We start from the raw sequence: 144,179 nt of genomic DNA, 5'->3' as shown, positions 1-144,179 counted from the left end.
CAATATTTACAATCAGGTCAGATAAGTATTCTCAGATTTTCAGATTTAATGGTTTGTTCCATAGGGATACTCCTTAGTACATCTATCAGTTGATATCCTGTCATTATAAGAGACACTACTCTTGATATTTCCAGTAGAAAGGAAATTGACTAAGATGATGCTATCTGTAGACATCTGCTAGAGGAGCAAAAGGGAAAAAGGTTACATCAAGCTCAGGAATTTGTTGCCTATCCTGAACTCCTGAGCCCTTACACCCTGAGTTACTGGAGATTCTGAGGTTGCCAGGCCATGACTGTACCCACGGCTACTGAGCAGGATGGAAGGATTCAGTCTTCTTGCTGCTGTGGTTGCAACTATGTTAATACAGTTGTTGTCTTCAGCCTTCTGCAGTCACTGTTACTTACCTTGTGTGACTACTACTATTATCAAAGTCACTTCCAGAAGCACAGAAATGTGAAGTCTGTTTTCCTCCACCTTTCAGTCTCTCACTTGTGGCTCCCAATTGTAACAATTTCTTGAGCATATTCTGTAGATAATTTGATTTTCCTTTTGAAATAGGCAAAAATGATTTATATATCAAGTCAAATAAGTGAAGTAAAACTCAAAGTAAATTTAATTAAAAAAATAAATTACAAAGATCAAATTGAGGACTTACAGGGAAGGGGAAATAATTGTCATAAACTTTATCTTAAATTGGGTGGAAGAGTAATATTTTCATATGGAGAACATCATATACTTTGACCTGGTATTACCAATTACTTCCTTTTCTCCAGATTACTGCTTCTTTAAAGCACATCAGATAATCACCCTCATATCATCTAAGATGATGCAGTCTGAAAATTTTCTCTCTGTTGAAAATGACTTTCTTTCTTTAATATATAGACATACATAAGCATGTATACGTATATATATATACATATGAAGGTGTTTTATAAACTGCAATAATTTGTTTTAAAACAAAATGTGAAATCTCCACACTGTTTTCCATAGCGGCTGTACTAGTTTGTATGCCCACCAACAGTGTAAGAGGCTTCCCTTTTCTTCACACCCTCTCCAGCATTTATTGCTTGTAGACTTTTGGATAGCAGCCATCCTGACTGGTGTGTAATGGTACCTCATTGTGGTTTTGATTTGCATTTCTCTAATAATGAGTGATGTTGAGCATCTTTTCATGTGTTTGTTAGCCATCTGTATGTCTTCTTTGGAGAAATGTCTGTTTAGTTCTTTGGCCCATTTTTTGATTGGGTCATTTATTTTTCTGGAATTGAGCTGCAGGAGTTGCTTGTATATTTTTGAGATTAATCCTTTGTCTGTTGCTTCATTTGCTATTATTTTCTCCCAATCTGAGGGCTGTCTTTTCACCTTACTTAGAGTTTCCTTTGTAGTGCAAAAGCTTTTAAGTTTCATTAGGTCCCATTTGTTTAGTTTTGCTTTTATTTCCAATATTCTGGGAGGTGGGTCATAGAGGATCTTGCTGTGATTTATGTCGGAGAGTGTTTTGCCTATGTTCTCCTCTAGGAGTTTTATAGTTTCTGGTCTTACATTTAGATCTTTAATCCATTTTGAGTTTATTTTTGTGTATGGTGTTAGAAAGTGTTCTAGTTTCATTCTTTTACAAGTGGTTGACCAGTTTTCCCAGCACCACTTGTTAAAGAGGTTGTCTTTTTTCCATTGTATATCCTTGCCTCCTTTGTCAAAGATAAGGTGTCCATAGGTTCGTGGATTTATCTCTGGGCTTTCTATTCTGTTCCATTGATCTATATTTCTGTCTTTGTGCCAGTACCATACTGTCTTGATGACTGTGGCTTTGTAGTAGAGTCTGAAGTCAGGCAGGTTGATTCCTCCAGCTCCATTCTTCTTTCTCAAGATTACTTTGGCTATTCGAGGTTTTTTGTATTTCCATACAAATTGTGAAATTCTTTGGTCTAGTTCTGTGAAAAATACCGTTGGTAGCTTGATAGGGATTGCATTGAATCTATAGACTGCTTTAGGTAGAATAGCCATTTTGACAATATTAATTCTTCCAATCCATGAACACGGTATGTTTCTCCATCTGTTTGTGTCCTCTTTGATTTCTTTCATCAGTGTTTTATAGTTTTCTATGTATAGGTCCTTTGTTTCTTTAGGTAGATATACTCCTAAGTATTTTATTCTTTTTGTTGCAATGGTGAATGGTATTGTTTCCTTAATTTCTCTGTCTGTTTTTTCATTGTTAGTATATAGGAATGCAAGGGATTTCTGTGGATTAATGAGACAAGTGCTCCAGCCTGGTGCACTGGGAAGATCCAGAGGAATCGGGTGGAGAGGGAGGTGGGAGGGGGGATCGGGATTGGGAATACATGTAAATCCATGGCTGATTCATATCAATGTATGACAAAACCCACTGGAAAAAAAAAATAATAATAATAATAAAATAAATAAATAAAATAAAACAAAATGTGGATACAATCATTGAAACTTTTTTTTTTTTATGGAGAGGAGAGACATTGCTCCTGGAGAAAATGGTTCAAAAAGTACATAAACTGACATTGCATTAGAAAGGGATTATTACATAAAATCACTATGCAAAAGTAATTGTTTTTAAAGTTGAATAACAGAAGAAACTAATAAGATATCATATTTCCCTGTCATGCAAGACAATTTAGTCTCTAAATGTTATTGCTGTCAGTATTTAGGGGTCAAAACACTTTTAAGGTCAAAAGACAGCTCTGTCTTCACAAAAACATCTGTAAATTTTGCAAAAATGAGATCTACAGAATTCTTTGCAAAACTAAGAAAAGTACTAGTACCCAGACGTCTATGAAATGTTTAATGTCTAGGAATGCAAGGGATTTCTGTGTGTTAATTTTATATCCTGCAACTTTACTATATTCATTGATTAGCTTTAGGAATTTTCTGGTAGAGTCTTTCGGGTTTTCTATGTAGAGGATCATGTCATCTGCAAACACTGAGAGTTTCACTTCTTTTCCTATCTGGATTCCTTTTGTTTCTTTTTCTGCTCTGATTGCTGTGGCCAAAACTTCCAAAACTATCAATGTATAGCAAAAACCACTACAATATTGTAAAGTAATTAGCCTCCAACTAATAAAAATAAATGGAAAAAAAAGAAATGTTTAATGTCAGGAAGCACTAGATAAATATAAATTTCTCAATAATTTGCAAAGCACTGTCATCCAAATTAACACTGCCATTGTTCAAGTATACCCACTATACGTTGGAGCATAATAACTGTTCAATAATTATCACACATCTGTTTATTAGTTGCTTGCCTTATATTGTTTTTAAGTACATGTATGTGTTTATGTCTACCTACTCAATTTTATCTTATTCTTTTCTGATATCTTCTTTCTGTACTCTCATCAGGTTTTTAAAAATATATTCTCTCTATAGTGCTTTTGATTCATGTTATATATATATATATATATATATATATATATATATATATATATATATATATATATATCATTGACAAATTTTTCCGAATGATCAATATCAGTAAGATACCTTTAGATGCTATGAGTGATGCAAAGATATATAGATTTCTTCCCTGTACCTCTAAAAAGATAAGCAATCTAGAAAGAAAATGAGATGATTACAAAATGTACTAGAATAATTTAATTGCCTTAGACCCAAAAAGAAAAGATATTTCAACATGGTTTGACCTAACCTTCTGATAACCAACTAGGGAATACCTAGTAAAATTCCCTTAATAGATACTTAGCCTATCTCAATTTCACATGGAACATTCCAAGTTCATTGATTTTATTCATTAAAATCTCCCACTATATGAAGCTGGAATCTACTTCTCTGTTTTATTGCATGATGAATAGATAATTTTGGGCAAAGGTCTTTATTTTTTTTTTATTAGTTGGAGGCTAATTACTTCATAACATTTCAGTGGGTTTTGTCATACATTGATATGAATCAGCCATGGATTTACACGTATTCCCCATCCTGATCCCCCCTCCCACCTCCCTCTCCACCAGATTCCTCTGGGTCTTTCCAGTGCACCAGGCTGGAGCACTTGTCTCATGCATCCCACCTGGGCTGGTGATCTGTTTCACCATAGATAGTATACATGCTGTTCTTTTGAAATATCCCACCCTCACCTTCTCCCACAGAGTTCAAAAGTCTGTTCTGTATTTCTGTGTCTCCTTATCTGTTTTGCATATAGGGTTATCGTTACCATCTTTCTAAATTCCATATATATGTGTTAGTATGCTGTAATGTTCTTTATCTTTCTGGCTTACTTCACTCTGTATAAGGGGCTCCAGCTTCATCCATCTCATTAGGACTGGTTCAAATGAATTCTTTTTAATGGCTGAGTAATATTCCATGGTGTATATGTACCACAGCTTCCTTATCCATTCATCTGCTGATGGGCATCTAGGTTGCTTCCATGTCCTGGCTATTATAAACACTGCTGCGATGAACATTGGGGTGCACGTATCTCTTTCAGATCTGGTTTCCTTGGTGTGTATGCCCAGAATTGGGATTGCTGGGTCATATGGCAGTTCTATTTTCAGTTTTTTAAGAAATCTCCACACTGTTTTCCATAGTGACTGTACTAGTTTGTATTCCCACCAACAGTGAAATAGGGTTCCCTTTTCTCCACACCCTCTCCAGCATTTATTGCTTGTAGACTTTTGGATAGCAGCCATCTTGACTGGCATGTAATGTTACCTCATTGTGGTTTTGATTTGCATTTCTCTAATAATGAGCGATGTTGAGCATCTTTTCATGTGTTTGTTAGCCATCTGTATGTCTTCTTTGGAGAAATGTCTGTTTAGTTCTTTGGCCCATTTTTTGATTGGGTCATTTATTTTTCTGGAATTGAACTGCAGGAGTTGCTTGTATATTTTTGAGATTAATCCTTTGTCTGTTTCTTCATTTGCTATTATTTTCTCCCAATCTGAGGGCTGTCTTTTCACCTTACTTAGAGTTTCCTTTGTAGTGCAAAAGCTTTTAAGTTTCATTAGGTCCCATTTGTTTAGTTTTGCTTTTATTTCCAATATTCTGGGAGGTGGGTCATAGAGGATCTTGCTGTGATTTATGTCGGAGAGTGTTTTGCCTATGTTCTCCTCTAGGAGTTTTATAGTTTCTGGTCTTACATTTAGATCTTTAATTCATTTTGAGTTTATTTTTGTGTATGGTGTTAGAAAGTGTTCTAGTTTCATTCTTTTACAAGTGGTTGACCAGTTTTCCCAGCACCACTTGTTAAAGAGGTTGTCTTTTTTCCATTGTATATCCTTGCCTCCTTTGTCAAAGATAAGGTGTCCATAGGTTCGTGGATTTATCTCTGGGCTTTCTGTTCTGTTCCATTGATCTATATTTCTGTCTTTGTGCCAGTACCATACTGTCTTGATGACTGTGGTTTTGTAGTAGAGTCTGAAGTCAGGCAGGTTGAGTCCTCCAGTTCCATTCTTCTTTCTCAAGATTACTTTGGCTATTCGAGGTTTTTTGTATTTCCATACAAATTGTGAAATTCTTTGGTCTAGTTCTGTGAAAAATACCGTTGGTAGCTTGATAGGGATTGCATTGAATCTATAGATTGCTTTGGGTAGTATAGTCATTTTTACAGTATTGATTCTTCCAATCCATGAACACGGTATGTTTCTCCATCTGTTTGTGTCCTCTTTGATTTCTTTCATCAGTGTTTTATAGTTTTCTATGTATAGGTCCTTTGTTTCTTTAGGTAGATATACTCCTAAGTATTTTATTCTTTTTGTTGCAATGGTGAATGGTATTGTTTCCATAATGTCTCTTTCTGTTTTCTCATTGTTAGTGTATAGGAATGCAAGGGATTTCTGTGTGTTAATTTTATATCCTGCAACTTTACTATATTCATTGATTAGCTCTAGTAATTTTCTGGTAGAGTCTTTAGGGTTTTCTATGTAGAGGATCATGTCATCTGCAAACAGTGAGAGTTTCACTTCTTCTTTTCCTATCTGGATTCCTTTTACTTCTTTTTCTGCTCTGATTGCTGTGGCCAAAACTTCCAACACTATGTTGAATAGTAGTGGTGAGAGTGGGCACCCTTGTCTTGTTCCTGATTTCAGGGGAAATGCTTTCAATTTTTCACCATTGAGGGTGATGCTTGCTGTGGGTTTGTCATATATAGCTTTCATTATGTTGAGGTATGTTCCTTCTATTCCTGCTTTTTGGAGAGTTTTAATCATAAATGAGTGTTGAATTTTGTCAAAGGCTTTCTCTGCATCTATTGAGATAATCATATGGTTTTTATCTTTCCATTTGTTAATGTGGTGTATTACATTGATTGATTTGTGGATATTAAAGAATCCTTGCATTCCTGGGATAAAGCCCACTTGGTCATGGTGTATGATTTTTTTAATATGTTGTAGGATTCTGTTTGCTAGAATTTTGTTAAGGATTTTTGCATCTATGTTCATCAGTGATATTGGCCTGTAGTTTTCTTTTTTGGTGGCATCTTTGTCTGGTTTTGGAATTAGGGTGATGGTGGCCTCATAGAATGAGTTTGGAAGCTTACCTTCATCTGCAATTTTCTTGAAGAGTTTGAGTAAGATAGGTGTTAGCTCTTCTCTAAATTTTTGGTAGAATTCAGCTGTGAAGCCATCTGGTCCTGGGCTTTTGTTTGCTGGAAGATTTTTTATTACAGTTTCGATTTCCTTGCTTGTGATGGGTCTGTTAGGATCTTCTATTTCTTCCTGGTTCAGTTTTGGAAAGTTATACTTTTCTAAGAATTTGTCCATTTCATCCAAGTTGTCCATTTTATTGGCATAGAGCTGCTGGTAGTAGTCTCTTATGATCCTTTGTATTCCACTGTTGTCTGTTGTGATCTCTCCATTTTCATTTCTAATTTTGTTAATTTGGTTCTTCTCTCTTTGTTTCTTAATGAGTCTTGCTAATGGTTTGTCAATTTTGTTTATTTTTTCAAAAAAACCAGCTTTTAGCTTTGTTGATTTTTGCTATGGTCTCTTTAGTTTCTTTTGCGTTTATTTCTGCCCTGATTTTTAAGATTTCTTTCCTTCTGCTAACCCTGGGGTTCTTCATTTCTTCCTTCTCTAATTGCTTTAGGTGTAGAGTTAGGTTATTTATTTGGCTTTTTTCTTGTTTCTTGATGTAAGCCTGTAATGCTATGAACCTTCCCCTTAGCACTGCTTTTACAGTGTCCCATAGGTTTTGGGTTGTTGTGTTTTCATTTTCATTCATTTCTATACATATTTTGATTTCTTCTATGATTTGTTGGTTATTCAGAAGCGTGTTATTTAGCTTCCATATGTTTGAAGTTTTAACAATTTTTTTCCTGTAATTGAGATCTAATCTTACTGCACTGTGGTCAGAAAAGAGGACTGGTATGATTTCAATATTTTTGAATTTTCCAAGACCAGATTTATGGCCCAGGATGTGATCTATTCTGGAGAAGGTTCCGTGTGCACTTGAGAAAAACTTGAAGTTGATTGTTTTGGGGTGAAATGTCCTATAGATATCAATTAGGTCTAGCTGGTCCATTGTGTCATTTAAGGTTTGTGTTTCCTTGTTAATTTTCTGTTTAGTTGATCTATCCATAGTTGTGAGTGGGGTATTAAAGTCTCCCACTATTATTGTGTTACTATTAATTTCCTCTTTCATACTCGTTAGTGTTTGCCGTACATATTGCGGTGCTCCTATGTTGGGTGCATATATATTTATAATTGTTATATCTTCTTCTTTGATTGATCCTTTGATCATTATGTAGTGTCCTTGTTTGTCTCTTTTCACATCCTTTATTTGAAAGTCTATTTTATCTGATATGAGTATTGCGACTCCTGCTTTCTTTTGGTCTCCGTTTGCGTGAAATATTTTTTTCCAGCCCTTCACTTTTAGTCTGTATGTGTCTCTTGCTTTGAGGTGGGTCTCTTGTAGACAGCATATATAGGGGTCTTGTTTTTGTATCCATTCAGCCAATCTTTGTCTTTTGGTTGGGGCATTCAACTCATTTACCTTTAGGGTAATTATTGATAGGTGTGGTCCCTTTGCCATTTACTTTGTTGTTTTGGGTTCACGTTTATACAACCTTTCTGCATTTCCTGTCTAGAGAAGATCCTTTAGCATTTGTTGAAGAGCTGGTTTGGTGGTGCTGAATTCTCTCAGCTTTTGCTTATCTGTAAAGCTTTTGAATTCTCCTTCATATCTGAATGAGATCCTTGCTGGATACAGTAATCTAGGTTGTAGGTTATTCTCTTTCATTACTTTCAGTACGTCCTGCCATTCCCTTCTGGCCTGGAGGGTTTCTATTGATAGATCAGCTGTTATCCTTATGGGAATCCCTTTGTGTGTTATTTGTTGTTTTTCCCTTGCTGCTTTTAATATTTGTTCTTTGTGTTTGATCTTTGTTAATTTGATTAATATGTGTCTTGGGGTGTTTCGCCTTGGGTTTATCCTGTTTGGGACTCTCTGGGTTTCTTGGACTTGGGTGGCTATTTCCTTCCCCATTTTAGGGAAGTTTTCAGCTATTATCTCCTCGAGTATTTTCTCATGGCCTTTCTTTTTGTCTTCTTCTTCTGGAACTCCTATGATTTGAATGTTGATGCATTTCACAGTGTCCCAGAGGTCCCTGAGCTTGTCCTCATTTCTTTTGATCCTTTTTTCTTTTTTCCTCTCTACTTCATTTATTTTCACCATTTTATCTTCTACCTCACTTATCCTATCTTCTGCCTCCGTTATTCTACTCTTGGTTCCCTCCAAAGTGTTTTTGAGCTCATTCATTGCATTATTCATTTTCAATTGACTCTTTTTTATTTCTTCTAGGTCTTTATTAAACATGTCTTGTATCTTTTCAATCTTTGTTTCCAGGCTATTTATCTGTAACTCCATTTTGTTTTCAAGATTTTGGATCATTTTTATTATCACTATTCTAAATTCTTTTTCAGGTAGATTCCCTATCTCCTCCTCTTTTGATTGACTTGGTGGGCATTTTTCATGTTCCTTTACCTGTTGGGTATTTCTTTGCCTTTTCATCTTGTTTAGATTGCTGTATCTGGAGTGGGCTTTCTGTATTCTGGAGGTCTGTGGTTCCTTTTTATTGTGGAGGATTAACCCAGTGGGTGGGGTTAGACGATTGGCTTGTCAAGGTTTCCTGGTTAGGGAAGCTTGCGTCAGTGTTCTGGTGCGTGGAACTTGATTTCTTCTCTTTGGAGAGCAATGGAGTGCCCAGTAATGAGTTTTGAGATGGGTCTATGTGTTAGGAGTGACCTTGGGCAGCCTGTATGTTGATGTTCAGGGCTATGTTCCTGCGTTGCTGGAGAATTTGTGTGGTATGTCTTGCTCTGAAACTTATTGGCTCTTGGGTGGTGGTTGGTTTCAGTGTAGGTATGAAGGCTTTTGTATAGTCACTTATTACTTAAAGTTCCATGTAGTCAGGAGGAGTTTTCTGGTGTTCTGAGGTTTTGGGCTTAAGTCTCCTGCCTCTGGATTTCAGTTTTATTCTTCCTGTAGTCTCAGGACTTCTCCAACTATACAGCCCTGACAAGAAAATTTCTAGGTTAATGGCTAAAAGATTCTCCCCCGTTAGGGACACCCAGAGAGGTTTACAGAGTTACATGAAGAAGAGGAGAGGGAGGAGGTAGATAGCGATGAGCAGGAGGAGAAAAAGGGGGACTCAAGAGGAGAGAGACAGATCTACGCAGCTGTCTGTTCCCAGAGTGTTCTCAGTAGCCCAGTCACCTACAAAGATTCACAGAATTGGATTGGGAAGAGAAGGGGAAAGGAGGAAATAGAGGTGTTCTGAGGTATAAAACAGAGAGTCAAGATTGGGAGAGAATAATCTTCGGTTTAAAAATAGGGCTTCTCTTCTTCTTTTTTTTTTTTGTAAGCTTATAGTGTATTGAAAATGGAAATTAAGGAGTAGTAGAGGAGTACTAGAGGACTTTAAAAGAAATAAGAGAAAAAGAAAAATAGAAAATAGAAGAGAAAAAGGAAAGAAACAAAAGAAGAAAAAAGCAAAAAAAAGAAAGAAAAAAAAAAGAAAAAAAAAATTTTTTTTTTCCCCTAATTAAAAAAATCGTAAAAATCTATGGAAATGAAAGTTAAGGGGTAATGGAGGAGTAATAGGGGATTTTAAAGGAAAATAAAAGAGAAAATATAAAAAAGAAAAAATAAAAAAAGAGAAAAAAGTAAAATTATATCTAGGAGTTTCTCTGGAGCTGTTGCGGTGAGTGTGGGTTCGGCTCAGTTTCAGATAGCTCCTCGTTCCAGCTTACACTTCTCAATATCTACAGGCCCCTTCCGGTGTAGTCAGGGTTTTCTAGAGGGATTTTAATCTGTTGCACCAGTCCCTTCTGAAGCGGTTCCCTTTGTTTATTTGGCTTCTGTTTGCCATTGTCTTCAGAGCCTCATTTCCGCCCTGACACAGGCGGGCGGAGGTGGACTCTTATTCAGGTAGCTAATTCCGTCGCTCTGCGGGGAGGGGCTGGCGCTGCAGGGAGGGGCTGGCGCTGTGGGGACGGGCCTGCGCTTCGGGGACGGGCTGGGGCTGCCGGGAGGGGCTGGCGCTGCTTTCTCCGTTTGCGCTGCTCAGGCTCCCGGCTGTTTTATATGGAGCGCGCCCCGCGCTGCGCAAGGCTCCAGCCCTCGGGTGTTCCACAAAAGCACTGAACGAAAAGCTGCGCCTGCTCTCAGTGCCTTCCCCGTCAGAGCGGTCCAGGTAGCCAGGGGCTTGGTGGGCGCACTCTCCCCAGGTGTGGCGCGCCCACTCCCTTCCACGGACCAAGTCTCAGTTTCCTCTGGCGCCGGTCGGGTGCCTGCGCCCTGTGTCTCGCCGCGACCTTCCCCTCCCCCCCTGCCTCCTGCCTCCGGCGGGTCTGGGCCGGTCCGTAGCCTGCGAGCTCTTCGCTGAATTTTCTCGGTCTCTTTGTTCTGCGAACGGCCGGCAGTGTGTTCGGGCCAGTTAATTTACTCTCTTTCTTTTGGTCTCCCACAGTTCAAGTTGGCAACTCACAGAAGCTCCCTCCAATTGTCCTCAGGGCACTCAGGCCCGGACCCTACCCCAAGCAATGCGGCCTAAGACTTCCTGGGATGGATCTCCGTCCTTAGCTCTTTTGTCTCACTTTTTATCTTTTATATTTTGTCCTACCTCCTTTCTAAGACAATGGGCTGCTTTTCTGGGCGCCTGATGACCTCAGCTAGTGATCAGAAGTTGCTTTGCGAAGTTTGCTCTGCGTTCAGTTATTCTTTTGATGAATTTGTAGGAGAGAAAGTGGTCTCCCCGTCCTACTCCTCCGCCATCTTGGCTCCTCCCCTGGGCAAAGGTCTTTAAAGAGGAAACAACAATACTAAACCACAAAAGGTGAAAAATATAAGGATTTTTTGACAACAGTGAGGAATTCAGTTTAAACAGTGCAAGTAAAAGTGGCATGGGACAAAGAAACATAGGGAGAGTGATACTTATCAGAAACATCAGGTTTTTAAAAAATTTTAGTAAACTATACTTCTAACGGTTAGGGAAGCAAAAAAAGTGAGAGGCAATAAGTAATTTGTAAATTACCTAAGCCAGACATCCTGGAATGTGAAGTTGAGTGGGTCTTAGGAAGCATCATTATGAGCAAAGCTAGTGGAGGTGATGGAATTTCAGTTGAACTATTTCAAATGCTGAAAGATGATGCTGTGAAAGTCCTGCACTCAATATGCCAGCAAATTTGGAAAACTCAGCAGTGGCCACAGGACTGGAAAAGGTCAGTTTTTGTTCCAATCCCAGAGAAAGATAATGCCAAAGAAGGCTCAAACTACCACACATTGCATTCATCTCACATGCTAACAAAATAATACTCAAAATTCACCAAGTCAGGCTTCAACAGTACATGAACCATGAACTTTCAGATGTTCAAGCTGGATTTAGAAAAGGCAAAGGAACAAGAGATGAATTGTCAACATCTGTTGGATCATCAAAAAAGCAAGGGGGTTCCAGAAAAACACCTACTTCTGATTTATTGACTATGCCAAAGTCTTTGACTAAGTGGTTCACAACAAACTGTGGAAAATTCTTAAGGAAATGAGAATACCAGACCACCTGACCTGCCTCCTGAGGAATCTGTATGCAGGTCAAGAAGCAACAGTTAGAACTGAACGTGGAACAACAGACTGGTTCCAAATCGGGAAAGGAGTACATCAAAGCTGTATGTTGTCACCCTGCTTATTTAACTTATATATGAAGTACAACATGAGAAATGCTGGGCTGGATAAAGCACAAGCTGGAATCAAGATTGCCGGGAGGAATATCAATAACCTCAGATATGCAGATGTCACCACCCTTATGGCAGAAAGTGAAGAGGAACTAAAAAGCCTCTTGATGAAAGTGAAAAAGTTGGCTTAAAGCTCAACATTCAGAAAACTAAGATCATGGCATCTGGTCCCATCACTTCATGGCAAATAGATGGGGAAACACTGGAAACAGTGTCAGACTTTATTTTTTTGGGCTCCAAAATCACTGGAGATGGTGATTGCAGCCACAAAATTAAAAGATGCTTGCTTCTTGGAAGAAAAGTTATGACCAACCTAGATAGCATATTAAAAAGCAGAGACATTACTTTGTCAATAAAGGTTCGTCTAGTGAAGGCTATGGTTTTCCAGTAGTCATGTATGGATGTGAGAGTTGGACTGTGAAGAAAGTCGAGTGCCGAAGAATTGATGCTTTTGAACTGTGATGTTGGAGAAGACTCTTGAGAGTCCCTTGGACTGCAAGGAGATCCAACCAGTCCATCCTAAAGGAGATCCGTCCTGGGTGTTCATTGGAAAGACTGATGCTGAAGCTGAAACTCCAGTACTTTGGCCACCTCATGTGAAGAGTTGACTCATTGGAAAAGACCCTGATGCTAGGAGGGAGTGGGGGCAGGAGGAGAAGGGGAGACAGAGGATGAGATGGCTGGATGGCCTCACCGACTTGATGGACATGGGTTTGGGTAAACTATGGGAGTTAGCGATGGACAGTGAGGTCTGGCTTGCTGTGATTCATGGAGTCACAAAGAATCGGACACAACTGAGCGACTGAATTTAACTCAACTGAAGTTCATAGTTTACCAACTGTTTGGATATCTGCCACTTATTAGCTGTGTTTTATTGAAAAAAAAAAAATCACTTATCCTCAGTTTTCTTATGTGTACTACAATATTTTTTATACCCACCTAAAAAGGATCTTTTAAGCTTAATGGTATATTATATTTGAAAGTACTTCATAAACTAGATTATTGTTCAAGTTTAAATTGTTCTTTTATATACATGACTCAAGGATATTAACACCTTCAGTAACTATGAAACTTGGCATTGTACATTTTCTGAGAAGGGAATGAAAAACGCTGTTGTTTTTGACTTCAATAAATTCTTTCTCATTCATTGGAAATAAGAAACCATTAACATTCATTTCAGTTATCTGAACAACTACCCACATCACATATCTATTTATAATTATTTGCATAATGAACAAATACAAACATTAGGTGGCTTAGGTTCGGTAAATAAAGTTCAAATCTAGTCTAGGATTTGAACAGCTGCCAAAATCTGTGGGCTGATACAGTAAGTAGTCTTGCACATTATTCTTGTATATGAAATTCATAATGCAAATAAATTAATAGAAATATGGACTCTCTCCCCCAAACAATTTATTCACTATTTGGGATAAAGATATAGAAGCAAAATATATTAATGTATTGATAGTGAAATTCACAGACATAAAGCAATCTAAAATTACATAAAAGAACAAAAAAGAAGAATCGATAGGATCTGGGGAATATTATCATGTAACTGCATGCTACCTGCTTATTTAGGAAGAGTAAGCTTTTCCATGTCAACTACAAATATATAGGTAAAATGTGCTTTCTGTAAAAATGAGAATTTCAAAGACCTACATGCTCTGTAGTAGTTTCAACAAGCTAAAAGCAAAATTTGCAACATTGCTAAAGTGAATAAATGTGTGTGTGTGTGCATGCTCAGTCGTTGCCGACTCTTTGGGACCCCATGGATCTTAGCCCTCCAGGGTCCTCTGTCCGTGGAATTTTCCAAGTAAGAATAGTGGAGTGGGTTTCGTTTCTGCTACAAGGGATCTTCCCAAGCCAGGATAGAACCCACATCTCTTGCATCTCCTGCGTTGGCAGGCAGATTCTTTACCACTGCACCATCTGGGAATCCCAAACTGAGTAAATAGTAGGTTACAGCTCAAAAATTAGAAAAGTGGACAAATATACATTGGATTCAATTCTGACCAAAAACGTGGAACGAACTAATGATAGAAAAGTGAAATAAATGCAATAAGTAGTAAATACATATCACACAGATTGTAGTAGTAAATTTCTTTTATTTTTTCTAAAGACCAATGTTCAACAGATAATATAGTCCTTTTGATTGACCAAAAGAACTTCCTAGAGATTTTTCTAAAGATAAAATAAGCCTGGTGCTGACTCAAGAAGCTTTATTTTTTAGGTGTCAAAAGAATAAGGTATGTTAAAACACTCAAAGCTAATAAAAATAAAAAAAAAAGTCTACAAATACATATAAAATATGGTATTGAAGGCATCTTTCAAGTTATGCATCCATGTTACTAGAGAGACATTACTTTTTAAGATCAACTCTTCAAAGACTATATGTAGACCCTATGCTTGATAATAAAATAAAAGCAAAGCAAACTCATAAATTCACCTAAAATAAACAGAAGAAACTTTTGAGGCTCTAATTTGTTGTTGTTAAATCACAAAGTCCTATCTGACTCTATGTGACCCCATGGATGGTAGCCCACCACGCTCCTCTGTCCATGGGATTTTCCAGGCAAGAATACTGGAGTGGGTTGCCTACCTTTTTCCTTCTCCAGGAGATCTTCCTGACCCAGGAATCAAACTTGCATCTCCTGTATTGGCAAGAAAATTATTTACCATTGAGGCACTAGGGAAGCCCAAGGCTCTGATAACATGTTACATAAAGGAAATACCTACTTTAGAATTACATATTTTTAGAGATAAATAAGAATTTGTGAACTCTGAAGGGATGAAAATGATAATAAGAATTATTCTATAATCTTTATGTTGGAAAAAGATTTTGGGATTGTTATGTGTGCAAAGCCAAATTATTCCACTTGAAGAATAAAGTTAATTAATATTAGTGACACTGATCTAATTTTGAGTTAATTTGAGGTTGTTTTTTTTTAAGTATTATACAGAAAATACAATAAATTTTACATTTTCATACACTGATTGATTTGGTTTTGGGTGGACTCCAACAGACAAATGACTTAAGAAAAAAGATAAAAAAGCACAATTCTCTTTTTATTATTATAATGTAGCAGAACATTCAGTACTTAATAAAGGATGTGGTCACTAGAAAACATGAAACATTAAGTCAGACAGCTTATTAGTCAGGCTGCCTAGCCTCTAGTGACAATGTCTCAGACATATAATGGCTCAAAACAAGAGCAGTCTGTTTCTCGCTCATGCAAAAATAGTGAGAAGGTGAACAGATCCAGGAGGCAGGTCTCAACAGTTTAATTCAGAGACCCTGGCTACTAGAGCCTCAGTCATCTTCAACATGTGATATTCAATGCATCCATTATTCTCCATCCCACAGAACTCATTTGATGAGTCAGAGGAGAAACTCATATTAGTGAGTGGGAGTGTAAGACAGATCCTTGGATACCATGAAAAGATAATGGGACCTAGAACCTGTGCCCTCAGAAATAAATTATAATATACAATGAAACTGAAAGCCATAGAAAAAATCTAAGAAACCCACAACAAATAGATGACTTTACAGTGTTGAAATGAAAGTAGCAGATTATTCTGAAGATACTAAAATAAGTGTATTGATAACACTCAGAGTGATTATGAAGAAAATAGCAGCATAAAACAAGATTAGAAGATAAGAAAAAGAAAAATTGACTTGTAGATATGAAAAAAATATTAAAATGAAAATAAAAGGATAGGATAATTAGTAGTTTTGGGACACAGAAAGAAGTAATGAGTCAAGAGTTAGAATTAGTCATCTAAGACATTATGAGAAAAAACATGAAATGTAGATTGAGTAGTTATAAATTACATTTATGGAATTTCCACTAGAAGAGAATGGGATAATTTGGAGAACAGCAAAAGTCAAATAAAGTTTCAAAATTCTCTATAACTGACATAAAATGTACATTCAAATGAAAATATATTCCACTTCTGAGTGAGACAAGCATAGAAACAAACATAAGAGAAAAAAAAAATACCCAGAAAAGTTATAGGATAATATTTCAAGATAATGGAAAAATACTTCAAAGCTACCAGTATTAACAATCTATAATCTAATGTAGGACATTCTATCAGGTATAATACGTAAATCGCTACAGTGAAAGGAAACAAACCAAATATCTATATCTAGCTAAACTAAATCCTAAGTATAAAAAAATTAAATCATTTTGCCAATACTTTATTGCTCCAGATTCTTGCAAAAACTTTACTGAATGATGTACTTAGACATGAAAAGTCATGTCCCCATTAAAAAAATGAGGAGCAAAAGCTAAATGAGCAAAAATATAAATAAAATATGTCAATAAATTGGACCAAGTACAGAAAGCACATGAAATAAATATACCACTGTTTTTTTTTTTTTTTTTTTTTTGCTTTCTATAAAAATGAAAATTTTTAAAATTGCAAAAAATTAAAAAATTGCAAAAAATGCAATTTTAAAAAACAAAAACTTATCAGCTGGGTAAGTAGTATTTAGAGAAATTTTATAACAAGCTAATCTCTTTAACATGGATGAACTAGAGAAATATTAAAAAATTAAGTATGCATGTAAAAATTAAGTAATTTTTAAGGAAAATTGCTAAAATAAAATATACAGCTTTCCAGTATAGTAAAAGGGGAAAGAATAGAAAAAGATTGTTTCAATCCAACAGTACACAGAATCAAAGTGTACTAACAAGTCTTTGACCATGTTTTGCTGACTTACTAACTGAAAAAAACTTATTTAATTATGAAGTCTTTGAGGATGTTATTGTCTCAATTATGGAAGAGTTGATAGAGAAATTTCTAATACATAGCAATTAGAAAGCAAAGACATATTTACAAGCTGAGTGTATTAAAATCAACACTTTATCATAGCAAAATACTGTCCTTGCCTTAAGTTTTAAATATCATTTAAAAAGCAATCTAATTGAAAGATGTGGGACTTTTAGTTAACCGCAAACAGTAACCATTTATAAAATTTTAAAAGAAATAATTATATGATGAGCAATGTACAATGTAAGTAGAGTATGAAAATGATTTATAAATAACATTTATTCTGTCTTTAAAATACTAGGTTGCTAGGCCATTAGTTCATTTAATTCTTATAGCAACCCTCTGATACTGTGTTATTATAGCTGTTACTCTTACCATGTAAAGGAAAATAAAGTCACAGATATATAAGGCATAAGGCATCCTCAGTGATCAATGCAAAGAAATAGAGGAAAACCATAGACTGGGAAAGACTAGAGATCTCTTCAAGAAAATCAGAGATACCAAGGGAATATTTCATGCAAAGATGGGCACAATAAAGGACAGAAATGGTGTGGACCTAACAGAAGCAGAAGACATTAAGAAGAGGTGGCAAAATTACACAGAAGAACTATGAAAAAAGATCTTCATGACCCAGATAACCATAATGGTGTGATCATTCACCTAGAGTCAGACATCCTGGAATGCAAAGTTGAGTGGGTCTTAGAAAGCATGACTACAAACAAAGCTAGTGGAGGTGGTAGAATTCCAGTTGAGCTATTTCAAATGCTGAAAGATGATTCTGTGAAAGTCCTGCACTCAATATGCCAGCAAATTTGGAAAACTCAGCAGTGGCCACAGGACTGGAAAAGGTCAGTTTTTGTTCCAATCCCAGAGAAAGATAATGCCAAAGAAGGCTCAAACTACCACACATTGCATTCATCTCACATGCTAACAAAATAATACTCAAAATTCACCAAGTCAGGCTTCAACAGTACATGAACCATGAACTTTCAGATGTTCAAGCTGGATTTAGAAAAGGCAAAGGAACAAGAGATGAATTGTCAACATCTGTTGGATCATCAAAAAAGCAAGGGGGTTCCAGAAAAACACCTACTTCTGATTTATTGACTATGCCAAAGTCTTTGACTAAGTGGTTCACAACAAACTGTGGAAAATTCTTAAGGAAATGAGAATACCAGACCACCTGACCTGCCTCCTGAGGAATCTGTTTGCAGGTCAAGAAGCAACAGTTAGAACTGAACGTGGAACAACAGACTGGTTCCAAATCGGGAAAGGAGTACATCAAACCTGTATATTGTCACCCTGCTTATTTAACTTCTATGCAGAGTACATCATGAGAAATGCTGGGCTGGATAAAGCACAAGCTGGAATCAAGATTTCCAGGAGAAATGTCAATAACCTCAGATATGCAGAGGTCACCACCCTTATAGCAGAAAGCAAAGAAGAATTAAGGAGCCTCTTGATGAACGTGAAAGAAGAGTGTGAAAAAGCTGGCTTAAAACTCAAGATTCAGAAAGCTAAGTTTATGGCATCTGGCACAGCACTTCATGGCAAATAGATGGCAAAGCAATGGAAACAGTGTCAGACTTTATTTTGGGGGGCTCCAAAATCACTGCAGATGGTGACTGCAGCCACAAAATGAAAAGACGCTTGCTTCTTGGAAGAAAAGTTATGACCAACCTAGATAGCATATTAAAAAGCGTAGACGTTACTTTACTAACAAAGTAATAGCTTTGACATCTATTCAAAGCTATGATTTTCAGTAGTCATGTATGGATGTGAAATTTGGACTTTAAAGAAAGCTGAGCATGGAAGAATTGATGCTTTTGAACTGTGGTGTTGGAGAAGACTCTTGAGAGTCCCTTGAACTGCAAGGAGATCCATCCTGTCCATCCTAAAGGAAATCAGTCCTGAATATTCATTGGAAGGACAGATGCTGAAGCTGAAACTTCAATACTTTGGTCACATGATGCAAAGAACTGACTCATTTGAAAAGACACTGATGCTGGGAAAGATTGAAGGAGGGAAGAGAAGGGAATGCAGGGATGAGATGGTTGGGTGGCATCACCGACTCAATGGACATGAGTTCGAGTAAACTCTGGGAGTTGGTGATGGACAGGGAAGCCTGGCACGCTTCAGTCCATGAGGTCGCAAAGAGTCGGACACAACTGAGTGACTAAACTGAACTGAACCTCATCACGATACACAAATATTAGATGATAAAAATCAAGAGTCAAATCTAGACAGTGTCACTCAGTTGTGTCTGACATTTGTGACCCCATGGATTGTAGCCTGCCAAGACCCTCTGTCCATGGCCTTCTCCAGCCAAGAATACTGGAGTAGGTTGCCATGCCTTCCTCCAGGTCAAATCAAGACAAATAGTTTCCAAACTGATTTTAACCATGATGTTCCACTGCCTTATATATTGTCACTGTTTAGTCATTAAGCTGTACCCAATTCTGTGTGACCCTGTCGACTCTAACCCACCAGGTTCCTTTGTTCATGGGATTTCCTAAGCAAGAATACTGGTGGGTTGCTGGTTCCTTCTCCAGGGGATCTTCCCCACCCAGGAATCAAACCAATGTCTCCTGCATTGGCAAGTTCATTCTTTACCACTGAACAATCTAGGAAGCCCTTATGTATTGTTACCTCTCATTAGTTGCTAGGCTCTGGTAGATTCACTCATCTTTTGAATTTAATTTATTTTTATTTTTTAATTGGCAAACAGTTGTTTTAACAATATTGTGTTGCTTTCTGTCATATATGGTAGATTCACTGTTAGCCATAATACATAATACGTTCATTGCATAACGTTATTCTTCTTAAGTAGAAATACAGTGAGTGAGTGTGGGGTTTGTGATAGATTAAAATATCACTTTGTTTTTCTTCTCTTACAAGAGGTGAAATCTGTTCCCTTTCCTTTTGAATCTTGTATGCCCCAATGGCTTGCTTTCACCAATAGAATGTGCCCTCTTAGAATCCTAAGACCCTCATTCTGCATGTAAGCAGAGCTAAGCCTCCTTGATGATGAGAAATTATGTGAAGAGAGACATTACATAGACAAAGAATGTCCAGCCATGCAGCAAAAACCCCAGACATATAATGAGTTCATTTAGGACCATCAAACCCCAGATTATGGTAACTGCATGAGTTACCACAGCAAGATCAGTAGGATAACTGTCCAGCTGAGCCAAGTTCACAAAGCTGTCAAGACAGAAATGTGAACATATAAATGATGGTTGGTTAGAATTACTAAGCTTGGAGTAAACTTGTCATGCAGAAAATTTTCCCTGAAACAGAGGTTAATAAGCCTCCTGTGATTTTTTTTCCAGTTGGACTGAACTTGAGTACTGAATCTGTTTCTCTACTCCACAATTGCAAAATATATTTAACAAACTAAGTCAACAATCTGATAACTATAGTGATGACATATCCAAATACCATATGTATATAAAAAGATAACAGCTGCTCAAAACTAGTATACTGACTTAGAAATTTCTGAAAGTGTGATCCAGGGCTAATGCTCCTAGAAATAACTGTGCAGTGATACCTTATCTATGTTATATTGAGCTATAAATTGCATCTAACTGTCATAAATTTGTATTGTGATACATTGACCAGTAGATTGCAATTACAGTGTGAGGTATGTGACTTGACATATACTCCTTAAAGGGTTATGTGACATTCAGAGTATAAATGATAGGAAAGAAATAGCAGGGGTAGGTTTAGTGAATTAAAGTGGACACAGCTGACTTCAATGTTGCTTTTTTACAGTAAAGTGCACCTGCACAGGGCAGAGGCCTGCAAGCTGTGCTTGAGATGGAGCCAAAACTCCCCTGACTGCAAGTCATAGATGTAGTACCTGCCAGAGATGTACCTACTAGTGTATCTACCAGAAATGCTGGTATGTTAGGGATTTGCATCCAACAAGCCACAGAAAAACTGCTCACAATAATTGTACAAAGATTTACTCACCAGCGTGCCTATTGTGTGTCATATAATGGAAATAAAATGAGTTGAGGCCTTATTTCTTGTGAATCTTTGCAGATGCTAAACTTAATGTCACCTGACATTGAACCAATGGTTATGTAGGAGGCAGATTTAGGACAGAAGTAGAACTGATACAAAGAGACCTATTCAACACAAACAGCAAAAAATTTTATGAGGTTAAAGACAATATGGAAGAAAAGAACTGATAAGATTTTGATCTCTGGTGGTGGACAATCCATTCATGGTCTGAGATGGTATAACTAGCAATTTCCCCTTTTAATTGAATTTAAATGATGTAAACATGATTACAATTAGGGAGAGGAGATAACTGAAAATGGACAGAAAAGTATAGTGACTTCTCTTGATTATATTGGCAAAAGTGAAAACATTAGCTACAGAATACCTAAGTAAATGATTTCAGGTGAGTACATAACAGAAAGAAACAGTTCATATTGATGTTCTTTGGAAGACTGGAAGGAAATTAAAGTTAATCCAGTGGTTTGATACATAGGTATTACAGATTAAAGTCATCCTTGGTGGCTCAGTGGTAAAGAATACATCTGCCAATTCGGGAGATGAGGGCTTGATCCCTGGGTCAAGAAGATCCCCTGGAGAAGGAAATGGCACTTATTCCATTACAATTGAAAGATAAAAACCATATGATTATCTCAATAGATGCAGAAAAAGCCTTTGACAAAATTCAACATCCATTTATGATTAAAACTCTCCAGAAAGCAGGAATAGAAGGAACATACCTCAACATAATGAAAGCTATATATGACAAACCCACAGCAAACATTATCCTCAATGGTGAAAAATTGAAAGCATTTCCCCTGAAATCAGGAACAAGACAAGGGTGCCCACTCTCACCACTACTATTCAACATAGTGTTGGAAGCTTTGGCCACAGCAATCAGAACAGAAAAAGAAGTAAAAGGAATCCAGATAGGAAAAGAAGAAGTGAAACTCTCACTGTTTGCAGATGACATGATCCTCTACAAAGAAAACCCTAAAGACTCTACCAGAAAATTACTAGAGCTAACCAACAAATATAGTAAAGTTGCAGGATATAAAATTAACACACAGAAATCCCTTGCATTCCTATACACTAACAATAAGAAAACAGAAAGAAGAATTAAGGAAACAATACCATTCACCATTGCAACAAAAAGAATAAAATACTTAGGAGTATATCTACCTAAAGAAACAAAAGACCTATACATAGAAAACTATAAAATACTGATGAAAGAAATCAAAGAGGACACAAACAGATGGAGAAACATACCGTGTTCATGGATTGGAAGAATCAATACTGTAAAAATGACTATACTACCCAAAGCAATCTATAGATTCAATGCAATCCCTATCAAGCTACCAACGGTATTTTTCACAGAACTAGACCAAAGAATTTCACAATTTGTATGGAAATACAAAAAATCTCAAATAGCCAAAATAATCTTGAGAAAGAAGAATGGAACCGGAGGAATCAACCTGCCTGACATTAGACTAAACTACAAAACCTCAGTCATCAAGACAGTATGGTACTGGCACAAAGACAGAAATATAGATCAATGGAACAATATAGAAAGCCCAGAGATAAATCCACGAACCTATGGACACCTTATCTTCGACAAAGGAGGCAAGGATATACAATGGAAAAAAGACAACCTCTTTAACAAGTGGTGCTGGGAAAACTGGTCAACCACTTATAAAAGAATGAAACTAGAACACTTTCTAACACCATACACAAAAATAAACTCAAAATGGATTAAAGATCTAAATGTAAGAACAGAAACTATAAAACTCCTAGAGGAGAACATAAGCAAAACACTCTCTGACGTGAATCACAGCAGGATCCTCTATGACCCACCTTCCAGAATATTGGAAATAAAAGCAAAACTAAACAAATGGGACCTAATGAAACTTAAAAGCTTTTGCACAACAAAGGAAACTATAAGTAAGGTGAAAAGACAGCCCTCAGATTGGGAGAAAATAATAGCAAATGAAGCAAAAGACAAAGGATTAATCTCAAAAATATACAAGCAACTCCTGCAGTTCAATTCCAGAAAAATAAATGACCCAATCAAAAAATGGGCCAAAGAACTAAACAGACATTTCTCCAAGGAAGACATACAGATGACTAACAAACACATGAAAAGATGCTCAACATCACTCATTATCAGAGAAATGCAAATCAAAACCACAATGAGGTACCATTACATGCCAGTCAGGATGGCTGCTATCAAAAAATCTACAAGCAATAAACGCTGGAGAGGGTGTGGAGAAAAGGGAACCCTCTTACACTGTTGGTGGGAATGCAAACTAGTACAGTCACTATGGAAAACAGTGTGGAGATTTCTTAAAAAACTGGAAATAGAACTGCCATATGACCCAGCAATCCCACTTTTGGGCATACACACCAAGGAAACCAGATCTGAAAGAGACACGTGCACCCCAATGTTCATCGCAGCACTGTTTATAATAGCCAGGACATGGAAGCAACCTAGATGCCCATCAGCAGACGAATGGATAAGGAAGCTGTGGTACATATACACCATGGAATATTACTCAGCTGTTGAAAAGAATTCATTTGAATCAGTTCTAATGAGATGGATGAAACTGGAGCCCATTATACAGAGTGAAGTAAGCCAGAAAGAAAGACCAATACAGTATACTAACGCATATATATGGAATTTAAAAAGATTGTAACGATAACCCTATATGCAAAACAGAAAAAAAGACACAGATGTACAGAACAGACTCTGGGACTCTGTGGGAGAAGGCGAGGGTGGGATGTTTCGAGAGAACAGCGTCGAAATATGTATATTACCAAGGGTGAAACAGATCATCAGCCCAGGTTGGATGCATGAGACAAGTGCTCGGGGCTGGTGCACTGGGAAGACCCAGAGGGATCGGGTATAGAGGGAGGTGGGAGCGGGGATCGGTATGGGGAATACATGTAAATCAATGGCTGATTCATGTCAATGTATGGCAAAACCACTACAATATTGTAAAGTAATTAGCCTCCAGCTAATAAAAATAAATGTGAAAAAAAAAAAAGAATAAATGGATATATTTGGAATAAGTATCTACCTAAGGTTCACTTTCTGCCATAAAAGTGGAGTCATCTACATATCTGAGGTTATTGATATTTCTCCTGGCAATCTTTATTCCTGCTTGTGCTTCATCCAGCCCAGCATTTTTCATGATGTATCCTGAATAGAGGTTAAATAAGCAGGGTGACAATATATAGCCTTGATGTACCACTTTCCCAATTTGGAACCAGTCTGTTGTTCTACGTCCAGTTCTAAATGCTGCTTCTTGACCTGCATACAGATTTCTCAGGAGACAGATCAGGTGGTCTGGTGTGCCCTTTTATTTAAGAATTTTCCACAGTTTGTTGTGATCCACACAGTCAAAGGCCTTGGCATAGTCAATAAAACAGAAGTAGATGTTTTATCAGGAACTCTCGTGCCTTTCAAAAATACAACAGATGCTGTCAATTTCATCTCTGGTTCCTCTGCCTTTTCTAAATCTAGCTTTAAAAGTTCATGATTCATGTACTGCTGAAGCCTGACTTAGTGAATTTTGAGCATTACTTTGCTACCGTGTGAGATGAGTGCAGCTGTGAGACACTTAAAAGATTTTTTGGCATTGCCTTTCTTTGAGACTGGAATGAAAACTAAACTTTCCTAGTCCAGTGGCCAGTGCTGAGTTTTCCAAATTTGCTGGCATATCGAGTGCAGAACTTTCACAGCATCATCTTTTAAAATTTGAAATAGTTCAACTGGAATTTCATCACCTCCAATAGCTTGAACAATAGTTCATAGTGATGCTGCCTAAGACCCACTGACTTCTCATTCCATAATGTCTAGCTCTAGGTGAGTGATCATACCATCCTGGTTATCTGGGTCATGAAGAACTTTTTTATATGGTTCTTCGGTGTATTTTTGCCACCTCTTCTTAATATCTTCTGCTTCTGTTAGGTCCATATCATTTCTATCCTTTATTGTGCTCATCTTTGCATGAAATATTCCCTTGGTATCTCTAATTTTCTTGAAGAGATCACTAGTCTTTCCCATTCTATTGTTTTCCTCTATGCCTTTGCACTGATCACTGAGGAAGGCTTTCTTATCTCTCCTTGCTATTCTTTGGGACTCTGCATTCAAATGGGTATATCTTTCCTTTTTACTTTACATTTAGCTTTTCTTCTTCTCTCATCTATTTGAAAGTCCTCTTCAGACAACCATTTTGCCTTTTTGCATATCTTTTTCTTAAGCATGGTGTTGATCACTGCCTCCTGTACGATGTCACAGACTGCCATCCATAGTTCTTCAGGCACTCTGTCTATCATCTCTGATCCCTTGAATCTACTTTTCACGTTTACTGTGTAATCATAAAGGATTTGATTTAGGTCATATCTGAATGGTCTAGTGGTTTTCCTTACTTTCTTCAATTTAAATCTGAATTTTGCAATAAGTAGTACATGGTCTGAGCCGCAATCAGTGAGCATTCAACATTCAGAAAACTAAGTCAACATTCAACAAAGTCAAAACTAAGAAAACTAAGACCATGGCATCCGTCCCCATCACTTCATGGAAATAGATGGGGAAATAATGGAAACAGTAAGAGACTTTGTTTGGGCTCCAAAATCACTGCAGATGATGACTTCAGCCACGAAATTAAAAGATGCTCGCTCCTTGGAAGAAAAGCTATGACCAACATAGACAGCATATTAAGAAGCAGAGACTTTACTTTGCCAACAAAAGTCCATCTAGTCAAAGCTATGGTTTTTCCAGTAGTCATGTATGAATGTGAGATTTGGACTATAGTGTTGGTGAAGACTCTTGAGAGTCCCTTGGACAGCAAGGCCGTAAAACCTGTGAATCCTGAAGGTTATCAGTCCTGAATACTCATTAGAAGGACTGATGCTGAAGCTGAAAGCTCCATACTTTGGCCACCTGATTCGAAGAACCAACTCATTTTAAAAGACCCTGACTCAATGGACATGAGTTTGAATAAACTCCAGGAGTTGGTGATGGACAGGGAGGCCTGGGTTGCTGCGATTCATGGGGTTGCAAAGAGTCGGACATGACTGAGCGACTGAACTGAACTGAACTGAACTGATGCCGGGAAAGATTGACAGTGGGAGGAGAAAGGGTGACAGAGAATGAGATGGTTGGATGGCATCACCAATTCAATGGGCATGATTTTGTGTAAGGCCTGGGAGTTGGTGATGGGCAGGGAAGCCTGTCATGCTGCAGTCCACAGGGTCACAAAAAATTGTACACTACTGAGAGACTGAACTGAACTGAAAGTTAGTTGTGGTTTTGGCATTCAATTTATTAGTGTAGAAAATGTAGCAGATCTCTCCTCCCCAAGAGGATAAAAGCCAGAGTCAAGTGAGTGTTCAAAAAAAAAAAAAAAAAAGAGAGAGAGAGAGAGAGAGAAGAGTCCTATTTACTTTTTCATGTGAAAATAGAACAAACCTATGGAATAATGAAAATATTAAAACAGGCAAAGCCACTTCATTGGTTATATGATAATCAAAATAGAGTTGTCCCTAATGACATGCTCCCTCCTGAAACAGTATTGGGAACAATAAAATTCTGAGAAACACTTCCTGAACTTCCGCTTCAGGGACAAAAAAGGGTATTATACTAGTAGGTAGACTTCCTCAGTTATCTGTCATGGAGTTTGAAAGAGTGAGTGTAAAAGCTTAGAGCAATTCAAAAGGCTGAAGAAAGAGAAAGAAAAATGACCTAAGTGTAATGATTAAAAACAAGTAAGATTAAAACAGGTAGAGTTCTGCTATTTATTAAAAAGAAGAGGGAAATAAAATAGATTTTTTTTAAGTATTCAGTTCAGTTCAGTCATGCAGTAGTGTCCAACTTTTTGTGACCCCATGGACTTCAGCATGCCAGGCCTCCCTGTCCCTCACCAACTCCCAGAGTCTACTCAAACTCAAGTCCATGGAGTCGATGATGCCATCCAACCATCTCATCCTCTGCCATTCTCTTCTCCTATTGTCTTCTATCTTTCCCAGCATTGGGGTCTTTACAAATGAGTCAGTTCTTCATATCAGGTGGCCTAAGTATTGGAATTTCAGCTTCAGCATCAATTCTTCCAATGAATATTCAGGACTGGTTCCCTTTAGGATGGACTGGTTGGATCTCCTTGCAGTCCAAGGGACTATCAAGAGTCTTCTCCAGCACCACAGTTCAAAAACATCAATTCTTTGGCATTCAGTTTTCTTTGTAGTCCAACTCTCACATCCATACATGACTACTGGAAAAATCATAGCTTTGACTAGACAGACCTTTGTTGACAAAGTAATGTCTCTGCTTTTTAATATGCTGTCTAGGTTGGTCATAACTTTCCTTCTAAGAAGCAAGCATCTTTTAATTTATGGCTGCACTCACCAACTGCAGTGATTTTGGAGCCCCAGAAAAAAAATAGTCTGTCACTGTTTCTATCATTTGCCCATCTATTTGCCATGAAGTGATGGGAGCAGATGCCATGATCTTAGTTTTCTGAATGTTGAGTTTTAAGCCAACTTTTTCACTCCTCTTTCACTTTCATAAAAAGGCTTTCTAGTTCTTCTTTGCTTTCAGCCATAAGGGTGATGTCATCTGTATATCTGAGGTTATTGGTATTTCTCCCAATCCTGATTCCAGCTTGTGTTTCATCCAGTCCAGTGTTTCTCGTGATGCACTCTGCATATAAGTTAAATAAGTAGGGTAACAGTATACAGCCTTGACATACTCCTTTCCCTATTATTCACAAGACATCTATTTTGCATCCTTTAAACATCTCTTAAGGGATCTTGTAACATTCAATCTATCCTCTATCAGACAAATTTTAAGTGGGTAAGATTAAAGGATAACTAAAAAGAAAACCTTAAACATGATGCAAAATTCATCTCATTTATGAATCAGGATGTAGTTTGGGACTTTGTAACTGCATCTCCCAACATGAGCTCTATGGCAATGTGAAATTTTTAGGTTAAATATCATGTGAGTGAAGCACCTCTTCAAGTCCCTAATTGAACAGCATCCCTGCCTATGACAGTGAGGAGACACTGAACAGTCTTCAGTGGAACTGGGTGGTTATAGAGATGCTTTATTTTAATACATTCAGTGAATAAAATTATTCGTGAATTGCAGATCAAAGAACTAAAAGCAAAAAATCCTAAATCCATATTTGGAATGAATTTGACATAAGTGCAAACATTGCTGGTATCTCCTTTATGTCAAATTACATTCAGAATAAATTGGACATGAAATTTGGTAGTGAGTACTAGGTGATATAGAATCCCCAAGGGCAAAAGAAAATGTAAACTTTGATTTTTAAAGTTGTAGAAGGAGATCAGTGAAAAATAAATACTGGAGAGGGTGTGGAGGGAACTACACTGTTGTTGAGAATGTAAATGGGTGGAGTTACTATGAGAGAACAGTATGGAAGTTCCTTAAAAAACTAAAAAATAGAGCTACCATATGATCTAGCAATCCCTTTCTGGGCATATGTACAAAGAACACCACAATTTGAAAAGATACATGTACCCCAGGTTTCATTGAAGCACTATGTGCAAAAGCTAGGATATGGAAGCAACTTAAATGTCCATTGACAGATCAATAAATAAAGAAGGTGTGGTACTTATCTACAATGAAATATTACTCAGCCATAAAAAAGAACAACATAATGCCATTTAGAGACATGGACGGACCTAGAGATTTTAATACTGAGTGAAGTAAGTCAGTGAAAGGCAAATATATGATATCGTTTATATATGGAATCTAAAAATGATACAAATGAACTTATTTATTTAGTATGAAGCAGAAATAGAGCCATAGATGTAGAAAACAAACTTATGGATATTAAAGGGGAAAAGAATGGAGAGAGAAATTGGAAATTGAGATTGACATGTATACACTACTATATATAAAATAGATAACTAAAAGGACCTACTAATAGCACAGTACTCTGTATCATATAGGCCAGTACTCTGTAATGATCTATATGGAAAAAGAATGAAAAAGAAGGATGGATATACGTGTATGTATATACACACATACATGTATATATAAACTGAATAAAGTGAATATAAACTGATTCACTCTGCAGTACAGAAGAAACTAACACAACATTGTATATCAACTGTGTTTCAATAAAAATTAATTTAAAATATTAATTTTGGTAAAAGTGGGAGTAATAATATCAATGCACCCTACATTAATTTGAGTTTAATTAATGAGAAACTTTAGAGGTTCATGGAGATTGATGATAAACTGACAAGAATGAATAATATAGTACACTTGATATCAGTATCGTTTATAAAGGAACTATTTAAAAAATGCAACAAGCTAACAGAGATCAGTATAATGTGACATTGTGCTAACACTTTTTCAAATTTACAGAAGAAACTGAAAAAAGTTTTATAATTGTGTTTCTGTACATTGTAACTCAATACAATTTTACCACATTGTCAAAGGTATTAAAATTGTACCGTGTACTATCACACTTTTTGTGAGGAGAAATTTGGTCATGATATTGGTGAAGATAATGCTGAACCACTGTCATTGGCATTATACTAACAACAAAATGAGAAAAGGGACTTAAAAAAAGTTTGACAAGTAAAGTTATAGAGGATGATGATAAATTTCAAAAATTTAGAAATTGGTTAACTCTGTGAAATTTGGAAAATCATTTACCTGGTGCTTCAAGAGGTCTTCCTAAAGTAGAGATAATTACTATTTTTGGAGAAGCTGACTGCTAAAAAGACAGTTCACATTTACTGGTTATATCTAATTCCAAATTATGTACCTTCCTAATTAGGAAATTTAATTGTGTCTTTAAAAGAGGCAAAATGAAAGAAGTGAGTGTGTAGATGCTGACTATTCAAATGAACATCTGAATAGAGTTTTGCTGTAGGATTAAAAACATGCTTTATGCACTGGGAAGACCCAGGGGGATGGGGTGGGGAGGGAAGTGGGAGGGCGGATCGGGATGGGGAATACATGTAAATCCATGGCTGATTCATGTCAATGTATGGCAAAAACCACTACAATATTGTAAAGCAATTAGCCTCCAACTAATAAAAATAAATGGAAAAAATAAATAAAAACATGCTATAGTACAGGACTTGTCTAGGCCACTGGGACTATAAGATCCTAGTGAATATACTATATTAGACATTTTACCAACTTGTCACCATGCTCTTTTGACTTGGTGACAGAAGCCAGGTCATGCATCCTCAACCCCTTATTACAGGTTACTATAGTAATTATAGACCTAAGAGCTACCAAATGATGCTACTATGTATATTGTTGTTTTCAATAGAAACAGTTTCTATTCTATCCAATACTAAAGACATACAGATATAATAATGAATTTGCTTGCTAAATTATCTTGCATGGGAATTGTGAATGGGTTTAATACTAAAATACTCCAGAGAAAGTGTATCAGAAAGCAAAGGGGAAACTCTGAGCCTATGACAGAAACAATTGAAACTATAAATGAGGATGCTTCCCAAGAGAGTTCATTTATCAAGTGAAAATTGATTGTGTGTGTGTCTATGTGTGTGTGTGTGTACTGAATGCTGAATACAGTAGGTGTTGCCTCAGGAGGATTGTCACATAATATGGCTATGGTTTGCATGACAATAAATGAGCCCAAGGAGTTTCTTTTTCCCATAGTCCATTGATGAATGACCTGACCATATAATTATCTTCTTAATAAAACAATTCAAGTACCATGGTATACATATAACAACTCAGAAGAATGGAAATTTCAGCAGTTCAGCTGGTGGAGAAAAAATTCTTATAAGTAGAAAAAGGAAAACCTGTACAGTAGACTAAATCACTTGCAGTAACACATTCAGCTTTTTATACAAATACTACAAGCTTATTCTCAGGGGACATCTGTGGGTTTTTTACAAATTCTTGGGCAGTGGTGATAACTTATCTGAATTTTGTTAATGAGTCATAATAGACAGAAGGGGAAAAAATGTGGAAATCCCTAATGTTGGAAAGATTTCTGAAACTCCAAAGAATAAAGAAAAGGTAGCATATGATACACTATCCCAAAAAAAATATATCAGAAAGTTATGAAGAGACTGAAAACTGATTTTTAAAACAATATTTGAGGTAGCAGGCTGCTAGAAGAGATGAGTCTCCATGTTACTACTAGTTGTTCTGAATTAAGGTTTGCTTCTTTATTCTCCATTGAATCCATTGACAATGAGATCTTTTTTTTTTTTTTTTTCTTTCTTCCTTTAGTTGCTGTGGAATAAATTATACAGAGATGAAATCCATCTGATAGCTATCAGTTGGATCATACTATGCCATTACTTACAGCTTCCAGAGAATTTCTAAGGGCCCCAATAAGTATTTGTACAATCTCTACTTTTGTTTGTTCATTTTGTTTGTTCATTTTTGGTGTGTGTCATTACTGAAACAATGATCAAAAATGTTATAACAGTATAGATATGATGTGAATTATTTCAATCTGAAGCATCTGAATCTATGTTCTCAACTTAAAGGACCTGTTTCACAATGACTATGATACTTGGTTCAGCTAAAAGCATCATGTTATTTGGACATATTCCATTCATTCTTACTTTCAGAGTAACATTTTTATAAGAAATTTAAAGGGGCATTAAAAATGTTTCCTAAAAATGGTGTTAGAAAGTGTTCTAATCATTCTTTTTTTTTTTTTAATTTTTATTATTATTATTATTTTTTTTCCAGTGGGTTTTGTCATACATTGATATGAATCAGCCATGGATTTACATGTATTTTGCATGTAGTTGACCAGTTTTCCCAGCATCACTTGTTGAAGAGATTGTCTTTTCTCTATTGTATATTTTTGCCTCCTTTGCCAAAGAAAAGGTATCCATAGGTGAATGGATTTATCTCTGGGCTTTCTATTTTGTTTCATTGATCTATATTTCTGCTTTTGTGCTAGTACCATACTGTCTTGATGACTGTAGCTTTGTAATATAGTCTAAAGTCGGGAAGACTGATCCCTCCAGTTCCATTGAGGTCTTTTGTATTTCCATACAAGTTGTGAAATTATTTGTTCTGTGAAAAATACCATTAGTTTAATAGGGATTTCATTGAATCTATAGATTGCTTTGGGTAGTATAATCATTTTCACTATACTGATTCTTCAAACCCAAGAACATGGTATATTTCTCCATCTATTTGTGTTGAATTTGATTTTTTTTTTCATCAGTGCTTTATAGCTTTCTGTATACAGGTTTTTTGTCTCTTTAGATAAATTTATTTCTAAGTATTTCATTATTTTCATTGTTATGGTGAATGGGATTGTTTCCTTAATTTCTCTTTCTGATTCTTCATTGCTAGTGTATAGGAATGCAGAGGATTTCTGTGTGCTAATTTTATATCCAGCCACTTTACTTTATATTCATTGATTAGCTCAACAAATTACATTGAATTGAAATTTATAACCACTAAATTTACAACCTAAAATTACAACTACTAGTAACTTTCTGGTGGCATCTTTAGGGTTTTCTAGGTAAAGAATCATGTCACCAGCAAACTTTTAGAGTTTTACTTCTTCTTTTCCAATAAATGAAATTAGAACATTTCTAACACCATATATAAAAATAAACTCAAAATGGATTAAAGACCTAAATTAAGACCAGAAACTATAACACTCTTAGAGGAAAACACAGGCAGAACACTCTCTGGCATAAATTACAGCAAGATACTCTATGACCCACCTCCCAAAATAGTGGAAATAAAAACAAAAATAAACAAATGGGACCTAATTAAACTTAAAAGCTTTTGCACAACAAAGGAAATTACAAGCAAGGTATAAGAAAAACAGCCCTCAGAATCGGAGAAGATATTAACAAACAAAACAACTGACAAATAATTAATCTCCAAAATATAAAAGCAGCTCATACAACTCAACACCAGAAAAAATGAACAATCCAATCCAAAAGTGAACAGAAGACCTAAACAGACATTTCTCCAAAGAAGACATATAGATCGCTAATAAACAAATGAACATATGCTCAACATCACTCATTATTTGAGAAATGCAAATCAAAACCACAATGAGGTATCATCTCACACCAGTCAGAATGGCCATCATCAAAAAGTTTACAAACAATAAATGCTGGAGAGGGTGTGGAGAAAAGGGAACCCTCTTATAATGTTTGTGGGAATGCAAACTGATACAACCACTATGGAGAACAGTATGGTGATTCCTTTAAAACCTAGGAATTAAACTACCATATGACAGAGCAATCCCACTACTTTATATATACCTGGAGGAAACCAGAATTGACAAAGACATATGTACCTCAGTGTTAAATGGTCTAGTTTACAATAGCTAGGACATGGAAGCAACTTACATGTCCCTTGACAGATGAATGGATAAGGAAGTTGTGATACATACACCCAATGGAATATCACTTAGCTATAGAAAAGAACCTATTTGGGTCAGTTCAAACAAGGTAGATGAACCTGAAGCCTATTATACAGAGTAAAGTAAGTCAGAAAGAGAAAGACATTGTCTATAGATATATCTATATTATCTAATATATGCATTATATATATACCTAAATTTGAATTTAGAAAGATGGTACCAATGATCCTACATGCAGGGCAGTAAAGGAGACACAGATGTAAAGAAGAGACTTTTGAACTCATGGGGGAAGAAGAGGATGGGATGACTTGAGAAAATAGCACTGAAACACAGGCATTACCATATGTAAAATAAATAGCTAGTGAATTTGTTGTATGATGCAGGGCACCTAAAGCTGGTGCTCTGTGGCAACCTGGAGGGATAGAGTGGGATGGGAAGTGGGAGGCAGGGTTCAGGATGGATGGTATGCATGACACATGTATACCAATGACTGATTTATACTGAGGTATGGCAAAAATCATCACAATATTGTAAAGTAATTATCCTCCAATTAAAATAAATAAATTGATTTTTTAAATTTGCTTAAAAAAAGAAAAAGGAACAAAGAGCTTGTTAAAATGGGGTCATTTGGGGTATAGAAGTGAGAATGCAAGTGTAAGAAATGATGCCATAAGACAACTTTGTCTTTTCCACTTGATAATGTGTTTCTGTTGTAATGTAGAATCCTATGATACCAAGATCTTGATTCAGTTTGTTGCCTCCTATTGAGAGAGACATTTTGACACATAGCATTATCTCTGAGACTTTACACCTTGCAACATTTATTCTGAAATATTCCAGGTTGGATGGCTCTTATGTCAGCAGCTTTTCCTTCTTTTCCAAGAAACCCTCTTTGGGAAGTTCTTATGGTACATATGAGAATGAATATACTTTAGAAATAGAAAATGAACAATTAATGATTTCCTAGTAACCACAATATGTGTGTAAATAAATTTTCTATACTTCCATCATGTTCAACAATAGCAAGGACACATGTAGAGCAAAGTCAACAGTGGTCCAAGTGGTCTGGAAGGGATTCAGAAACCATTGATTTGTAGCTGAATGCTTTGAGCCAAGCAGAAATAGCACTTTTGGAAGCATGCCACAATGTTAAAAAGTAATTCTGCTCCATATAGATATTTTAGAGGGATTTCTTTGGCAAGAAACTAGCCAAATTAGGCAAGACTCAGAAAAATGATGAACAACAGTTAGGTGGAGTACATATATTCATAAAATGATGAGGCATCTTCCTGAGTGGCCCTTTGGGAAAAGGCATAACCTTCAGCATAGGAAGAACTCTCTTACATGTGAATGACCATAAAGTCATTTAGGTTGTGAAAAGTATAACTGAGTATTGTGGAAGTACAGGTGAAATGAGCTCACTCATCGTTGTTTTTCAGGTGCTAAGTTGTGTCGGAATCTTTGCGAACCCATGAACTACAATGCACCAGGCTTCCCTGTCCTTAACTATCTCCTTGAGTTTGTTCAAACTAAGTCCTTTGAGTCAGTGATGTGATCCAACCATCTCATTCTCAGTCACCCTCTTCTACTCCAGCTTTCAATCTTTCCCAGCATCCGGATATTTTCCAATGAGTCAGCTCTTTGCAACAGGTGGCCAAAGTATTGGAGCTTCAGCTTCAGTATCAGACCTTCCAATGAGTATTTAGGGTTGATTTCCTTTAGGATTAACTGGTTTGATCTCCTTGCAGTCCAAGGGACTCTCAAGTGTCATCTCCAGCACCACAGTTTGAAAGCATCATTTCTTTGGTGCTCAGCCTTTTTTATGGTCCAACTCTCACATCCACACATGACTATTAGAAAAGCCATAGCTTTGACTAGATGGAGCTTTGTCAGCAAAGTGATGTCTCTGCTTTTTAATACACTGTCTAGGTTTGTCATAGTTATTCTTCAAAGGAGCAAGCATCTTTTAACTTCATGGCTGCAGTCACTGCATTGAAAATGGAGCAAAAGAAAATGAAAGCTGACACTGTTCCCACATTTTCCCCATCCATTTGCCATTAAGTATTAGGGCCAGGAAGCATGATCTTCATTATTTTTGATTGTTGAGTTTTAACCCACGTTTTTCATTTTCCTCTTTCGTATTCATCAAGAGACTCTTGGATACCTTTTCACTTTCTGCCATTAAAGTGTTACCATCTTCATATCTGAGGTTATTAATATTTCTTGTCACAATCTTCATTCCAGCTTGAACTTCATCCAGTCTAGCGTTTCATATGATGTACTCTGCATGTAAGTTAAATAAGCAGTTGACAATATACAGCCTTGATGTACTCCTTTCCAATTTGGAACCAATTCTTTGTTCCATGTCTAGATCTAACTGTTCCATCTTGACCTGCATATAGGTTTCTCAGGAGGCATGTTAGGTGGTCTGTTATTCCCATCTCTTAGGAGTTTTCCACAGTTTGCTGTGATCCACACACTCAAAGGCTTTAGTATAGTCAATGAAGAAGTAGATGTTTTTCTGAAAGTTCCTTGCTTTTTCTATGAGCCAGCTGTTGGAGATTTGATCTCTGGTTCCTTAGTTTTTCTAAATCCAGCTTTACATCTGGAAGTTCTTGATTCACATACTGCTGAAGTCTAGCTTGAAGGATTTTGAGCATAGTTTCATTAGAATGTGAAGTGAGTGCAATGTTATGGTAATTGGAATATTCTTTGGCATTGTCTTTCTTTGGGATTGGAATGAAAATTGACCTTTCCAGTCTTGTGGCCACAGCTGAGTTTTCCAAATTTGCTGGCATAATGAGTGAAGCAAATTAGCAGCATCTTTTTATAGGATTTGAAATAACTCAGCTGGAATTCCATCACCTCCACTAGCTTTGTTCATAGTAATGCTTCTAAAGGCCCACTTAACTTCATATTCCAGGATATCTGGCTCTAGGTGAGTGACTGCACCATCATGGTTATCTGGGTCATTAAGAGCTATATATATATATATATATATATATATATATATATATATATATATATGTAATTCTTCTGTGTTTCTTGTCACCTCTTGTTAATATTTTCTGCTTCTGTTAGGTCCTTGCCATTTTTGTCCCTTATTGTGCCTATTGCTACATGAAATGTTGCCTTAGTAGCAGCTCCAATTTTCTTAAAGAGATCTCTAGTCTTACCCATTCTATTGTTTTCCTGTATTTCTTTGCACTGTTCATTTAAGAAAGCTTTCTTATCTGTCTTTTCTCTTCTTTGGAACTCTGCATTCTGTTGGACATGTCTTTCCTTTTCCTCTTTGCCTTTCATACCTCTTCTTTTCTCAACTAGTTGTAAAGCCTCCTCAGAAAACCACTTTTGCCTTCTTGCATGTCTTTTTCTTGGGTATGGTTTTGGTCATCACCTACTGTGCAGTTAGGAACGTCTGTCCATTGTTCTTCAGGCACTCTGTCTACCACATCTAGTCCCTTGAATCTAATTGTCTTCTCTACTTTATGTATAAACATAAAAGATTTGATTGAGATCGTACCTGAATGGCCTAGTGGTTTTCCCTACTTTCTTCAATTTGAGCCTGAATTTTGCAATAAGGAGCTGATGATCTGAGCCAAAGTCAGCTCCAGTTCTTGTTTTTGCTGACTGTATATAGTTTCTACATTATTGGCTGTAAAGAATATGATCAATCTGATTTTGTTATTGGCCATCTGGTGACGTCCATGTGTTGAGTTGGAAGTGTGTGTTTGCTTAGCAACAGTGTGTTCTCTTGACAAAACTCTGTTAGCCTTTGCCCTGCTTCATTTTGTACTCCAAGACCAAATTTTCCTGTTATTCCAGGTATCTCTTGACTTCCTATTTTTTCATTCCAGTCCCCTATGATGAAAAGGACATCTTTCTTTGGTGTTAGTTCTATGATGTATTGTAGGCCTTTGTAGAATCATTCAACTTCAGTTTCTTCATCATCAGTGGTTGAGGAATAGATTTGGATTATTGTGATGTTGAATGGTTTGCTTGGAAATGAACTGAAATCATTCTGTCATTTTTCAGATTGCAGCCAAGTAACACATTTCAGACTCTTGTTGACTATGAGGTCTACACCATTCCTTCTAAGGGATTATTGACCACAATAGTAGATATAATGGTCATCTGAATTAAATTTGTCCATTCCCATCTATTTTAGTTCACTGTTTCCTAAAATGTTGATGTTCACTCTTGCCATTCCCTGTTTGACCACATCCAATTTACCTTGATCCATGAACCTAACATCCAGATTCATATGCAATATTTTTCTTTACAATATCAGACTTTACTTTTCACCATCAAATACAATCACAATTAGGTGTTGTTTCTGCTTTGGCTCAGCCTCTTAATTATTTCTTCAGCTACTTCTCTGCTCTTCCCTAATAGTGTATTGGACACCTACTGACCTTGGAGGTTCATCTTTCAACGTCATATCCTTCTCCATTTTCATACTGTTCATGGAGTTCTCAGGCAAGATTACTGAAGTAGTTTGTCATTCCTTTCCCCTGTGGACAATGTTTTGCCAGGCCCTAACTAGCACAGACATGTCTTTCAGCTTCTCAAAATAGCTGGATGACATTCCCAATGCCCTGGCTGTCCCATTGCTTGTCCTTGTTGAGCAAGTAAACCTTCACTGGCTGTCAGGTGTTGGTCAACTAATGGAGAGTCTCAACAGCCTAAGTTGTAAAGAGTGTCACAGAGAAGCATTGACTGGGAAAAGTTTCCTGGTAACACAGTTGGTGGAAACAAGGAAAAATACAGTCTGCAGTATGGCATCTTAGTGGGAAGTAGACAAATCATAGTATACAATGATACTTAAAATATGGTATTTGTCAAAGCTGATTATTTGTAGCCAGGTTATGAATGAAGCACAACCTTGATAGACCCTGAATTTAATAAACAGTGACTTTTAATAACTGCTTTTCTTATTGGGAATATGTAACATAGATGAGACAATGGTATATTGTGAATATATATTTGATATACAAAACATTGATACTAGTATTTGGTATAATAAAATATTTTTTTCTTTGAAAGTAACTGAATGGAAAAGGATATATTCCAATTAAAAAATCATTGGAATGTTATTTGGGAAAATTGATTTTTGATTCTTAACTGACATAGCTTACATGGAAATTAACTGGACTGAAGAAGAAATAAATTTATTTTCAGAATAATTAGATGTACATTTAAATGCAGATCATTTTTATTTTTGAAAAGTACAAATAGTAGTAAATTAAGGGATAAAAAGTAAAATCAAATTGATTTACAAACTATTCAAAATGTGGAAAGATGTGATCAAGACTAACATATCTAGTCAATCATACTAACATTCACATAATTTTGTCTACCCTATTGGCTACAGACAAGAAAAATCTTTTTTTTTCCTCAATATCAAAAATTTGCATTTCAAAAGAGATAGAAAAAAATGTTAAAATTATAAATTACACAATTGTATCCAGAGCTCAAGGATAGGCTATTGTTAAAGGGTTAAAAGTTGTTCTGAGCTCATACTTCATATCCAGGAACAATTGAGAATATGGCTCTGGATTTATCTGTCCCCTGTAATGTGCTGACAACATGAACAATGATGTCATGTATATTGCACCTGGTTATCAGAAATGTATACTGTTAAACTCTACTGAGTTGTGGCTGCCCTTAGAATGATGCAACTTGCACATACTGCTGGACGGACTCCATGGGAAAACTGTAAAAGTTAGATGAGGAATGGAAGGGTTGCTTCCCTGATTGGCTGTGTCTAGGCTCTCTTCAGTGTCTTTTGCCTTCGAACATGAGGGCTTTGACTACAGTGAAACCCCTGGATGCACTTCTATTTGCTGTGTGATTATTCCCTGCTTTTAAGTGAATGAGAAAGTCAGGAAGGGCAAGTCAAATAGTCTATCTGTAATCTAATTTTAGATGTGACATTCTAAAACTTATGCTATATTCTGTTTGTTAGATGTGAGACATTAGATCTAGGCCTCAAACAAGGATATATATATATGATAAAGGCATAAATACTAGGAGACATAATCACTGGGAGCCAACCTGCTACACTTGTGATTTAAGCATTGAATTTGCATTTGTCCAGAAGTGACTTCACATGACTTCAGAGTTCTTTCAAATTCTATATGTCTATACTTGTATGTTAACAGTGGAGTTAGAGAGTTTATAGAGGTGTTTTTGAACACAATTTTAAAAACTGAATGGATTTTAATATTTTCAAGTTATTTTTTCCTCAATAAAAAATAATTTAAAATGTTTGGTAAAAATTCATACTGAAAATAAGAATACAAAATATTTTATCAAATTTTGATTATTTTTATAATTTTAAAGTATTTTATTTATTTATTTATTTATTTTATTAGTTGGAGGCTAAGAGGGATGGGGAGGGAATTGGGAGGGGGGTTCAGGATGGGTAACACATGTAAATCCATGGCTAATTCATGCCGTGTATGGCAAAAATAAATGTAAAGTATTTTAAGCTCCTAAACCTTCTATACATTTATTTTAAGTGAAAATGAAAATATTTCCTATTTGAAGAAATTGTTAATATTATCATTAATTGTCAATTTATTTTTTTCCAAAACTGTTTGCTGGGTTTATTATTTTTTTTTTAATGTGGTTTTTTCAAGCAATGCAAATATTTTCCATAATTATTTCATAATGTTAAGAATTAGTATATTTTGTAATTATAATATTTTTCACATTCACTTTTGTCTGTCAGGAATTAAATGTTTTACTACAGTTTACAATGTTTCAATTAAATCCCTGAGTGTCCAACCTACTTCTTAATGAATGAGTCACACCAATTCATATTTGTTCAGTATAAACTTTGTTATATGATATTTGTCCTTCTTATGTACAATTGTAATATTCTTATTCATTAACCTGGGGTAATTTTTAAAGGAATAAGCCAAACATTTCTTCACTCTAAGTGCCTCATTTGTTATTTTTTAAATAAATTTCTCTAGACTGAAATTTTAACTTACTTCCACTCTAAAATACAGAATTAACTTGTATCAAAAGTATCATAGTTTTTCTATTAAATAATAAGGAAATCTACATGAAATATGCATAATACAGCATTTCAATACTTTTGATTTTTTTATATTCTTAGGAAAGATTCAAAAGATACATATTTTGTAACACTCTTAACTGACTTTTCAAAATCTATCAAAACTGATAACTAAGTTACAAGTATTTTTATAACCGAGTCAGATCAAATATTCTGAATGACCCTACAATGTTAAATAACACACTTTATTTTGTTTCTGTTGCTGTAACCAGGTAATGAGCAGTTGAAAGTCACATTTACGATGTCCATAATATTACCCTTTCCATATTAATGTGTCCTGAGCTTAAAAAAATTCTCTCTACTTTCTAAGCTTTGCAGTTCAAAGTATGAATCTATGTGATTGGTTGCTGGGTTAAGAGGTTGCATAGATTACTAGATCAAGCTACATTTTACATCCAAATTAATGTCACAACTGTAACAAATTGGGATGCTCGGCTATTGTCAAACAATGTAGGTCCAAGGTTGGCAAATTAGTTAGTATTAGCATATAGACCTTTTGGCAGGAAAGAAAAGCTTTTTACTTGGAGCTGGGCATTCTGCAGGATTTGTCAACTTGAATCTGCCACTGGTCTCATTATTTCATTTGTCTTATTTAGGCTAAATTGGCAGTTATGTCTTCATGGCAAATGTTTGTTTTTACAAATGAGCAATGAAGCAGAATCTGTGAAACACACACTAAAATAGCTTTTCTGCAAGTTTGTAGGGTATTTCCAGAGCTGGATAAGCCATAGAAAAATTTCTTTACCCTTTGACTTTGTTTTATATTGTACATTTGTGGCTATTAAGGCAAATACTACAGAAATTAGAGATCCTGTAGTCAACTGAAAAAAAAAATAAATTGAGTATTGAAAATGTGAAAGCCTAAGTTATGACACTAGACAGGTTAAAGAGTGAGAGATTATTTTCACTTTTGATTTTTTAGTGTTGGAAATTAAAATTTCCTTATCTGATCCTGATTGGCACAATCATATACCATATACACCTATGTGAGTATCTATATGCACAAAACCACACACACATGTACAAACACACATCCATATATATGTATACACGCACATACACACATGACTTCACTGTAACATTTTATTCCAGTCAATAACGTATAAGACAGGCTTATTTTGCTTAGCTTGTGAACAAGAAGCTTAGAAAATTAAGTGATAGATGGGCTCTATTATGAAGACATATAAACAGACTTACATATACACTTATATAAGGCCTCAAAATAGTACTGTGTATAAGTAATATGTTACTGTAAGTAATGGGCTTCCCTGGTGACTCAGTGGTAAAGAATCCACATGCAATGCAGAAGACGCAGTTTCAATCCCTGGATCGGGAAGATCCCCTGCAGAAGGAAAAGGCAACCCACTCCAGTTTTCTTGCCTGGGAAATCACATTGAGAGAGGAGCCTGGTGGGTTACAGTCTCACCACCCTGGGGTCACAAAAGAGCCTGACACAACTTAGTGACTAATCAACAACAACAAATGTATAAGTTATAGTATGAGTGAAAGTTATATGTTAACAATACTATATATAAACTGTTTAATACATTTAAGGTTAGATTAGCTAGGTTATACTATATGTAACAAAAATAACATCATTCCTAGCAAAAAAAATAAAAATAAAAATATCTTCATTATTGTATGTAGAAAACAAAATGAAGAGAAAATAATAAATGCTACATCAGAAGAATTTTTCATAAGTTTATCTTCAGCTCAGTTCAGTTCAGTCACTCAGTCGTGTCCGACTCTTTGTGACCCCATGAATCACAGCACGCCAGGCCTCCCTGTCCATCACAAACTTCCGGGGTTTACTCAAACTCATGCCCATGGAGTCAGTGATGCCATCCAGCCATCTCATCCTCTGTTGTCCCCTTCTCCTCCTGCCCCCAATCCCTCCCAGCATCACTGTCTTTTCCAATGAGTCAAATTTTCGCATGAGGTGGCCAAAGTATTGGAGTTTCAGCTTCAGCATCAATCCTTCCAATGAACACCCAGGACTGATCTCCTTTAGGATGGAGTGGTTGGATCTCCTTGCAGTCCAAGGGGCTCTCAAGAGTCTTCTCCAACACCGTAGTTCCAAAGCATCAATTCTTCGGCTCTCAGCTTTCTTCACAGTCCAACTCTCACATCCATACATGACCACTGGAAAAACCAGTTTATCTTACTTTAAGTTATATCCTCAAAATTATAGTTTAAGATCTACAAAAGAAGTGCTACCATGCTCTCCAACCCAAATCTTTACAGACTTCCTAGGTTACAGATCATGAAAAAAATCTTTGCTCAAACTAGAAGACAAATATTTTATAGACAAGTACAGAATTCATTGTAACAACAAAATAATTAATAGTCTTTTGCTAAAATGAATAACAGAAAAATACATTTTCCAGATGCATGATCAAAAATAGTCTGTCTCTGTGGCTTTTATTTAAGCTGTGATTATTGAGATTTTTATAGAGAAATTCAAAATATAGCATATCATTTGATAATCAGTAGGAGCCATGTTCTTGTGTCACAGATATAATTCATATCAGTTCTTTCTTAGTTTATGAATGTATAAAGGACCAAAATTCTACTCGCTTCTATTTCAGAACAAGAATAGAACAAGACCTATGGATTACAGTAGAAACTCCATGCTGAAAACAGTAGTAAGTAATCATTGGCCATAGGGGGCATGAACGAAAATATAATAAATCAATTTTTATCTAAATTACCCAGAATATGTTTCCAAGTACACAGGAAAATGACCATTTGTAATTATTACTACACATATATCTATAATTACATTTTTTACCAATTAATATGGGAATTTGTTCATACTTTTAAGATATGATTCCTTTATAGTTCACTTACAGACAGAATAATTTTTTTAGCTTTGAACATTTTTGTTTCAGTGAGGTCTGACCAGAACATGTAGGTAAGTATTGGCTTATGTGGATTACTTCATTTTATAAAATCTCTCCTAGAGATTAGCATTTAGGTTTGAGAAAGGGCTATATAAGCTATTTTCTTTATCCACACCATTTCATGATAGATGATTGCTATCTTAAATGTGTGTTTTTTTTTTTTTAATGTTTCTATGAACTCTCTTCAACCTAAAAATACAAAGAGAATATTCTGAAAACGTGGTATAGTATGTCAAAAAGGATAATTATCAAATAATCATTGGCAAACTCTCAATAAGCAATAATTACTGTCATAAACTCAGAACATGAAAGTAAATATCTAAAACCTATTTCGCAAGCCCTATTTACTTGAAACAGTTCTCAGGTAGGATTAAATTACCATTTTCAAAATGGAATCCATTTTTTAAAGGACTAAATAAATCGATATTTACAAACACTGAGACTTCCTTATGTTTCCTTCAGTACAAACCAATGGCTATTAAATATCTAAAACTGCTACATAAAATACAAATCCTGTTTTTTTTTGTTTTTTTTTTTTTTATTTTAAGTGATTGTATAAGTCTTGGAGAAATGGAACTTTGGGCAGAATTTCTCAAGGAAGACAAAGTTAGGAAAAGGAGCAGTTGCCGAAGCTGTTGCATATCCTGAATGTGTGTTCCCCTGCAGGAAAGGAACATGTCAGGATTCTGTGAGCCTCCACCTGTGCAGGGTGAGGAATCATGGGAATTTGCCACCGGCAAAGTTAGGAGTAAAGACCTATACTATTAGAAAATACAGTTAACTAAAAAATGAATTTGAAGCCAGTCAGAAAGCAAGGGAATTTTCTCTCTCATATTTCAGGTTCTTTTTCTAAGTAAAATTGATATAGTTTCCCATGAGAATTTATGGCAACACGGTAGGTACAAGAATTGAATTTGGTTCCAAAAAATTCAAAAGAATAATTAGTTTTAAGTGGAGTGGATTTGTATTTCTTTCAGGTCTCAGGAAGAAACAAAAGAGGAAAATAACAACAAAAAACTTAACTTCTGAGGGAACCGACACTAAAAAAAGGCCTCATGGAAATGCCATAGATGTATAAAAATTTATGAGCCCCAATTAAAAATCATTCAATATTATAAAACTATATGGGTAGTATTTCTCAGAGAAAAAATAAAAATACTAGGTACATATTGATTATATTACAATTTCTGAGTATGTGGTAAACTGAATAATAAATGCTCCCCCCCTAAACTTTGACACTTGAATTCTTGGAACCTGTGAGGATATTATCTTACACGGCAGAAGGGGCCTAACAGATGTGATTAAGTTGAACATTTTTTAAAGGAGGCACTATGCTGAATTATTCTGTAATCAGAAGTGTCCTTGCAAGTAGAGTTAAAGTCAGAGAGAAAGTGATGTGATAATGGAAGCAGAGATTGAAGTGGTGCAGCTAAAAGCCAGAAAACTCAAGGAGTGCTAGTAGACTTTAGAAGCTAGAAAAGTCAAGGAATAGATTTTCTTCTGGAGCCACCAGAAGGAAGCAGACCTGCCCCAAATCTTGATTTTAGCCCCTTATGAACTCATTTAAGATTTCTAACCTCCACAAGTTTAAGTGAATAAACTTGTGTTTGCTTCAATCCATCAAGTTTTAATCCACTAAAATAACTGCTGTAAAAAGTGAAAAAAAATTATTGTGATAATTTGTCACAGCAGCAATATTAAATGAATATAACTATGAAATAATGTATAAAATTTTAAATTATTAGAATGTAAGTTGAAAATGTTTCTAAGGAAGGGAGATTATAAATTATTAGAATGTAAGTTGAAAATGTTTCTAAGGAAGGGAGATTATATCTACATCAGCAGATTTGGAAGGGAAAAGTTCACTAAAAGCCAACTAGCAGAGATTTTCAAAAATAAAACAACTCAAATTAAAAATTCTATATGAGTTAAACAGCAGAATAGGCACAGTTAAAGAATGGATTGGTTGGATGAACCATCTGAAGAAAATACAGAAAATTCAATATAAAAAGTAAAAAATGTGAAATGCAAAAATTAAAATAATTGGAGTATAGATTGAGAAAAGATAATACACATTTAAATATAAAGTAATAGGATGAAGAAAATACTGGAAGAAATTTCTTCTGAGAAATTTCTAGAAATGATGAAAGACACAACCTTCACACTTAGGAAAAATCAGTGACCTCTTCACAAAGAAAAATATATACTTAAGTATGTTATAATCAAAGTAAAAGTCACTAGAGAGAAATAAAAGACATGAAAAACAAGTAATATTTATGGCAGATATATGGCTAAAATCTGTTGAAACATTATGTAGCTCAGCAATATATATTATAAAGTAAGTGTCAATGTTTTGGACATACAAAACCAAAAGATTCTTGTATGAATCAAACCCATGTCTCCTGCATTGACACTTGGATTCTTTACCACTGAGCACAATTCTCATGCTTAAAATATTTCCCAATTTTTTGAAATTTCAATATTCTGAATTTTAAATAAATTTATTTTACAACAGAAGAACTTACATAACAAAAAACCTCTGCAGTTGAAACCTGCTGTCAAAAGTATATATATATATATATATGGCTTACTGATTTTTATATTAATTGATGAGGATTCATATTCACCATTTATTCATTCCTCTTGATTAGAACAAGCAGTTTACCATATTATTGATCACTCCATTGATCAAAATGTGCCACCTAATAAAGCTAATATTTTAGCATAATGAGGAGAGTGATTCTAACTGCAGAAATTGGTTATTGTTCTAATTGTTAGAATTCTTCCCTTTTGGATGCAATGCCCTCTTCATTTCTCAGCCTCTCTATGCCTACCATAAAAGTCTGGAAGTAAGCAGATATTACCCTTTTCCCTAGGACAAAGTGAGTGTTGAATAAATAGCCCCCTAACCAAAACTGTAAAACTGTGTTTATTAATTGGGTCACTCACAACATGGACAGGTATTAATATGAGAGATTTCTGTGTGAAATCTATATGAACACCAATATAAAAGATTTCCCCATTATTTCCTTCCATGAGCTTGGCTGTGAGGGTTTGGGTCTCTAGTGGTTGTTGGTGCCAGGAGAAAGCTAATCAACTTTAGGGAAAATGATGCCAAAAAAGAAAGAGGCAAAGGGGGAGAGTGTTAAGTTCAAAGTCCTTGAGTAAACTTGCTGTATTTCCTAGGGATTCCAGGTGTTTATATTCCCCAAAGTTTGACATAGTTTGACATAACTCTTTCTTTGATTATTTGAATGAGTATCCTTTAATACATTTCAGGCTAACTAACTTTAAGTTTACTTTACTAGAAAACAAATTAGATTTCTAACTACTAAATATGTGTAAATTTTACAATCTATTTTCTTGCATTCTATTTTACATGATATAAAAATTTTAATGTCACAATTAGTATTGGATCCACAGAAAGATCTATCTTTTTTCTTATGAAGATTTTTAATTGATAAGTACATAAAAATTTGACAGTAAAGAAAACATTTTCCCAGAGAGATAGAAGTATATACTTTTGATTCAGCATCATTCTAAAAGCAAGCTGGTAAATGAAATACATTGTGTTATATATTAATCTTCAGAGTGACCCAGTGATGATGTTATTAACATTCTAGAGGGAAAAAAAAAGGCTCAGAGAAGCTAAGGGAACTGTGTGAATTCAATCTATGACTGTATTATAACAGAGTTATGTACTTAACCACTGGAGTGCAATCACTCATCATTCACTAGGTGCTCTTTTAAGAGAAAAAAAAAAATCAAGAAAAAGTGAATCTGCTTTTTAAATGTTTTAGATGAATTAAAAATTAGGGTAGCTGACCTATGGCTATTGATGTTACCCAGTGAATCTTCCTGGGGGGGGGGAAATGTGTGCAATAAATTCTTTCATCAGTATGTATTATATATTGATAAATATGTTGATGATACCAGAGTGTATTGCTTTGTTCTTATTATTTAGAAAGAATTCTTATACTCTTCCACAGGTTTTCCTATTGGCCATTATATCTAACTGAAAATAAAAGATCATAAGGATAGCAATAATACATATATTTATTTATTTATTTAACTGGAAAATGAATAATTTATTCTGTCAATGTGCAGCTGTCCCAGTGATAAGAAAGCTTAAACAGATTAATGAAATAATAATAGAACTTTTTGCTACTTCTCATGTTCTCTCTCTTTTCTCATCATGCTAATTTGTCTTTCCATCTATCTCTCCCTCCATCTATTTCATCTGGCTTTCTCCAATGTTATAATATAATACATGTAATATATGTACAGTTATACCTTCCTGGTTTACATTTTATAATTTCACAAAAGAGGAAGAGAAGAGAATTTACATCAAAAAACATACTAATCAAAGTATTTTTTAATGTATTGAAAGCAAACTTAAAGTCATTTAGTCGTGTCCAACTCTTTGCGACTCTATGAACTACAGAATCCATGGAATTCTCCAGGCCATAATACTGGAGTGGGTAGACTTTCCCTTCTCCAGGGTATCTTCCCAACCCAGGTCGCCCATACTGCAGGTAGCTTCTTTACCAGCTGAGCCACCGGGGTAGCCCAAGAATACTGGTGTGGGTAGTCTATCCCTCTGCCAGGCTTCTTCCTGACCCAGGAATCAAACAGAGGTCTCCTGCATTGCAGGCAGATTCCTTACCAGCTGAGCTAAAGAGAAGTGTATTGAGGCAAATACAAATTCTGCAAGAGTAATAAGAAGGTTCAACATATGAACCAATGTAATCATATAAATTACCTATGCCATATATGTCATATAAGTCACATGAATCAATGCTGTATAATCTAAGCTGTGCTAATAGAATTTACTGCAATGTTGGAAATCCTGTTTCTTCTCCGTCCAATTTGGTAGCTACTGGTGGCCATGTTCGGCTTTGCATACTTGACATGTGGGGAGTGATACTGTGAAACTGACCTTTTAAATTCATAGCAACATGTGGCTAATGCCAACTGTGTTGAACTTCTGCAGATACAGAAGAAATTTATTTGGAGAGACTAGATTCATAAATATAAATAAAAATATTGATTTTTATCATAAAATTTAGATAATTATTTTATACAAATGAATATGCTAAATAGCATTTCTGAATTAATAAGATTAAATATTTTCAGGATCATTTACTGTGCAATAATTTTGCATCTTTTTTTTTTTTTAATATGGGAGGAATTTGAATTGTCATTTCAGTAAGCAAACACGTAGAATAAATAAATAAATAAGTAAATAAGTAGATAGTGAAAATTATTTAATATCCATTAGATATATTTAGGGGCTTTCCCGATGGCTCAGTGGGTAAAGAATCTCCCTGCAAGGCAGGAGATACAGGAGGCGTGGGTTCATTCCTTGGGTCCGGAAAATCCCCAGGAGGAAGACATGGCAACCCCACTCCAGCATTCTTACCTGCAGAATTCTATGGAAGGAGGAGCCTCAGAGGGCTATAGTCCGTAGAGTTGCTACAGTTGGACACGACTGAAGTGATTGAACAGATATATTTAAAATATTTTAGAAAAAATGGGCCACCTCTGAGGATGAAGGAATTGTTTCTTCCTATGTAAAATCCTGTTTTATGCTTGGTGAAAGTTGTTTTATAATGATACACTTCTGCTCTAAATCTATTATTAATTTTCCTCCAAGAAGAACAACATACTCAGAGAAAATTTATACAAAGTCTTATGAAAAGGTTTCTGAGGTGTTCAAAAACTGAATGTGACAAAAAACAGATTTAGAAAAAAAGTTTAAATTCTTAATTATTAAAGAGATTTATTATCAGATCTTCCATGAGCCTCTAATCATTGTCCACCAGAGGGCAGACAAACTTCAAACCACAGTAACAGAAAATTACACAATCTGATCACGTGGACCACAGCCTTGTCCAACTTAATGAAACTATGAGCCATGCTGTGTAGGGCCAACCAAGAAGGACGGGTTATGGTGGAGAGTTCTGACAAAACGTGGTCCACTGGAGAAGGAAATGGCAAACCACTTAAGTATTCTTACCTTGAAAACCCCATGAACAGTATGAAAAGGCAAAAAAATAGAACACTGAAAGAAGAACTCCCCCGGTCAGTGGGTGCCCAATATGTTAATGGAGATCAGTGGAGAAATAACTCCAGAAAAAATGAAGAGATGGAGCCAAAGCAAAAACAGCTCCCAGTTGTGGATGTGACTGTTGATGGAAGTAAAGTCCAATGCTATGAAAAACAATATTGCATAGGAACCTGGAATATTAGGTCCATGAATCAAGGCAAATTGGAAGTGGTCAAACAGGAGATGACCAGAGTGAAGAGTGACATTTTAGGAATCAGTGAACAGAAATAGACTGGAATGGGTGAATTTAACTCAGATAACCATTATATCTACTACCATGGGCAAGAATCCCTTAGAAGAAATGGAGTAGTCCTCACAGTCAACAAAGGAGACCAAAATGCATTACTTGGATGCAATCCCCAAAATGACAGGATGATCCCTGTTCGTTTCCAAGGCAAATGAATCAATATCACAGTAATCCAAGTCTATGCCCTGACCAGTAATGCTGAAGAAGGTGAAGTTGAATGATTCTAAGAACACCTACAAGATCTTATAGAACAAACACCCAAAAAGGATGTCCTTTTCATCATAGGGGACTGGAATGCAAAAGTAGGAAGTCAACAACTACCTGGGGTAACAGGCAAATTTGACCTTGGAGTACAGAATGAAGCACGGCAAAGGCTAACAGAGTTTTGCCAAAAGAACACACTGCTCATAGTAAACACCCTCTTACAACAACACAAGAGAAGACTCTACACATGGACATCAACAGATGGTCAATAATTAAATCAGGTTGATTATATTCTGTGTAGCCAAAGATGGAGAAGCTTTGGATGTCAGCAAAAACAAGATCAGGACCTGACTGTTGCTCAGATCATGAACTCCTTATTGCCAAATTCAGAATGAAATTGAAGATAGTAAGGAAAACCACTAGACCATTCAGGTATGACCTAAATCAAACCCCTTACAATTATACAGTGCAAATGACAAATAAGTTTAAGAGATTAGATCTGATAGACAGAGTGCCTGAGGAACTATGGAATAAGGTTTTTGATATTGTACAGGATGCAGAGATCAAAATCTTCACCAAGAAAAGAAATGCAAAAGATAAAATGTTTGTCTGAGGATGCCTTACAAATAGCTGAGAAAAGAAGAGAAGCTAAAGGGAAAGGAAAAAAGGAAAGACATACCCATTTGAGTTCAGAGTTTCAAAGAATAGGAAGGAGAGCTAAGAAAGCTTTCCTCAGTGATCAATGCAAAGAAATAGAGGAAAACAATAGAATGGGAAAGACTAGAGATCTCTTCAAGAAAAGTAGAGATACCAAGGGAACATTTCATGCAAAGATGAGATTGATGAAGGACAGAAATGGTATGGACCTAATGGAAGCAGAAGATATTAAGAAGAGGTGGCAAGAATACAAAGAACTGTACAAAAAAGATCTTCACAACTTCCCATCATGATGGTGATCACTCACCAAGAGCCAGACATCCTGTAATGTGAAATAAAGTGGGCCTTAGGAAGCATCACTTGAACAAAGCTAGTGGAGTTGATGGAAACACAGTTGAGCTATTTCAAATACTAAAAGATGATGCTGTGAAAGTGCTGCACTCAATATGTCAGCAAATTTGGAAAACTCAGCAGAGGCCACAGGACTGGAAAAGTTCATCTTCATTGCAATCTTTAAGAAAGGCAATGCCAAAGAATGCTCCAACTACGTCACAATTGCTCTCATTTGACATGCTAGTAAAGTAATGCTCAAAATTCTCCAAGCCAGGCTTCAACAGTACATGAACTGTGAACTTCCAGATGTTCACCCTGGATTTAGAAAAGGCAGAAGAACCAGAGATCAAATTGCCAATATCCGCTGGATCATCCAAAAAGCAAGCGAGTTCCAGAAAAACATATATTTCTGCTTTATTGACTATGCCAAAACCTTTGACTGTGTGGATCACAACAAACTGTGGAAAACTCTTGAAGAGATGGGAATACCAGACCACCTGACCTGCCTCTTGAGAAATCTGTATGCAGGTCAGGAAGCAACTGTTAGAATTGACACAGACTGGTTCCAAATAGGAAAAGAGTATGTCAAGGCTGTATATTGTCACCCTGCTTATTTAACTTATATGCAGAGTACATCATGAGAAATTCTGGGCTGGATGAAGCACAAGCTGGAATCAAGATTCCTGGGAGAAATATCAATAACTTCAGATAAACAGATGACATCATAGTTGTGGCATAAAGTGAACAAGAACTAAAGAGTCACTTGATGAAAGTGAAAGAGGAGAGTGAAAAAGTTTGCTTAATACTCAACATTCAGAAAACTAAGATCATGGCATCTGTTCCCATCACTTTTGTAAATAGATGGGAAACACTGCAAACAGTGAGAGACATTATTTTCTGGCTCTCCAAAATCACTGCAGATGGTGCCTGCAGCCATGAAAGTAAAAGAGCTTGCTCCTTGGAAGTACAGGTATGACCAACCTAGACAGCATATTAAAAAGCAGAGACATTATTTTGTCAACAAATGTCTGTCTAGTCAAAGCTATGGTTTTTCCAGTCATCATTTATGGTGTGAGAGTTGGACTATAAACAAAGCTGAGTGTGGAAGGATTGATGCTTCTGAACTTTGGTGTTGGAGAAGACTCGAGTTTCCCTTGGACAGCAAGGAGATACAACCAGTCCATCGTAAAGGAAATCAGTCCTGAATATTCATTGGAAGGGACTGATGCTGAAGTTGAAACTCCAATACTTTGGCCACCTGATGTGAAGAACTGACTCATTTGAAAAGACCCTGATGCTGGGAAAGATTGAGGGAAGGAGGAGAAGGGGATAACAGAGGATGAGATGGTTGGGTGGTATCACGGACTCAATGGACATGAGTTTGAGTAAACTTTGGGAGTTCATGATGGACAGGGAGGCCTGGCATCCGTCCATGGGTTCGAAAATAGTGGACATGACTAAGTGACTGAACTGAACTGAACTGATTTTCAGATCTAAAAGTCCTGGCCCTGAGATAGCTGTTTAAATCAGAAAAAAAAGTTTTCCGATTGCATTATAGATTGAAAATTTCCTTTCATTTGTAGCTAAAGCTAAAGACAAGAATCACTAACTGATCCATGCTCCATATTTATGTGTCATCTATGTTGGAATATTGAACCAGGACTATCAGCTACTTTCACTTCAGTTCAGTCACTCAGTTGTGTCCTACTCTCTGCGACTCCAAGGACTGCAGCATGCTAGGCTTCCTTGTCCATCAGCAACTCCTGGAGTTTACTCAGACTCATGTCCATGGAGTTGGTGCTGCCATCCAACCATCTTATACTCTGTTATCACCTTCTCCTCCGGCCTTCAATCTTTCCCAGCATCAGAGTCTTTTCCAATGAGTCAGTTCTTTGCATCAGGTGGTCAAAATGTTTCACTTAGGCCATTGAAAAAGTTATTGGATATTTTAATGTTTAGTCACCAGTGGTTTGGTTTGTGAGCTAGAAGGTAGCATCTTTGTATCCCATTACTACCCTCCTGAGAAAGCCTGACTTATTTATTTACCTATTTTAGATCCAAGTGATCATTTGTTCCTCATTAAAGACAGATATCAATCTTTAAAAAAAAAAAAAGTTTTGTAATGTCTGGTACTTGGTTTTCCTACTGTGACTTTTGAGTGTGAAAGTATAATTTATTCTAGCAGAAAACCTCTTTACAGAACCAATTCTGCTCTAAAAGTGTCAATCTCAATATGTTGGCCTTTTTAAGAAACTACTTTCTTTTCTGTGGCACTTTTATTATAGAGATGATAAGGTTCCCTCCCTTTTATTTTTTATTCTGTACAGAATTTAAAAGTTGTTGAGTTTATTTTTTTTTTCCTTGCAGAGTTAAGTTGCTCATCACAAATGTGCTTTCCTTCCTTTTCTACAATAAAAATGAATGCTACTGATGTCAGCAATGGCAGCATTTGAAAGGTAAAGAGAAATGCTATGTTTTGCCCTGTCAACAGTCAGCTCTATGAGCAGTCAGCCTCTGCAAGTCTCCTGGTCTTACTAAAGAAAATGTGTGGAAAAGGAGAGCTAACCCTGCTGGGTGTACCCACACTCTATTTTATCATCAGGATTTACATTACTGCAGCACATGGCAGTTATAAATAAAAGCAGCAGTTTGTGACTCATGCTGAAGGACAATAAACTATCTGCACCTGACAGAGTCACCTTCTTGTTCTATTAAGTTATCATTCCAGTTTTCAATTCAAATTTTCTGAAGCACTTACTTGATTTTTCCCCTTTCAGTCATAATTGTCCTTTTACTATTTTCCTCTCTCAAAAATTCTTTCAAAATTTTTGAATAATAGAACTTTTTTTATCATGCCATATTTTAGAAATACATTTGTGTCCCTCCCATGTTTTTAACACTTTTCCATTTATTAATTCACCTGACAATTCAATCCAAAAATAAATTTTGATAACCTGCTATATGCCATGTTCTGTGCTATTAATAGGACAAAAATGTTACATGAGTAACATCTTCTGAAAAAGGAACATCCACCTAATGTGCCTGTAAAAAGGCATCATCTGTAGTATAAGTACTGGTGCTCAATAGACTGGAATATAAAAATTATCTAAATAGTTGCTTTAAGTCTCCAGATCATTTAGAACTATCTGTGAGGCTTTAAACACTCAATTCTTTGAGCCTCATTTCAGATTGATTGCATTAGATCTTCAGGTGGTAGGTGTTGGCATGTAAGCTGTGAATAATAAACCCAGGTGACTTTAATAATGCCAGTTAATAACCATTGCTCTAAGATATTAAATAATTGTATTTTCATTATAACAGGGGAAGCAAACACTTAGAAGTAAAACTCGACAAGTGAACAAACACTAACATTAAATTATAGAAACTATTTTGTAATTATGTGATCAATGGGTTTACATGATGTCTCAGTTGGTAAAGAATGCGCCTGCAATGCAGGAGAACTCCGGTTTTATATCTGGGTCAGGAAGATCCGCCATCTTATCACACAAAAGATGGTGGAGTAGAAGGACATGTGCTCATCTTCTCCTGTGAGAACTCCAAAATTACAACTTGCTGCTGAACAATCATTGACAGGAGAATGTTGGATCCCGCCAAAAAAAGATACCCCACATCCAAGGGCACAGGAGAAGCCCCATCAAGATTGTAGGAGGGGCAAAATCACATTTAGAACCAAACTCCATACCTGCCAGAGACACTCGGAGGGCTCAAACAAAACTGTGTGTGCATCAGAACCCAGAGACCCCACAGAAACTGCGCAGACCCGGCTTTGAGTGTTTGAGTGTCTCGTGCAGAGGTACAGGTCAGCAGCAGCCAGCAGCAGGGGCAGGGGCTCTGGGTGCAGCTACCTTGGCTTACAGACCTTATGGTATAAGCCCTCTTGGAAAAGGTCACCATCAACCCCACCATAGAGCTACTGAGCAGATGATCCACAAACTGAAGAACAATTATACCAAATAAATTATTGCACTGTTAAGAAAGTTCTAGGATGCATGAAAGATTTCCCAACCTGGGTATCTGGCAAAGGGACAGAGAGCCCCTAGGAAATTTGATTTTCGATGCCAGTGGGATTTGATTACAGAACTTACACAGGACTGGGGAAATAGACTCTTGGAGAGCACAAACAAAACCTTGTGTGAAACCAGGACCCAGGAGAAAGAAGCAGTGACCCCACAAGAGACTTAAATGTGAGTGTGCAGGAGTCTCTGGCGGGGGTGTGAGAAGGCAGTGCCCTGCTGTATGGTCAGGGGCACTGAGTGCGGCAGTACTTGCACAGGATATTTTGAAGGAGGTCACTATTATCTTCATAACCCCTACCATAATTTGGTCTCAGATCAAACAGCAGAGAGGGAACACAGCCTCACCTATCAACATAAAATTGGATTAAAGAACTACTGAGCATGACCTGGCCCATCAGAAAAAGACCCCGTTTCCCACACAGTCGGTCTCTCCCATGAAGAAGCTTCCATAAGCCTCTTATCCTTATCACTCAGTGGGCAGACAGAATGAAAACCACAGTGACAGAAAACCAATCATACTGATCATATCAATGATAGTCTCATCTAACTCAATGAAATTATGAGCCTTGCTGTGTAGGGCCACATGAGATGGACAGCTCATGGCGGAGAGTTCAGAATAAAGTTGGTGCACTGGAGAAGGCAATGGCAAATCACTTCAGTATTCTTGTCTTGAGACCCCATGAACAGTACAAAAAGGCAAAAAGATATGACACTGAAAGATGAACTCCCAAGCTCCCAAGGTGGCCAATATGCTACTCGAGAAGAGTGAAGAAATAACTCTAGAAAGAATGAAGACAAAGAGCCAAAGCAAAAACAACACCCAGTTGTGAATGTGACTGCTGACACAAGCAAAGTCTGATGCTGTAAAGAATATTGTATAGAAACATGGAATGCTAGGTCTACGAATCAAAGTAAATTAGAAGTGGCCAAGAGGAGATTGCAAGAGTGAACATCGACATTTTAGGAATTGGTGAACTAACATGTAGTGAAATGGATGAATTTAACTCAGATGACCATTATATCTACTACCATGGGCAAGAATCTCTTAGAAGAAATGGAGTAGCCCTCATAGTCAAGAAAAGAATAAAAAATGCAGTTCTTGGATGCAATCTCAAAAGTGACAGAATGATCTCTGTTCGTTTCCAAGGCAAACGAATCAATATCACAGTAATCCAAGTCTATGCTTTAACCAATAATGCTGAAGAAGCCAAGGTTGAATGGTTCGATGAAGACCTACAAACTAGAACTAACACCCCTAAAATATGTCCTATTCATCATAGGGGACCAGAATGCAATAATAAGAAGTCAAGAGATACCTGGAGTAAAAGACAAATTTGGCTTTGGAGTACAGAATGAAGCATGGCAAAGGCTAACATAGTCTTGCCTAGAAAATGCACTGGTCATAGCAAACATCCTGTTCCAAAAACACCAGAAAAGACTCTACACATGGACATCACCAGATGGTCAACACCGAAATCAGATTGATTATATTCTTTGCAGCCAAAGATGGAGAAACTCTATACAGTCAGTAAAAACAAGACAAGTACCTGACTGTTGCTCAGATCATCAACTCCTTATTGCCAAATTCAGAATGAAATTGAAGATAGTAGGGAAAACCACTAGACCATTCAGGTATGACCTAAATCAAACCCCTTACAATTATACAGTGGAAGTGACAAATAGATTCAAGGGATTAGATCTGATAGACAGAGTGCCTGAAAAAATATGGACCGAGGTTCTTGATGTTGTACAGAAAGTAGTAATCAAAACCATCACCAAGAAAAAGAAATGCGAAAAGGAAAAATGTTTGTCTAAGGAGGCCTTAAAAATAGCTGAGAGAAGAGAAGCTAAAGGCAAAGGAAAAAGGGAAAGATATACCCACTTGAGTTCAGAGTTTCAAAGAATAGGAAGGAGAGCTAAGAAAGCCTTCCTCAGTGATAAATGCAAAGAAATAGAGGAAAGAAATAAAATGGGAAAGACAAGCGATCACTTCAAGAAAATTAAAGATACCAATGGAACATTTCATGAAAAGATGGGCATAGTAAAGGACAGAAATGGTATGGACCTAACAGAAGTAGAAGATATTAAGAAGAGGTGGCAAGAATACATAGAACTGTACAAAAAAGATCTCCATGCCCCAGATAACCATGATGGTGTGATCACTCACCTAGAGCCAGACATCCCAGAATGCAAAGTCAAGTGGGCTTTAGGAAGCAAGAAACTTCACTACAAGTGAACTTCACTACATCACTACAAGAAAAGCTAATGGAGTTGATGGAAACCCAGTTGAGATATTTCAAATCCTGAAAGATGATGCTGTGAAAGAGCTGCACTCAATATGTTAGCAAATTTGGAAAATGCAACAGTAGCCACAGGACTAGAAAAAGTTAGTTTTCATTCCAATCCCAAAGAGCAGTGATGCCAAAGAATGTTCAAAGTACTTCACAACTGCACTCATTTCACATTCTAGTAAAGTAATGCTCAAAATTCTCCAAGCAAGGCTTCAATAATACATGAGCAGTGAATTTCCAGATGTTCAAGCTGGATTTAGGAAAGGCAGAGGAAGAGATAGGTCATCAAAAAAGCAGGAGATCTCCCCAAAAACACATCTAGTTCTGCTTATTGAGTATGTCCAAATTTTTGACTCTGTGGGTTATAAAACACTGTGGAAAATTCTTAAGGAGATGAGAACACCAGACCACTTGACCCTCCTCCTCAGAAATCTGTGTGCAGGTCAAGAGGCAGGAGTTAGAACTGGACACAGAACAAAAGACTGGTTCTAAATTGGGAAAGGAGTATGTCAAGGCTGTATATTGTTACCCTGCTTATGTAACTTATATGCATATTACATCATGCAAAATGCCAGACTGGATGAAGCACAACCTGGAATCAAGATTGCTGGAGGAAATATCAATAACCTCAGATAGGCAGATGGCACCACCCTTATGGCAGAAAGTGAAGAAGAACTAAAGAGCCTCTTGATGAAAGTGAAAGAGGGGAGTGTAAATGTTGGATTAAAATTCAACATTCAAAAATAAGATCACGGTATCCAGTCCCATCACTTCATGGCAAATAGATGGGGAAGCAATGGAAACAGTGAGATACTATTTTTGAGTCTTCCAAATCACTGCTGATGGTGACTGCAGCCATGAAATTAAAAGACACTTGCTCCTTGGAAGAAAAAGTTATGATGAACCTAGACAGCATATTAAAAAGAAGAGACATTACTTTACCAACAAAAGTCCATCTAGTCAAAGGTATGGTTTTCCAGTAGTCACGTATGGATGTGAGAGTTGGACTATAAACAAATGAGCGCCAAAGAATTGATACTTTTGAACTATCATGTTGGAGAAGACTCTTGATAGTCCCTTGGATTAAAAGGAGATCAAACCAGTCAATCATAAAGCAAATCAGTCCTGAATATTCATTGGAAGGACTGATGCTGAAGTTGAAACTCCAATAATTTGGCCACCTGATGCAACAAACTGACTCATTGGAAAAGACCCTGATGCAGGGAAAGATTGAAGGCAGGAGGAGAAGGGGACAACAAAGGATGAGGTGGTTGGATGGCATCAGCGACTTGATGGAAATGAGTTTGAGCAAGCTCCAGGAGCTGGTGATGGACAGGGAAGCCTGGAGTGCTGCAGTCCACGAGGTTGCAAATAGTTAGACATGAATGTGAGACTGAACGGAACTGATCTGATGAGCTCAATGATTCCATATATTGTATTAGCACAATATGCTACAATACTTTAAGGAAAAGAGCTTTATTTAAGTGTATTCTAAAAAAAGATATCTGTCCTAAAATGTATTGTATTCCCCGCCCTCCCAAAATATGTATATTGAAACTCTAACCCTCAGTGGGAGTATATTTTGTGGTGAAGACTTCAAGGAGGTAGCTAAGAAAAGGCCTTAATCTGATTTGACTGATGTCTGTATAAGACGCAGAAGAGCCACCAGCAATCTCTCTCTGCCTGCAAGTATAGAAAAAAGGCGATGTGAGAACACGGTAAGAAAGCAGCCACCTTGCAAACCGAGAAGAAAGATTTCACCAGAAACCAGCCTTCCTGGCATCTTGATCTTGGACTTGATATCACAGAACAGTGAGAAAGAAATGCCTATTGTTTAAGCCACCATGTCTGTAGTCTTCTATTATGGAAGCCCAAGTAGACTAATATAATGTCTTAAGACTTCTTATCCTGTCCTCTTCAGAGGGGAAGGGAAGAAACCAGACCTAAGTAAAGTATGTCATCTTGATTGAACATAGTGAAGCCAAAAGTAGTTACCCATTCCTGCAACATTTGACAGGAAAAAGCAAGCTCAAAAAAAGAGACACGCCATATATAAAATGACAATCCTAGCATATTCCTCAAGACCCCTTGTTCCTGAAACTCTGTTCACCGGTGCTGAACAGAAACGTGGAGACACAGCTTTGGGTGAAGTAGATAAGAGTAGCTTTAATTTCTTTGCCAGGCATAGGGGACCACAGTGGACTAATGCCCTGAAAATCATGTGATCCACTCTGGAAGGGATAGTAAGGAGTTTCAAGGAGCAGGGGATGATCAGCTCCTGTACAATTATTGGATTGGTTGGCATCAAGGTGAAGTTTCAGGTATCATCAACCTTCTGGTTTCAACTAGTCTAGGGTCCATGTTCTTGGGATCAGCAGTTTTCACATGGAGAGGGTCTGCTTCCTCTAAAAACAACTTTAAGAATGTGTATCAGGCCTTTATCTGTATCTTTCAGGGAGCTGGGACTTTGGTGATTCTGTAATGCAGAAGAATTATGGTCTAAATTGTTAGACCCTAGAGCAGTAGCTATTCTTTGTTTCTACATCTTCACATTTCCAAATCAATAACTCTTGAGTCAACATTTTACTTCTCAAAAGAAGGACACAGGGCTTTTACACTATTTCACTTTCATCTTAACATACTATAACTCTTAACATTTATTAATTAATTCAAAAACATTGATAGCCAGTCTCTGTGTTAATTACTGCTTGATTATTTAAGGTTCTTTGTCAGTTACTACTAAAACAGAAGAGAAATTTAACAGTGGCCATGGTATTCAACAAGGGTGAACATATGGCTACAAAGTACACAGCAAGACAGTTAAAGGCAGGTGGTCACTTGATGACAATAAATGGATTGGGCATCCACTTCAAACAAGGAAAGGAACCTTAATATTAACATCAATACCCACAAGGCAGCACAATTTATTGTATAATATTTTATGATATGTTTACCTATTCTGTAGTCAAGTTTTATTATTATTTGGGCTCCAAAATCACTGCAGATGGTGATTGCAGCCATGAAATTAAAAGACGCTTACTCCTTGGAAGGAAAATTGTGACCAACCTAGATAGCATATTAAAAAGCAGAGACATTGTTTTGCCAACAAAGGTCCATCTGGTCAAGGCTATGGTTTTTTCAGTGGTCATGGATGGATGTGAGAGTTGGACTGTGAAGAAAGCTGAGCACCAAAAAATTGATGGTTTTGAACTGTGGTGTTGGAGAAGACTCTTGAGTCCCTTGGACTGCAAGGAGATCCAACCAGTCCATCCGAAAGGAGATCAGTCCTGGGTGTTCATTGAAAGGACTGATGCTGAAGCTGAAACTCCAATATTTTGGCCATCTCATGCGAAGAGTTGACTCATTGGAAAAGACCCTGATGCTGGGAGGGACTGGGGGCAGGAGGAGAAGGGGATGACAGAGGATGGGGTGGCTGAATGGCATCACAGACTGCATGGGCAAGAGTTTGAGTAAACTCCGGGAGTTGGTGATGGACAGGGAAGCCTGGCATGCTGCAATTCATGGGGTCGCAAAGAGTCGGATACGACTGAGCAACTGAACTGAACTGAACTGAACTGAACTGAATATAGAGAAATACCCTGCACTATTTCATGGGAGAGGAGAAAGAAATAGGTAATTATTATCTATAAAGCACTTCTAACATGCTAAGCAATATGCTAAATATTTTATATCAAAGAGGTAGTATAATCTTAAAATTTAATGCAAGTCATTATTGAAAGTAATAATCCAAAAGAGGCCCAAATTATTAGCAAAATTTTAAAGCAAAAGAAAAAAAATAAGTGAAAACTTGGAAATTCTGAGTCTGTGACCATATTAGGAATGAGCATATTGAGCTTACTAATTTATTTTTCCACAATTGTGTGTCTGTATTTGGTTTAGGGAGAATCAAGGGAGTGATTTCCAGAACACAGTGGAATAGCTATTCCCTACAGTTTTTCTGTAACATACCCAGAAACGATGTATGACATACACCTAACATTCTGAATGGAGCAAAAAGAATTTTGTCTGTTTTGTTCAATGCTATTGAACAAAGCTGAAAAGTTATGTCCAGGTGAAAAGCTACACCTGGATATTTACTGTAGCTTTATTCATAGTTGTGCAACTTGGAAGGGACTAAGTTGCCCTTCACTATGTGAATAAATAAATTAACTCTGGTATATTCAGACAATGGAATATTATTTAATGCTACAAAGAAATGATCTATCAAACCTAAAAGGACATGAAGAAACCTTAAATCATAAAAGCTACATATTGTCTGATTTCAACTATGACTTTCCAGAAAAGGCAAAACCATGGGGACAGTAAAAAGATCAGTGGTTGGCGGGAGTTAGGGGAGAGAGAGGAGGGATGAATAGAAGATTTTTAGGACAGTGAGTCTACCCTGTACCATACTATCAATGGTGAATACTTGTCACTATGTGTGTGCTAAGTTGCTTTAGTATTGTACAATGCTTTAGGACACTATGACTTGTAGCCTGTCAGGCTCCTCTGTCTATGGAATTCTCCAGACAAGAATATTGGAGTGGATTGCCATGTCTTTCTCCAGGGGATCTTCCTGACCCAGAGATTGAAGTTGCCTCTCTTATGTCTCCTGCATTGGCTGGCGATTTCTTTACCTCTGAGTCACCAAGAAGCCCCACAAATCATTATACATATGTCCAAACCCATAGAAGTTAAACCACCAAAAGAACTAACTCATATAAACCATGGACTTCAGATAATAATGGTGTGTCAGTGCAGAAATACCATTTCTGTTACCAGTGTAACAGAAATACCATTCTGATGGGGATGTTGATAATGGGGGAAGCTATGCATGTGTGAAGGCAGGGTGTTTATCAGTGATCTCTATACCTTCCACTCAATTTTTATGTGAACATAAAATCATAAAATTTCTCTAAAAGATAAAGCCTACTTAAAAATTTTAAAAAAAGAATAAGTACTCTAAAAGATGTACCATATTTGTTCAAATAACCCATAAACTTGCAAATATATGAAAAATAAAAATTGGAACAGTAGCTACCTTTGGGGAGCGAAGGACAAAAAGTAAGTATAAATTTTAACTGTAAAGATGAAATTCCCTAAGCTGGGTGTAGCTTCATTTGTATCTATTATATCATTTGCTATAAGTTTTGTATGCCTGTAATATTTCATGTCCAAACAAAATAATGATAAACATATAGTGTGGAATGAATGGCAAAAACCACCACAGTATTGTAAAGTAATTAGCCTCCAATTAAAATTTTTAAAAAATAATAATAATTTGCCATAAAAAAAATGAAATACCAATAATGTACAACTTCCATCCTCTGTACATATTATTACTCAAATAAGATCTGTAGGAGCCCAAATTAGGGATCCCTTTATTCTTTCCTCTCTTCCTGGCAACACAGCTTCCCTGCTTCCAGTTTCCTTCTTCACTTTCCTGGTATTTTTCACTCCTTAGTCACACAGGGTTGTTCAGCTCTGTCTCTGCCCTCACTTTTTATCCCCCCAAACCTACTACAGAGCACAGCAAGCAGATAACCCTCTAACTAACAGGTCCATCTTTCTACTCAAACACACACAAATATATATATACAGAGTTTTCAAGACAATAACATATATTAATATTTATATTAATATACATACTATACAAATACAAATATTTATATACTATATATACATATATATATATAAATGAATCTTCTGCAAGTCAGAGAACTATTTTACTCTATTATTTTTTTCCCAGTATCTAACACATACCTTAGTACATGACATGCGTACTTGTGTGCTAAGTCATTTCAGTCACGTCTGACTCTTTGCCACCTTATACACTGTAGCCTACCAGGCTCCTCTGTACAAGGCATTCTCCAGGCAACAATATTGGAGTGAGTTGCCGTGTCCTCCTCCCGGGAGTCTTCCTGACCCGGGGATCGAACCTGCATCTCTATGCCTCCTGCACTGGCAGACGGGTTATTTACCACTAGTACCACTTGGGAAGCCCTTCAGTACATGACAAAACCTATTAAACAAGAAGTCACTTGTTGCTGGCATGACCTGTCTGGCCAGCACCTTAACAGGCTGGCTCTCTAAAAGGTCTGTCACTCATGTCCTTCTAGATATTACATTATTTGAATCGTTTTTCAAGCATATTTGCAAGAAAAGAGTACAAGAGGAGAGAAAACATTGTAAATCACAGTTAAAAAATATAAAACCAAGAAGGGGAAAATACTGCTCAGACATATTTTGTCAATTCCCATAGAAATCAGTCTTCTTTAAATTTTGTTGAAAACAGTACTAAAATAATTTCTTACTGAATTTTAAAATATACTAAATAATATATTAAAGTAGTGAATAAGGGAGAGATGCAGTTCATATATAAGAAGGCTGTCATAATTATGTTGCTTTTGAGAATGTGTGTTCCTACAAACCAATAACAATATAGATGTTTGTGCCATTGGCTGTTTTCCTGATTTTCTGAACTTTAATCCAGTCTGCTTGCCACTAACCAAGTGCAAGCTACCAACAGCTCTAATGATCTGGTGGTTTGATGCTTTGCAAATCTCAGATTTTTTTTTTTTTTTTTGTATATTTTTGTTTTGGTTTTTCTCTCAATTTCAACCCATAGGTACCTGGAGTTGGGTTAGGTAAATTATTGATACAAAGTAAATTCTGATTGAATTGAGATACATTTGATAAGTCTTTTGTTGGGTTCCTTTGCCAAAAGGCTATCTACTCAGGAACACTATCTCTAAGAGGTGAAAAACCCTTTAAACTATGTGTCTTTGGTAAATTAGCAGAGTCTATCCTAGCTCTTTGAGTACATGGCAGTGTTGTGCTTTATAAGATCTTTTTCAATTTTCACTAGACATTTAACTTAATTTAGAATTTGAATGATTTTATGCATCTCTTTCAATATATTTACACCATCCTCTATTTTTTGGCCTTGTTTTGTTGTTGTTGTTGTTGCAGTTGTTTCAAAAGATTAATAATCAGATTTAACCCACAATATTTATTTTTCCCTAGATATTTTTTATAAGCTTGTAAGGAAAAGTATGAAATATCAGCTGAATTGTAAGGTGTTTTGAAGAAAGAAACATTGAATATTCTTATCCAACAGGGATATGCTGCTAAAACACAAAGAAAAAAATTTTGGCTTCAACACTCAGGATGATATTTTTGGATGACTTGAAAACATTAAAGAAAGTGAATAGAAAATGCACAAATTGACTTTTGGCTGTTGTACTTATATTTTCTAAATATGGTTTTTACTGCTCTTTAGAAAATGCCATTTTATGAGCTGAATTTGAACTAAGAAGGTTAACTCATTAAAGGTTAGATCACTACACAAGAGGGCTTAAGAAAATATAAAACCTCTGTTTTGTGTATATCATAAATGAGAATAAAAGATGCAGATTAAGGAGAGACTTAATATCCCATGTCTTTTCTTCATTGCTGTTTACTAGATCTTATTTTATTTGTGTCACCTAACTCACTTGAAACATATTCAGAATTAGATTTAAATTACTTTGAATAATTTTCTAATTGCAGCAACTGCATGTACTACTCTAAAGCCAAATAATTTATAACTAATCTCATTACAATCTTCTCTCTAACCACCATTTTGAGAGAAAACATAGGGAGTATAGGTTTTCCACATCTTCAGAGAAAGTGACACTTTATACCCCTGGGAACTCAGAAAACACAATTTGGCACAAAAGAAAAATGTGTTAATGAGTAGCTTTACTCTGAGTTTGTATATTTATTGGTCTATTTCATGTCAGATAAGGTCACATATCTATGTTTCTGTTCCCTCTACCAATGTATACATGCACTGAATACATTGGATTTTGCTTATCATTTTCTAGTATTATGATATGCAGACCTCTTAAAATGTTGTGTCCTCACGTTTTGTCAAGTAGAATATGGGAAACCAGTAAGATGGATCTGTGATGATATACAGCACTCAGTGGCAAAAGAAGAGGTGATCTCCATTTTAGTAAAAGCAAAATTCAGAATCATCAGAGGAAAATGTTACAAAAACATATACAAATTTTAGGAATGCATGAACTAAGTATTAAGCTAAAATACAATTAACACAGAGAATCACTTCATTTTCTTCAATAAGGTTATTCAGAATCTCTTGGGCTCTACTTTCTTTTTTCATATTATGCCTCCTTCCCATATTTTCCTCCCAATATCCCATTTTGATTTTGTCCACATGTTTCAGTCTTCATGGGGCTTTTTGTAGATTATGTGAGAAACTTGGGAGTAGCCAGTCCTTTCTTTTTAATATCCTTTCCTTGTTACCATAGATATTAAAGACCCAATTCTTCCAAGAGACTTCCTAGATTGAAGGAATATTTGGCCTTGTTTCTACCCCTTTTTCTAATTATCTAACTGTATTGCAGTCTATAAATTCTTTGGGTATTATAGTCATTTATTATTATCAGCTGCATTTTAGCTTTTTAAGTTATTGATGGTACTAAACTTGTTCGACATTCTTTCTTTTTCTTTACATTTGTCTGAACAGGGCATTGACATCTTTTCAGTTGGGAGTGCCAGTCTTAAATATTTTTAAAATCCAAGTGGTAAAATGGTGCATAGGTATGGAGTATCAGAAATTCAGAGAATTAGAACTTGATGCCTTTCCTAAAATCATTCAAATGTAAATTCCTAGAAAATATAAAATTATACTAAATTTAATTTAATTAGCCAAACTAAATATAAGATACTGCTGCCAGTTATAAAGGGGCTTCCCTGATGGCTCAGTGGTAAAGAATTTACCTGCAATGCAGGAAATATGGGTTCAATCCTTTGGTCAGAAAGATCCCCTGGAGGAGGAAATGTCAACCCACTCCAGTACTTTGGTCTGGAAAATTCCATGGACAGAGGAGCCTGACAGCTACAGTTCAAAGGGTCACAAGAGTTGGTCAGGACTGAGGGACTGAACACACACACACCGGTTATAAAGCAATTTGTAGAGGAACAATAGAATCATATACAATTAGAAGGAGACAAACAAAAAATAGAAGTTTGCTTACCTCAAATGACTAAACCTTCCATTGAAGATTATCTTACATGTCATGGTAAAAACCTTATCAATATTAATATGAAAACAAATCATCTCATATAATTACACATAGTTCAGTACTCAAAAAAACATTTGAATACTAAGGTTCTGGATTGTTTTGCATGTTACAAAGAATTTACCAATCAACAACAAAAAGATTTTTATATTGGACTAGATTTAGTAAGAAAAAAAATTTTTTTTTCTCCATCTATATAGAGGATCATACCATCTGCAAACAGTGAAAGTTTTACTTCTTCTTTTCCAATCTGGAGAAATATACCATGTTAATGGATCAGAAGAATCAATATAGTGAAAAATGAGTATACTAGCCAAAGCAATCAATCAATAGATTCAATGCAATCTCTATCAAGCTACCAGCGGTCTTTTTCACAGAACTAGAGCAAATAATTTCACAATTTGTATGGAAATTCCAAGAACCTTGAATAGCCAAAGCAATCTTGAGAAAGAAGAATGGAACAGGAGGAATCAGCCTGCCTGACTTCAGACTATACTACAAAGCTACAGTCATCAAGATAGTATGGTACTGGCACAAAGACAGAAATATAAATCAATGGAACAAAGTAGAAAGCCCAGAGATAAATCCATGCAATTATCGACACCTTATCTTTGACAAAGGAGGCAAGAAAATACAATGGAGAAAAGACAACCTCTTTAACAAGTGGTGCTGGGAAAACTGGTCAATCACTTGTAAAAGAATGAAACTAGAACACTTTCTAACACAATACACAAAAATAAACTCAAAATGGATTAAAGATCTAAATGTAAGACCAGAAACTATAAAACTCCTAGAGGAGAACATAGGCAAAACACTCTCCGACATAAATCACAGCAAGATCCTCTATGACCCACCTCCCAGAATATTGGAAATAAAAGCAAAACTAAACAAATGGGACCTAATGAAACTTAAAAGCTTTTGCACTACAAAGGAAACTATAAGTAAGGTGAAAAGACAGCCCTCAGATTGGGAGAAAATAATAGCAAATGAAGAAACAGACAAAGAATTAATCTCAAAAATATACAAGCAGTTCCTGCAGCTCAATTCTAGAAAAAATAAACGACCCAATCAAAAAATGGACCAACAAACTAAACAGACATTTCTCCAAAGAAGGCATACAGATGGCTAACAAACACATGAAAAAAATGATCGACATCACTCATTATCAGAGAAATGTAAATCAAAACCACAATGAGGTACCATCTCACACTGGTCAGAAGAGCTGTTATCAAAAAGTCTACAAACAGTGATAGCTGAAGAAGGTGCGGAGAAAAGGGAACACTCTTGCATGGCTGGTGGGAGTGCAAACTAGTACAGCCACTATGGAGAACAGTGTGGAGATTCTCTAACAAACTGGAAATAGAACTGCCATATGACCCAGCAATTCCACTGCTGGGCATACACACCAAGGAAACCAGAATTGAAAGCGACACATGTACCCCAATTTTCATCTCAGCACTGTTTACAATAGCCAGGACATGGAAGCAACCTAGATGTCCAGAGGCAGACAAATGGTTAAGAAAGCTTTGGTACATATACATAATGGAATATTACTCAGCTATTAAAAATAATTCATTTGAATCAGTTCTAATGAGGTGGATGAAACTGGAGCCTATTATACAGAGTGAAGTAAGGCAGAAAGAAAAACACCAATGCAGTAAATATTAATGCATATATATGGAATTTAGAAAGATGCTAACAATAACCCTATATGTGAGACAGCAAAGGAGACACAGGTGTAAAGGATAGACTTTTGGGCTCTCGGGGAGAAGGCAAGGGTAGGATGATTTGAGAGAATAGCATTGAAGCATGTATATTACCATGTGTGAAATAGCTTGCCAGTCAATGTTTGATGCATGAGACAGGGTGCTCAGGACTGGTGCACTGGGATGACTTTGAGGGATGGGCCACATCCCATACGCTTCATATCTAGGGGAGAATATTACTGATGCTGAACCATAGCAAGTTCAGTTCAGTTCTGTTCAGTTGCTCAGTTGTGTCTGACTCTTTGTGACCCCAGGGACTGCAGCACGCCAGGCCTCCCTGTCCTTCACCAACTCCCGGAGCTTGCTCAAACTCATGTCCATCGAGTTGGTGATGTAATTCAATTATCTCATCCTCTGTTGTCCCCTTATCCCCCTGCTTTCAATCTTTCCCAGCATTAGGGTCTTTTCAAATGAACCCAGGGTCTTTTCAAAGTCAGTTCTTCACATCAGGTGGCCAAAGTATTGGAGTTTCAGCTTCAGCATCAGTCCTTCCAATGTATATTCAGGACTGACTTCCTTTAAGATTGATTGGTATTATCTCCTTGCAGTCCAAGGAACTCTCAAGAGTCTTCTCCAACACCACAGTTCAAAAGCATCAATTATTCGGTGCTCAGCTTTCTTTATAGTGTAACTTTCATATCCATACATGACTGTTGGAAAAGCCATACCTTTGACAATATAGACCTTTGTTGGCAAAGTTATATCTGTTTTTTAATCACTGTGTAGGTTTGTTGTAGCTCGTCTTCCAAGAAGCAACATCTTTTATTTTCATGGCTTCAGTCACCATCTGCAGTGATTTTGGAGCCCAAGAAAATAAAGTCTGTCACTGTTTCCCCATCTATTTTCCATGATGTGATGGAACCAGATGTCATGATCTTAGTTTTTTTAATGTTCAATTTTAAGCCAGCTTTTTCACTCTCCTCTTTCACTTTCATCAAGAGGCTCTTTCATTCCTCTTCCCTTTCTGCCATAAGGGTGGTGCCATCTGCATATCTGAGGTAATTGATATTTCTCCCAGCAATCTTGATTCCAGCTTGTGCTTCATCCAACTCAGCATATTACATGTGTACTCTGCATATAAGTTAAATAAGCAGGGTGACCATATACAGTTTTGACGTACTCCTTTCCCAATTTTGAGCTAGTCCATTGTTCCATGTCCTGTTCTAACTGTTGCTCCTTGACCTGCATACAGATTTCTCAGGAGGCAGGTAAGGTGGTCTAGCATTCCCATCTCTTTAAGAATTTTCCACAGTTTGCTGTGATCCACACAAAGGCTTTAGCACAGTTAGTGAAGCAGAAGTAGATGTTTTTCTGGAATTCTCTTGCTCTTTTATGATCCAATGGATGTTGACAATTTGATATCTGGTTCCTCTGACTTTTGTAAATTCAGTTTGAACATCTATTTTATGTATAATAGTTTGTATCTGTTAATCATAAACTTTTAATTTATCCATCCCCCTTTCCCTTTTGGTAACCTTAAGTTTATTATCTGTGTCTGTTAATATTTTTCTGTTTAGTAAATAAGTTTATTGTATCATTCTTTTAAGATTTCACAAATAAGTGATTATTTGTCTTTCTCTGTCTGACTTACTTCTCTTAGTATGATAATCTCTAGATCCATCGAGATGTCTGACTCTCTTAAGAAGAAGCAAATAAATATGAAGATTGGACTCTGAACTGAAGAAGAGAAGAAAATACTAGCACTATAATACATTTATAATGTTTACTGGAGTCTATGCACTGTGCTAGACCTCATAACATGTATAATATAAACATATTTTCACCTAAGAAGACCAGGGCTTTATCCTTGCCTCTGGGGCAAGCAGCCGAGCAACCCTGGACACCAGTTGGTGTCCTGGACACTTGTTCTGGCTCAAAGCTATGTCATTTAAAATTAAAGTCTTTAACTTTAATTTTAATTTTAGAAATTTAATTTATAAATCATTTATACTATCATATGCTGATTTAAATTTATATCATTATATAGGAAAATAAAACAATTTGATAACTTTATTTACAAAATTATTTTTATGAGTATTATGGTCTATGGTGGTGCATGTTCACATGTCCTTTCTCCAGTAGGTTTTAAAAAGTGCAACTTTTATTTTTCTTATATTTCATTTAAAATTGAATTCTCTTTTTTGGCATTGGAAAAATCTAGACTCCATCTCATTATTTCTAAGTGTTTGTTTTCACTCATATTCAATGTAAAATAGCTAAAAATTTTATAGCTCCTGCTGTTTAATGGAGTGTTTTCACAAATGTTAAATTAATCCACCTTTATGAAATTAGAGATCTTCAATAGTCAAGGAATTGAAGAAGACCTTCAGAGTTTAGGATTTCCTGGTTAAACAAAGACGTAATAAGGAGGATTAAGAAGTCCACTGTTCTTCCTTCAATTTGTGAACTAATAGAAGCATCACACAGGTGGAGATCAAGATATAAAATTGATATAAGTGGTTTTGATAAAATCCAAAATAACAATTTCATCTTAGATATCTAGACTCAAGGAAAGCATTAACTTTTCACTGCAGATGAGTGTCTAGATTGTTTCCCCTGTCATCAGCATAGCCTGAATGCAGATTTCCCCCATCACTACAGTCTAGGAATCCATCATGGAAGAAAGAGAACATCCATCTGTTAGGCAGGAAATTAGCCACAGGCAACTAAATGTCCAATGGCTGCCTAATCTCACCAAGCTATTTACCAGCCCTGCCCCAAACACACCCCCATCAATATATTCCAAAATAGTCAAGGGACTGGAAAAATTCCCCACTGGCTGACTGGAGGGACTTTCCCTACTCTGACACATGTAGATACTTAATGCTAGCATGTACTTAGATAACCTTTATTTGCCATTGGACTCATTAAATATTTATAAATATTCCATGAATACATATATCTAATCATGACAGACTGAATTATGGGAAAGACATGTGGAGTAGAGTCTCTTGTTATATAATCTGCAGTTCTCATATATGACTGTCAATGAACAACTTCCTGGATAATGCAAAAACCTTACCTTAAAATCTCTGCACCCCAGCCCTCTGGGCCATTGCCTTCCTTGGCCTTGGCCTGTTCTCTCCCTCCTTATCTTCAATAAAGCTTTTTTCAATGGGTAAGATCTCAGATTCTTACTTGCATCCTCACCAAGAAGTGAGACACATGGGAGAGGGCTCTCTAGATCCTCTACTAACACATCTAGAGAAGAGGCTGCTCCAAAGAGTGAGGGCCCAGAAAGGCTTAAATCCTGTATGCTATAGATTGAATGTCTGTGCCCTCCTCTAAAATTTATATACTGAAACCTAATTTCCAATATGATGAGTTTAGAGGTGGGGGCCTCTGGGAGGTGATAAGATCATGAAGGCAGAGCCGTCATACATAGTGATATTAGTACTTTTATAAAAGTGATCCCAGAGAACTCTTCTGCCTCCTCCTCCATGTGGTTATAGTGAAATTCTGGCTATTTATGCACTAGGAAGTAGGCCGCACCAGACACCAAATCTTCCAGTGCCTTGATCCTGGATGTCGTAGTCTCATGAATGAACTGTGAGAAGTGTATTTCTGTTGCTTATAATCCACTTAGTCTATGGTATGTTATTATAGCAGCCTCAAATGGACTAAAACAGAAATCTAAGAACTCCCTTCTCCTCAGCTTGGCAATTAGCTCAATTGTTCCTCTAGTGGGCACAATGAAAGGATTCACAGAGGAATAGAGCTGAAGGATCTTGTAATATTCTCCTTACAGTGGAGTAGTAGTTTTCTGTCTTCTAACAGACATGGCAAGTAGGTATCCAGACCTTTTGCAGTGGTCATGGCTAAAGAGACTCAAAACAAATTGCCTGAGCTTCCATGGTTCTTCAAAAAAGAGACAATATTTCTCTTCTACTTGAAGACGGAATGTTTTAAATGTGTTGTTATGAGAATCAAATAATCTACTTTATATCATGTAATTAGCATGTATATCATGTAATTATCTTTGGCCAGAGATAGACTTTTTAATTCTGGATTTTCTATTTACTAGCTATGCATTCTGGAGAAGGAAATGGCAACCCACTCCAGTATTCTTGCCTGGAGAATCCCATGGAGAGAGGAGCTTGGTGGGCTACAATCCACTGGGTCGCAAAGAGTCGGACACGACTGAGCGACTTCATTTAGGTACATGGTCTATTTACCATGAGCAAGTTAGATATTTTTTTTTTCACTTATAAAGCTAAGAAGTGATTTGCAAAACTTTTGTGAAGAAGCTTTAAAAAACAGCGAAATATATATATAAATCATTGAAGCTGGAACTTGACATACACTCATTAAATGTTAAAAATTATTTTCAAGGGTAGTGTTAAGATTTGTAAGTCTGCTTGTAGAGTCAAGCATCATTTGTTCATTCAGGATAAATTCCCATACATTCTTATATCAACTACTAGACAACAGCACTGTCCTGGGTGTATGAGTTACATTAGGGAAATAAACATTGGAAAATCCCATCCCTGGTGGAACTCATATGACAATAACCAATTTCATTGTTAGGTATCATAAATATAAATAGAATATAATATACAAAAGATGTCATCCCATTCTTCATACAAATAATCAAGCTAGCTCTCAGGTAATTTTGTGAACCATGATTCTTTTTCCTAAACCTGTACACATTTAATATCTGAAGAAAAAAGAAAAACTATGAAACTAAGATCTTATTATTTGTTTTAGGTAAAGATGCACAGCTTTAAAAAAAAAAAAATGAGACATTCTTACTTTTATGTGTGTGGCCAAGATTCAAGTCAAGAAATACTTTATATAGAAATATATGTTGCAGCCAGACCCCATGCAGACAGTGGAAGTGAAAGCCTTCCTTCACTTAGAGAAGTGAAGTTCAAAGAAGTGAAATAAGACCAAGGTAATAGACTGAACAGCAGAGACATTCATTCATAGTGGAAATGTTCAGCAGGAGAAGGTCTCCAAAGAAGTTCCAGAACATAGGAAGAACAATGGGCTGGTTATCATCAAGCAGAGAAAGTCAACATGGTAGCAACATAGGTATGAAACTACAGACAATAGGGAACTTTAAAATAGATCAATATATCCTTAAATGTGATTAGCTTTGTACAATACATAGATATCTCTTTATATTCCGTATCTTTTCTTTTTCCTGCCTAACAAGCTTATAATAATAATAAGAGCAACATCTTGTGTTTTCTTTTTCTGGAATATGAGATTCTGACTTTAGAAATAAATTAGAAATGTTTATATTTCTCTTTGTATAGTTCTTGTACCTTTCTTGTTAAATGTATTCTTAAGAAATATATTTTATCAAGACAATTTTCTTTTTCATTTGAGTATTTCATTTCTGTTTTTAGTTGGATATTGTTAGTGTCACTGGCTAAGAATATTCAGGTTTCTTTTTCTTTTTTTAGTGAAAAGTAAAACACCTCTACTTTTATTCTCACTTATTTTAGACTGAAAAGATGGTATTTTGTTTTCACCCCTTAACAGACTGAAAACATTATTTTTCTGTCTTTACAAAAAGGAAAACTATAATTTTTACTCATTAATGATTTAAGACCATAATTTTAATATGGAATCAAGTTCTGTGTAAAACAATAATATATTTTAGCAGAATATAAAATATAGAAGACAAGTGTTCACTAAGTGAGGTGGTGAAGTGAATATGAAAGAGGAACTCTGAGTCCTAGGAAGAAAGAAAAAAACTGAACTACATTAAAGTTAATAGCAGGATTTCCCAACTGGGAGACTTTTCTCTGCATATAGATCTTGCCCAAGAAAAGCCAGGGTCAGGTGCCAGTTGAGTAAATACAGAAGGACTCTCCAGGAAAATGACTCATATGACCAGTAGTCCTGGGAGCTAAGACAGCATTTACTATTGTACCTATTCTTACTTGATTGAGAATTGCTCAATATCTACTCCCAGAACTTCTGCCAGATTATTCTTCATCAATATCTAAAGAAGACTTTTCACCAGCTTCACCCATTAACTCTTTTATTCCCTATTCACCCAAAATGTAGCTCATTTATGCCATACTAAGATTCTACTCAGTTTTTGTTTTTAGGCCAATGTGTATTCTATCCATTGAATGCCTATAATAGCTAAAAACATCTAGGAGGAGATAGAAATATGTGTATCTAGTGGTCTAGGATTTGAAGGTAAGATGACCAGAACAGGTTAAGGGATATCCCATTATACTAGCACTTAAAAAGAAACAGCAGTTAGAGATCATCCAGCCATTTCACCACTCTGTTGTCATTCATAAACACCATCTAGCTGAATTTATTGAATTTTCTAAGCTCATCTATAAAATCAGATCCACAGGATAACAATGGTAATTTTAGCTCCAGCACTACACATTTTGAAGTTCAGTGAACCTCGGCTGGATTTGGGTGACATGCCCAAAACCAACCAGTCACTGTGGTCAAGGTAAGGTCTAGTTTACATGCTCAACTCCTATATTCTTGGGTGAAATCAAACATATCAGAACCACAGACACTGACAATGTATGAGAATGTCGATTTCCATAGGGACACACTTTAAGTTATATCTTAAGAGGAAAGAAGTCTTAACAAATGGTATAAGAGATTAACAATCCTCTAGGAAGGAAAAACTTGATATCATTTAAAATGTCAAAATAAAATACAAAGACTTAATTATATTTTAATTAGAATCAAATTTCTAACTTGATTAAATGTTTTCAAAGTTTGCTGCTGCTGCTAAGTCACTTCAGTTGTGTCCGACTCTGTGCAACCCCATAGTCGGAAGCCCACCAGGCTCCCCCATCCCTGGGATTCTCCAGGCAAGAACACTGGAGTGGGTTGCCATTTCCTTCTCCAGTGCATGAAAGTGAAAAGTGAAAGGGAATTCGCTCCATCATGTCTGACTCATAGTGACCCTGTGGACTGCAGCCTACCAGGCTCCTCCACCCATGGGATTTTCCAGGCAAGAGTACTGGAGTGGGGTGCCATTGCCTTCTCCGTTTCAAAGTTTACATGGAGAAAAAATGGAAATAAGGAAGTCTTGAAAAATGAAACAGTGATTGAGTAAAGATTTGCTATACTCAAAAATAAAAGTTACTGTAAATCACCATAATAAAAAACAGTTCAATATCTTTGAAAAGGTAGCCAAATAGATATCCATTACAAAGTCCAAGGATAAATCCAATTAAGATATAAATGAAGGAGTCAGTGTGACATTTACGTAAAGGTAGGGCTTGATAATGCAAGTAAGTAAAATGGGCCAGTAGACAAAGAATGCTAGATTTCTTTATTTCTACAAATCAAACATAATCTACTTAGAAAGTATGCAAAGTGGTAGGGAAGTCAAAGTCAATGATTGGAAGGAGTAGACCACTGTTTTCCTAGGGTCTTAAAAGTGAGAATCTTTATATTAGGGTACAAAACTGTGTAACAAATTACCATAAATTTAGCAGTTTAATACAGCACAGATTTCTTATCTCAGTTTATGTGGGTCAAACATCTGGGTACAACAAAACCAAATGCTCTCTTCAGAGTCTCACCAATATGGAATCATGAGTCTAATTGATCTGTGTCCTCATCTGGAGTTTGAAGTGTTCCTTCAAGTTTATCCAGGAAGTTGAAAGAATTCAGTCCTTTTGGAGGAGGTTCCTATTTTTGTGTGGTCAGCTGGGGTCAACCCCAGCTCTTAGAGGCTGTCCAAATGTCCTAGCCACGTGGCCCTAAAACAACATCAAAATTGACCTTATTTTCAATGCCAACAGGAGAATCCCTCACAGTCCAATAAGAAGGTGTCTCACTTAACATAATGTTTAGTCACTTAATATAATGTTATCCCAAAATATTTTCCTCCATGTTGGCCACTACAAAATCTGATGAGATGGATTCTGTGCACTTGGCAATTTCATCTCTTGAGTCTATAATTCACAGCACATTTAAAACATATGCATGTAAAGGTTTAAAATACTAAAAGATAATGCTATTAAAGTGCTGCACTGAATATGTCAGTAAATTTGGAAAGCCTAGCAGTGGCCACAGGACTGGAAAAGGTCAATTTTCATCCCAATTTCCAAAAAGGGAAATACTAAAGAATTCAAACTGCCAGATGATTGCACTCATCTCCCATGCTAGAAAATTTGTGCTCAAAATTCTTCAAGCTAGGCTTCAGCAATACAAGAACCGAGAGCTTCCAGATGTTCAAGCTGGGTTTAGAAAAAGGCAGAGGAGCCACAGATCAAATTGCTAACAGTCACTGGTTCATATAGAAAGCAAGACTTTTCAGAAAATCATCTACCTCTGTTTCATTGACTATGCTAAAGCCTTTGAGTATATGGATCATAACAAATTGTGGAAAACTCCTGAAGGGATGGGAATACCAGACCATCTTACCTATCTCCTGAGAAACCTGAATGTAGGTGAAGAAGCAACAGTTAGAACCTTATATGGAACAAATGACTGGTTCAAAATTGAGAAAGGAGTATGACAAGGCTGTTTATTGTCACCCTGTTTATTTAGCTTATATGTAGAGCACATCATGCAGCACATCCTGGCTGGATGAGTTACAAGCTGAAATCTAGATTGCCAGGAGAAATATCAACAACCTCAAATATGCAGATGATACCACTTTAATGGCAGAAAGGAAAGAGGAACTAAAGGACCTCTTGATGAAAGAGGAAAGTGAAAGTAGCTCAGTTGTGTCCACTCTCTGCAATCCCATGGCCTAAACAGTCTGGAATTCTCAAAGCCAGAATACTGGAGTGAGTAGACTGTCTCTTCTCCAGGGGATCTTGGAGAGGGAAAGAGCTGGCTTAAAACCCAATATTTAAAAAACTAAGATCATGGCATTCACCCCCATCACTTCACAGCAAATAGAAGGGGAAAGGTGGAAGCAGTGACAGATTTCCTCTTCTTAGGGTTTTAAATCACTGCGGAAGGTTGACTTGCAGCCATGAAATTAGAAGATTGTTTTTTTAGCAGGAAAGCTATGACAATCCTACACAGTGTATTAAAAAGCAAGGGCATCACTTTGCTGACAAACATCCATATAGTCAAGGCTATTGTCTTTTCAGTAGTCATGTACGGATATGAGAGTTAGACCATAAAAAGGGCAGATTGTTTTCAAACTGTGGTGCTGGAGAAGACTCCTGAGCATCCCTTGGACAGCAAGGAGGTCAAACCAGTCAATTCTAAAGGAAATCAATCCTGAATACTCATTGGAAGTACTGATGCTGAAGCTGAAGCTCCAATACTTTGGCCACCTGATGCGAAGAGCTGACTCATTAGAAAAGACCCTGAATGCTGAGAAAGTTTGAAGGCAGAAGGAGAAGAGGGCCTCAGAGGAAAAGATGGTTGGATGTTATCACTGACTGAAAGGACATCAACTTCAGCAAACTCCAGAAGATGGTGAGGGACAGGGAAGCCTGGCCTGCTGCAGTCCATCAAGTGGCAAATAGTTGAACAAAAATTAGTGACTAAATGACAACATGTAAAATTTCAGCTGTTATAATGAGACAGCAAAGGTATAAGACTTATTATCTCTAATTTTTGATAAAATGTAAACAATCATGAATTAATTAAGCCTAGTTATCTTTCCAGGTAAACAGAACATATAAAAAATATATATAAATAAAAAGATCAAAGAACAAACTAAACTAAAATGAAATTATTCATTTGATAAAATCTATAATAAACAGTATTTAAATACAAATGATAGACCAATAGAAAATAAAACATTATTTTATATAACAGAGAAATATATACAATAAATAATTTTAAATTAATGCAAACAGTTTCTATAAATTAATAAGTAAAACAGTTTAACAGAAAAATAATAAAAGCCATGAACAAATAATTCACAGAATAGAAAATTCAAAAGGACAATAACCATATCATTAGATGTCTAGTATTACTAGAAGTCAGGAAATTGCAAATTAAATCAGTAAGAAAATGTCATTTTTTACCATTGCACTGAAAGATATAGAGGAAAATATATCCTTACACATTGTTGATGGTATTGTATATTATAAAAATTTTAGGACGCAATCTTGCAGTATTTATTAAAATTTAGAGTATATGTACTCTTAGAACCAACATTTTTCTTCTGTGAACTTTCTCTACAGATATGAAAGTATCAATAATTGAGAGGTATCAGCATGACTGAAATTAATTTTAAAATTCCAGTAACAACGTTAATAGTTAAGTATAGGAAAATGATTGAAAATGCATTGAGTTCACTTAATATAAAGCTGTAAACTATTAAAAGATGACAAGTTAAATGTATATTAAATACATATACATTTGGAAGGATGTCCATGGCATATTTTTAAGTGGAAACAATTAAGTTAAAATTTTTAAAAATTAACTTACATTTTTGAAAGGTAAATCAAGCAAAACAATAATTTTATTATGTATGTATTTGAACAAAGTTACTATTTTGGAAACATAGTTTATACCAAAATGCTATTAACCTTTAGTTCTATTTTTCAGTACTCAACCAATATAAGTGCTTTTAATTTTTTGCAGGAATATATTTCTACCATCTAAAAATCATGTATCGGTGAGTTGAGATGACCTTAACCTATGAATAGTTTCCACTGTATGTCTTAGATAAGCTTGATCCTCGGGCTCTAACTCCCATAATGTCTTGCTTTCTCCTTCACAAAACAGCTCTCTGACCACAATACTGTAAGTCAATACCTGAGACTACTTCTGCATTTCCAAATCTATATATGAAATTACTTACTGATCTCTACTAAATATTGACTGTTTCAAAGAATATTAATTTTTTGAAGTTATAGCCAAACAACATGTGTGCTAAGTAATTTCAGTCGTGTCTGACCCTTTGCAACCCCATGGACTATAGCTGACCAGGCTCCTCTATCCATGGGATTCTCTAAGCAAGAATACTGGAATGGGTTGCCATTTCCTTTTCCATGGAATCTGCCCAACTCAGGGATCTAACCTGCCTCTCTTATGTCTCCTGCATTGGCAGGTGAGTTCTTTACCACTAGCGCCACCTGGGAAATCCAGCCAAACGTACTAGAGAAGACAAATGTGACCATCCTGTGTTGAATAACTCTTGTGTGCCGCACAACTTGCTAGTCACTTTCAGTGTCCATAAATATGAAACTTATTCATACGAACACTTCTTTGTAGAGCAGTAAGTAGAATCCTGATTAGTAGGCATACATACAAGAAAAATACTAACATAAATGGTGACAACAACAACAGAAGAGTGAATGAATTTGACTCAAAATAGAGTTAAGGGACATTCCCAGAAGCAACATAAAGGGACCAAAACTGTTTATTCTCCCATTTGTTAAACACTTCATTTTCCCTCTAGCAGCTTGTGTCTATTCTGGTTTCTTAAGTAGGCCTGAAACAAGACCTGATCTCGATGCATTAGAATTTTTAAGACAGGATGCAAGACATCCACTTAGAGAAACGAAGTTTTATATTTTCAGTCTTCTTTTTTCACAATCAGCTAAAAAAATCTAGTTTATTTTTCCCAGACACATTTTACTCTTATTCAAAAGATTCTTGTGTAAATTTAACAAATTTAGATAATTTTTTTTCATTTTTTTTTTCATACTGTCCTAGTCCACTTGGGCACCATAACATTATGCCATATGCTGGGTGGCAGAAACAACAGAATTTTCTCACAGGGAAGCTCAAGATCAAGCTAGCAGCAGGTCTGGTTTCTGGTGAGACCTCTCTTCCTAGCTTGTAGATGCCCACTTTTTTTGCTGTTTCTTCACATGACTTTTCCTGAGTCAGTTTGCAGAAAGACAGAGAAAATCTCTCTCTTCTTCTTATAAGCCACCAATACTATTGAATTAATACCACACCCAATTTTATTTACCTCCTAAAAGCCTGATTTCCAAATGCAGTCATGTTAGCAATTAGACTTTTACATGTGGAATTGGGGTGGAGAGCCACAACTCAGATAACTTTTTAGTTATTTATTTCAGAGTAATTAATCTATGAATGGGGTTTCCTGAATGGCTCAGTGGTAGAGAATCTGCCTGTGAGGCAGAAGATGTAGGAGACGCTGCAGATTCGATCTCTGGGTTGGGAAGATCCCCTGGAGGAGAGCATGACAACCCACTCCAATATTCTTGCCTGGAGAATCCCATGGCAGAGGAATCTGGCAGGCTACAGTCCATATGGTTTCTCAGAGTCAGACATGACTGAAGCAACTGAGTATACTTGCAGTCTATTAATACCTATTAAATGCAGAGAAAGTAGAGGTTACAGTGTTGTACACAATTATTATAATAATGGTACCATTCATGTCTGTGTATTCATTCATCAATTTACTCTTTCAACATTTTCAGAAGCCTATTCTAGGCATATGAAACATAAAAGCCAAAATAATAAGCGAGTAACTTCAGTTTCTCTAATTTGGGGAGAATTTGGTACATTTCTCTTCTCATATCAAATGATCAGTCACCACTACTTTTGGTGACCTGTTCTATACTCAACATTCTAGGATGCATTTGGGGGAATGAAAATGGCAGCACATAATACATATTTTGCTGTTGAAAACATAATATGCTCATAAATCTTTTAGTGGGGAATTATTTGGAATTATCAGAAATCATTACTATTTCAGTTATCTATGCCTACAACATTGCTGTGTAATAATCAATCATGACACTTCTATGGCATATAGCAAGAGGATTACTTCCACTCTTGAGACTGTCAGCTGGGCAGTTCTGCTAACTGAGTTGGGCTCAGTGGAGGTCATTCATTCACCTGTGGTTAGCTATTAGTTGTTCTGCTTTACTGATCTTGGGTAGGTTCTTTCACAGGTCTGGGTTTGTAGCTGGAGAAAAAATGATCTGATTTGGTTCCACTTTATGCATAGTAAGGATAGCCAGGATAGGCTTCAGAAAGAGAGGATGGAATTTTGGAAGGCCTAATAACCTGAGTCTCAGAACTGTCACAGCATTTCCTTATAATCCACTATGCAAAACATGTTACAAGGCCAGCCCAAATCCTATGAGTAAAGAAAAGAAGTGCATCATTTTTGAAGTGAACAATCATATTTCAAAGTATGTAGATACTAGAGTTGACTGATGAATAGGTGAAGAATTAGGACCATTTTTTCAATCAATATAGTACTGTAACACACATAAAAACTGTAGAAAATGTAAACTTAATTTGTAAAATCACTTTACTTCATAGATAATCAGAGAAAATGCCAAGTGAATCCACAGAGATACCCAAGCTTGTGGATCACATATAGGAAAATAAACTAAGTCAGTTCAGTTCAGATCAGTCGCTCAGTCGTGTCCGACTCTTTGTGAATCCATGAACCGCAGCATGCCAGGCCTCCTTGTCCATTATCAACTCCCGGAGTTTACCCAAACTCATGTCCATTGAGTCGGTGATACCATCCAACCATCTCATCCTCTGTCATCCCCTTCTCCTCCTGCCTTCAGTCTTTCCCAGCATCAGGGCCTTTTCAAATGAGTCAGCTCTTCGAATCAGGTGGCCAAAATACTGGAGTTTCAGCTTTAACATCTGTTCTTCCAATGAACACCTAGGACCGATTTCCCTTAGGATGGACTGGTTGGAACTCCTTGCAGTCCAAGGGACTCTCAAGAGTCTTCTCCAACACCACAGTTCAAAACCATCAATTCTTCGGCGCTCAGCTTTCTTTATAGTCCAACTCTCACATCCATACATGACCACTGGAAAAGCCATAGCCTTGACTAGACGGATCTTTGTTGATAAAGTAATGTCTCTGCTTTTTCATATGCTGTCTAGCTTGGTCATAACTTTCCTTCCAAAGAGTAAGCATCTTTTAATTTCATGGCTGCAATCACCATCTGCAGTGATTTTGGAGCCCCCAAAAATAAAGTCAGCCACTGTTTCCCCATCTGTTTGCCATGAAGTGATGGGATCAGATGCCATGATCTTAGTTTTCTGAATGTTGAGCTTTAAGCCAGCTTTTTCACTCTCCTCTTTCACTTTCATCAAGAGGCTCTTTAGTTCTTCTTCACTTTCTGCCATAAGGGTGATGTAATCTGCATATCTGAGGTTATTTATATTTCTCCTAGCAATCTCGATTCCAGCTTGTGCTTCATCCAGCCCAGTGTTTCTCATGATGTACTCTGCGTATAAGTTAAATAAGCAGGGTGACAATATACAGCCTTGATGTATTCCTTTTCCTATTTGGAACCAGTCTGTTGTTCCATGTCCAGTTCTAACTGTTGCTTCCTGACCTGCATATAGGTTTCTCAAGAGGCAGGTCAGATGGTCTGGTATTCCCAAGGGAACTGTTTACTACTTTAACTGTTCTGTTATCAGGAAATTATTACATATTTCTTCCCTACTGTCCTGCCATGCACATGCACACACTTCAAAGTTTCTTAGTATCTACATACATTCATGAGTTATCAGGTAGTTTTTGACGATTGTTAGATTTACAGTTGCATGTGGACTTTCTGCTTTCTTATTCTTCTCATTTGAATCCAAATTTCCCTGTTTCTGTTGTCACCACACTTTTCCAGTCTACCATCATTTCTTGGACTGGCTTGGACTTGCCTACTAACAGTGAGTACAATTCATTATACTAGGACAGGGCAATCTTAAAGTCATGTCCATATTCACACATTATTAAAATACTGTCTACTACTTTTTAAAAATTGGGATATAGTTGCTTTACAACTGTGTGTCAGTCTCTGCTGTACAATGGAGTGAATCAGCTATATGTAAACATGTTTCCCTTCCCCCTTGGACCTCCCTCCAACCCCTCATTCCACTCCTGTAAGTCACCACAGAGCACCGAGCTGAGCTGTCTGCTCTCTACAGCGGGTTCCCACTATCTGCCTTACACATGGCGGTGCATATACATCACTCCCAAACTCCCAACTCACCTGACTCTTCCTTCTTTCACCCCACTTCCACCCATTCATTCTCTATATCTGTGTCTCTATTCCTGCCCTGAAATAGGGTCATCTATACCATTTTCCTATTAATATAATACAAATATATGCATTGATATACAGTGATTGTTTTTCTCTGACTCCATTCTATGTAACAGATTCTACAAACAACTCAATATTGTTCCTTTCTGTGACTGAGTAATATTCCATTGTATATATGTACCACATTTTCTTTATCTATTCATCTATTAATGGACATTTAGGTTGCTTCCACATCTTGTCTATTATAAATAGTGCTGCACTGAAACTCAATATTAAAAAGCAAACAACCCTGTCAAAAAGTTGACAGAAGACCTAAATAGATATTTCTCCAAAGAAGACATACAGATATCTGCTACTTTTTAATACAAGCCACCTGTAACTTGGACTATCAGGACTTCATAAGCTGAGTTTTGCTCAGCTACTTAAAGCATTTATATGCCTAGTGAGTGTCTAATCCACAGTAGACACCCCAGAAAACTCACTGACTGAATAAATAAATTAGTATATGTCAAAATAAGTTCTCTTCTTAAAATCCAGGATCCCAAAATCTGATCCTATGGCAGAAATATTTAGGCTTACTAAAGATTCATTAGTTCCACAAACTGCTTAGCCCAATTTTTTGAGTCACTGAAAGAAATAATGTTGCCCTGGAGAGAGGTATTTGGCAATTGTTTTATTAAGCCACTGACAACTTGAGGTCTATTTGTAACTTAATCATATTCAATCTTATGTTGAACAATACAGATGCTAAGATGTATAACTTGTTAGCAAGTCTACTAATAAAGATAAATCATAGAATTATACGTGGACCACTTATTGAAATACTAGGTATTTTTTAGAAGTTATGGATTTTATTTAAAAATCTAGTTTAGAATAACCCATCTTTAATTTAAAGATTAAGTCATTATCCTTAAAGAAATGCTAAAGTCTGCAAGCACTAAGTACATTTTCTATGATCTGAGTCAACAAACATTGCTGTGACAAAGAATTATTACTGTTGTTCAGTTACTAAATCCTTTGCTTCAACTGACAACTTCAGATAAATAAACTCATTTAAAATCTATATTAAAAATCTACATTGTTTTTTAAAAATGTAGCAACTGTATTTTGACTTTTAAAGAAAAGTTTTTATGAATCAGTGAAAACTCAAGATTTAATTTGGCATGCTAGGCTCTTTTAAATTGTCTATCAGAGCTTCTGTTTTAACTAAGATTACTTACGTATTATTTATTCTTTATTGAGTAACTTATTGTTTTCATTATCTAATCCTATATTTTTTCTTATCTTATAAATTAACAACTCTTGATCAAGTATACAGAGAAAATTGTTTAAATGTATCTTTTTAAATTGTTGTATATAGTATGTGGTATATGGCACTTAATCCATATCTAGCCAAGTTTATTTCTTACCATTTGCAGCTTGTCCTTTCCCCACTTTAGTTACTATGTTTTTATATAACACAAAATGTAGCCTTCAGTTGAATAATCATAAAATTTTACAGAAATATTTACATGTATAACCCTTGAAATGGCACTTCCTAATTTGAATACTAGAGTCTACAATTTAATCTCTAAATTTACTGCTTGCTGTTATCTCTTTCAGTTTTGGATCAGTTTAGTCATTCTTGTCGTGTCCAACTCTTTGCGACCCCAGGGACTGCAGCATGCCAGGCCTCCCTGTCCATCACCAACTCCCGAAATCTACCCAAACTTATGTCCATTGAGTCGGTGATGTCATCCAACCATCTCATCCTCTGTCACCCAATCTCCACCTGCCCTCAATCTTTCCCAGCATCAGGACCTTTTCAAATGAGTTGACTCTTCGCATGAGGTGGCCAAAGTATTGGAGTTTCAGTTTCCACATCAGTCCTTCCAATGAACACCCAGGACTGATCTCCTTTAGGATGGACTGTTTGGATCTCCTTGCAGTCCAAGGGACTCTCAAGAGTCTTCACTAACACCACGGTTCAAAAGCATCAATTCTTTGGTGCTCAGCTTTCCTTATCGTCCATCTCTCACATCCATACATGATCTCTGGAAAAACCATAGCCTTGACTAGATGGGACTTTGTTGGCAAAGTATTCTCTCTGCTTTTTAATATGCTGTCAGCTTGGTCATAACTTTCCTTCCAAGGAGTAAGCGCCTTTTAATTTCATGGCTGCATCACCATCTGCAGTGATTTTGGAGCCCCCCAAAATAAAGTCAGCCACTGTTTCCCCATCTATGTGCCATGAAGTGATGGGACCAGATGCCATGATCTTAGTTTTCTGAATGTTGAGCTTTAAGCCAACATTTTCACTCTCCTCTTTCACTTTCATCAAGAGGCTCTTTAGTTCTTCTTCACTTTCTGCCATAAGGGTGGTGTCATCTGCTGTTGGGGCCTTTAATGGACCAGAACCTTGTGGTACAGAGTCGACGATAAGAAAGTAAAAGAGAGAGAGAGGCTGATATCCCTTGGTTTAAGCAGAGGACCAATAAAGTCCTTGACACAGGACTTGCATCGCTCACGAAGGCACCAGGCACCCTCTCGAGGGGGTCTTAGAAGCCCGGGCAGAAAAGTGAGCACGACGGGTCTCCACGCTCCAGTGAGTCAGCCAGAAAAATAGAGAGAGAGAGAGAGAGAGAGAGAGAGAGAGAGAGAGAGAGAGAGAGAGAGAGAGAGAAAAGACCCGGGGACCTAAGCTCTGATGGAGCAAAGGTGCTTTAATGATTTTCCTATGAGTATATATAGGCTGTGGTACAAGAAACTTCTTTCGGGAATGATAGAGATCAGAAAACCGAAGGTACATCAACCATTACCAAGGGAACAAGGGGTAATGTTAGTCACAAGGTCAGGAGGCAATCCATATCTCAAGAAAGGGGAACGAGACTAAGCAGTTTTGTCCTAAAGAGAATGTTTACTAAAGGAGACCCAAGCCTGCCTCACACGATGACCTCAGTCCCTGGGAGCAGCATGCTGTTCCGCTTGAAGAGGGACAACGGACTCATGAGACACAGCATGTAGGAATCCTCCCGTCAAACATTCCCTGACAATCTACATATCTGAGGTTATTGATATTTATCCCAGCAATCTTGATTCTAGCTTGTGCTTCATCCAGCTCAGCATTCCTCATGATGTACTCTGCATTTAAGTTAAATAATCAGGGTGACAATATACAGCCTTGACTACTCCTTTTCCTATTTGGAACCAGTCTGTTGTTTCATGTCCAGTTCTAACTATTGCTTCCTGACCTGCATACAAGTTTCTCAATAGGCAGGTCAGGTGGTCTGATATTCCCATCTCTTTCAGAATTTTCCACAATTCATTGTGATCCACACAGTCAAAGGCTTTGGCATAGTCAATAAAGCAGAATTAGATTTTTTTTCTGGAACTCCCTTGCTTTTGCAATGATCCAGCAGATGTTGGCAATCTGATCTCTGGTTCCTCTGCCTTTTCTGAAACCAGCTTCAGCTTCTGGAAGTTTACAGTTCACATATTGCTGAAGCCCGGCTTGGAGAATTTTGAGCATTACTTTACTAGCATGTGAGATGAGTGCAATTTTGCAGGTGGTTTGAGCATTCTTTAGGATTGTCTTTCTTTGGGGTTGGAATGAAAACTAACCTTTTTCAGTCCTCTGGCTACTGCTGAGTTTTCCAAATTTGCTGGCATATTGAGTGCAGCATTTTCACAGCATCATTTTTTAGGATTTGAAATAGCACAACTGAAATTCCATCACCTCCACTAGCTTTGTTTGTAGTGATATTTTCTAAGGCCCATTTGACTTCACATTCCAGGATGTCTGGCTCTAGGTGAGTGGTCACACCATTGTGATTATCTGGGTCATGAAGATCTCTTTTTGGACAGTTCTTCTGTGTATTCTTTCCACCTCTTCTTATTATCCTCTGCTTCTGTTAGGTCCATACCATTTCTGTCCTTTATCGAGCCCATCTTTGCATGAAATATTCCCTTGATATCTCTAAAATTCTCGAAGAGATCTCTAGTCTTTGTCATTCTATTATTGTCTTCTATTTCTTTCCACTGATCACTAAAGAAGGCTTTCTTATCTCTCCTTGCTATTCTTTGGAATGCTGCATTCAAATGGTTATATTTTTCCTTTTCTCCTCTGCTTTTCACTTCTCTACTTTTCACAGCTATTTGTAAGTCCTCCTCATACAGCCATTTTGCTTTTTTTTCATTTCTTTTTTGGGGTGGTCTTGCTTTCTGTCTCCTGTACAATGTCATGAACCTCTGTCCATGGTTCTTCAGGCACTCTGTCTATCAGATCTAGTCCCTTAAATCTATCTCTCACTTCCACTTTATAATCATAAAGGAATTGATTTAGGTCATACCTGAATGGCCTAGTGTTTTCCCACTTTCTTCAATTTAAGTCTGAATTTGGCAATAAGGAGTTCATGATCTGAGCCACAGTCAGCTCCCTGTCTTATTTTTGTTGACTGTATAGGGCTTCTCCATCTTTGGCTGCAAAGAATATAATCAATCTGATTTTGGTGTTGGCCATCTGGTGATGTCCATGTGTAGAGTCTTCTCTTGTGTTGTTGGAAGAGAGTTTTTGCTATGACCAGTGCATTCTCTTGGCAAAACTCTATTAGCCTTTGCCCTACTTCATTCTGTACTCTAAGGCCAAATTTGCCTGTTACTCCAGATGTTTCTTGACTTCCTACTTTTTCATTACAGTCCCCTATAATGAAAAGGACATTTTTTTTTTTTTTTTTTTTTTGTAGTCAACACTAAATATCATGATGGAGAGGCAGAAATGGTACAGTCTGTTGCAGATAAAGTTGCATGTTGAGTGTTTGCCTGGAAAGGGGTAACCTCTGAAGCTTCTCTCTGTGGAAATTCTTTTTTAGCATCTTAAAGCACAGTGTTTCATCCAACCTGGGGAGGAAAGACTTTGAATTTGATTCCTTAAATTTTCATAAAAACATGTTAAATATGTCAAGATATTATTTTCTAGAGTTGAATTCTTTTTATAATAAAATCAAACTTTTATTAACAAAAATATAACTTCATAGGAATTACTTAAATGTATTTTTAAAGTCTATTTTTATGATGGATTATAGATGCAGGATAAATGAGCTGCCTGTGATTTTGATTCAACTTTCAAACACATGTTGTTTCTAAGCCTTCTGATGTTTACACATGATCAGCCCTGTGTTACAGTCAGTCATGTTTAAATTAACTAAATGAATGAAAGTAATGAATTTGAATAATGAAATATTAAAAAGTTCACTCCACAAATAACAATTTATAATGATGTGTACAGAATAGCTCTTTAATATGAGGATTGATTTTTAATCATCTTGTACACTAATGACAAGTCTCAATACTTATAAAAAGAAATATTTAAGTAATTACCCAACCCCATAAAGGAGCCCTCATTTAATTTTATACTAGTTTTTTCAGATATAGTAAAAAAAGGTATAAACATATGCTGCATCTTTTTTTTTTTTTTTTTCACTTATTTTTATTAGTTGGAGGCTAATTACTTCACAACATTGCAGTGGGTTTTGTCATACATTGACATGAATCAGCCATGGAGTTACATGTATTCCCCATCCCAATCCCCCCTCCCAACTCTCTCTCCACCCGATTCTTCTGGGTCTTCCCAGTGCACCAGGCCCAAGCACTTGTCTCATGCATCCCACCTGGGCTGGTGATCTGTTTCACTATAGATAATATACATGCTGTTCTCTAGAAACATCCCACCCTCGCCTTCTCCCACAGAGTCCAAAAGTCTGTTCTGTACATCTGTGTCTCTTTTTCTGTTTTGCATATAGGGTTATCATTACCATCTTTCTAAATTCCATATATATGTGTTAGTATGCTCTAATGTTCTTTATCTTTCTGGCTTACTTCACTCTGTATAATGGGCTCCAGTTTCATCCATCTCATTAGAACTGATTCAAATGAATTCTTTTTAATGGCTGAGTAATATTCCATGGTGTACATGTATCACAGCTTCCTTATCCATTTGTCTGCTGATTGGCATCTAGGTTGCTTCCATGTCCTGGCTATTATAAACAGTGCTGCGATGAACATTGGGGTGCACGTGTCTCTTTCAGATCTGGTTTCCTCAGTGTGTATGCCCAGAAGTGGTATAAATCAATGGAACAGGATAGAAAGCCCAGAGATAAATCCACGAACCTATGGATACCTTATCTTCGACAAAGGAGGCAAGGATATACAATGGAAAAAAGACAACCTCTTTAACAAGTGGTGCTGGGAAAACTGGTCAACCACTTGTAGAAGAATGAAACTAGGACGCTTTCTAACACCATACACAAAAATAAACTCAAAATGGATTAAAGGTCTAAATGTAAGACCAGAAACTATAAAACTCCTAGAGGAGAACATAGGCAAAACCCTCTCCAACATGAATCACAGCAGGATCCTCTATGACCCACCTCCCAGAATATTGGAAATAAAAGCAAAAATAAACAAATGGGACCTAATGAAACCTAAAAGCCTTTGCACAACAAAGGAAACTGTAAGTAAGGTGAAAAGACAGCCCTCAGATTGGGAGAAAATAATAGCAAATGAAGCAACAGACAGAGGATTAATCTCAGAAATATACAAGCAACTCCTGAAGCTCAATTCCAGAAAAATAAATGACCCAATCAAAAAATGGGCCAAAGAACTAAACAGACATTTTTCCAAAGAAGACATACAGATGGCTAACAAACACATGAAAAGATACTCAACATCACTCATCATCAGAGAAATGCCAATCAAAACCAAAATGAGGTACCATTACACGCCAGTCAGGATGGCTGCTATCCAAAAGTCTACAAGCAATAAATGCTGGAGAGGGTGTGGAGAAAAGGGAACCCTCTTACACTGTTGGTGGGAATGCAAACTAGTATAGCCACTATGGAGAACAGTGTGGAGATTTCTTAAAAAACTGGAAATAGAACTGCCATATGCTGCATCTTAAATATGTATCAGTTCAGTTCAGTGCTTAGTCATGTCTGTTTGCAACTCCATGGACTGCAGCAGGCCAGGCTTCCCTGTTCATCACCAACTCTCAGAGCTTGCTCAAACTCATGTCCATCGAGTCAGTGATGCCATCCAACCAGCTCATCCTTTGTCGTCCCATTTTCCTCCTGCCTTCAATCTTTCCCAGCACCAGAGTCTTTTCTAATGAGGTGGCTCTTCAAATCAGGTGGCCAAAGTATTGGAACTTCAGTTTCAGCATCTGTCCTTCCAATGAATATTCAGGACTGATTTCCTTTAGGATTGACTGGTATATGATTCTATACCAGGGCTGATTTCCTTTAGGATGTATAGGTGTATATATACCTAGAATTAAAATTTGAATTCCAAGGAAAGCTAAAACTTCCAATGTTTATCTATTGCATCATTTGCCCTCTTTGTACAAAACCAGGCTAGGAATAAAAAGAACTAAAACTTAAATATTTTTGGAGTTTTCTCTTTTACACAAAAGGTAATTGTCTTATCAGAGATTTCTATACACTTCTCTGTGTGATCATCCTAAGAAAGTTCTGATGATGAAGGGGGTGATGGTAATGACAGTTAGACAATGAAAATAATACTAATTAATCTCTTGAAGTTTTTTTGCTTTTTGTCCTGCTCAGGTCATTGTTATACTTTGCCCCATTATCTTTATATTGCCATTAAGTTGCTACTACAAGCATGCTTTGCTTCCCATTTGCCTTCACTCATAGCATGAGTGAGTGATGCTTCAGTCAGTTGCTTCAGAGACTGAATCCCATGGATGGAATCCCAAGGACAGAGGAACCTGGCTGGCTACAGTCCATGGGGTCGCAAAGAGTCAGACATGACTGAAGTGACTGAGTGTGTGTGTGTGTGTGTGTGTGTGTATCTTATTATAGTTACTTCAGAAAACACTGATTAATTTTTGTCCACAAGAGTTTTGCTAGGAAATGTGTTTTTATGGAAACAAACTTCCATTCTCAGCAGTTTATAATCTGCAAAGGTGATATAATCACCTTATTTTCAAGATGGAGTAGAGATAGGTAAAAATCTGAACCACAAATGTGAGTATAGATATTATATGTGTAGATGTGGATATATAAATGAAAACCAGAGCAAGTCATATAGTTGGTTGCAAAAACAGTCAGCACTGGAGATTCCAGACAGAGAAATTAGCATTGACTTCATGTAATAAATGACCTTTAGCAACAGATAAGCTCTCTTGAAAAGACAAATAAAGAATTTAGACAGACTTTATAAAATATTTTCATACTTCATCAGTTTTTAGTGTTTCCTAAGAAAGAACTAATACTTTTCAGACATCTTTTTTCCTCTGATTGTTAAGAAGACTGTCTAGAGATAAGTATCATCTTTCTAAAATATTGATGTAACATTGTTTTATAACATTATGTTTCATGTGTACAAGATTATATTTTGATTTCTGTATACACTAAAGTGTGCTCATCTCCAAAAACTTAGTTTTCCATCTGTCAACATATAATTTTCCCTCCTTACCCATTTTCTCTCCCTCTCTTACCTCTGGTAACCACTAATATGATCTCTGCATCTATGTCTGTTTTTGTCTGGTGTGTTTTGTTCATTTTTTAATGTCCCATATATGAGTGAAATCATAAAATATTTGCCTTTTCCATCTGATTTATTTCATTTGGCATAATACCCTTAAGGCCCACTAATATTGTTGCAAATGGCAAGATTGTATCTTTCTTATGACTGAGTAGTATTCCATTGTTTATATATGCCACATCTTCTTTTCCATTCATCCATCAATAGGTTGTTTCCATATTTCAGCTATTGTAAATAATGGTGTGATGAACTTTGGAGAACATGTGTTTTTTTTTTAATTAAAATTTTTGTGATTTTTCAGAAAAATATCCAGAAGAGGAATATTTGGATAATATGGTAGCTCTCTCTTCTTAAACTTAAGGAAATTTTCTTACATTTTTCAATAGAGGTTGCATCACTTTACATTCCCAGTAAGGTGTACATTTTCTTCAAGTCCTCAGTAACACATCATTTCTTGACTTTATGATAATAGTCATTTTAATTAACATGATATCTCACTCTGGTTTTGACTTACATTTCTGTAATAATTAGTGATGCTAAACATATTTTTCTATGATTGTTGGCTATGTGTATATCTTCTTTGGAAAAATATCTATTCAGATCCTCTGTCCACTTTTCAGCTGAGTTGTTTTGAGGTTCTATGTTCTTTATAACTTTGGATATAAACCCCTTATCAGACATAAGATTTGCAGATATTTTCTTTCATTTAGTCAACTGTTTTTGTTTTGTTGATGGTTTCATTTGTTTCACAGAAACTTTTTCATCTGATGTATTCCCATTTGTTTATTTTTACTTTTATTTCCCTTGCTTGAGGAGACATGCTGTAAAACATTTCTAAGATGAATGTCAAAGAGCCATTTCCTTCTCTAGGGGATCTTCCTGACCAAGGGATTGAACCCATGTCTCCTGCATTGGCAGGCAGGTTCTTTACCACTGAGCCATCAGGGAAGCCCCTAGTGTAAAAAATTCAAAGGCAATTAAAATAGATGAAGAGATACACCATGTTCTTGAATTGGAAGAATCATATTGTGAAAATGACTATACTATGCAAAGAAATCTACAGGTTTAATGCAATCCCTATCAAACTGCCACTGGCATTTTTTTTACAGAATTAGAAAAAATAGCTTACAGTCCATATGGAAACACAGTAAACCCTGAAGAGCAAAAGCAATCTTAAGAAAGAAGAATGGACTTGGAGAAATCAACCTTCCACTATAAAGCTACAGTCTTCAAGACAGTATAGTAATGGCACCAAAAAATGAAATATAAACCAATGGAACAAGTTAGAAAGCCTATAGATAAACACATGCACCTATGGGCAGCTTATCTTTGGCAAAGGAGGCAAGAATATACCATAGAGAATAAACAATCTCTTCAATAAATGGTGTTGGTGAAACTGGACAGCTACATGTAAAGGAGTGAAATTAGAATACTTCCTAATACCATACACAAAAATAAACTCAAAATGGATTAAAGACCTAAATGCAAGACCCAAAGCTATAAAACTCTTAGGGGAAAACATAGGCAGACCACTCTTTGACATGAATCACAGCAAGATTCTCTCTGATCCACCTCCTAGAGTAGTGGAAATAACAAAAATAAATAAGTGGGACCTAATTAAACTTAAAAGCTTTTGCACAGTGAAGGAAACTATAAGCAAGATGAAAATACAACCCTCAGAATAGGAGAAAATAAGGACAAATGAAATAACTGACAAAGGATTAATCTCTAAACTATACAAGCAACTCATGCAGCTTAATACCAGAGAAACAAACAACCAGATAAAAAAGTGGGCAGAAGACATAAACAGTCATTTTTCCAAAGAAAACATACAGATGGCTAATGAGCACATGAAAATATGCTCATCACCACTCACTATTCAGTTCAGTTCAGTTCAGTTCAGTCACTCAGTTGTGTCCAACTCTTCATGATCCCGTGGACCGCAGCATGCCAGGGCTCCCTGTCCATCACCAACTCCCGGAGTTTACTCAAACTCATCTCCATTGAGTCAGTGATGCCATCCAACCATCTCGTCCTCTGTCATCTACTTCTCCTCCTGTCTTCAATTTTTCCCAGCATCAGGGTCTTTTCCAATGAGTCAGTTCTTCACATCAGGTGACCAAAATATTGGAGTTTCAACTTCAGCATCAGTCCTTCCAATGAATATTCAGGACTGAATTTCTTTAGGATGGACTGGTTGGATCTCCTTGCAGTCCAAGGGACTCTCAAGAGTCTTTTCCAACATCACAGTTCAAAAGCATCAATTCTTTGGTGCTTAGCTTTCTTCACTCATTATTAAAAAATGCAAATCCATCCTGCAAAGAGGTATCACCTCACGCTGGTCAGAATGGCCATTATAAAAATATCTACAAGCAATAAATACTGAAAAGGATAAAAAGGATATGAAGAAAATGGAACCTATGTACACTGTTTGTGGGAATGTAAATTAATACAGTCACTGTGGAAAACAGTATGGATATTCCTTAAAAAACTAGAAATAAAACTACCATGTAAACCAACAATCCCACTATGGGGAATATACCCTGAGAAAATCATAGTTAAAAAGACACATGTACCCCAATGTTCATTGCAGCACCATTTATAATACCTGGGGTGTGGATGCTATTTAGACACTCATCGACAGATGAATAGATACAGAAGTTATAGTACATATATACAATGGAATATTACTCAGCTATAAAAAGGAATGCATTTGAGTCAGTTCTCATGAGGTGGGTGAACCTAGAGCCTATTATGCAGAGTGAAGTAAGTCAGAAAAATAAAAGCAAATATTGTATATTAACACACACATATATATATATATGGAATCTTGAAAGATGGTACTAATGAACACATCTGAATGGCAGCAAAGGAAGTACAGATATAAAGAACAGACTTCTGGACACAGTGGGGAAAGGAGAGGATGGGATGATTGGTGACAGCAGCATTGAAATCTATACATTACCATATGTAAAATAGAATTTGCTCACTATCTCACAAACAGATTTTGCTGTGCGATGTAGGGAACTCAAACTCGATGTTATGTGACAACCTAGAGGGTAGGATGGGGTAGGAGATGGGAGGGAGGTTTAAGAGGGAGGGGACATACATATATCTATGGCTGATACATGTTGATACATGGCAGAAATCAGCATAAGATAGTAATTATCCTCCAAATATAAATACCTTAAAATTGCTTAGTCTTAAACAAAAGAGCATACTGCTTAATTTTCCACTAGGAATTTTAGGTTTTACATTTAAAGCTTTAACCCATTTTGAGTTAATTTCTGTGTTCTATGTAAGACAGTGGTCTAGTTTCATTATTTTGCTATGGCTGCTCAGTTTTCCCAACACCATGTGTTAAAGTGACTATTCTTTATCCATTAGGTTTTTTACTACTTTGTTTAAATTTATTGTCTATACACGTGTTAATTTATTTTGGGCTCTCAATTCTGTTCCATTTAAATGCATCTGCCAGTAGCACACTGTTTTGATTATTATAGTTATGGCAGTTTGAAATTAGGGAGCATGATAACTTCAGGGTTGTTCTTTTTTTCAAGATTGCTTTGGTAGAATCAGTGGTTTCCTTTAGGCAAACATGGACATTTTCAGTTCAGTTCAGTCTCTCGATCGTGTCCGACTCTTCATGATCCCATGGACCACAGCGCGCCAGGCCTCCCTGTCCATCACCAACTCCCAAAGTCCACTAAAACTCATCTCCATTGATTCAGTGATACCATCCAACCATCTCATCCTCTGTCATCCCATTCTCCACCTGCATTCAATCTTTCCCAGCATCAGGGTGTTTTCCAAAAAGTCATCTCTTTGCATCAGGTGGCCAAAGTATTGGAGTTTCAGCTTCAACATCAGTTCTTCCAATGAACTCTCAGGACTGATCTCTTTAGGATGGACTGGTTGGATCTCCTTGCAGTCCAAGGGACTCTCAAGAGTCTTTTCCAATACCACAATTCAAAAGCATCAATTCTTCGGTGTTCAGCTTTCTTTATAGTCCAACTCTAACATCCATACATGACCACTGGAAAAATAGCCTTGACAAGATGAACCTTTGTTGGTAGTGTAATGTCTCTGCTTTTTAATATGCTGTCTAGGTTGGTCATAACTTTCCTTCCAAGGAGTAAGCATCTTTTAATTCCGTGGCTGCAATCACCATCTGCCGTGATTTGGGAGATCCCAAAATAAAGTCAGACACTGTTTCCACTGTTTATCCATCTATTTGTCATGAGATGATGGGACCGGATGCCATGATCTTAGTTTTTTGAATATTGAGCTTTAAGCCAACTTTTTTACTCTTCTCTTTCACTTTCATCAAGAGGCTTTTTAGTTCCTCTTCACTTTCTGCCATAAGGGTGGTGTCATCTGCATATCTGAGGTTATTGATAACTCTCCTGGCAATGTTTATTCCAGCTTGGGCTTCATTCAGCCCAGCATTTCTCATGATGTACTCTGCATATAAGTTAAATAAGCAGGGTGACAATATACAGCCTTGACGTAGTCCTTTTCCTATTTGGAACCAGTCTGTTGTTCCATGTCCAGGTCTAACTGTTGCTTCCTACCTGCATACAGATTTCTCAAGAGGCAGGTCAGGTGGTCTGGTATTCCCATCTCTTTCAGAATTTTCCACAGTTCTTTGTGATCCACATAGTCAAAGGCTTTGGCATAGTCAATAAAGAATAGATGTTTTTCTGGAACTCTCTTGCTTTTTTGATGATCCAGCGGATGTTGGCCATTTGATCTCTGGTTCCTCTGCCTTTTCTAAAACCAGCTTGAACATCTGGAAGGTCAAGGTTCACGTATTGCTGAATTCTGGCTTGAAGAATTTTGAGCACTACTTCATTAGTGTGTGAAATTAGTGCAATTGTGCAGTAGTTTGAGCATTCTTTAGCATTGCCTTTCTTAGGGATTGGAATGAAAACTGACCTTTTCTAGCCCTGTGGCCACTGCTGAGTTTTCCAAATTTGCTGGCATATTGAGTTTAGCATTTTCACAGCATCATCTTTTATTTTTTTTATTTTATTTTATTTTATTAGTTGGAGGCTAATTACTTCACAACATTTCAGTGGGTTTTGTCATACATTGACGTGAATCAGCCATGGAGTTACATGTATTCCCCATCCTGATCCCCCCCCCCCACCTCCCTCTCCACCCGATTCCTCTGGATCTTCCCAGTGCATCAGGCCCGAGCACTTGTCTCATGCATCCCACCACAGCATCATCTTTTACAATTTGAAATAGCTCAACTGGAATTCCATCACCTTCACTAGCTTTGTTCGTAGTGATGCTACCTAAAGCCCATTATAAAATTATATTATATCAAAATAGTGGCAGATTTACTGCTTCCTTTTTGTTTTTATATTTTTTTTCTTGCCTAATTGTTGTGACTGGGACTTTGAATACTATGTTGAATAATAGTAACAGGAGTGGGCATTCTTATCTTATCTTAATCTTGATTTTAGAGGAATAGATTTCAATGTTTCACCATTGAGTATTATGTGGCTGTAGGTTCATCATACATGATCTTTATTATGTTGAGGTACATCCTTTCTATACCCACTTTATTGAAAGATGTTGAATTTTATCAAGTAATTTTTCTGCTTCTATTGTGGTGATAGTATGATTCATAGCTTTCATTTTGATAATGTGTATCATATTGATATGTGGATTTTGAGCCATTCTTAAATCCCTGGAATAGATACCACTTGATCAGACTGTATGATATTTTTAGTGTGTTGTATTCAATTTGTTTATATTTTGTTGAGAATATTTACATCTTTTTTCATCAGTGATATTGGCCTATACTTTTGAGTGTGTGTGTGTGTGTGTGTGTTGCCTTTGTGTGTATTTGGTATCAAGGTGACGTTGGCTTCTTAAGTTAGGAAATCTTCCTTCTCTTCAATTTTTGAAACGTTTTGATGATAGGAATTAAAATCATTTAATATTTAGTAGAAATGACCTGTGATACCGTCCAGTCCTGAACTTTTGGATTTGGGGACATTTTTATTACTGTTTCAATCTCTGAACTAATGACTAGTCTATTTACACTTTCTGTGTGTTCATGATTCAGTATTGGAAGATAGTAAAATTTTAAGAATTTGTCCATTTCTTCTAGGTTGTCCAATTTGGTGGCATATATATGTTCATAATATTCTCTTACAATTCTTTATTTCTTTGGCATATATTTTTTTTAAATTATTTTTTATCTTAATTGGAGACTAATTTACTTTACACAACTTTCCTTCCAAGGGGCAAGCATCTTTTAATTTCATGGCTGCAGTCACCATCTGCTTGATTTTGGAGCCCAAAGCACTAAAGTCTCTCACTGTCTCCATTGTTCCCCCATCAATTTGCCATGAAATAATGGGACTAGATGCCGGTCATTTTTTGAATGTTGAATTTTAAGCCAGCTTTTTCATTCTCCTTTTTCACTTTCACCAAGAGGCTCTTTAGTTCTTTGCTTTCTGCCATAAGAGTGGTATCATCTAAATCGGGTGGAGAGGGAGGTGGGAGGGGGGATCGGGATTGGGAATAATAAAAAGATAAAATTTTTTTATTAAAAAGAAAAAAAAAAAAAAAAGAGTGGTATCATCTGTATATCTGAGTTTATTGATATTTCTCCTGGCAATCTTGTTTCCAGCTTGTGCTGCATCCAGCCTGGCATTTCACAGGATGTACTCTGCATATGAGTTAAATAAGCAGGGTAACAATATACAGCCTTGACGTACTCCTTTCCCAATTTGGAACCAGTCTCTTCCTCCATGTTCAGTTCTAACTGCTGCTTTTTGAACTGCATACAGATTTCTCAGGAGGCAGGTAAGGTGGTCTGATATTCCCATCTCTTGAAGAATTTTCCTCTGTCTGTTGTGATCCACATAAAGGCTTTGACATAGTCAATAGAACAAATGTAGATGTTTTTCTGGACCTCTCTTGCTTTTTTGATGATCCAACAGATATTGGCAATTTGATCTCTGGCTCCTGATCTCTGGCCTTTTCTAAATCCAAGTTGAACATCTGGAATTTCATGGTTCATGTATTGTTGAAGTCTGGTTAATTTTTGCCAAATTGAAGTAGCCATAGTTCTCCTCCCCCCCCCCCCCCCCGCCTTTACCTTTATGCTATAGTTGCATCACAATTTATTCTGACATACAGTTACAAGTTTCTCCTTTTCTCTATCACTATAATGAAGGTTCTGTGTAGTTTTGCCTTTTTATTTCAGACAGAAGAGCTCCTTTCAACATTTCTTACAAGGCAAATCAGATGCTGCTGAACTTTCTCAGCCTTTGTTTTTCTTGGAAAATCCATATGTTCCCTTCATATCTGAAGTATAGCCATGCTGGACAGAATATTGTTCGCCATTTTTAATTTTCAATATTTTGAATATGTTAGTTCACATTCCTAGCCTGAACAGCTTCTGCTGAGAAATTTGATGATAGCCTAGTGGACATTCCTTTGTATGTTACTATCATTTTATCCTGATTGTCTTAGAGCAGTCTGTCTTTGTAATTGACTTTTGACAGTTTTAATATCACATTTTTGAAGAAAATCTTTTTGCATTTTGATAATTAGGTGTTCTCTTAGAAATGCATCTTAGATAGCTCTAGATATTCTTGAACACCCAATTTCTTCCCCAGGTATGGGAAGTTAACTAGATGCCGTTACTTTAAATAAACGTTGCTCCCTTCTTTTTCTCTTTACCTTTACTTTATATTGTCCATTCTAATGGGGCTGAATAGTTCTCATAGAATTTCTTTGCTTTTTAAGATTTTCTGATCTCTTATTCTGCTCGCATCCTTCCTAGATTTCTATCTTGGAGCTCACTAATTCTCTCTTCCAAATAGTTTATTCTATTTTTTATGCTTTCTAATGTCTCAGTTATTGAGTTCTTCAGCTTTAGAATTTTAATTTTTTTTTTCTTTCTAGAGTTTTAATCTATTTGATAAAATATTCCTTCTGCTCACTAATTTTTTCCCTAAGCTCACTGAACTGTGTTTCTACATTTTCTTTTAGCTCATTGAATTTCATGACAGATATTTTGAATTCTTTATCAATTTGCTTGCAATTTTCATGACATTAAGTTTGCTTTTTGGAAAACCGTTATTTTCTCTTTGTGATACCATGTTCCTGTGGTCTTTCATGATGAATGCTTGATAACATTTACCTCTGGCAGCACATTTGAAGTAGAGAGCACCTTTCTTCTTAGGTAAACTTTATTTACTTGATTCTAACAATTCAATAGAATTATAGTTAGAGTTCCTTTTTTTTTTTTTTTTTTTAATTTTTAGTAAAAATACATGGTATGCCACAAGTTTTAGGCTTCTTTTAGTTGATCTGTGTCTAGCTGTATTTGAGGATTAGCATTTTCCATCCTCAGAGGCTCTGCCAGAGGTTCACCCATTGTCCCTGCTGGTTGCCCCAGTGTTTCTGGTGCCTTGCTGCTGCCAGTGTTGCTGCTGACATTACTGACTGCCTTACCAGGACAGTGAGTGCCTCTGGTACTACCAGGATTGCCAGGGTCACAAGCACCACTCCCATGGGAGGAGCAGAGGGTTTCAGGGAGCTACAGTCACAGGTACCTCCACCAGTCCCAGGGTTGGCAGACTCCTGCTTGCCACTGCTACAGAAAAGGAAGGAGGGTCACAGATGCCCCTGTGACTTGGGGTGTCAGAACCCTTTATCACTGCTCCTCAGTTCCCTGTGGCTGTGGGTGTCACCATAACCTAGAGGCTTGAATAATGTGAGCTATCTCTACTGCTGCTACTAGGGTCTCTGGGGCTGTAGCTTCAGCTGCCACAACTGTGAGGCCAGGATTGCAAACACCATCACCACTGTTCCATTTTTCCTCTTCTGTATGTTCTAGTCCACTGATTTTTAGGAGGCATAGAAGTGTGGCACTTTCCAGAGTCCTGGTGTGTTGGACAGAGGGACCTTTGTTATGTTTTGAACATTTTGCTGGGTGTCGATTGAAGAGGGAGGGACAATGGTTACATGTCACAACACCATGATACTGACAAATTAAAGGTATAATACTATACTACTAATATGTCAAAATATATAAATATTATTATACACAATGATAATAATGATGATGGTGGTAATGATGATGATGATGATGATAATGGGTAAAATTTATTAAGCTTTTACTCTGCACTAGGGACAGATTGTTTTTTAATATACATAAAGTCACTTAATTCATACAACAAAGTTATGAGGCTAGTCCTATGAGCAATATCATCAACAGTTTTAAAACAAAAGAAACTGGAGATTGTAGAAGTTTTAAAATCTTGTACAAATTTAAATGTTAACTTGTAATAAGGTTGTAAATCATGGTCTTTCAAAATTTAGACCCCAAGCTTTTAACATCAATTTTCTTTGTATTAGTAAACAATGAAATACTAGCAATACTAGTAAGTCATCAAATTATATAATATAATTAAAATAAAACATAATAGGTAAATTTAGCCTTAAAGTAGGTAAAATTTTTCTTTTAGTTGGTTATTTTTATTAGGCTACAAAGCCTAAATAGGATCTGATTATCCTAGGTAATAAACATGGAGTGAAGGTACTGAATAAAACTCATTTGCAGCCATCATCTTGAGTCTGCTATACATTCACACAGGTAATAAAATCAACCTGCTACTACAGGTTGCCTACTTGCTTCTATGGGGAAATTATCTTTAATTTCACATCACTTCATGGGCACAATAAAGGACAAAAATGGTATAGACACAAAAGAAGCAGAAAATATTAAGAAGAGGTGCTTTCTTAAGCAGAAAATATTAAAAATACACAAAAGAACTATACGAAAAAGATCTTAATGACAGAGATAGCCACAATGGTGTGATCACTCACTTTGAGTCAGATATCCTGGAAAGTGAAGTCAAGTGGGCCTTATGAAGCATCACTATGAACAAAGCTAGTGTAGGTGATGGAACTCCAGTTGTGCTATTTCAAATCCTAAAAGATGATGATATTAAAGTGCTTTTCTCCATATTCCAGTAAATTTGGAAAACTCAGCAGTGGCCAAAGGACTGGAAAAGGTCAGTTTTCATTCCAATCCCAAAGAAAGGCACTGCCAAAGAATGTTCAAACCACTGCACAATTGTACTCATCTCACACGCTAGCAAAGTAATGTTCAAATTTCTCCAAGCCAGGCTTCAACAGTACATGAACCAGTTAACTTCCAAATGTTCAAGCTGGAATCAGAAAAAGCAGAGGATCCAGAGATCAAATTTCCAATATCCACTGGCACCAAAAAAATAAGAAAGTTCTTATTCTACTTCTGCTTTACCAGTTTAGTTCAGTTCAGTCACTCAGTCATGTTCAACTCTTTGTGACCCCATGGACTAAAGAAGCATGCCAGGCCTTCCTGCCCATCACCAACTCCTGGAGCCTGCTCAAATTCATGTGCATTTAGTCATTTATGACATCAAACCATCTCATCCTCTGTCATCCCCTTCTCTTCCCACCTTCAATCTTTCCCTGTATAAATGAGTCCCTTTTCAAATGAGTCAATTCTTCTCATCAGGTGGCCAAAGTAATGGACTCTCAATTTCAGCATCACTCCTTCCAATGAATATTCTGGACTGATTTCCTTTTGGATGGATTGGTTCGATCTCCTTGCTGTCCAAGGGATTCTCAAGAGTCTTCCCCAACACCACAGTTCAAAAGCATCAGTTCTTCGGTGCTCAACTTTCTTTATAGGCCAACTCTCACATCCATACATGGCTATTGGAAAAACCATACCTTTGACTAGACAGATCTTTGTCAGTAAAGTAATGTCTCTGCTTTTTAATATGCTGTCTACATTGGTCATAACTTTTATTCCAAGGAGGAAGTGTCTTTTAATTCCATGGCTTCAGTCACCATCTGCAGTGAGTTTGGAGCCCAAAAAGATAAAATCTGTCACTGTTTCCATTGCTGCCCCATCTATTTGCCATGAAATGATGGGAACAGATGCCATGATCTTAGTTTTATGAATGTTAAGTTTTATTGCTTTATTTTTGTTGAGTTTTATTTCTGCCTTATTGACTCTGCCAAAGCCTTTGACTGTGGGGATCACAACGAACTGTGGAAAATTCTTAAAGAGATGGGAATACTAGACCACCTGACCTGCCTCTTGAGAAATCTGTATGCAGGTCAGCAAGCAACAGTTAGAACTGAACATGGAACAACAGACTGGTTCCAAATCAGGAAAGGAATATGACTAGGCTGTATATTGTCACCCTGCTTATTTAACTTAACATGCAGAGTACATCATCAGAAATGTCTGGTAGGATGAAGCACAAGCTAGAATGAAGATTGCCGGGAGAAATATCAGTAACCTCAGATATGCAGATGACACCACCCTACTGCTAGAAAGCAAAGAGGAACTGAAGAGCCTCTTGATGAAAGTGAAAGAGGAGAGTGAAAAAGCTGGCTTAAAATTCAACATTCAAAAAATTCAGACACATGGTATCCAATCCCATCACTTCATGGCAAATAGATGGGGAAATAAGGGAAACAGTGACAAACTTCATTTTCTTGAGCTCTAAAATCACTGCAGATGGTGAGTGCAGCCATGAAATTGAAAGATACTTGTTCTTTGGAAGAAAAGCCATGACCAACCTAGACAGCATATTAAAATGCAGAGACATTGCTTTGCCAACAAAGGTCCATCTAGTCAAAGCTATTGTTTTTCCAGTAGTCATGTATGGATATAAGAGTTGGAATATAAAGAATACTGAGTGCCAAAGAATTATGCTTTTGAATTGTGGTGTTGGAGAACACTCTTGAGAGTCCCTTGGACTACAAGGAGATCAAACCAATCAGACCTAAAGGAATCAGTCCCGAGTATTCACTGGAAGGACTGATGCTGAATCTGAACCTCCAAAACTTTGGCCACCTGATATGAAGAACTGACTGCTTAGAAAATTCCTTGGTGCTGGGAAAAATTGAAGCAGGAGAAGTGGAAAACAGAAGAAGAGATGGTTTGATGGCATCACCAACTCAAGGGACATGAGTTTGAGCAAGCTCCGGGAACAGGTTATAGACAGGGAATCCTGGGGTGCTACTGCCCATGGGGTCACAAAAAGTCAGACACAACTAAGCAACTGAAGTGAACTGAGAGTTATATAACTTGAACAGTAAAAATTGAAGTTCCCCAAAGTTTCAACTGTTTTATAGTTGACACAGTGACATCACAAGATGACAACTAGTTTCCTGATGTAGAATTCAGGATATGCCTATAGAATAACTTGATACATTTTTAAAACACCATTAGTGGTAAGTTATTAATGTACCTTATAAATAATTCCAATTCGCTAGATTTTCTCTTATTTTGAGTCAGGAATTCTTGTGATAACTGTCATTTTAAGCTGTGAAGACTTTTCTCACAGGATTTTTCTCATTTGCAGGATGCAAATATTATTACCTATTTTATTGTGAGAATCCTATTAAAGTGTGTATTATTATTTACTGCTCAGTCATGTCTGATTCTTTAAGACCCCATGGACTGTAACTCACCAGTTTCCTCTGTCCATGGGATTTTCCAGGCAAGAATACTGGAGTGGGTATCTATTTCCTTCTCCAAGGCATCCTACCAACCCATAGATAGAACCTGGGTCTCCAGCATTGCAGGCAGATTCTTTACTGTCTGAGACACAGGGAAGCCCCATTTATCTAAATATGCAAGTAAGTAAGTAAATAAGTTTCTGTCGCTCAGTCATGCCCGACTCTTTGCGACCTCATAGACTGCAGCCCACCAGGCTCCTCTGTCCATGAGATTTTCCAGGCAAGGATAGGTATACTCAAAATATGCACTTAATTATCTAGAAATGAAATAAACTGATTTTTATTTATTTTTCTTATTTTTTATTAATAATAAAAAAATAAACTGCTTTTTAAAAATTGTGAGTTTTATCTCAGTATTTTATTAAGATATGATAAAAATATTTTAACATCTTTTCCTTCATAATGATATAGATATGTAAATAAATTTCTGATGAAAGACTGCTTTAGTCCTCAAATGGTTTTACTTCTCAAAGTAGCACACAATTTCAACTGGAAACCTCCTCAAACAAGCCATTTATATATATTGTTATACCATGGTCCTTTTAAACCAAATGAAAAAAATAAATACCAGCTTCTTGGGAAGACACTTAATATAGACTGATCTTTTCAATCAATGTAAAAATGACATATTGTCTATCTATAATTTTAAGTATATAGAGGCAATTAAATTTTATTATAATGGTTTTGTTCTTATTCTGGTATTCAGAGCATTGAAGATTTTTAAGTGGTTGAGAATTCTCAGCCTAGACCTAATAAAAAAAACATTAAAAAATTAACAAGAATTAGTTATAAATTATTTATAACATTTAAAAAATATCTTGCTCTGTGCCAGGCATGCAGTTAAATACTTTACATGCCTTGCTATATTTAATCTAATCCCAGCGTAGTGAGAAAACATATGTACTACTATCATCATATCTATTTAAAGGGGAGTATACTGATAGTTAATGATCAAAGTATATATCTTAAAGCCAAAATTGTATTATCTGAGAATGAGGCAATATAAATGATCCATTTCATTGCTCCCACATCATAATGCCATGCTATTTAGCATTTATTATATTTAAGTTTAGAGTTTTACTTATTTATTAAATCTTGGCTTTTTTTTTCTCCTGAGTTTGTTTATTGATTAGAAACAAAAATTTTTCTATTGTGCTAAGTTTTGTCTTTTTATTTTAACAGTGTTTAATCTTTAAAATAAGTTTTCAGTTAAGCAGAGATGTGTGTGTGTTTTCTTTTTTGTCAAATTGAAACCTTACCTGTTTTTTCTATTACTGTCTTCACAAACCTATTATTATAACTTTGGTATATATGTACCACAGGAAGGTCATCACACAGCTGTAGAAAGTGCAATTAACTGAAACTTTTAGTGTCGGAGGATATCTTTTGGGATTAAAAATATGATGCTTACAAAAATTAGCTATTTTCTATATATCTCCTAAATTATTATAACAAAATTATTCTAATTTTATTCCATCCAATTTAAGAATAATATTTGAAGAAGGTCCTAATTTGGTCTCATGTAATAAATTTTGATAATTTCACTTTCAGACATATTTTAATGGATGTTAAATGATATTTTGTTTATTTGCTTCCTGAAGTATGAGCCCTAGCAATCTCAAGCCAGGTTAGGCTTTCCTGAAATTGCTCTGTGTTACAAATAATCAGAATATAATGGGCTCAGAATAGCTCTTTCAGAAAACATAAAGTTTCACCTCGAGCATTTTTTGTTTTGTTTTGGAAATTTTTATTTCCTGTTTCTTAAAGCTTTGTTTGAATCAATATATGAGGCATATATGCAATTGAATTTTAATAGATTGGAAAAATATCATCTCTAATGCTATACTTCAACATAATGACAACATAAACCAATGAATATTTCTTGCAGTCAGAAGTCCTGGAGACAGATATCAAATATTAATGTAGTGACAATTACTGCCTCAAGTCTGTACTACATATGCTTGAACAGTTTTTTTTTTTTTTAAACCTCAAATTATAGCTCTTAAAATCATGGAAAAAATTACTTATTAGAATTCTAAAGATATAAATTTTTATACCTATTTTTACTTAATACCCTCCAGGATTTATTTACAATATTCTAAGCTTATCTAGGTGCCTATAGGAAAGATTCCAGTTCTGATTGATGACTATAATATACTGTAGAAGTCTTAAGCAATGCAGAATTCTAAGTTAGTAGCTCAGAGGTAAAGTCCAAGAAGAGTAAGCTTTTCAAAATGTTCCGTAGGAAGTAATTCCACTTATGGTAATGATAGAAGAGCACATAACACAGACTTAGACTCTTGCATATAAAAATTAAAAAATCTGCACAAAATGTTTTTAATGACATAGCTTTTTAAATACACTGGCAAGTGGCCATAAGCAGACAGAAACTGGCGGTCTAACCTTGGAACAGGGTACAAATTGGGTGGAATTTGCAACTATGTAACTTTTTGCCTAGGTGGGGGCACTCTTTAACCAACCTTCCCAAGAGAGCTGAAAAGTAATCAGAAAAGTATAATCTTACTGACTTGGGGAGTCAGAGTGTGGCTTTTGTGGTTTTCGAAGTGAGTAGAAAGTGAGATAGAAAGAGCTACTATTCCAGAAAGAAAGAACTACTGAGAAGAAGTACAAAATTTGCATGTGAAGGCTTCCTGCCTTCTTGTCTGAACTTACTATATGCCTTGAGGAAGCTCCCATGTACTCAAAAAAAGCAATGGCTAGAAGACTAAAATAACAAAGTGGAGAATTTAGCTGCAAACTACCACTGGAGAGTCAGAGTTTAGAGTTTGAGTTTGGCCAATTTTTCTGCATGACATTCTTTAGAGGAAGATAACAGAATCCAGATCCGTATCAGATTATCCATGATGTTCAAGATATAATCTTCTTGTTAAGAACTCTCTGGGTCTAGATAGTTTTACTGGAATTTTATTGGGTACTAGAAACAAAAGATAAAGCTAATCTTGCACAAATTATGTTCAAAATAAGAATAAAGAAACCATCCTTAATTGCTTTATATAGCCAGTTTAATCTAGAAATTAGAAGAAGAAGACATTAAAGAAGAAAATTGCTGACTTATATTGCCAATAAACATGGTTAAAAATTATAACAAAAGTACTCATTACAGGGGAGTGAGGGAAGAGCAGAAGACCTGGTTTCATCTCCTTTTAAACACACAGATGGCAATCCTTCTAGCTGACACACATATGTTATATGTTTCAAGAAGAGTTCTAGACATTGGAATTTTTAACAAGATATAACTGGTCCAGAATTGCATCTAGTATAGAGAAACAAAAACAAAATTCATCCTTAGGGGAAAAATGTTACTTGTGTCAGTTGAGTAACTAAAACAAAATTAATTCTTTCCTAGATATTTCCAATTATTATCTAGGTTTAGAAACCACTGTAATCTTAGATTACTTTTACCTATTTGCCAGTTAGATCAGAAGGGCAGCAGGAAGATTTCAATTATTCTTAGACACTGACTTCAAAGACTAATCAGAAAATGACAAGACAGTTGTTTATACCAAAGCTTTTCATTATGCCAGCTGCTAACGTTTCTCCACTATCAGAGCAAAGGTCACCACTAACAGGAAATTTCTCTTTCTCCTTAGCTGCTCCACCCACTTATTCAGCCATTATTCACTTACTAATGAGCATATAAAATACCTGGAAACTTTACTATTTTATAATGTTTCAGATGTCTATAACAGTTAACAAAATTACTCTGAAGATATAAAAGCAAACTACATAAAATATCTAGACATTGTTTATTATGTCATAAATGTAGCTATACTTTTACCCAGTGCTTTCATGACAAATCACTATAGTGAAAGAAAACATTAATATTTTTGATTCTCTCACTTTAAAAAAAAAGTGCAGCACCAGAAATTATCATTATAATAAAGTTAATACTTTTAAACTCTCATTATTTGCCAGCCATTATGGCAAGGATTTATATAGTTTATACCAGTTAATCCTCAAAATTCTACTGTAAGCATTTTTATTATCTCTTTTTTCAGCAGGGCAAAAATAATGTGAACTTTTCAGGTGATTGTGGTATACCCTGGTTTATAACTTTATGAAGCATTACCTTAGACAAATTGTTTTAAATGTGCATTTGATTAATGATTCTCAGGTGAAAATTTAGATCTATTTATTTTTAAAACACCACATGTTATTTATACAGACATCAGAGATATAGAATTCTGCCCTTGGATTGTACTTCAAAGAAACTGAAAGTTTATGAACACTTCTACATAGATCTGATAGAGTCAATTACTTTTGGTCATATATTTGCTCACGATTTCATCAGTTATATTGGATTGGTCAAAAAGTTCATTTGGGTTTTCATAGTATCTTGTGGAAAATCTAGGATGAACTTTTTGGCCAACCCATTATAACAATGGATAATATTTTGCTATTGAATTGTCACATGATACTTTGGAAAACAGTTCATTGTGATAAGTGGTGTTAATTGCTGTGGACAAATAAATCCTGTAGAACACTGATCATTTCATATTTGTGAGTCAATGAAAATAATAGCAGGATTAATAGACTGACTAAGTGGTAGCAGCATGACTCAGACATTACATGGAAATAATGCCTTAGGAAGAATTTTTCCAATGAGCAAGAAAGACATTGTAAAGTAAACCTGCTAGTGGATATGGAGAGTTGAAGAGGATCCTCTCTTGTGGGCCTCAGTTCTTTTTAAGGACACAAAAAAGAATCTGAGGTCTTAGCTGTGCCAAAAATTTATTGAAGAAAGAACACCTCAAGGGAGAGATGGGCCAAGTCAAGAGAGGCACTGGCCCCAGGTTGATGAGGTACATGTTTGTCAAGACAGGACTTTTGCATATTCATCTAGATGTGCGAGAACTGAGAGTTTTGGCTGACAGTTGCAATTTACGTAACAGCAAGCTCTATTGGCCAGGTCTTTCCCATAGTTAGGTCTGTTATAATCAGATGTATGTGTATATGTATAGAATATTTTTTGAACCCTTAATGTGCTCCTGGCTGCCAAAGGTCATTTAAGGACACAGTTGTGCATCAAAGTGTATATGTCAAAGTTAGAAAAGTCCTTATGGTTAGTTTGTATCCACTGTGCGCCTAAGGTGAATGTACTGGAGTTGTTAAAGTCTCTGTGGTTATTTTGTAGCATATCTGAGTTCTTCTGGGCCACACTGGGGCATATCTGGGGTGGGGTTTAGAGATCAACTTGAATCTTTTTTGGCTAGGCTACCCATCATTCAGTTCAGTTCAGTTCAGTCGCTCAGTTGTGTCTGACTCTTTGCAACCCCATGAATCGCAGCACACCAGGCCTCCCTGTCTATCACCAACTCCCGGAGTTTACTCAAACTCAAGTTCATTAAGTCGGTGATGCCATCCAGCCATCTCATCCTCTGTCGTCCCCTTCTCCTCCTGCCCCCAATCCCTCCCAGCATCAGGGTCTTTTCCAGTGAGTCAACTCTTCGCATAAGGTGGCCAAAGTATTGGAGTTTCAGCTTCAGCATCAGTCCTTCCAATGAACACCCAGGACTGATTTCCTTTAAGATGGACTGGTTGGATCTCCTTGCAGTCCAAGGGACTCTCAAGAGTCTTCTCCGACACCACAGTTCAAAAGCATCAATTTTTCAGCGCTCAGCTTTCTTCACAGTCCAAATCTCACATCCATACATGACCACTGGAAAAAAAATAGCCTTGACTAGACAAACCTTTGTTGACAAAATAATGTCTCTGCTTTTTAATATGCTATCTAGGTTGGTCATAACTTTCCTTCCAAGGAGTAAGCGTCTTTGAATTTCATGGCTGCAATCACCATCTGCAGTGATTTTGGAGACCCCAAAAATAAAGTCTGACACTGTTTCCACTATTTCCCCATCTATTTCCCATGAAGTGATAGGACCAGATGTCATGATCTTAGTAACCCATCATTGCTCATGCCTAAATTCCTACCTAAAAATCCACCAAAGTATCAAGCCGTATCTATTTCATCAGGGGTGAAATAGATGGAAAAATTAGGAAACAAACTCTTATAAATATCTGAGTTGGTGTATAATGTTACCAAGCCAATCCCAGAATCTAGAGATACTAACTGTGGACTGATAATTACTGGTTCTGATTCAACTGAACTGTTTGTCTCTCAGTCATGTCTGACTCTTTGTGACCCCATGGACTGTCACCTGCCAAGCTCCTCTGTACATGGAATTTTCTAGACAAGAATACTGGAGCAGGTTGTCATTCCCTTCTCCAGGGGATCTTCCTGACCCAGGGATTGAACAAAGGTCTCCTGCATTGCAGACAAATGCATTACTTCTCAGATATCAGGGAAGCCTCAATTCAACTAGCAGCCTCTAGACAATAAAGTCTCTCAATATCTCAGAGTCTAGTCACATGGGAAGAACAGAAAAAAAGGGGAGGTAAAGGGGACTCTTGATTGAATACCTCTATAAATTTATGTTATATTTTTCATTCCCTTGGGAGTCTTTCAAAATTATGCACTAAAGGCACATATAAAGGGACACTGGCGTGCTGCAGTCTATGGGGTTGCAAAGAGTCACTGACATGACTGAGCAACTGAACAATAAAAACAAAAGGAAAACTATAATATTGGGTATATATGTAGAGGATTTTGTAAAATAGGTCAGTATTGTTCAAGCACATGTATTGGTGCCTTGAGTTAAACAAGCCTATTGTCTAGTTTTGTGTATGGGGTTTTAGTGGAACACAGTCACACTCATTTTTCACATATTGTTTGCAAACACTTTCATGCTACCCAGACAAAGCTGGGGGAGATCATGTGGACTTTTTATTATATTGTACCTTACAAAAAATTTCTGTCCCATGCATTCAACAGACTGTGTGAATATTTAAGGACTGCATAATGCTGGAGAGAAAGCTTCCCCTCAGTTCTAATTTTGCTATGCCATAATGTTTCCCTAAAAACAAAACAAAACAAAACAAAACTTCTTGACCTATATGTTACTTATTTCCCCATGGCTGAAGAGTAAGTTAACTGGCTGATAGACGATGCTCATTGCCATAGGTTGCTGCTTTGGATGAAGATAACCCACTAAGAAGTTATAAATCATAGGATTTCAGTCTTTCTCTTTAAAAAAAAATGTAAACTACTCTACTCTCCAGACTTGTGAATATCTCCAGATATGTTTATTGCTCTGCAGACTCTCATTTTCCTGTGGGACTCTCTCACAAACTTTACTGGGGACATAAGAAGTACCTGCAAACCTACATGTTTCTTATTCCCAAGAAAAGTTCTCAATCAACTTTATTAGAAATAAAGTTATATACTAATCTCTATCTACTGGAATCATCTATTATTTATTGTTTTCAAAATTGTTATTAGAAAGAAAGGTGAAATTAATTTGGCATCTATGATTCTAAGTTTCACTGTATCAAATGCCACATGTTGTCGCCACTCAAATTGATTACATTTTCCTGGGATGACCAACAAGTTAAAATATAGTTAAAAATGCCATCTCAGAATATGGAATACTAAAACACATGCTATGGAATAAAAAACAAAAGAAAAGTATTTAGAAAATACTTAGAAAGAGATGAGCGTTGAATGTGACTAGTAATGTCCTTCACAGGTAGGGTGTATTCTGTGTGTTTTATGGATAGAGTAGATAAAAATATGTCAAGATTCCAGATAAAACAAATTAAGAGGAAAATATGCAGCTATGAAAGAATTTGAGAAGTATGTTAATTAGTTTGGTATATATAAAATATAAAATGAAACTAAAGAAGATTAAGAAAGACTGAAATGGAAAGCATGAGCAAGATCACCAGCCTGAAAAGAATAACAATCATAGTTTTGCTTTGTAGATATGTTGAATTCCTTTTCCTCTGTAAAAACTATTCCTCTTACCCTTTCAACCTTTGTAATTAAGTGTAATTCAAATTGACCTCCATTACCAGCTCAAGGATATTTGTAACTTTGCCACTTTGACCCCATTCTTCTGGGTACAGCACTTGATTCAGACTAGAGCCAATGAGGGGAAAGAATGAATATTTTTTTTCTGAGAGTTCAGTGGAAATAAACTCATATTATTTATGGGAATTAATCTGGGAAGTTTATAACTATTAGAATTAATTGTAGCTCTTTTGAAACCACAAAGGAAAAGCTTGTCTGAAAAATGAACTAGCACAGTGGAGGCCAAACTGTTAAATTAAAAAGAAATATTTTGTTAGAATGTAATCCCCAGGTCAAGCTGTATTTGAAATCAGTCTACTTCCAAATCTTTGCACAACAATAAATTATCTTTTTTATTTAAGACAGTTTGCATCAGATTATGTACAACAGAGTCATTGGGGTTATTTAGCATAGCTCTTCAAGCAATTTGAGAAGGTGAAACAAATAAAAGGACTGTAAATAAAAATATGCTTTGATTGAGTTGTTAATTAAGTCATAGAAAGATCAATGCAAGAATAGTATCTCTAAAACGCTGTAATTACACATTTTATTCTCTTGGCCAAAGTTCTTTAATGACTGTGGTAGGCAGAATAATGGTTCTCCAGTATTGCCCATACTTTAATTCTTTGACTATTTTAATATATTATTTCAAATGGCAAGTGGAAATTAGCAGGTGTGATTACATTATGGAAATAAAGAAGATTAGTTATCTTGTATAGTCCAGATGGATACAGTCTAGTCATATGAGTCCCTAAACATGAAAATTTTCTGGTTAGAGTGAGAGAAAAGTGACTGTGGAAGAATACTCAGAGAGATATGGCATTGCATATTTTGAAGACAGACAATGGATGCTAAATCAAGGAGTATGAGTCACCTCTTGAAGCTGAAAAGGCTGATACATGTATTCTTTGCTAAAGCATCCAAAAAGGAACTCAACACTGTCAATACCTTGATTGTAGCCAGGTGAGACTCCACCTTGGGCTTCCAAGTTCCAGAACTTTAGACAATACATTTGTGCTACTTGAAGTCACTGTTTGTGTAATTTTTTATAGTTTCCATATGAAACTAATACAACGATCCTCTAAAATTTTACGTAGCTACCAAGACTCATGACACAGCACTTCTTGCCCCCATGAGATTATTTTACTCATCTAAACAAATTATTCTGTTTCAGGAATCTGTCCTTTTTCTTGTATCCACATCACACCTGCTTTCCATTTGACTTCACCTAGAACTTCAAAACCTGGTTCAAGAATTATTTTCTCAGAAACATTTCCAGATACCCTGGTATATATATATTTTTCTCACCCATGCACTCTCATTTCCCCTGAGCTTATTATTACAGATACCACATTATGCAGTAATCATGATACTTTTATATATGAACATCTCACAAGATATAAATGTTTTAAAAATTTATATTAATAAAATGTCTTCACTGGAGCATATGTTCAATTTTTTGTTGATTGAATAGATGAATGAGATAAGGATAAATTATAGCTGTTTGTCATGGGTACCCCAAAAGACCTCAAGTTTCAATGATTCACTTGGAAGACTTGTAGGTATCATGGCTATGTGTGTCATAGAAAATGTATATAAAGCATGAGCAGCAAAGGAAAAAAAAAAAAAGAACATGTTATATGTTCCCAAGAAAATCAGGTACAATCTTCCAAGTGTCTCTACCCAATGGAATCACAACAGGACGAATTTAAATCCCTTGGCAGTGAATTAGGACAACATTTATAAAATATTGTTAAACAGGGAAACTCATCTGAGACTAAATGCCCAGGGTTTTTTAATGGAAGATGATCATGATCATGATTTGACTGAATTATAACAATATTCTATATATGCAAAAGAAGTATAACAATATTCTGTATATGCAAAAGAAGAGCAGGGCAGGTTTTCACTTTAAACAACATTGTTCATTCAATCAGTGTAGGCACAATGAGGCACCTTAGAAGTTAGTGGTGGAAATCCTCCTGAAATCCAAGTTCACAGATGCAAGCCAAGGGTAACACTTCAGGCCTGCCATATTGAATCTTTCCTATATATGGCTATGGTATCATCTAGAGGCAGAAATGCTGTCTGAATGTATCACTTTAGATATAAATAGTCTTATTTTAGCTGAGAAAGTACTCTCTGACTACAGATGTTGAGTATCTAATACACTGATACAGATATGGAAGCTCATCTATAAGTATGAGTAGGTAACCAGGAATTATAAAATATTTGATGAAAAATAGAAATACAAATACAACAATAAAATAATTAATTATTGTAGAAAGACAGTAAACTGAAAAGAGCATATAAATATGTCTGAACTTAAATGACTGCCAGTATATTATAAAACAAAGAAATATAGTTATAGGTCAATATATATAAACACCATGGTAATGAAAATAAGAATCCTATGAAAAAGCACAAAAACTAGAAAGAAAGACACATAAGCATACTGGTAAATAAAATCACCAAATCATGGAGAAATAAGCAAAAAGAAGAACATAACGGGAAGGAACTACAAAACCAAGCAGAAAAAAAGGTAACAAAATGGCAAAAAGTATAAATCTATCAATCATTATTTTAAATGCCAGTGGACTAAATGTTCCAAAAAAAAAAAAAAAGATATAAAATGGTAGATTAATTTAAAAAAGAAATCCATTTGCTGCTTACAAGAGACTCACTTCTGAGCTAAGGAAACATACAAACTGAATACAAATGAGGACTGGATAAAGATATTTTAAGAAAATAGAAATTACAAGAAAAAATGAAATAGCAATACTTAGATTAAGTAGACTTTTAAAAAAAATTCTTAACTAAAGACAAAAAGAGGCACTATATAATGATAAAGAGATCAAAGCATGAAGGACATATTACATTCATCAACATTTATGCACATTATATTTAAGCTCCCAAATAAATAAAGGAATTATTAACAGACATAAAAGAAGAAACTGTCAATACTGCAATAATAATAGGGGACTTTGACAGCACATTTATATCAAAGGATAGATTATCTAGACAGAAATTAAATAAGAAAACAGTGATCATAAATGAGACATTGCACTACTTGGACTTATCACAGGACATTTCACCCAGAAACAGAACATATTATTTGCATGTATGTATGGAATGTTATCCAGGGTAAATTACCTGCTAGACCACAAAAATGTGTCTCAACAAATTTAAAAGGATATAAATTATATCGAGGTTTTTTCTGACCATATTAGTATGAAAGTAATAATCAATTACAGAAATAAAACTGGGAAAAGAAAAAAAATTGGATTAAATAGTACTTTACTAAAAAAATGGGTAAATGAAGAAATGAAAGCAAGAATACCTTGAGACAAATAAAAATGAAAGCATAGCTCTCCATTCCAAAATCTATGGAATGTACAGTTGTATGGCAGAAACCAACACAACAGTGTAAAAATTTTAAAAATAAGTGAAGCTATTCATAGTCAAAAAAGCAGTTCTGAAGTTTGCAGTGATACATACTTCTTCAAGAAATACTTAAAATCTCAAATAAACAATCTAACCTACCACCTAATAAACACACACACACACACAAGTATAGAGCTCAAAGTCAGCTGGAAGAAGGAAAACTAAAGATCATAGAGGAAATGAAATTTAGACTAAAAAAAGAATAAATAAAGAGTTTTGTTTTTTTTTTTCAATCTTTTTAAAATTGAGGTAAAAGTAGCATAATATGAAACAAACTATTTTAACCATACTTAACAGTGGCACTAAGTATAATGCATTCACATTGTTGTGCATGCATCTCACCATTATCTATCTCCTGAATTTTTCACCTTCCTAAACTGAAATTCTGTCCCAATTAAGCATTAGCTCACCATCTCCCTTTCCCTCTTCACATCCCCAGCCCCTGACATCAACCAATATACTTTCTGACCCTATGCATTTGACTATTCTAGGGTACCTCATATAAAGGGAATCAAACAGCATTTGTCTGCACTTAATAAATGTTGGAATGCATTCTTACAATTAATTAAATGTGTCTAAAGCAGGCTGTGCCTTCTTTATCCCCTCTGTGCTATAAAATAGGTCCTCGTTAGTTAGCTATGAAAAGATAACAAACTGATAAACTTTTAGCCAGAAACACAAAGAAAAGAAAGAAGACACCAATAAATAAAATAAGAAATAAGAAATGAAAGAGGAGAAATAATAAATACCACAGAAATAAAAATAATAATAATAAGAGAATACTACAAACTGTTATGTGCCAACAAATGTACAACATAAAAGAAATGGACAAATGTCTAGAAACGTGCAACCTACTAAAGCTGAATCAAGAAGAAACAATTTGAACAGACCAATAACTAGTAGTAAAAAATAATAAGAATAATAAATAAAGCTTCCAGTAAACACAAGTCCAAAGAAAGATGGCTTAATAAATTGGATAATAATACCAAAGATGGCTTAATAATTAAATTGGATAATTCTACCAAACATACAAAGAAGAATAATACCTATAATTCTCAAACCATTTGAAAAATTGAACGTGTGAACACTCCCAAATTCATTCTACAAGGCCATTATTATCCTGTTACCAAAACCAGAAAAAATAAGATACCATGGAGAAGGAATTACCAGACAATAACTTTGATAAATATAGCTGCAAATATCCTTATTGTTGTTCGTTGTTCAGTCATGAAGTCATGTCCCACTCTTTGCAACTGCATGGGCTATAGCACGTGAGACTTCCCTGTCATTCACTATCTTGTTGAATTTGCTCTAACTCATGTCCATTGAGTCAATGATGCCATCCAACCATCTCATCCTCTGTCGACCCCTTCTCCTCCTGCTCTTAATCTTTCCCAACATCAGGGTCTTTTCCAATGAGTTGGCTGTTCATATCAGGTGGCCAAAAAATTGAAGCATCATCATCAGTGCTTGCAATGAATTTTCAGCATTGATTTCCTTTAGAATTGACTGGTTTGACCTCCTTTCTGTCGAAGAACTCTTAAGAGTCTTCTCCAGCATGACAACCCAAATGCATCAATTCTTTGGCACTCAGTTTTATTTATGATCCAAAATTAAATCCATACATGACTACTACAAAAAAAAAAAAAATAGCTCTGAATATACGGACCTTTAGGAGCAAAATGATAGCTCTATTTTTTAATATGCAGATAATAAGATTGTGATGGCATAAAACAAAGAGGAACTAAAGAGCCATTGATGAAGGTGAAAAAGCTGCCTTAAAACTCAACATTCAAAAAACAAAGATCATGGTAACTGGACCCATTAGTTCAGTTCAGTTCAGTTCAGTTCAGTTTAGTTGATCAGTCATGTCCGACTCTTAGTGACCCCATGGACTGCAGCATGCCAGGCCTCCCTAACCATCGCCAATGCCCAGAGTTTACTCAAACTCATGTCCATTGAGTCGGTGATGCCATCCAACCATCTCATCCTGTCGTCCTCTTCTCCTCCCACCTTCAATCTTTCCCAGCATCAGGGTCTTTTCAAATGAGTCAGTTCTTTACATCAGGTGGCCAAAGTATTGGAGTTTCAGCTTCAACATCAGTCCTTCCAATGACTATTCAACTGATATCCTTTAGGATGGACTGGTTGAATCTCCTTGCAGTCCAAAGGACTCTCAAGAGTTTTCACCAACACCACAGTTTAAAAGCAATAATTCTTTGGTGCTTAGCATTCTTTATAGTTCAACTCTCACATCCATTCATGACTACTGGAACATCCATAGCCTTGACTAGAAGGACATTTGTTGGCAAAGTAACATCTCTGCTTTTTAATATGCTGTCTAAGTTCTTCCCAGGAGGAAACATCTTTTAATTTCATAGCTGCAGTCACCATCTGCAGTGACTCTGGAGGTCAAAAATAAATAAATAAATAAATAAATAAAGTCTCTCACTGTTTCCAATGTTAACCACCTATTTGCCATGAAGTGATGGGACCAGATACCATGATCTTAGTTTTCTGAATGTTAAGCTTTAAGCTAACTTTTTAACTCTCATCTTTCACTTTCATCAAGAGGCTCTTTAGATCTTTGCTTTCTGTACTAAGGATGGTGTCATCTGCATATCTGAGGATATTGATATTTCTCCCAACAATCATAATTCCAGCTTGTGCTTAATTCAGGCCAGCATTTCTCATGATGTACTCTACGTATAAGTTAAATAAGCAGGGTGACAATATACAGTCTTGACTTACTGCTTTCCCAATTTGAATCAGTCTGCTGTTCCATGTCCAGTTATAGCTGTTCCTTCCTGTCCTGCATACAGATTTCTCAACAGACAGGTCAGGTGGTCTGGTATCTCTATCTCTTTCAGAATTTTCCAGTTTGTGGTGATCCACACAGTCAAAGGCTTTGGCATAGTCAATAAAGCAGAAATATATTTTTTTCCGGAACTCTCTTGCTTTCTCGATAATCCAACAGATGCTGACAATTTGATCTCTGGTTCCTCTGCTTTTTCTAAAACCAGCTTGAAGACCTGGAAGTTCATAGTTCACATACTGTTGAAGCCTGGCTTGGAGAATTTGGGGCATTACTTTGCTAGCGTGTGAGATGAGTGCAACTGTGTGGTAGTTTGAGCATTACTTCATGGAAAATAGATGGGGAAGCAATGGAAACAGTGACAGATTTTATTTTCTTGGGCTCCAAAATCACTGCAGATGGTGACTGCAGCTATGGAATTAAAAGAGGCTTGCCCTTTAGAAGAAAAGCTATAACAAAACTAGACAGCATATCAAAAAGCAGAGACATTACTTTACCAAAAAAGGTCCATCTAGTCAAAGGTATGTTTTTGGTTTTGTTTTCCAGTAGTTTTGTATGAATGTGAGATTTGGTCCATAAAGAAGTCTGAATGCTGGAGAATTGATGCTTTTGAACTTGATGCTGGAGAAGACTCTTGCGAGTACTTTGGACTGCAAGGAGATCAAGCTAGTCAATCCTAAAGGAAATCCATCCTGCTTATTCATTAGAAGGACTGATGCTTCAGCTGGAACTTCAATACTTTGGCCACCTGATGTGAGTAGCTGACTCATTAGAAAAGACCATGATGCTGGGGAACATTGAAGTCAGGAGGAGAAGAGGATGACAGAGGACAAGATAGTTGGATGGCATCACTTACTCAATGAACATGAGTTTGAGTGAACTCTGGGAAATATAGAAGGACAGGGAACCCTGGGGTGCTGCAGTCCATGAGGTCACAAGTCGCAGACACACCCGAGCAGCTGAAGAACTACAGTAAGGTTTGTTATGGCTTTTCTTCCAAGGAGCAAGCATCTTATCATTTTGTGACTACAGTCACCTTTTACATTTATTTGGAGACCAAGAAAATAAAATCCGCCACTCTTTCCACTTTCCCCATTTATTTGCCATGAAGTGATGGGATCCTATGCCATTATCTTAGTGTTTGAATGCTGACATTAAGCCAGCTCTTTCATTCTCCTCTTTCAGCTTTATCAAGAGGATCTTTAGTTCCTCTTCATTTTCTGCCTTAGAGTATTATCATCTTCATATCTGAAGTTGCTTATACTTCTCTACACAGTGTTGATTCCAGCATGTGATTCATCCAGCTTGGCATTTTGGCTGATGTACTCTGCATAGAAATTAGATAAGCAAGGTGACAATATATACAGTCCTGACATAATCCGTTCTCAATTTTGAACCTGCCTGTTGCTGCATGTCTAGTTCTAACTGTTACTTCTTGACCCACATACAAAATTCTCAGGAGACAGGTAAGGTGGTCTGATATTTCCTTCTCTATAAGTATTTTTCAGTTTGTTGTGGTCCACACAGTCAAAGGCCTTAGCATAGTCGATGAAGTAGAAGTAGATGTTTTTCTGGAATTCTCTTGCTTTTTCTTTGATTCAATGGATGTTGGCAGTTTTGTATCTGATTCCTCTGCCTTTCCTAAATCTAGCTTGTACATCTGAAATTTCTCAGTTCACATACTGTTGAAGTCTAGTTTGAATGCTGTTGAGCACTACCTTGCTAGCTTGTGAAGTGAGCACAATTTTACAGTAGTTTGAACATATTTTGACATTGCCTTTCTTTGGGATTGGAATGAAAACTGACATTTTCCCATCCTATGGCCACTGCAGAATTTTCCAAATTAGCTGACATACTGATTATAACACTTTAACAGCATCATCTTTTAGAATTTGAAATGTCTCAGCTGGAATCCCATCACCTCCACTAGCTTTGTTCATGGTAATGCTTCCTAAAGCCAATTTGACTTCACACTCCAGAATGTCTGGCTCTAGGTGAATGACCACAGCATCATGGTTATCTGGCCCATTGAGAGGTTTTTGTTTTTTGTTTTTTTTTTTCCTTCTGTGTATTCTTGCTACCTCTTCTTAATCTCTTCTGCTTCTGTTGTTTTTGCTGTTTCTGTCCTTTATTTTGCCTATCTTTGCATGAAAGTTTCCCTTGTCAACTCCAATTTTGTTTTAGATAGCATATTTTTTCCATTCTATTGTTTCACTTTATTTCTTTGCATTTTCACTTAAGAAGGCTTTCTTCTCTGTCTTTGCTACTTCTGCTTGCAAATATCACTAACAAAATATAAACAAACCAATTCCAACAATATATAATAAGGATCATATTAATACAATATGATCAAATGGAATTTATCCAAGGATGTAGGGATATTTCCATATTATAAATAAATCCATGTAATGCACCATGTTAGCAAAAGGAAGGGTGAAAATCAGATGATCATCTCTGTAGATTCATAAAAAAAAAAAAAAAAAAAAATTCAACATCTAATTAAAGTTTTCCATGTAAAACCTCTCATCAAAACTGATATAGGGGGGAAAAAACTGATATAGAGAACATTTCTCAATATGATAAAGGTCTTTTATAACAAACGCACATCTAGCATCATACTCCATGATGAAATGTTGAAGTATTTCCCCTAAATCAGGAACAAGACAAGGATGCCCTTGCTCACTACTACTTAACACTATATTTGAGTCCTAGTGGTAGCAATTAGAAAAGAAACTGAAACATCCAAATTGGAAAGGAAGAAATAAACTGTCCTATTTGCAGATGACATGATATTTTATACAGAAAACTCTGAAGTGTCCACCAAAAGACTATTAGAACTGAAAATTAAATCAGTAAATTTTCAGGACCTAAGATTAAAAGTGTGAAACCCACTGCTTTTCTGTACACTATTAATGAATTATCAGAAAGAGAAGGCAAAAAACAATCCTGTTTAAGATCACATCATAAAGAATAAAATATCTAGAAATAAACTTAAGCAAGGAGGTGGAAAATCATACTCTGAAAACTATAAAACACTTATGAAAAAAGATGGAGATACAAAGAAATCAAAAGGTATCCAATGGTCATGGATTGGAAGAATTAATACTGTTAAAATATCCATATTACCTAAGGTCATCTAAAATTGAATGCAATTCCTATCATATTACCTATGACATTTTTCACAGAACTAGAATAAATGATCTTAAAATACATATGGAATCACTGATACCAAAGCAATCATGAAAAAATAATAATGCTAGAAGTATCACATTCCTTGAGTTAAGATTGTACCAAAAAACTACAGAAATCAAAACAGTATGCATTGCACAAAAATATACACATAGATAATTGGAAAATTTTAGAGCCCAGAAATAAATCATCTGAGCCACCAGGGAAGCTAAATCCACATACTTATGCTCAGTCAATTTATGACAAAGAATGTAAGAATATAGATGGAAAAAAGACAGTCTCTCAGAAAGTGGTGTTGGGAAAACTGGACAGCAACATGTGAATGGGCAAAATAAGAGTCTTTCTTCACTCCATATACAAAATAAACTTAAATGGATTAAAGATTTAGGTATAAGGTTGGAAACCATAATACTAAAAAAAAAAAAAAAAAAAAGAAAGAAAGAAAGGAAGAACACTGTGACAAAAATTGCCATAATATTTTCTTGGATCTATATCCTTAGGTGAGAGAAACAGAAGCTTTGTTAATTAACAAAACTAAGAGCTTTTCTAAAATGAAAGAAATAATCTACAAAATAAAAAGTAGAGTAATTGATATCACAAATGATATGATCTATAAGTGGTTAATACTCAGTATATATAAACAGTTCATATAACTCAATACCAAAAAAGGTAACTACTCTATTAAAAATGGTCAGAAAACTCAAATCAACATTTTTTCAAAGAAGACACACAGATGTTCAACATGTATGTGAAAGTCGCTCAGTCGTGTCCAACCATTTGTGACCCAAAGGACTATACAGTCCATGGAATTCTCCAGGCCAGAATACCGGAGTGGGAATCCTTTCTCTTCTCCTGAGGGTCTTCCCAACCCAGGAATCGAACCCAGCTCTGCCACACTGCAGGAAGATTCTTTACCAGCTGAGCCACAAAGGATGTTCAATAGACACATGAAAATATGCTCAACATCACTAATCATCACATAAAGGCAAACCAAAACCACAATGAGATATCACTTCATACATATCAAAATGGTTATCATAAAAATGTCTGCAAATAACAAATGTTGGTGAGCATGTGGAAAAAAGAGAATCCTAGTACACTAGGGGAACATAAATTGGAGCAGCCACTGTGGAAAATAGTAGAGAACTTCTTTCAAAAGCTAAAAAAAGAAAAAGAAAAGAAAAACCAACAATTCTACTTCTGATAAACATCTTAAGAAAAAAAATGACTATTTTAAAAAGACATATGTGAACACTGATGCCCATAGCAGAATTTTTTATGATAGTCAAAATATGAAAGCAAAAAAAAAAAAAAAAAAATGAAAGCAACCTAAGTGTCCAGCAACAGATGAATGGATATGGACAAAGGTGGGTGAGATTAATGGAGAGAGTAGTTTGGAAGCATATACACTAAAGTACATAAATAGATAGCTAATGGGAATTTACTATATGAATTAGGGAACTGAAACAGAAAATGAGATAGTTAGATGGCATCACCAACTCGGTGAACATGAGTTTGAGTAAGCTCCAGGAGTTGGTGATGGACAGGGAAGCCTGGAGTGCTGTAGTCCCTGGGGTTGCAAAGAGTAAAATACAACTGAGAGACTGAACTGAGAGGGGTGGGAATGGGTGGGAGGTGGGAGGGAGATGCAAGAGGGAGAGAACATATGTACACCTATGATTATTTCATGTTGATGTATGATAGAAGTCAAGCCACTATTGTAAAGCAATCATCAATCAACTAAAATAAATAAATATTTTTTTAAAAATATAGTAATTATATATATATAATGTAATATTACTCACCATAAGAAAAGAATGCAGTTTTGCCATTTGCAACAACATGGGTGAATGTAGAGGGTATTATGCTTAGTGAAATAAGTCAGACAGAGAAAGACACATACTGTACATTTTATCTTATATGTGGAATCTAAATCAATATATATCAAACAAAAGAATAAAATAAAACAAAAAGAGACTCAAAGATACACAGACAACAGCTATCATAGTGGGTGGAATGGACAGGGGAGAGGCAATATAGGTTTAGGATATTATGAAGTATAAACTACCCACAGCAAACATTATCCTCAATGGCAAAAAACTGAAAGCATTTCCCCTAAAGTCAGGAACAAGACAAGGCTGCCCACTCTCACCACCACTATTCAACATAGTTTTGGAAGTTTTAGTTGCAGCAATCAGAGAAGAAAAAGAAATAAAAGGAATCCAAATTGGAAAAGGAGAAGTAAAACTCTCACTGTTTGCAGATGACATGATGCTCTGCATAGAAAATCCTATAGACACCACCAGAAAAATACTAATCAATGAATATAGTAAAGTTACAGAATATAAAATTAACATACAGAAATTAATTGCATTCCTATATACTAAAATGAGAAAACAGAAAGAGAAATTAAAGAAACAATTCTATTCACCATTGCACTGAAAAAAACAAAGAAACAAACAAACTTAGGAATAAATCTACCTAAAGAAACAAAAGACCTATATATAGAAAACTATAAAACACTGATGAAAGAAATCAAAGAGGACACATATAGATGGAGAAATAGACCATGTTCATGGATCAAAAGAATTAATATAGTGAAAATGAGTATACTACTCAAAGTAATCTATAGATTCAATGCAATCCCTATCAAGCTACCAACTGTCTTTTTCCGAGAACTAGAACAAATAATTTCACAATTTGTATGGAAATTCCAAGAACCTCAAATAGCCAAAACAACCTTGAGAAAGAAGAATGAAATAGGAAGAATCAACCTGCCTGACTTCAGACTCTACTACAAAGCTACAGTCATCAAGATAGTATGGTACTTGCACAAAGACAGAAATATAGATAAGTGGAACAAAATAGAAAGCTAAGAGATAAATCTTCACATCTATGGACACCTTATCTTTGACAAAGGAGGCAAGAATATACAATGGAGAAAAGACAATCTCTTTAACAAGTGGTGCTGGGAAAACTGGTCAACCACTTGTAAAAGAATGAAACTAGAGTACTTTCTAACACTGTACAATGATAAAATGGATTAAAAATTTAACTGTAAGATCAGACACTATAAAGCTCCTAGAGGAAAACAGGCAAAACACTCTCTGACATAAATCACAGCAGGATCCTCTATGACCTACCTCCCAGAGTAATGGAAATAAAAGCAAAAATAAACAAATGGGACCTAATTAAACTTAAAAGCTTTTGCACAATGAAGGAAACATTAAGCAAGGTGAAAAGACAGCCTTCAGAATGGGAGAAAATAATAGCTAATCTCAAATATATACAAGCAACTCATGCAGCTCAATTTGAAAAAAAAAAAAATGACCCAATCAAAACGAGCCAAAGAACTAAACAGACATTTCTCCAAAGAAGACATACAGATGGCTAACAAACACACAAAAAGATGCTCAACTGATCAACATCACTCACTATCAGAGAAATGCAAATCAAAACCACAATGAGGTACCATCTCACCCTGGTCAGAATGGCTGCTATCAAAAAGTCTACAAATAATAAATGCTGGAGAGGGTGCAAAGAAAAGGGAACCCTTTTACATGGCTGGTGGGAGTGCAAACTAGTACAGCCACTACGGAGAACGGTGTAGAGATTCCCTAACAAACCGGAAATAGAACTGCCATACAACCCAGCAATTCCACTTCTGAGCATACACACCGAAGAAACCAGAATTGAAAGAGACACGTGTACCCCAGTGTTCATCGCAGCACAGTTTACAATAGCCAGGACATGGAAACAATCTAGATGTCCATTGGCAGAAGAATGGATAAAAAAGCTGTGGTACATATACACAATGGAATATTACCTAGCTATTAAAAAGAATGCATTTGAATCAGTTCTAATGAGGTGGATGAAACTGGAGCCTATTATACAGAGTGAAGTAAGGCAGAAAGAAAAACACCAATACAGTAAATATTAAAGCATATATGTAGAATTTAGAAAGATGGAAATGATGACCCTATATATGAGACAGCAAAAGAGGCACAGATGTAAAAAAACAGACTTTTGGACTCTGTGGGAGAAGGTGAGGGTGGGATGATTTGAGAGCATAGAATTGAAACATGTATATTACCATATGTGAAATAGATCATCAGTCCAGGTTTGATGCATGAGACTGTGTGCTCAGGATTAGTGCACTGGTATGACCCTGAGGGATAGGATGGGGAAGGATGTGGGAGGGGGTTTCAGGATGGGGAACGCATGTACACCCATGGCTGATTCATATCAATGTATAGCAAAAACTGCTACAATATTGTAATTAGCCTACAATTAAAAAATCAATAAACTAATTAAAAAATAAAACAATATAAACTACTGCAAATAGGAAACAGAGTATGTCAAGGCTGTATATTGTCACCCTGCTTATTTAACTTATATACAGAGTACATCATGAGAAACACTGGGCTGGAGGCAGCACAAGCTGGAATCAAGATTGCTGGGAGAAATATCAATAACCTCAGATATGCAAATGATACCAGCCTTATGTCAGAAAGTGAAGAAGAACTACAGAGCCTCTTAATGAAAATGAAAGAGGAGAGTGAAGAAGTTGGCTTAAAGCTCAACATTCAGAAAAGTAAGACCATGACATCTGGTCCCATCACTTCATGGCAAATAGATGGGGAAACAGTGGAAACAGTGGCTGACTTTATTTTGGGGGGGGCTCCAAAATCACCACAGATGGTGATTGCAGCCATGAAATTAAAAGATGCTTACTCCTTGGAAGGAAAGTCATGACCAACCTAGACAGCATAGTAAAAAGCAGAGACATTACTTTGTCAACAAAGGTCCGTCTAGTCAAGGCTATGGTTTTTCCAGTAGTCATGTGTGGATGTGAGAGTTGGACTATAAAGAAAGCTGAGTGCCGAAGAATTGATGTTTTTGGACTGTGGTGTTGGAGAATACTCTTGAGAGTCCCTTGGACTGCAAGGAGATCCAATCAGTCCATCCTAAAGGAAATCAGTCCTTAATATTCATTGGAAGGACTGATGCTGAAGCTGAAACTCCAATACTTTGGCCACCTGATGTAAAGAACTGACTCATTTGAAAAGACCCTGATGCTGGGAAAGATTGAGGGCAGGAGGAGAAGGGGATGACAGAGGATGAGATGGTTGGATGGTATCACGGACTCAATGGACATGAGTTTGGATAAACCCCGGGATTTGTTGATGGACATGGAGGCCTGGCATGCTGCAGTGCATGGGGTCGCAAAGAGTCGGACATGACTGAGCGACTGAACTGAACAGAACTGAACTGCATATAAAATAAATAAGCAAATACAGTCAATATTTTATAATGATTTTAAATGGAATATATATAAAGCAAACAATAACAAACAAAAACACCCTCTTTGTGCATAAATTAATGGATGTGACTGTGCTCTAATAAAACTTTATTTACCAAAATGCATTAATGTTGTATGCATGTTGTGACTCATATTTGGTCAAGATATGACTTAAAAGATGAAATCATTTTTATGCAAAAAAATACCCTAGAGACAATTTAAATAGTGGGATTGAGTCAACATTAAACTGGATAGGACAATTTAATTCACTAGCAATTGGTGCTACTTAAAAAAAACCTTTTAAAAAATTTACAAAAGATACAAAGCATGTGAACTGATTTTTCAGTTCAGTTCAGTCCCTATGTTGTGTCTGACTCTTTGCGACCCCATGGACTGCAGCACGCCAGGCCTCCCTGTCCATCACCAACTCCCGGAACTAACTCAAACTCATGTCCATTGAGTCGGTAATGCTATCCAACTATCTTGCCCTCTGCTGTCCCCTTCTCCTCCTGCCTTCAATCTTTCCCAGCATCAGGGTCTTTTCCAATGAGTCAGTTCTTCACATCAGTTGACCAAAGTATTGGAGTTTCAGCTTCAGCATCAGTCCTTCCAATGAATATTCAGACTGATTTCAGTTAGGACTGACTGGTTTGATCTCCTTGCAGTCCAAGGGACTCTCAAGAGTCTTCTCCAACACCACATTTCAAAAGCATCCATTCTTCAGTGCTCAGCTTTCTTTATAGTCCAACTCTCACAGCCATACATTACTACTGGAAAAACGATAGCTTTGACTAGATGAGCCTTTGTTGGCAAAGTAATGTCTCTACTTTTTAATGTGCTATCTAGGTTGGGCCATAGCTTTTATTCCAAGGAGCAAGTGTCTTTTAATCTCATGGCTGCAGTCACCATCTGCAGTGATTTTTGAGCCGAAGAAAATAAAGTCTGTCATGGTTTCCATTGTTTCCCCATCTATTTACCATGAAGTGATGGGACTGGATGCAATGTGTTTTAACTTTTTGAATGTTGAATTTTAAGCCAGTTCTTTTGCTTTCATCAAGAGGTTCTTTAGTTCCTCTTCACTTTCTGCCTATAAGGGTGGTGTCATCTGTATATCTGAGGTTACTGACATTTCTCCTGGCAATCTTGATTACAGCTTGTGTTTCATCCAGCCTGGCATTTCTCCTGATGTACTCTGTATATAAGTTAAATAAGCAGCATGACAATATACAGCCTTGACAAACTCCTTTCCCAATGTGGAACCAATCTGTCATTCCAAATTGATTCCAAATTACTCTGAATTGATTTTTGCAATAAGTTAATTTTTTAGTCTCTATATAGACATAAATAGTTTCTCAGATAAGAAGTTATCATATGCTTTAGAAAATACTATTAAAAATAGTAATTATGTAAAATAAGAAATCAGTTTCCCTGAAATAAAACAAAAAAAGATCACTTATATGATAACAACAGCAAAAAATCACTCAAAATTGGACTGAAAATCTTAATGTTTATAACTGAACTTGTAGAGTTCAAGATCAGTGTTGTTCTGAACACCATACAAAATATGATTACATTAAAAAATAAATAAATAAATGCAGAACTAGAAGAGGACAAAACTCAGTGTTTCAATTTATGTCAAGCAGGCATAACACAAGTAGTTAACAGAGAACATGGATGGGAGGAAAACATTCAACTGAATAATACAAAAACTTCTGTAACTTTTGCTTTGCTCTGATAATGCTGAAAAAGATATCAGTGGCTTAGAAAAAAAACTATCCGTTTTTGTCTTGCTCTGCACATCAACAAGATAGGCTCTGTTTGGGGATAAATGCTCAGGTCAGGTCTGCTCCATGAATCTTTTATTCCAGTACCAGTAGCAACCAAGACATTCTTTTCTCATAGTGAGTTACAGAAGGGCTAGTGTGCTAACAAAGTGATGCTTCTTAAGACGTTGCTTTGTAACTGGCATACTGATTTTGGTCTACAACCCATTGGCAAAAAAATCACTTAGAGAGTTCAAAATCAATAGCAAAGGGAAATAGGTTATGTCCACAGTGATGGCGTGGAAAAAATCACATGACCAAGCACACGAATTTATAATTCTATTATAGGGATAGAGTGCAAATCATATTGCCTCAAGACAATAGTTCAATCTATCACCCTTACAATAAGCTTAATTATTTCTTTTTTTTAAGTATTTGTATTCTGTTAGAATCTAATTTTTACAAGGAAGTAGATTTTATCTGTATTATTAATTACAAGGCACTGTTTTCTAGAACTGACTCATACAGTAGGGTAGTCACTAATTAGATGAGGCTATAAATCACTGGAATTAAGTCTAGTCTGAATTGATGTATCCTATGTACACAGTGAATACCAAAGACCATGTGAAAAAAGATAAAATATCTGAATGATAATTTTATATTTATAGTATATTTAAGTGATAGTGCTTTGTATAAAATTGATCATTATAACTTTATTTTTATATGTATTACATTATGCTTTAAATATAATATATTATTATAATTAATCTTATCTTTTTTGTCTTCTTTAATGTACATACTAGAAAATTTAAAAATTGCCTATTAGATTTACATGTAATATCATATTTTTATCCTGAAGAATTCAATATATTTATGCCTGGTGTATAGTAGATGGAAAACACAGATGAAAGAAACAAACAACAATGCAAAAAAGTTACATTTTCTATTGATATAGATGAAATTCATCCAAAATATTTATTATCCATTACTTGTATGATGGCATAATTTCAAAATACAGAAAGCAAATGTTAGAAATGCAAGAAGAAAAATGAATGATTGCTATGTTTTCCATAGAAGGTTTAACAAAATTTTTTGAATACTATGGATCACTAAATAAATAGACTACTTATTAGGAGGCATATGGAAGAACTGAATAATACAAGTAATAATCTTGACTCAACAAATGTTTATAACTTAGATATCACTTTGCAGAAGATATACCATCAATTTAATAATTCGATCATTACATAAAAGAAATAGCACAATACTTTAATCTCTACATTGTTGGTAAAATAAATCCAGTATCAACAGAGAGGTGGAATAATTTTTGTTCAGTAAATATTTTATGAAAAATAAGGAAACTGGACTTGACAATCTTTAAAATGTACATCCAGAAGTTAAGAACTAATCATATTTCAATAACAAGCAAATTCTTAGCAAGTCTCCACAGAATATATAATTTTTCTATTTATTAGACCAAAAAGAAAATCTCAAATTTCACATGCAAAAAAAAAAAAAAAAAAATTACTTTAGAACTTTTCTCTCACAACAAAGCATTATAACTAAAAGTGATTATAAAAAGATAGCCTTTTCAGTTTAGTTCAGTTCAGTTGCTCAGTCATGTCTGACACTTTGTGACCCTATGAATCACAGCACTCCAGGCCTCCCTCTCCATCACCAGCTCCCTGAGTTTACTCAAACCCGTGTCCGTCAAGTCGGTGATGCCATCCAGCCATCTCATTCTCTATCGTCCCCTTCTCCTCCTGCCACCCTCTCCATAACTCAAACTATTTTGAAAATATCAAAAACTCCATGGGAAAAAGAAGATATCGGAGTTGAAATTTCAAGAAATCAGTAAAAAATTTGAGTACTAAAAAACTTCAAGGAAACACCGTAATACACAATAGAAAAATTTCCAGCTAGAATCAAATGAGCTCATTAAAAAGGACTAATAATTTGAAGTATGAAATAATTAAATAAAAGAAGGAAATACACTTAAAGGTAGCAAAACTAATGATATAGTAATTATAAAGTAAGAAATTAATAGAATAGTAAAAGTTTAAATGAAACTTTAAAATTGTGATTATTAAATAAAATTGGTTCTTGTAAAATGTCAGACTAGACTAAATTTAACAGCCCATTCGAGAAAAAACTTAGAAAATATCAAGTAAGTTGGTTTAGGAAGTGGAAGGTGGAAAAGATTCAGATATAAAAAGTGCTTTTCTTTCTTTCTGTACATCACACATCAATAGAGAAAGCAAGGAAGAAATTGCTTAAATTTTTTACTCCATAATACTTAATGTATGATTTTTGTCTTTGTTTTGAAAATCCTCAAACTGAAAGTGTTGCTGTGCCCATAGCACTCTCAATGGTTAAATGCAGGCACCTCACTTTTTCTTCTAGTTCAGGATGATGGACACTTGGGCAAAATAATAATACTGAGCAATCCTATTTTATTTTTCTAGGCTGATAAACACAAAGAAGCACTGAGTTGCTTTTAGAGACTTTACAGAAAATCTCCAGGAGGTCCTGTAACTAAGGTCTCAAGGTTTTATCAAAGAGTATGTTTGTTCACTTCTTTTAAGTTTTTAGTTATTGCAATAAGCTTCCAATAAAATCTTTTTTTGTTTTCTTTTTCATTCAAGCAAGCCAAAGTAAATTTTCAGCAAACAAAAAAACTTTCCGCCAGAGATCTGTGAGAGATACAAAATATCAAATTTAAAGATCGAACTGTTGCTTCTGATATTTCTAAACAACTCCAAATAATAGAATGATAATTTCAACTCTCAAAAGTTTACCTCAATTATACAATGAAATATAAGGTTTTCATGTGCTTCTCATGAAGTAATTACTTACTGCTTATAGTCATGAGGCTCACTTTCCAGAAGTCATTTCACAAAATAAAACTTCAGATAAATGCACCCTCTAAATTCACAAATGTTTTACTTCTTCAGTGAATACTACAATATTATGGGAAATTTAATGATTGCATGTCAGAGGATGTATAGATTCAGAAACTTTCTCAAGCCAGTCCCTTTCTTATTCTATGCTATTCTGAAATTATTATTGCAGCTACTCTGCACTGAAAACATTGAATAATTTGCTTCATTCAACTGTTTTTTTCTTTGAACTTCGACCTGAACTATAGTTTAATATGGCAATCAAAATGAAGTGAAATATCCAGAAGGAAGGAAAAAAAAAAAAAAAAAAAGCCACGTTCAAAGGTGATATATGACTCTCTTAATTTACATGTTTTTTTTTTTAATGACAAAATTTCCAAGGGTAATTTGAATGCATTTAATCAAAGAAGAGGGCTTCCTTGATGGCTCAGCAGGTAAGAATTTCCCTGTAATGCAGGAGACTGTGTTCCATTGCTGAGTTGGGAAAAGTCCTTGGAGAAGATGCATCTTTTGACTTATTTCATTGCTACAGGTGTGTATGCTTCACATGTGCATATTTTCCTACACACACACACACACACACACACACTCACTCACACACAAGTAGACTGCATTTAATATGATAGTTTAGAAAGCCGGCTATAGTTAGATAATGCAAATCTTATCAAAAGTCTAACCCATGCTGTGAAGCATTTGAAAGTTATAAATAACTTAGTATAATACACAGGGATGGCTAGCAAGTCTGCAGAGATAGGGATACTGGATTTCTTTTGTCATCTGTGGTCTTTTCACACAACCCAATTTGTTTTATCTCCAGGCTTTCTCTCTATATATAATAAGGAGCTATTTATCATATAGATGATAGTTAGATAGACAATATATAGATATGGATATAAAATAGATTGATGAGGAGAATCTAATAACTTGGAAACTTGCTTTGTGAAAAATTTATAAACAGAAATGTCAATAAAATAGATTCAAGAGACCAAGGAAATGGAGTGGTTCTCACATCAGGTAAATGGAATACTTATCTCAATTGTTATTTTAAGGCCTCCCAAAGCGATCAGGAGTGTAAAATTGCCTCTCTGAAAAATAAAAATTTAAGATCAACTGAGGCAACAAACTATTAAAGAAAGATAAAATAACTCCAAAAGCCTCGGCTCTTCTTTCTTGACTTTGCCTCAGGTTCTGCCTTCAGCACCATCTTGTCTCTCTCCCATGACTTTTTATGTTCAGATTCTGCCTCCAGGACCACTTTCCTCCCTCCCCACCCCACCCCCCGCCCCCACTTCTATAGTCCTTCTATCTCTTCTATTCCTTTGATTCCTCTGTGCTAATTCTTACAAGAAACTTCCCACTTCCCTTTCCTCTGAATTTTTCAGAAACCATCCCTTTAAAATTAAACCTTCTGAAGATCCAGAGGCTTAACTAACAAATTATTATACTTCCTGGACTAACACTGAACTTCAAGCTATAGTCAAAAATGTCACCAAATTAACCAAATATCCTCATAAATTTGCTAAGGAATTTAATAGAACATATCAGTCTGATGTCTCTGACTTATATGAGCTATTCCAAATGCTTGTCAATGAACACTCCTGTTGCTCCAGCCCACTACTTTAAAGCAGTTCTTACCTCAAGAATACTAATAGAGTTCAAATAGTGAGGACTTCTTTTTACTATTATTATTATTATTGTTGTTGTTCAATTAATCGTGTCTGACATTTTGCCAGCACATGGACTGTAGCCAACCAGGCTCCTCTGTCCTTGGCATTTTCCAGGCAATTTCTAATGAATCTGAAATTGTTCCTGTCTCTGAACCTTCGCCCTTTTGTTTAGGTTCTTTAAGAAATACAAATGCAATTATCTTCAGCTCCTTCACCCCTGTTTATTAATTAAGTTGATTTCTTGGAGAAGTATGGTGATAAATTTCTCTTTCCAAAAAAGGGAAATTATTCTATAATTTGACAGTAGTCATCAAAGTAACCAATCCTTTGAATTAAATGACCCTGTGATATCTTTTGTTTAATCTCTGAGAGTCCTAACGTTGATACGAGAAACCCTGACAAATTGCCCTTATAGAATTAGCTATCACATTTCTTATGAGAAAAAATATCCAATTGACATTGACAAAATTCACTGCACACATCACATCAAGATTCACATAGATCCCTCAGAACTCCTTACCATAGTCAATATCCCATAAGTAAATACATCCTTTAAGGCATAATGCTCATAATAAAATATTACAAAGACTACACCTTTGTGCATAATAAAATATAAAAATTACCCCTTGTGAAAGTCTCTACTAATACTTTTATTTAACTGGTGAGGAAATCTAAGGGCAGAAAGCAGAGGTTTGCCTAGCTCATATGAGCAATAATTCTTTTTGTTGTTCAGCCATTAAGTCATATCCAATTTTCGTGATCCCATAGACTGCAACTCTTCTGTCCTCCACTGTCACCCAGAGTCTGCTCAAACTCATATCCATTGAGTCTGTGATGCTATCTAGTCATCTTATCCACTGCCACCCTCTTCTCCTTTCGCCTTCAATCATTCCCAGTAGCAGAGTCTTTTCCAGTGAGTCAGCTCTTCCCGTCAAGTGGCCAAAGTATTGGAGCTTCACCTTCAGCATCAGTCCTTCCAATGAATATTCAGGGTTGGTTTCCTTTAGGATTGACTCTTTTGATATACTTGCTGTCCAAGTGACTGTCAAGAATTTTCTCCAGCACCAAGTTTGAAAGCATCAATTCTTCAGAATTCACCCTTCTTTATGGTCCAGCTCTCACGTTTGGACATAGATTTGACTATACAGACCTTTGTCAGCAAAGTCATATCTCTGCTTTTTAATATGCTGTCAAGGCTTGTCATAGCTTTCATTTCAAGGAGCAAGCATCTTTTAATTTCATGGCAGCAGTCACTATCTGTAGTGATTTTGGAGCCCAAGAAATAGAATCTCTCAATTTCCACACTTTCCCCAACTATTGACCATGAAGTGATGGGACCAGAATCCATGATCTCAGTTTTTTAAAATGCTGAGTTTCAAGCCAGCTTCTTCATTCTCCTGCTTCTCCCTCATCAGGAAGCTCTTTAGTTCCTCCTCACTTTCTGCCATTAGAGTGGTGTTTTGCATGATGTACTCTGCATAGAAGTTAAATAAACAGGATGACATTATATAGCCTTGTTTTACAATTTCCCAATTTTGAACCAATCAGTTTTTCCATGTCCAGTTCTAAACTGTTGTTACTTTACTTGTATATATGTTTCTCAAGAGGCAGGTAAGGTGGTCTGGTACTCCCATCTCTTTAAGAATTTCCCAGAATTTGTTGTGATCCACACAAAGGTTTTAGTGTATTTGATGAAGCAGAAGTAGTTGTTTTTCTGGAACTCCCTTGCTTTCTCCATGATCCAACAAATGTTAGCAACTTGATCTCTGGTTCCTCTGCCTCTTCAAAATCCAGCTTCTACATATGGAAGTTCTGGGTTCACATACTGTTAAAGTCTAGCTTGAAGAATTTTGAGCATAACTTTGCTAGCACATGAAATGAGTGAAGTTATAAAGTAGTTTGAACGTATTTTGGCATTGACTTTCTTTTTCACTGGAATGAAAACAGAACTTTTCCAGTCCTGTGGCTACTGCTGAACTTTCCAAATTAGCTGACATACTGAGTGCACTTTGGGCTTCCTTGGTGGCTCAGACGGTAAAGCATCTGCCCGCAGTGCGGGAGACCCGGGTTTGATCCCTGGGTGGGGAAGATCCTCTGGAGAAGGAAATGACAACTCACTCCAGTACTCTTGCCTGGAAAATTCCATGGGCTGAGGAGCCTGGTAGGCTACAGTCCATGGGGTCACAAAGAATTGGACACGACTGAGCGACTTCTTTCACTTTCACTGAATGCACTTTAACAGAATTATCTTTTAGGATTTGAAAGAACTCAGCTGGAATTCTATCACCTCTACTAGCTTTGTTCATAGTAATGCTTCCCAAGTCCCACTTGACTTCACACTCCAGAATGTCTGGCTCTAGTTGAGTGACCACTAGAACCATTGTGGTTCTCCAAATCATTAAGACTTCATTTTTTTTTCATTTATTTTTATTAGTTGGAGGCTAATTACTTTACAATATTGTAGTGGGTTTTGTCATTAAGACTTAAAAAAAATTTTTTTTTGATAGCTCCTCTCTGTATTCTTGCCATTTCTTCTTAAGCTCTTCTACTTGTATTAGGTCCTAACTGTTCCTGTCCTTTATCATGCCCATCCTTGCATGAAATTTTCCCTTGATATCTACAATTTTCTTGAAGAGATTTCTAGAATTTCCCATTCTATTGTTTTCTTCTATTTTTTTGCATAGTTCAATTAAGAAGCCCTTCTTAACTCTCCGTGCTATTATCTAGAATTCTGCATTCAGTTGCGCATATCTTTCCTTTCTCTTGTATTTCACCTCTCTTCTTTCCTCAGCTATTTTTAAAACAGCTTTGCCTTCTTGCATTCCTTTTTCTTAGGGATGGTTTTGGTCAATGCTTCCTATACAATGTTATGAACCTCCATCCATAGATCTTCAGGCACCCTGTCTACCAGACTTAATCCCTTGAATCTATTCATCACATCCAACTGTATAGTCCTAAGGGATTTGATTTAGGTCATATCTGAAGGGCCTAGAGGTTTTCCCATGGTAATTTACTTATATAGTGTATTATATAGTTTTCCAGAAGATAAACCAAGCCATATAAAGCTCACCCTTACTTGGAAAGAAAAACATTTCACCTGGAGAGCAATGCCTCAGATTTTACTAAGAGTCCTTATCCCATGCAAATCTTAAAGGCTGATTATAAATTTTGCTAGAGATTCTATGCTTTTTGCAATATATGGATGGTTTTCTTCTTTACTCTCCTTCTCAATTCTTCTCACAGGAAGATAGCCTCAAATTGCCAAAACTTTTAGCTTTAAAGGGACATAAGAAAGAAAAATTGTCAAATTATCAAAGAAAAATTTTGTTATAGTTTGCCCAAACCCAAGTTCAATATTTAAGGCATCCAATATCAGAACAAGGTCAATATCTAAATTCAGATAAATTTAACAGTTTTTCAAGTTTTTCCAGTTTGTTCTAAGTTTTCCAAATCCAAAAATAAGTGCCAACTACAGGATTTTCTCAGGCTAGTTGGTGATTGCCAGAATTTAATTCCAACTTTCTCTTTTATGCCTAAATATCTGTATGTTTTACTAAATAATGACAATCTCCTTGTGTTTTATAGGAAGAATCATATGACATGGCTCTTAAGCCCTTAAAAAGAGTTTGGTGAACCTACTTGCATTTGGATAACCCAGTAATCAAATTCCCTGTTTTACTATTTGTTTATGAAAAAGAAATGCAGACCTCTGTGTTCCTACCCCAAAACAAGGGGACTTCAATTGACTCATAGGATTTATAGCCAGCAACTTGATCCTGTGGCATGGGGAAATAGCCCCTGTCTTATTCCATTATAGCCATTGCCCTTTTGGATAAAACCACTCATAAAATTATGAGATAACCTTTAACCATTCTAATAGAAACCCTCCTGATTTCCCATCACATTCACCATTTTTATCATCAGCATCACTTCCTATGGTCTATTTTTTTAATTGCTCCTCACATAACTCTTGTGTACAGTGATAAACTTAACTCATCTATTCTCCCATCCATTACTAATAAAGTTCTTCAAGATTGCTTAATGGTGACAGACTACTTCTAGTGATGATTTTCAGGAGACACTTCTAGGTATTTATGAACTTCCCATGGTTCACTGGAAGTGTTTATTTAAAAGGTGACAATTGCAAATATTGTACTGGATATGCTATTACAGGGCTTCCCTGGTGGCTCAGATGGTAAAGAATCTGCCTGCAATGTGGGAGAACCTGGTTTAATCCCTGGGTAAGGAAGATCCCTTGGAGAGGGGAGTGATTACCCACTCCCATATTTTTGCCTGGAGAATTCCATGGACAGAGGAGCCTTATGGGCTACAGTTCATGGGATTACAAAAAGTTGAACGACTGAGTGACTAAAACACACACACATGCTATTACAGCTCCTTTTGGTGGTATTGAAGCAGCATCTTTTATCATGGTTATTTCAGTCAAAAAGAATAAAATATATGATATTACATGGACTTGCACTTTGGCCAAGGGAAAAAAAAAAAAAAAAAAGGGTCAATTTTTATACTGGTAGTAAACATGTCTTAGGAGTAGCTCATAATTCTGAAATGCTGTGGTAGCAGTGTGTTTTCCTTACTTACATTGTAAATAAAATTAAAAATTGCCTCTATATAACCATTGGATATAATACTTTTACCTATTGCTTTAACTATTATTAAGATTCTTGGGCATTTCAATCTTGACTCTCTGGGACCTCAGGGAAATCACCTTGTTGACATTTTCTCAAGGAATTCTGCTCTTAAAGTGACTGGTAACAGTCAAATTTTTCATACTCCCAGAGTATATTTTCCTAATTTAGTTAATTAGGAAATAAGTTAATTTAGTTAACTAATTAGTTAATTAACTAATTTCCTAATTTCCTATATACTCCTAATTAGAGTATAATTTCCTAATATTTTTCTAATTTTCCTAATAATTTAGAAAAACTGGCTAGAGAAGCCAGACAATTGGCCTCTGAAAAGGAAAAACAAGATTGGAAAATCAACAATTTTTGCTTTGATAAAAAGAGAAAGCTCTGGTTTGGATAAAATAACAGCTTGATTCTACCAGAAACTAAAATTCTTACCCCTCACCACTATATGTCTACAGACAGAATGATAGTGACCACTGGTTTGCTGACAAAATGGTAACCTTTATGAACTGATATTAATAAAGGAAAATGACAGAATGGGAAAGACTAGGAGTCTATTCCCAAAAAATGGAGATACTAAGAGAATCGTTCATGCAAAGATGGGCACAATAAAGGACAGAAACAGCAAGGATCTAACAGAAGTAGAAGAGATTAAGAAGAGGTAGCAAGAATACACAAAAGAACTATACCAAAAAAAAGGTCTTAATGACCCAGATAACCATGATATGTGGTCATTCACCAGAGTCCAACATTGAGAAGTGTGAAGTCAAGTGGGCCTTAGGAAGCATTGATGTGAACAAAGCTAGTGGAAGTGATGGAATTCCAACTGAACTAGTTCAAATCCTAAAAAAATGATACTGTTAAAGTGTTGCACTCAATGTGCCAGCAAATATGGAAAACTCAACAATGGCCACAGGACTCGAAAAGGTTAGTTTTCATTCCAATTCCAAAGAAAGGAAATGCCAGAAAATGTTAAAACTATCACACAATTGTGCTAACTTCACATATTAGCAAGGTAATGCTCAAAATACTTTAAGCTAGGGTCAAGTAATGTGAACCAAGAAATTTCAGATTCACAAGGTGGATTTACAAAAGGCAGAGGAGCCAGAGAGAAAAATGCCAACATTTGCTGAATCATAAAATAAGCTAGAGAATTCCACAAAAAAAAAAAAAAAAAACACACAAAAACTTCTACTTCATTGAGTACGCTAAAGCCTTTTATTGTATGGATCATAACAAACAGTGGAAAATTCTTAAAAAGATGGGAATACCAGATCATTTTACCTGCATCTGGAGAAACCTGTATGCAGGTCAAGATGCAACAGTTAGACAAGGGACAACAAACTGGTTCAAAATTAGGAAAGGAGTACATCAGGGCTATATATTGTCACCCTGCTTATTTAATTTCTATGCAGAGTACATCATGCAAAACGCTTTGCTAAAAGGATCATAAGCTGGAATCATGAGTGCTGGGTGAATTATCAATAACCTCAGATATTCAGGTTATACACTCTAATGGTATAAAGTGAAGAGGAATTAAAGAGCTTCTTGGTGAAGGTGAAAGAGAAGAGTGAAAAAGCTGGCTTAAAATTTTACATTCAAACAACTAAGATCATAGCATCTGGTCCCATCACTTCATGGCAAATAGATGGGGAAAAAGTAGAAACGGTGGAAAATTTTACTTTCTTGTTTTCTGAAATCACTGTAGACAGTGACTGCAGCCACTAAATTAAAAGACCTTTGCTCCTTGGAAGAAAAGCTATGGCAAACCTAGACAGTGTACTAAAAAGCAGAGCTGTCATTTTGCCAACAAATGTCCATGTAATCAAAGCTTTGGTTTTTCCAGTAGTTATGTATGGAAGTGAGAGTTAAACTGTAAAGAAGGCTGAGCACCAAGGAATTGATGCTTTTGAACTGTGGTGCTGAAGAAGACTCTTGAGAGTCCCTTGGATGAACAACAATAAAGGTGCAAAAAATCACTGAAATTGGAAAACCTCACTCTTATTCAGCAATGAAAGTGAAAGTGTTAGTCACTTGGTGTGTCCAACTCTTTGTGATCCCATGGACTGTAGCCTGCCAGCTTCCTCTGTCCTTTCAGAGAATACTTTTAATCAAAAGAGGAAAATGTAAAAACAACAAACCAAAAAAATGTAATAAACAAACGTCTCAGTTAAAGAGTCAGGAGACCAGAACAGGGAAGTTACATGCCCTGCAATGATATGTATGTACTAAATCACTTCAGTTGTGTTTGACTCTTTGCAACCCTGTGAGCTGTAGCCTGCCAGGCTCCTCTGTCCATGGGGATTCCCCAGGCAAGAATACTGGAGTGGGTTGCCATGCCCTCCTCCAGGGGATCTTCCCAACCCAGGGATCAAACCCAAGTCTCTCATGGCTACTGCATTGGCAGGCGGGTTCTTCACCATTAGCGCCACCTGCGTGCACTACAGTGAGAGCAGAGCTCAGTAAGAACAATAAAGACTCCTGTTCTTTCCTGACAGACAATGAAAACCAGGGACTTCTGGTTTACCCTAGCACCCTGCCCCCCATCAGCTTCCTTTTCCCTTCTATTAACGTCTTCTCCTTTACTTACTGTAAAGAGACTTGTATGTGGCTTGTCATGGTTGCAGACCCTATATTTCAGTTCTCTGCTAATTCTGAATAAGTCTCTATCTTTACTGGAGAAATATCTGATGTCTGTTTTAGGTCAACATTCGTCAGTCTTTTCTGTATACTAGAAATGAAGATGAAAGAAATAATGCAAGGGGTTTTCTGATCTCAACTGATACTGGAGAAACCTTTAGCTACATGAATTCAGTTACTTTAGAAGTGAAGTGTGTGTGGTCATTGTATTAGTCCTTAGCACAATATTTAGGGGTCAAGGAATGGTATAACATTCAAAATTTGCTGATAGTCAACAACTTTCTAGGAATTAAAATGAAAGACAACTAAACTAATTGACTTGTAAAACCAAGATCATTTAGAATTGACAAACAGTCCCATTTTTCACTTGATTCACAGTCATGAAGAATCAAAACCTTGATAAAAGTCCTAAAATTAACTTCATTTATCAGTCCTATAGTCTACCTGCAGTCTAACTTGATTATAGGGGACACAGGCACTTTTTCAGGAGGCCACATCAATTAAATGACATGTACCTATTATCATTTCTCACATTTCCCACAGATAAGTATGCTAAAATAAAAAAATATAAATATTTTGAGAGAATTAGCTTACCTCTAAGCTAACAATAATTACTAGGGATCTGAAATATTATTGTGAGGTGCCAATTAGAGTGTGAATTTGTGGGAGTTGACCCTCTGATCTTTTGACACTAATCTTTGATCACTTTTGCAGTTTCTGAAAATACACAAAAATAGATATTCTAATACTGGCTTCATAGCTCATAAGTGATATTTGGTGTTAAGAAACAACTGTAAGTCAATGCAAACCCACCCATATCAGCATTATCATTGACATCACCATTCTTGATGAAATTGTAAATTATTTTAATCATCAAAATCTTGAAAATCACAGGTATAAAAACAACTTTCATTATTCCTATTCAGTTCTACAGATTGGGTAGTAAAAACGAAATGTGCAAATTTCTAGAATATAACTTAAGATGGTGGCTAAAATATGACTTTTGTTACAAATAAAATAATCTGGTATGGTAGATAAAATAATGCTCCTCCAAGATATTTCTCATGAATTTTCAGAATCTATAAGTATATTACATTACAGGGGAAACAGAACTTTGCAAATATAATTAAGTTTAACAACCTTGGTTTGTTTTTTTCCCATACCATAATGGAAGCATCTTAGATTATCCAGGTGGGGTCAATCTAAATCCATGAATCCCTAAAAGCAGAAAATTTTCCCAAACTTGGTAAGAAAAGAGCTGAAGAAAGGGAACACTGTCTTCAGAAAAGGAAATATCAGAGAGGTACTATGTTGCTAGATTTGTAAACATGGAAGAAATCCATGAGCTGAAGAAGGTAACTGGTCTCTTGAAGATGGAGGAGGCAAGAACATGGATTCTAGTCCCAGGTGTCCAGAAAGAAACATCTATACGGACACATTGATTTTTTTTGCCTCTGAGACCCATTTTATAGGTTGACCAACAGAAATGGAATATGATAAATTTAAGTAAAAAATTTTGTTGTAATTTGTTACAATGAAAAAAAAAGAAAGTTATATTTGTTTATATTAATATAGCACCTGATATTTGGAGTATTATTACTGATGAGGATAACACACTCCAAGTGAAGAGAGAAAACACAATGCTATCGGAAACCATTTGCTTTTCTTGAAGAAAAGGAAGAGCAGATTTTATACCATTGCCTCAATAATACATCCATAAATACACTTTATGCTACAGTGTGGTTCACAAAGTCCAAAACTTCAAGCCATCTCACAGAATATCATCTTGGTCCATCACCCGAATGCTATCATGTTAATGTTCATAGGACCTAGAGAGCAACAAAGAGCAAGCACCTGATTATATATATATATATTTGTTACCTGAGTGTTAGAAAATAAGAAAGACATTTCATGAAAAAAGTTCTGTTACTTCATTAAGTTAGTGGCGGAATGAAGTATTATAATTTATATATGGTGTACACATTGTTGCTTAGTAAGCCTCCCTATATCTAAGGAAGAGGGTCAATATTGAGGATTTTGGAGGCCAGGATATAAGGTATTTCTGATTGAATCCATTTTCTTAATATTTTAAGTATCCAGCTTTTAAATACAGTTCAATATAGGAGGAAAATCTAGTACCGTTCCATGTTTCTGAGGGAAAGTATTTGTAATTGTGACTTTATGATCTTGTATATCCTCTAAAGTAAAAATGGTGACAAACTGCAGAGTTAGGAAGTATCACAGAGAACTATAAAAAAGAAACCAGTGACTTTTGACCAAGATCCAGCATTATTCAGTAAGACTATCTTCTACTACTGAAAATATCTCTGAAATTGTTTTGAGACTTTAGTAGACACTAAATGTCTAAATAATTAGGATTAGGATATTGATCTAACTTAATAATTAGTTAATAATAATAGTTTAGATTGAATTTAGGTACTAAATAATCATTTGGTAATCATGTGATTAGGGGCCCCATCACAAAATAATATTAATTAATCTAATTACCATAGTCATAATGTCAGGTAAATCCTATAACACTGGATCAAAAGTTATAGAAAAGATAGGCCTTGTACAAGACTTGAATGCAGTAATAAGTTTCATGTATACAAATGTACTATCTGATAGGTATAACCCCACAAAATGCCTGTGTCAGATAAACTTGTTTGATTTGCTTGCCATCAAGCGCATAGTGACATTGATGAATGTCACTCAAGGATGTGATATATATCCTTTATTGATGACTTTTGTACTTTATCTCCCACAATCAGTGCATGGGTTAGCATCTTTATTGTCAGAGAGTAGAACACTGCAGCTATTTTAAGGATGAAGTGATTATTACAGGTGTCAAAAATACAAAAATATAAAAATTAAACATACCAAATCAATGATTAATATTTAATAACAGCTTATTTTGCATATAAAAAGACTTTGAGAACCAGGAGCTTGCAAATTCAAAGACCGATATGAAGCTTAGCAGCATGAAGTTATGAGATGACTTATAAAGTGAAAATAGAAAATTATTAACTTTTATGATGATTGGTTATTACAACAGTGATTGATTGAAAGTGATTTTGTCATACCATTTTTAGAAAGATGACTTAAGGTTTTCTTTATGAATTGCACAGGCTTTTATAAGAAACAACCTAAGGTAAGTTTTTATTATGCTCATGAAATTAGCTAGACTTAGTTTTACCGCATGGTTTACATGGTTTGGTTTGTTCGAGGCATTCTAAAGTCTGGTCTCCATTTTATATTTAATTTTAACACAGGTTTACAGAAATCATTTAATAGTTGGAGATGCCAGATCCTTCCAGGAACAACTCCTAAAACACTGCATACTCAACTGCCATTGTAACCACATAGTCCTGATATTACCCTCAGTAACAAAATTGATTTTATGTCTCCTGAGTGTTCCTTATGTAATTAACTTCCATGTGGTGGTGTTCTAGAGGACAGACAGGCTTTGAAATGAAATTATATTATTATTTTTATTTTGTATTTGAAGAGCAGAATTTATACTGTGATGAGTTATCAAAATACAGTAATCTCATGTTCAAATTTAGTTTCCTACATATAATTCTCAAATAAAAATAATCAGGATTTCTTGAAGAAAAAGCTGATTCTATGGCCAGGATAAGGCAAATGTACAAGTCTGGAACATCTTGCAGTGCAAAATGGAAGGAAATAAAAAGCTGAAAGGAAGAAAAAAAAGAAACTGGGGTACACAGAGATTATCTGAAAGAACTCTCAATGCCCAGGGGATGAAAATA

This window comes from Dama dama, chromosome 30, assembly GCF_033118175.1.
Source record: "Dama dama isolate Ldn47 chromosome 30, ASM3311817v1, whole genome shotgun sequence".
Classification (NCBI taxonomy): Eukaryota; Metazoa; Chordata; class Mammalia; order Artiodactyla; family Cervidae; genus Dama; species Dama dama.
This window is presented reverse-complemented; position numbering follows the sequence as displayed.